The sequence below is a fragment of the Ricinus communis genome, chromosome 2 (genome assembly GCF_019578655.1).
Source record: "Ricinus communis isolate WT05 ecotype wild-type chromosome 2, ASM1957865v1, whole genome shotgun sequence".
NCBI classification, from domain to species: Eukaryota; Viridiplantae; Streptophyta; class Magnoliopsida; order Malpighiales; family Euphorbiaceae; genus Ricinus; species Ricinus communis.
In genome coordinates, this window is record NC_063257.1 from 6,727,619 (window position 1) to 6,841,821 (window position 114,203).

The window sequence follows — 114,203 nt, forward strand, 5'->3', positions numbered from 1 at the left end:
ATTGAAGATTTTACTTTTAATTTCAAATATTTTGATTATTTATTTCTTATCATTTTTTTTTTATCCTACTTGAATTGTATATCATAGTTCAAATTAATTTTGTACAATTTCTTTTCATAAAATATAATTTTACATAATTACTCTTTATTATATATTATGTTGTCATGCAATAGTCTTTTAGTTTCAAAAGTTGTAGATATATTTCTATTATCCTTTTCTTACATATTATAGATGTGCAATGAGACTTATCTCTTTTAATTTCAAAATTTTGGATATTTATTTTATTTCTTTATTCTACTCAAATTGTATATCATTAATTGAAATTAAATTTATATTAATTTTTATTTATCCTAATAAATAATATACTTTAACCTAATTAATTTTTAGTAAATGATTATAAATTTTCCTTTATCAGAAGTAATAGATGATTTATTCTTTAAATAATGATTTTTTATCATTAAGATAACATACTTGTAAATAGTAAACAATTTATTCTTTAATTGGAGAATAATTCTTTACCTTAACAAAAGTATAATAATTATATTATATATATTATATATATCAATAATCCGATACTTAAGAAATTATGCAAAAAATTGACAATCCTAAGAAAACTAATGAAATAACACAGAGCACAATTTCGATATTTAAAATGAAAAAAAAAAAAAACAAAAGAGAAAAACATGGGAAATTTAGAAGGCAAAAGGGCAAAAATAATGGAATTTAAAAACAACAAAATTCAAGCTTTAAAGTACGTTCATCAACAATTAGACATTATTATGGTAATTTACCAAGCTGTTTGGCTTGGAAATCAATTCCTGCCTGTATTTCCTACTTGACCAGAGAAATAAATAATGGTTCCGCCATATCAAAAATTCTGCAGCCCCTCTATTTAGAGGTTTCCATGCAATTCAACCTAAGAATCTAAGAACACTTGCTAATAGATCGAAAGAGATTTGACAGAAAGATCATATGTAATATAGTATTATTACTCCTTAATTGTAATTGGATATTCTATTTGGATCCAAATTGTCATCTCTACTAAATAACCCCCACCTGGTCTTAGGCCACCATCAACTTTTGAAACTTCAGAGCTTAGGATTTACTCCCAACCCTCTGGTTGAATCTCTGCCAGAATTATAACGGTTTCCTTCACTGTTATTAACCTCTGCTGTTACATCTTGCTTCCCAGGACTACTTGCTTTCGGAGAGCTAAACATTCCAAAACTAGATGCTGGTGAACTGGTACCACTGGGAACATCAAGTTGCTTGAGCATTTCAGGAGGAAGCTTCATGTTTCTAAATGCAGAAGAATCTGTCCGAACTGGTTTACTTTCTCCAATCGAGGAAGTGACATTTATCTCTGACTGTGAGTGCCCACTTCGAGGGGATAACCGAGGTTCAAACCCGAATGAGGCTGGCTTATCTGGGCCCCTACTATCTCTTGATGTGTTGAGAGGGAATTGCTGCCTCACTTTATATCTGTTTTCAGTCCCAAGGGACGGTGGTGGTTTATATTTTTTTTCGGTCCCAAGGGAAGGCTGTGGTTTATATCTGTTAATGGTCCCAAGGGAAGGCTGTGGTGAGGATGGAAGTTGCTGAGAATCTTGTGCTGGCTTAGGCTGAAATACGTTTGGAATACTGAAGTTCAATCCAGAGGAATTCGCTTTCCGTGGAATATTCATGTCTTCTCTACAATATATACTAGGATCCTTGTCATCAGTACCATGAGCAAATGCTCCGTCAAAACCATCAGTTGAATCAGCAATTGACCAAGTGGTTTTATTATCTTCACATATTTCATCTGGTACATCATCTTCATCAGAAAGGATCTTGTCTTCCGTTTCCACAGCAGATTCCGAAGAATCCTTTTCAGCCATCAATGAATTTGCAACAGGTCCAGAATGGTTGGCGCTCGACTTTGCATTGGCAACCTCTTGAACATCCTTGAACTTTTTTGCACCAACTTTCTTTGACTGCCCAAACTTGGCGTGCCTAACTAACACATATGCTTGTTTTTTCTCCACCCTCGGTCCACTCTCTATAATGAATTCATCACCCATCTGCAAAAAGTTGTTTATGAAAGCAAAAGTGGAAGACGTTAAGAAGTATTAACAGCTGATAGCAACTTATGAATAAGAAGGAAAAAAAGAAAAGCTGATATCAACCAAAGCAGTGAGACGAGACAGCGTTGCTCTTAGTTCCTCTTTCTCTTCTTCTTCTTGTTTTATCCTCTCAGCTATTTCCTCCTCAGTTAGATCTCCATCATGCTTTTTTGAGGCCCTACCTCCCTTTTTCGGTGAACCTAAGGCCATACACTGATCCACAACCACGAAAAGACAACAATTATTATGTAGCTCTGAGCAACATGTCCAGGATCTTGTAGAGCAGAAAAATGTACCCATGGATCATCTGGCAAAGTAATAAATACGTTCTTTATATCTACCAACTCGAGAGCTTTGAATTTTTTATGTCCATCGTCATTTATAAACCCAAGCTTTGTATATATCAGTGAATCAAATAACTGATGGAAATGCATACAAATTCATGTATAAGATCATAGATATAGCATAACTCTCTTACAACTACAACAGTGATTGCAAGGTCTATGGCATCAAACAAATCAATTATAACCAACATGCATCTATTTCATTATAAGACTCACTTTTCAACATTTTCAAGCAATGAAAAAACTTGTCAAGTATAAAGGAAAAACTTTTCTAGTACATATATTAAATTTAATGAAAATAGAATAACAGAAGAAAATAATATTTCCACTTTATAAATTAGATAGGATTAAACATAAACAAATGCTTATTTTTCTCCTGATATAATGTCATCATGCAACTTGAATAAGCAGGTATCAATTATAACATATCAGTATATCATAAAAGGATAATGCTCTAGGAGAAAAAGGAGGAGATACCTTCACTCGATAACCACGCTCCATCAGCCTAATAACTGAATCTGCTTTAATCTTCAAGTCCTTTTGTTCCTGAAAGTAACAATAGAAAGGTCTAATTTAATACCACTTTTCCATTACTAGCAACAGGATATGAATAACATGTTTTTGCACAAGTTTTGTGTATCATTAACTCACTGTTACAGTATAAGACTAACATCAACAAATGATACAAATATACAGATTAAGTAATACTTTAGTTGCAGAATACAGTCTAAAGGTGGGTCAGTTAGAAGGCTGACAGATGATTCTGAAGTTCTGCCTCATCCCAATAGAGCATATGAGCTGTTGGATTTCTATTTTTATCCAAGAATATCAAGATATTTACTAAAAACATAAAAATTATGCCAAATGAAAATGGAGAAAGAATCAATACAAGTACAGTCAGAGAGCAGAGCATCAAGTGACTAAATATTCTGGGGCAGAAAACTAATCTTCCACGTCCTGAGGCTCCTAGGTAACAGAAAAAGTTTTATGTCCAATACTCTCTTCTGATAACAGCTTTCTTGGGGTAGAGAACCCAACTCTTTGCCTGTGGTTTGTTACCAGATTCTTCCCCATAGTCGATCTGGTCATTAAATACAAAGAAGCTAGTGAACTAAGATTATGGCTAATTCAATTTTCTTTCCCTCTCAACAATTGGCCTTATTCTGAGGTCAGTCAAACAACATGGTATCCATCACACCTCAATCCCAACCCTAAAGTTCCATTGATTTTTCTTTCTCCAGGTCCTAATTCCCTGAGCTACATCACAATGCAAACCTCAAGCTCGGTGATGGTCAGCATCACATAATAGATGTGACAACTTTGACTGAGCATCATTGCTGGCGAGAACTGAAAAGAATGTGAAAGCAGGACTCTCAAATAAGAAACTTACAGTTTTAGCAGAAAACCGAACTTCTTTGCAATCGCCTTTTCTCAATGTGACCTCTGACTGCATAAACAGCAAAAAACTGATAAATAATAGTAGTATAATATTACCACAAACCACTAAAATTACATGCCAAATCTCAGATAGTAACACTGTAGATTTTCCAGAAGGCACAATATAACTAGCAAGATATACATGTGTACCCTATATATTTATAAAAGGAAACTAAGACAAAGCAAGATATATAAATAGCTTAATGAAAGCTCAAAAACCCAGAAAAGAAGTAGGAGAGCATAGAAGAAACTTCCATCCCATAATTTTCGGAGGGAATAATCTCAGGAGCCATGCCTGAATGGCATTTTGGTATCAGCATCTCCTAACCACATAAATGCACAAAATATTCTCCTTGCAGTTGATACTTCACAACATGTTCGCAGTAGACACATATGCACAATGTATGAAACAGAAAGCTAAACCATTACCTACAATTATGGTATTTAACAGAACTACCAAGAACCAAACCCTTTAGTGCCAAGCACATAGAAGTTCATTCCAACAAAAGAACCACAAAGACTTAGTTTGGCAATACGCCCTACCTTGCTTTTAACACGGTCCTTTTCCTTCGACTGTTGTTTGTACTTCTCTTTGTTGAAGTCCATAATTTTACAGACAGGTGGATCGACATTTCTATCAACCTGTAAGAGAGAATATTATTAGTTAAACAGATAATGAATAAAGCTGGTCACCCATTTAAGACTAAACCAACTACAAACTTTAGCCACTAAAGTAATTTCAAAAGTAGGATTCTGGGCATCTTACAGATTGTCAAAGAACTTAAATTACATAATGAAATGAAAAGCCAAGCATGTAGAAGAAAAATGCTTAGTTTCTAAGCTGGCAATGCTACTCTTTTCAACTAATGCTCATCTCACACAGCAAGCACCAATAAAATATGCAAGGAAAGAACATGTTTGTATGCCTTGCAAGTTGAACAGAAATGGAAATTGATGTCTAGATCCAAGGAATGCTATTCAAAATCATTTTTGACATAATTAAATAGAATTTAAAGGTATTATGTAGAGATCACACAAAACAAGAAAATATCATTTCCTTTAATAATTAATTTATTTCTTAAGGAAGTATAACGTTAACAAGGACAGGAAAATAATAAAATAACCACAAACTTCTAAATATTACCTCAACCAGATCAAGTTTGAGCTTCTTTGCTCGTTCCAGTGCTTCACGCCTTGGGACAACACCATGCCCTGCATGCATTCCATATGTATGGTCAAATTTCATGTGTTTATATTATTTCACCTTTGGTAGATCAATTACTTATATAGTTTTACAATTATTATTTGAAGTTTATCCACAATTTTTCTTAAGTAAGATCATCATATACATACATCAGCAGAAGATACCACATTGCAATTTTATTAGTTATCACAAATAAAGGAAACAATTCTTCATTGCAAAACAACCAGCACTATCCTTCTTTCCTTTCATTTTGAATTTAGCCAACATGTTTTGTGTGTCTGAAATATCCAAATACAAAATGGCAACGATGCTGCTCCCCCAAAATAGTTAGAACCAACAAACCATGAGGTTGGCAGTGGACTAAATTGGAGCCCACACATACTGAAGGACAAGGACAATCAAGTCGACTAACTATTATTGATTGCTTTGACTAGATAGTGTGAGTTTGTCTTTTTCAAAAGTAATAAGCATCCTCGGAATGAAGAAAATGCATCTGTTGAGCTTGCTAATCAAGGATTATCAAATAATGTATCTAGAAAGGAAGTATGTATAGGTTTCATATATAATAATGAGTAAGTTGATTAAATACCTTAACCCTGAATGATGCACATCTCATCGTCTAACTTTTTCTAGGAAGCATGATATAAAAAGTACAAACCCCCTCACAAAGAGCATCTTTCCCATAAGCATTATCCCGATCATGTAAAATGAATAATAAAATCTGTTAGTATATACTCAGAGACGAAGGTAAAGTTGAATTAAGGATTATTCAAGACTTAGGACCTGTTTAATTAAGGATTGGCGATCAATGATGAACTATAAGCTGTTCACAATTGTGATTGAGTATTCATTGTTGCCTAATAAATAATAGAAAACATTATTTAGTTATAAATATAATTTCATTTGGCATTTACTAATTAAATAGGAAAATGTTACTATCTCAATATGTTGACCATACTGTTAAATTCTTGTAATTACCAAACAGAGAAAACTCCAATATGAATAGGTGGCATATCCTCATAGTTTGAAATCTTCTATATCTCAAAGGTTTATACCGCAAGCTCTTTCAGATTTATCAAACTTTTTTATGGTTTTCGAACACTTAAAAAAATATATAAGGCTTATATACCTATTTAAATATGAACTTTGGACTTTTTCAAATTTTCGCTAATTCTTTCAAAATCTTCAATTTTAGTTCGAAACTATTACATTTGTTTTAATTTCTGGCGAAAATTACTCAAGAATCTAATTGGTTTTTGTCAATGTTAATCAACCGGAGACTTGAATAATTTTCAACAGAATGCTGGAATTGAAACAAATATCATACTTCTGAACTAACATGAAAATCTTGAACAAATAACTAATTTTTATTTGTTTTTGAAAATGTCAGTTCAGGATTAAATAGGTATTAAGCCTACTATAAAAACACAAGCCACAATATTATAACACAATTGTTCTTATCAATAATAAATTTACCTTCATCAGTTACAAGACGAATAAACTGAGATGTGATCTGGTCATTTAAACGCGGTCCGTTGTCCTTTGTCTTGGCCTAAACCCAAAACACATCATTATCATTGAGTACCACTAACATAACTTAAAAACTATATATAATATATAAATCACTAAGACATCATTGTACAGTAACACAAAAGCTATCAAGCCCGGCTTGAAACATAAAAATCAAATTAAACTGAGTCTGAAATGTTACCTGAAATGAAGTAGCAAAAAACCTGACATTGTTGCAAGAATCATTGGGCATCTTGCAAGTGGGTCTTTTGGAAACATCTAAAAATGGGTTCTCTAATCTACATGAGTTTGAGGTTTTAGTAGTGTAATTAAGCAAAGAAGGATAAAGGGGTTGAGCATAGGATCGCTTTAGTTGATGTGAGAGAAGTTTAAGCTTAGATTGGTTAAGTCTATGCCAAAAAGCCATTCTATTTTCAATAAATGATATCAAAAAGTTGCATCCTTCAGCTGTAACCTAGCTTCTTTGATTGATAGCAGAGAGACACCTACATCAAAATCACTGCCATAATTGAACTATTTTTTTTTTTTTTTGAGAAAAAGAATAATAAACAGATCTAAAAGAAAAAAGACTGAATAAAAAAGAATGAAAAGAATCATATACAAAAAGATTCATAAGAAAAAGACTCAAGACAAGAAATAAAGAAAAATTTGTCCGAGTCTGAACTTTTTGAGACCATGTGTAATTATCCTAACCTAAAGCTAGCAATAGCAACTGATCATCTACCCTTCTATGGGAGCTTAATCCTATCTAAAGCTCGTCTTTCATCAAAACACTGTGTTTCACTCAAAACATAAACTAGGTGATTGTATATTGCCATGGTATCCTATTTATTGATTTTCTTTTTTAACTAGCTTTTATTTCTATTACTCAAAACTGGTACCAAATTTGTTTAGTGATTATACAAATTCCACAGTTAAGGAAATAAAAATGAAATAAAAAATAGAACAAACCTAAAACGAAGTCAAGATATGTCTTTTGGCGAAGCCAAAGGTTAGATTCTCAGTTGAATGTTAGGAAACCCTACCAAAAATGGAGTATTTCCCTTAAATACTAAATTAAATAATAAATACAAAAATAATTTGCAAATAAAAATGTTCAAGCAGCGAAATTTCACCTGACAAGCATATTGCTATGCATTCTTAATTCAATTTGGCATTTATACTCACAATATCCCAACATACAAATAAAAATTAATGCAATTGGGCATCTATACTTGCAATATCCCAACATGCAAATAAAAATTAATCCAATTAGGCATTTATACTGGCAATATCCCCACGTACAAATAAAAGTTAGCTCTAGATAAGTTCCAAAACCCTAATCTCATTAAAAAGGAAAGAAACAAAATCACTGTAAAGATTAACAAGGTGTGGAATATGCATCAATTATGAGATAGTTGTAAAATAAATAAACTTCTGGTCTTAGGTCCATAAGAAGCTAAATTTAAATTCAAACTGATCGTATGATGACAAAAAATTAAACCCAAAATGCATTCATAAAGAGATAAACTTCAAAATTGATATAATAATAGTCACGGTTTTATTGATTCGTATAACTATATAAATTGTATATTATTTATCTTAAAAATTAAAGAAAATCCACCGCCCAGAAGAAAAAAGTAAACCCGCACCCTTAACAAGGCCTCATTGGAGCAATTCATCGAACACTTAGAAGGTGTTACTTATAAGTCAATAACAGAACATTTATAAGTAAAGAACATAATACCAGGAGATTTCAAGCTTGCTGTCTTACGACGAGGTTTATCGAGAGGTCTTCGCTTCAGAAACCGAGCGTCGGTTAAGCTATCAAACTGGCTTAACTCGGAGAAGATGCTCAAATGCCTTGCACATTTGACGAGTCCATTTGAGACGAACCGAGCGAACCAGTAGTCGAGTTTAGGAGCAAGAAAACAATGTTATTGAGGAAGTCCGAGTAATAGATATTGGGGACAATTTAAAAAAAAAAAATTGCAATGTGGCTTTTCTTTTTTTTTTCTTTTTTTTTTTTAGAAGAAAAAGAAATGTGATAATAATTTTTTAATAAAAATAAGTATTTTATCCTTAAAATGCCCCATGTATTAATAATCATTATTATCTTGGTTCCTATTTAGAAATCTAAGTATAGAGCTGAATGAATAGCTGATGGTATTATGTTAAAAGAAAATCTATAAGAAAGTATTATTTGCAATTGTGGTAGAAATAGAATACATGAAGATTAAAAGACATTGGTAATATTTTTAAAATCAAGAAAAAAAAAAAACTTCATTCCATGTTAAGAATAATTTATTAATTAATATACTACTTAATTTTATGTAAATTAAATTCATATGTTAAGTTTTTGAAATTTTACGAAAGCATAGTTCTCAAAGAATATGTTATGAACAAACACACTTAATCAATAAACAATATCATTTTCCTTTAAAGAAAAAAAAAAGAAGAAATTTACTCATAGTTGCAAAAGCATATTTTCTTAAACTTTTTCCACTATTGTTTATCAGTTAAATATGATACTACCATTTATTTTAATGAAATAGTTAATATTCGGCGACTCTTAGTCCATAAAATCAAATAGAGGTGAAGAATAAGAATGCAGTAACCAATATTACTTTTTAACATTTACAATAATGCCGCAAGTAAGATTCCATGGCACAAAGTATTGGATACATCATATATGGTATACTTTATGCGACTGTATTATTCAAAGACTCATCAATCTTATGATTCAAATTCCAATGTTGATCATCACAAGCCATACAGTATAGACCAACTTATAGCAAGCCAGCGCTTAGGTCCGGTTGTAAAATAAAAGGGTTAAATTATGCACTCTATTGTTTTCTAATCTGGATTCTGCAGGGTAATATACACATAATATACAGTCATTCGTAGAATGACATGATTTACAGAGTGAATATCTTGGTATATATAAAAGTAATTGACCCGGAGTAAACATAAAGTAATGCACCCAAACCAATGTAGGTTTAAGCTCGCTCAGCCTGGTCCTTCCCTGACCATCAGAAATGTGAGTGGATGGATGGCACAGCAGTGGACGCTGTTCACACTTTCCGCCGCCGAGTCCTTCTGACAAACTAACAGAAGAAGAAAATACAAACACATTTATACAGTTTTTATCATTTAAGAAAGTCCATAAACAAAGATATTACCATTTACATCAAGATTGAATAGAGAGCTTAAATACAGATAAACAAACACAGCTCCATCGTTAAGATTACCTTATAAAAGGAAACGCCAATAAATACCGAAATCAAATCAAAAGATACTGTAGTTACAATTCACCAGATTCTCAATCATTTTTCAGAAGATACTTTCTTTAGAAATTTTTCACTGCAAATCTTTCTTTATTCATGATACAGTAATATGCTACTGCGATATTTAGAGAGACACACAACTTAGATTTGTAACATCTTTTGAACAAATTAATTGCAATCTTAAGAACAGATAGCAACATCATAGTATAGTAGAAGATATAATTTGAAGTAGTGGCATCAACTGTAGCTGTAGGCAAGACTGCTTTTGCAAAGGATCGCATAAAGTTTCAATCATCTTGAACAAAATGAACAGTAAATGAAAGCAGGGAAGAAAATAACAAAAGGCTTACAGCATCTTCATTATTGGTGACTACTGATGCTGGGGTGTCTGAGGACAATTTTTGTCCCTTCCTTCCCTTTGCTGCATCAAAAATTACAACCATTATTCACAAAAACATTGCAACAACTTTGTGAAGCATCCACAGTGCAATCACCGGTAGCTCCAAAGAGCACAAGGACGAATTATTCACTTGAATGAACAAATGATAGCAACCCTCTGCTAAGTTGTCTCTGCTGTTACAGGAGAAATGTTGGATCATATCTTTCAATTATGTTTTTGAGTCTCAGACAAACTGCAAGTTGATATTAGAAAGACAGTTTGCTTTTAGCCTTTTTTGTTTTGAACAGTTATATGGTAAGAGTTTCTTTTTGGTACGTTTCCATTGAAGGTTAAGATACCAAAGAAAGAAACCCAGACTTTCAAATAACTGGAATCACTAAAAATGGTTTACTTCACCCATAATCTCTGAACTTAACACAAAACTTTAGTGCGCAGTCACTTGACTTGTATATACAAAGTAAAAAATTGCGAAGTTTTAATTTGTCTTTAAATGAAGTCCTACTCCTATTACTAATTTATTGTAGAGATTTTGACTAATTTGATGTATCACCAAGGAAAAATGTCCCCATAACCCATCTTTTATTTAAAACTAAATTAGAAAACTTTTGATTGCCAGTCATGTTATATAAATTTGATAGAAATTCTATGAAAATCTAGCAGCAGTGACCTTATTGTAACAAAAACTAGTCGAATAATTTTTTTGTCAAAAACCGAATTCGTTGATGAAATTCATCGGCTATAATCCAACTTTAAATCCCCCCAACTCGGAACAGCTTAAATGTTACTATTAACAGTACAGATACTTTTCTTGGAAATTAAATGACTATAATGCATTATCAAACAATAAAACATACTTCTGCCAAGTATTATCGAAAATTAACTAGCTATAGTTATTGTCCAACTTTTATAAAACTGAATTTCATCTCAATCCAACTCTGAGTAAGTTTTTCTAAACAATATTACACTGATTTTCTATCTAGTTAATGCATAGAATAATAAGTACTCAACTTCCAAGGTGCACAATATTTTTGGACATCAGAAGTAAAGAAAGGGACTAAGAAAATGTTTTAGTTATGGAACATTCTAATGGACTAAAATTTTTCTCTAAGCCTGGATGGACACACAAGGCTAAGCAAATGAAACTATTTACCAGGAAAAGAAGTCATTCCATTAGAAACCTTCTCATTTTCCTTGTTTGCTAAGTGGTTTGACTGTGTGGTGGCACCATCTCCAAATGTATTAACAGTTTCTTTCAAATTCCTGAGAAAAGAAAACCCAATGAGATCACTGCAACATCCAAAAGGCAAGCTTATGTGGAGCCAAGTATTGACAAAAGATCTATAGAAACCATAAAACGCCGTGTGTTTATGATCAACATGATAGTCAAATATAACAGCTCTTTCAATTCAAACCTCAATAATTCCTTTATCATGCCACTAAGGCCATATAAGCTCACCAGCTAGTTTATACTCAGTGATGAATATTTACCAAAATGATATTGCCAGGCAACAAAATTATGTCTAGAGACAATTAAACGAGTTTGGTACGCTTAAGATGAAAATACTTGCCGAGTACCAGAAAGTTATGTGCATGCACATCCTTGCAAATGTAAGTATAAAACCACTTGAAACACAGGACAAATTCTGTACAAGTGAGAAAGAGAGATGATTTTGACTTTTTTCTTCCGTACAGATACTCCCTGACCAGTAGCTACATTAGTTCTGCATTTTTGGCTTTCTGCTTCCAAAAGTTTTATAATTTTCTTCTCCTCCAACTGTACTCTTCCCCTCCCTCTCTCTCTCTCTCTCTCTCTGGCATAATGCATGGAAAAGTTTTCATTTTGAAATGAAAAAGACAAGTAACAAAAATGGCAAAAAGAAGAGCATCCAGATCCTTCGACTCAGAATTCCAAGTATCACCACACAAAGTGGAGTAAAAAGTGGGCTTAATGGGTATAGTGCAAAAGTATAAGTATTAGACCATTCTGAAAAATTACGATATCAATAAAAACTCACCATTCACTTGAATGAGATTTTTTATGTTGATCTGCAAATGTCGTCTCCTGACAAGGAATTCAAACAAGGAGATAATTTTGGAAAGGATAATAACAAAATAAAAAAAGAATTCCTGCTATGATGACCAAAAGATAACCAAAACCCAGCAATTTAAATAGAAGATCCATGTTCATAGAATATGGTAACCTCAAATTTGGCTTTTTATGACCAATTTTCCAGGAAACTTTGACCATATATTAACTGAAAGTAAATGTCACATGTTATAACTGAAAATGAAAAAACTTAAGGGAGTATTTTCAGAAATCTTCGATAAGTTTGAACTGAATCCATTCCCCTTGAGGTCTACACATTGGAGAAGCATTACAGGCTCTAAGCATAATTACCAAATTCCACTTTGCTAGCAAGATAAGGTTTCCTACTGTTTCACTATTACCTTCTCTGTAGGTGAATCACTAACAGTCTCCCAGCTTTCACTATCTAAGCATAGTAATTCAACTTCACCACTATCGTACGAGATCTGCTAACGACAAAAATAATTTAGTAATGCATTACTATAAATCAGGCCATGAAAAAGATAGACAACAAGCATGAACTGCAATATACTAGATTGACAACCAAAGAGTTGAGCTAGGACATGTGCACTTAGTACCATAACTCAGAAGAAAATACACTCATATCCTCCTCGGACTCAAGAGCAACTTTTATCCGATGATGAAATAGATATAAACAACTGACAACAAATATCCAACATATAAACAGATAAACTTACATAGAAAATAAAGATCAATCCTTTTCCAAGTGAAAGTTATGTATCCATCAGACCATGAGAAAATTTTCACAAGTTCCTCTAATAAATACAGTTGTATACTCATTGTATCGTAAATCAGTATAAATGCATGTCCCCAGAACTAAACTAGTAAAACAACCAATCATTATAAAAGAAGTGCTATCGTTGTATAAAAATGAAGAAAATGAGAGCAAAACCAAAATGTAACACGAGGAGCAAGGGGAAAGTAACAGAATGACAATCAAAAGCAAGAAAACAAGATAAAGCCAAAAACACTTTGAACCACAAAAAAAAAAAAAAAAAAAAAAAGGTAGCCTGTTAAGTCTAGGAATTAATATTAAATATATAACTAGGAATAGAAGCTTTGTTGGCAAAAAGAAAATGAAACTCAAACACAAAACACGCATCTAATTACCTTGTGAGTATTGTTGCCAGGATTGAAACCAACCACTGTGCCTGAGTAGAAACTGATTAAGGAAAGCCACTAGTTTATATGGAATTATTTGAAGATTTTCTAAAATGCATTTCTTCCACCAAAAATACCTCACCATCTATCAACAGGAGATAATAATTTGACTCTCTTTCCGATTAATGCCTCATTCTCAGTACTAAATGTCTGAAAAAGAAAACATTTAAAATTTTTGAAATATGAGGGAAGAAAACAAAAGAAGCAATTTCAAGGGATATAAAGATGGAGAAGACATATACCCTTGAACAGCAAGGTTCATTAGGTTTGGATGTAGTACGCTTCGAAGATTCAGCAGTAAGTCTGCTACTTGCCCTACCACTTTCTTTCAAATAAGGAATAGTTCCATCAACAGTCCATATCAAAGTTTGTGATTCATTTGCAGAAGGTCTAGTGGTTGCGGAATCACAAGATGAAGAAACGTCTTTCTTCATAGATTTAGAGCTTTTAGATGCATTAGTTCTGGAAACCTCATTGTGTAATCCCACTGATTCAGAAGCAGCACTCTTTTTCCTATGCCTTAAACTGATATCAGGACTCACAAGTTTTTGCATATCTATTGTCTCAGTTCTTAATAAATTAGCATGATCAAGTGGTGCCATGTTCAGTGTGTTATACTTAGCTGACTGTATTCCATCCGCTTGACACTTTCTACCACGTTTTGGAAGGCTACTAGCTGGCTAAAATCAGATAACACCAAGTGGGAAAAGAAAATTTGAAAAGAAAATTTATTAAGTAGCCATGATGTGAAGAAAGAAATTCACAAGGAAAAAGATATATTCTGGACATGTACCATAGAGATTTGAGACTTAAGGCTATGAACAATTCTCTTGACAAAACTTTCATCAACAGAAAACTGATTGAGACATTTTAAACTAGCCTGCAAATCGCAAATAAATTAGATGACTAATAAAATAACCTGCAGACACTTCAGATCTTGGAACTTACCTCATCACACTTCTTAACTGAACTTATTCTATAAAATGATGAAGGCAGGAAAATCATCCCAGGAGCACGTGATAATGTAATGCCATTAAGATTTAATGCATTTACAATGGAGATCCCGATCTCTGCCAAGATTTGCAGTTTCTGCATTGCAATGGTGCTTTTGGATCAGCATATAAGACAAAGTAATAGGAGAAGTGCTTCTTTCTAGGAGAAAATATACTAACAGGAGTTTTGGTAGCATCAAGAGCATCTTCAGCTCTTTTAATAGCACGGAAAATACTTAGCAAATACATGACAGCATCATTAACAAGATCCGCATCACCATTAGCAATATTAGCACTTAACAATGCCTGTACAACCAAAAACAGTGGCCTGCAAAATAAATAAAAAATCACCACAATGAAAAATTAAAGTAAAATTGCTAATTTGGTTTTGGATAATCAATGCTTCAGCTAAAATTAGCTCCATATACTTGCCTACAAAAATGAGCATACTCTTGTTCGTCCCGAGAGTCCTCAGGTGGAAAGCCAGTGCTATGAGCAAGAGTATGAATCAAGAATACAACTATATATGCAGGATAGTCTGTAACCGTCCCTTCTTGAACAGCAGAGTTTTGTCGATTTCGAGCTACTATATTATATTCCTTGACAAATTCTTCCATGTATTTAAATGGCTAAAACAAACAGGTATACATTATCAGACATGTACAGAATAGAGAATACTAGAAGTTTAAATGAAAACCATGTACACAAGGGACAATAACATACAGCATCCTGCAGATCCTCACAGAAATCAGATGCAGCCAATACGAAAGCACACGCATATCTATTAGGTATAGCATGCTCCTTTAGCAGCTTGTGTGTTTTGTTAAGGAATGATCTTCTAACCAAAGAAGATAAGTCCTGAAATTTGACAGAAGTAAACAAATCAAACCAAACATCCTACAAGGAATAAAAGGAGGCACTCTACTTCTTGTACTGGTATTTCTTTTATATGGGCTCACATGCAATATTACCAAAATGAAATATTGTTGCAGTTACCAATGTGTCCTAGAACAATCAAATAATAAAATCTCAAATAGATTACAATCCAATAATATAATAATCGGGATCTTTAACTCAAAAGAAGATTTTTATTCTTTAAAACCTAAGATTTCTGCTTTTCCATACTGATATTAACTACGTGATGGTCAATAAAATGTAAATGCTTAAAGAAGTAACTTTCTAGATTTAACTAAATGACATCTTGTTTTGCATTAAATGAAGCAATGAATCCTATAATAGGTTCATTTTAGGTTTGTCATCTAGAAGCAAAGCTATTTATCGTCTTACATATAGTTCAAAAATTTTCATATAACAGAAGTTTTCTGAAAACCATGCTATCACAGATTTTCTGCCAGATTATCTGATCCCAAACACAGTCCAAACACACCTACCTTTGCTACCAAAATTGTTGAGCGAAAAATTTCAGGAGATATATGTAAATCCCATCTTCTGGAAAGACGAAGAACAGATTTTGCAGCTGCTAATCTCACATGAGGTTTGTCATTTACACTGCCACAAAAATTCATGAGCATATTAGAAAGATAAGCTTCTGAAAATAACTTTATTAAAGCAGTTTTTCTAAAAAAAAAAAAAAGAAAAAGAAGGAAAGCAATTGACATTCACAACAAAACTCTGAAACTAGTTCTTCTCCCAGCAAGTTGCTAAACTGGTATTGGGAAAAGAAATCAAAATAAAATCAATCCAAAGATATTCATTTATTACAGACAGCAAAAGAATAATTTCAAACTGATATCTATCAGTCAAATGGAAGAAGATGCCAGATGAAAACTAGGTAGCTTTGAGAAAAACAAAAAGGAAAATAAACCAAACACAAGCTAGCATATATATGCACGCATGTATGTATCTGCTTTTTCACATTGGAGTTAGATAAAATAAACTAACAATGTCAGCAAAAAAAATATAATCAACAAGCTACTCTTGGTCCCAAGAAAGGGATTGCTCAAATCAAACAATTGCCGAAAAGAAGTATAAACCTGCTTGAGCCAGAACTTAAACAGCAAATTAGCAACAGGAAAATGGAGTAAAACTGAAATATGTAATCCATTGCCAAGCAATGCAAAATAAATAGGTTCAAAGGAAAAGATGAACATAAAGATATGGAGATGATATCTAAGCCACATCCAATTTGGTGGTCAACTAAAATCTAGGTCTGGATAAATTACAATGGATATATTCAAATTAGCAACTAAAATAACGGAGAACTTAGGCGGGCATAGAAGTCGTAAATGCTGCTACAACAACTAAAAAATTTATTATTGAGACATACCATGTGATGATTCCATCAATAGCATCACCCGTTTGTAGCAACTTCAGCAAAATATCCAGCAATTCATCAATTTGGCGATTGACATGAGATCCTTGATGTGGCAAGAAACTCTTGACAAGTGTTTTCACCCCATAAATCTGCAAAGGAAAGATATCAAACCCAGATCTTGTGCCAAATCACTGTCGAGCCAAGTTCAGAAGTCCAAAAAATAGATAATGCTTATACAAAACCAAAGTCACAGATTAGGAACTCTATTTTGGTCCAAAAACATAGCATTTATAGTATAACTAAGTCTCTATACAATATATATTTGGATTGTGTCAATTACTGTGTGAGCTTCATTTGGAACTGATACTTACCAAAATGATACTTGCTTATTTTTCTAGAGCTCTATCAAAATGATGTATAATAACAACTGACAAATCTACCATCAGTACAAATAACCACAAAGAAAGGGTATCTAACTCGCTAGTAGTTAAAAGGGGAAGCATAAACATTGCAACAAAACAACAGAAGAAACCATTAGATATATCACATCCGATATGAACAAACCAATTAATGCACTCCCCAATTTCCATTTGCCGCTTTTATATATGCTAGAAAGCTGGTCTCAGTGGACAAAATTTCATTTCACCATTCAAATCAATAATTTCAATAAAAAGAATACCTTCAGTTTGCAAGAATGGCAACACTCAGAACTCTCATAAAAAATTGTAAGATCGTCAGATTGTTCCACCTACATATGCAAGATTCCAAATTACGTGGGTCACCATTCGCCATAAGCAAATACAATACATAAAATGTTCTTCAGGAATGCCCTATCCTCTGTACTGTGGCAGTACAAAGGGACATGACATATGTAGTCTAGGTTTGCCTCAATTACTTGAAAAATTCTTTGAAAAATATATGATCTGATCTCCCTATATTTTGATTCAAACGCTGCAACAGAATGTTGTGCAATACAGCCCAATGATTGTAAAATGGTAGGAGTGTTCCAGCCTCGATGTAGAGAATCTACAAGTTCCTGAGAAATCAAGACAGAGCCTCAAATATAAGAAAAAGAAGCACATATTACAAACAAGTAAAATCAGTAAATTCACAGGGACAAACATGTGGTGGAACAATCAAAATAGGGAACCATAACAGAGGAATAGAATTTATAAATAATATTAGGAATCAAAGTGGCACACATCAAATACTATTGTACACAGGAGTCTAAAGGTCAAATTACAAATAAAAGTCGAACATGGGCTCCTCATCTAAAGGCCCATAAGAAATTTTAAGAATACCAAGTTGTGTCCCCAATTTAAATATGGAAATACTTTATAGATGCTATGTCATTACCGTGGTAAAACCTTTTCATACCAGTTCATAAGTTTAAGTTTATCTGCAGGTTTAATATCAATGGACCACTTAATATTACAAGGAATTTGATAAAGAAGAGTATATGCCCCAGCCAATCTCACAGCCAATCTCACCAACCAAGAAGTAATTAAACGACTTTTTTTCCTTTTTCTTCTTGAAATAAAACGATTCATTCATATGTGTAGTGCTAGAAAAGTAGGGCTACATAGCATCAAGATGGCTTTAGCACAAAACTTGCTTCAAAGTATACTTTCTTCTTCATGTTTTCTTATACAACAATTTTGAACCCTCATTTTTTCATAAAGGCATCAAACTTAAGAATACCAGTGACCTTACACCCAAAATACTAGAGTAAGATTTGTTATCCATGTTTTCTTATACAAAAAATTTGAACCCTCATCTTTTCATAAAGGCATCAAACTTAAGAATACCAGTGACCTTACACCCAAATTATTAGAGTATTTTCTTCTCCATGTTTTCTTATACAAAAGATTTGAACCCTCATCCTTTCATAAAGGCATCAAAGTTACGAATACCAGCAACCTTACACCCAATTTGAAAATGGACATACTTTATAGATCCAATGCCATTACTGTTGCAAAAACCTTTTCCTACCAGTTCATAAGTTTAAAGATTCTATCTGCAGGTTTAATATCAATGGACCACTTAATATTACAAGGAATTTGAGAAAGAAAAGTATATGCCCCAGCCAATTCCACCAAACAAGAAATAATTAAAACGAAATTTTTTCATTTTCTTCTTGAAATAAAACAGATGCATTCATATGTGTAGTGCTAGAAATGTAGGGCTACATAGCATCAACATGGCTTTAGCACAAAACTTGCTTCAGAGTACTTTCTTCTCCGTGTTTTTTTATATAAAAAATTTTGAACCCTCAACTTTTCATAAGGGCATCAAACTTAAGAATACCAGTGACCTTACACCCAAATTACTAGATTAGATGAGAAGGACTTTCGTTCAACAAAAAGCTCAAATAACTGGACACAACCACAATAAATGAAACAAAAAGAAAACGCACAGACATATGCATAATTAAGATTTAAGCAAGAAATGCCCAGATGTACTCACCTTGCATAGTTTTGAGAAAATCAACTGCTCAGAGGAACCAATCAATGAAGCAATGGCAGAAACAGCTTGTTTGGACTGAATCCGAGTTCCCTCGAGACACGCACTCTCCAGCAAAGGATAAAAATCGCTAAACAATGAAATAACAAAACTATAAATAAATTTGAAGAACTCTAGCTAGAGCCAACACATATGGAAACCAAATAACCTCCAAAAATCTTAATGATGAGATATCTTAAATTAACAAACTGCAATAAAATTTCATTCCTTAATTCTCCATCCATAATTAACTAATGCAGGAAAAAAAAAAAAAAAAAAAGAGAAAAGCTACAATATTCCACCGTGAAACACATTCAGTTGGTAAAAGCATCGAATCAAGGATGCAATTAGAAATAAATCGATACTACAAAACTTGAAATTGTTAATTCATCTCCGTTAAGCAACAAGATTGGCTCGTGCGGCCAAGATGTCTACCTCTTTTTTCTTCTCTACTTTACTTTTCTCCCTTTCTATGGAGGGGATTTGAGTTGAGTGGATAGGTGAAGGAGTTTCCTTTTATGCCAATTGAATGGTCAAATAAAGAAGACTGTAAAGCATGCTTATAGCACAGAACGCAATGTTATCTCGATATTGTTGAGTCCACGGCGGGTAAATTAACCACTAGTCGAGACCATAATAAATCAATACATTATTTAAAGCATGCCCACTTTTTAATCACATCCAGTTGGGGCGGGAAGAAGAGAGGGGGGTGGGGTGGGGGAGGGGAGAGGTGGTGCAGGCAGATTATAGAATTTTAAAAAGTTTATGGGATATAAACTGAAACATGAATAATATTAGTAAAAAAGAAATCTTGTTAAGAAGTTTTTTAGGGGGACGATTTGAAAGAATTTTTAAGAAATTTATAGGGTAAATTTTGAAATATGAAAAGTATTATTAAAAAAAAAATGAGGGCGTAGTGGCCCCCTCTTTGCTCATTATTTAGGAACAAGCCTTTTGCATCTTTTAGTGTGAACTTCATTGACTCGCATTCTAATAAAAGTGCAATCACCCACATCAACTAAAGGTAAAGCACAGGAATTACCTGAATTTGACTGATATATAAGGACCTGCCTTTGCTAAGGCTTCAATAAGCACATCATTAATCATATTCTTCTCCTGTAACAACAGGCGAAACTGCTCCTCAAAACCTCTCAATAGTGATGGGAAGACATTGATGATAGTCTATATTAGGTACAACAGCAGTTAGTTTCAAGCAAAATAAACTTTCAATAATTTCATAACAAAATGAACTTTCAATGAGTATTAATGGAATATAAAGAACTCATAATTTTAGTCAGTTACCATGCCATCCAATTATAACATGGAAAGCTGGTTTTGAGAGAACACATCCCATCTAACTGCTTCAACATCAAAACTTAGCTTCTTATAATTTACTGCACTATGAGATTAGACTATGTACCAACAGCTTTCAGCATCAGCTAACTTTTGGACCACATATTCTAGTGGAAGATCTCACATGCATAAATGAGAAGGATTACTATACACTTGAATAGCAGATATTCTTACCAGAAGCAAATTAGCAGAAGAAGCCTCTAAACGTCCATTTCCAACTGCATCACTGGAAAGATGATCCAAAATACAACGTACATGCTCTGAGCTGAATATATTGAATGAGCATTTTGATGAAAGTAGTTGTAGGAATTCAAAATGTGGATGTTTATCTCCTATCATTTTCAGAAATTTATCCTGAAAAAGGGAGCATATATTCAAGAAGAGATGGAGCAAACAAAAAGGAAAACTACAGTAGGCCATATACAAAAAATTACTATGCATAAACTGAAGCAAGCCAATGTATCTGCTTAAGGAAACAAAGGACAAGAACCTCATGAAAAAAAGAAAAAAAAGGACAACGGTATATACAACTAAATCAAAAAGGCACCATGCACTCATAAAATAATTGGACAAGAATCTTAGCGTAAAACAACTTCAAACAAGAAAACAAACAATAAGATGATACCGGCATTATAGAAAAACTATTAGAAAAAAAATACAAAGATATTCATAAAATACTTGGACCATAAACAGGACTCATTAAGAGCTTGCTGAACATGGCACTAATCCAGAATGAACACTCAGAATGTAGAAATAGACGAATTACATGAAGCTCAGACATGATTCCTCAAATTTGTATAACAAGGATTTAATGAGCATTTAATGTATGAAATCTTCTTTCTCAAGATATTCAATTCTTTAGCAAGCAAGACATTAGCCATTTTTTTCTCAAATTCTTTAGCGAGCAAGATATTAGCCATTTCTTTCTCAAACCCTTCAGCGAGCAAGATATTCAATCCTCACTCAAATTATTAGTTGGTTAGAATATGAACCAACAGCTACAAGACAAGCATAACTTAATCAAACAGTAACAGGAGATGCATATTAGTTGCTAACAAGTAGAAGAATTCATAGAATATATTAACCCTATAAAAATGCCATTCATCTCCAGATGAAGCAATTGCATGTCTGGAATTGACAATGACATGCGTAGTATCATTCACTTAAACTAAGGAGAAGAATAAGCAACTGACTCTTGTCGTCTGCGCATTTATAATTGTCCGCTCAACCAGCAGTAGTTCCAATGAGTTGAAAATGTTATTATCTTTCATCTGGTTCAATTTGTGAAAGCACTCTTCAGCTTTGGAAGGATCTGGAAAGGATGCTGACATTTTCATAAAAGAATTTTTAATTCTCTTCTGCATTTCTTCTGAGCCACTTTCCTGAAATATAATATTTAAGATTCATTGATTGTAAAGAATCAACAATAGACTGAGATTCATGAAGCCGTGTCTGTGACACTGACTTGTGTGTAAGCTAACTTCACAATCAGACATTAAAGAAGAATATTCAGGCCAAGAGAGAAACATCCAGCATACAAGCACAAACTATTGATCAAGTCAACATGATCTGAGCTAAAAGTTACAAATACTTCATCTCCATTTATTTTGTGGAACTATCTTTAGCAAGAGAATTATTTTCTACCATTTGGTTGTAACACTAAAATAACCAACTCATGCTCCAGCCCATGGAATAATTAAAGTAAATTAATTTGATTTCAGTGAAGAAACAAAAGATGGAGATGTTTAGATTATAAAAACACAACTCCTATGTGCAGTTTCTACTCCTCAAAATCATGTGTAGCTGAATAGAAGAACAATTACATAACCAAAACAGGGTTAATACATGGTGGTTGCCAGCTCAATGTCACACATCGGGCGGTGGTCAAAGGACTAGTGTGTATGTGTTAGTTCAATTATTTGTTCTTTTGCTTTCAAGGTTGTGGAAGTCTAGAAAATGACTTCCAATTTTAGAAAAGGTCAGTTTTGGAAACGTTCCTTCCATCTTAAAACACAAAGCAGAAAAACCATTGAAAAGATACAAAACAAACGTAATCAGTAATTGAAGTCTAAAAATTAAATTCAACTCACACTTTAGCACATCAATAAAATTTATCAAGATAACAAAACAAAATATTCTTTTATTGTAATTTATCTATAAACCATGTGAAAATAAAATAAAACATCAATGTAGTGAGTGTAAAATAATTAACGCCCAGTCATCAAAGCTCGCTCCAAAACCTCCATAAACATTTCGGCACACTTTTAATAAAATGCAATAGAAGGGAAATAAAATTTCAAAAATGAAAACAACATTGAGTTATTGAAAGCATTTATGCACATGTACAAGCTAACAGAAAAACAAGCATATGCCCTAATGCTCCTATTAAAAAAAATTACGATGAGCAGAACAACAAACTTTCATGATGAACTGTTAATTTAAGAAGTGTCACTGACAAAGACATTTTAGCTACACAAAACATGAATGAAGCTGCAACAGTCCACAGAAGGAACACATAGAACCTTTGCTAGCAGTAAGAGAACCATAATTCAAATACTTAGTTAAGGATTCTGAATCTTCCTTCTCCTACAAACTCAAGAATTTGGATTTCTTTATCAGCCATCACAAACAAAATAAGCAGGTTAGAACTTAGGAATAAGAACAGAATAAAAAATGACAAGTATGTACCCAATTCCTGAACAACATGACTGCACATCATAAGGAAAGAATCAAGTGCAACTGCCACAGAAAGGCAAAGCAGTAACAAACTATGGATGTGATCTTTCAAATAAAAATATGGCTCTTATTAGCAATTACAGCAACCTGCAATATTACCTTCTCTTTCTTCCGTAAGGCCAAATAACTTTGCATTTCATTTTGCAGCCTGAAAACAAACAAACTTTGTAAATAAACTCTATTTTTAACCATGAAACAAAAGCATTCACAATATATACCTTCGTTTCTGAGATAAGATCGAGTTCAGCGCCTTTACATGAAGAGGAGTGAAAAGAGAGAAGAAATGAATCCAATGCCTAGTCCTATCCTCAACAGAAAGACGAGCTGGAAACAAATCCTCAGCAAGAATAGGCTCCATGTTTTGGGACCTGCAAAATATAGATAAAGTATTACAAGTGGTATCATAAACATCAATTTTGGTTAATGAGTCATAACATGAAAAGGAACAAACCTAAACTCTTTACAATCTTTATCATAGCAAAGCATTAGGATTTTACAAGGAATCTGTTCAAAGTGGCCGCCTATAGTCAAGTAGCTTTCAGAGCATTTGTTACAATATTCTTGATATACCTCCATCAATTTCTGCAAAGCCTTTTTCCTAACAGATATCTGAAGGATCTTCAAAAGTTAGACAGCCCTCGATTTCCCCCAACAACATAACAATTAGACAGTGTTGATTGAACTAACAGAAAATTGTGAAAGTTACCTTCTTATCCCGAAGTCTTTCAACAGCTTTTGATAATAGTTCCGCTGAAAAATATTTTAAATTAAACCTGGCAAGATCACAGACAACAACGACTGCCAGTATTCGCACTCTGTCATCAAAATCCAGCAAACGACCTTCGACAGCAGCTGCTTAATTGGCACATGAAAAGAAAATAGATGTGAAGAACAGAATAATGAGTCTAGAGCATCAAAAGAACAAGGTTGCTGAATGAATTACACAGAAGTTCAGATGATTCTTTCCCAGATGGATTGGCCATATAGCAAGCTTTAGCACATCGTAGAGCACTGAGTCTAACTTCAACAGATTTATCAGAGAATCTATTTTTGAACTCTATGAAAAGATTGTGATACTTCTCTGCAACATGATGTTCAGGTAGTGCAAAGAGCCTTCCAATTAAATTAACAGCTTTTATTCGGACATCAACCTGATCAGTCTGGAAAAAGAAAAAATAGCATCATTTAATCAACTTATAAGGGTACACTTACCTAATAGCAAAAAAGAAAAGAACCAGTAGAAAGGTGTATTTCACAAGGAAAATAAAACAAGATTCTCAGAAAATATACAAGACATCCATAGTATCATTTACAGCATTCAAATAAGAAGCATTGGCGAGAGAAGCTAATACCAGTAACTCTTGGGTCAAGTTAGGGATGACAGCCAGAAGCATCTGAGGAGCACACTGGAAAACTTTAAACAATATTTCGTGGTAAAATTCTTTCAGCTCACTGTCAATAGCATCTCTATCCAAGGAACAAGAAGTTAAGAATCCACAGATAAAGGGCTCAAGCTTTTCTGCACAACTTTGAATGACAGAAGCAGCAAGCTGAGAAGCAGCGGCTGATGCAGCCTGCAAACATGACAAGGGAAAGGATTCTGCACTTCAGATGTTTAGTGCACCATACTCCTAGATGGTTTTCCATTGATCATAGTGAAAAAAATTCAGATGGATGAAATCAAAAATTTGAACGTTACAAAGTTTATGAAATAAACAGAATTTATTTAAAGGCCGAACCCTAGAGAAAGAGTAACATTGAATAAAATTTGAGAAAATAACTTCAAAGCTTAAAATTCTAAATCCGAGAAAAGAAAAAATAAAAAATACACCAATAGAGTTTTTCATACACTATCTTTAAGAATAAAACCCTATTTCTGAGCACATACACAAGGGGCTTACCGTTCCTTCCTTTACAAGATTACGTAGAATCACATCTGAAAGTGGCAGAGAAGCCTCCTCATTCAAAATATGTGTCATTATAGACAAAACATCATTAATCAAACTCCTCTGATGGTTTTCCCTGTTAAGGAAGGAGTAAAGAGTCATTACTGTCCCCGACTTGCTAATAAGTGACAAGTAAAACCAGCAAAGACGACACAACTCCGTTCAGGTTATAAGTTATAGAAAAACTAAAGTAAGTGCCTCTGTTATACGGAACACAACAAATACTGACAATGCATAAAGCATTACTCTCTGAACTCAATGATAATATCCAATTCAACCCAATAAAATATAATGTAGTACACAATTTGCACAACCGAAGTGAAGCATTCATCTAATGCAGGATTTCTACTATTTATTCTGTTTGCAACTAACCACATCTTCAAGTTACTTAGATATAGTTCGCTTCAGGACTTCAAAATCTCAACAAGAAAAGGGGAAAAAAATAAAACTAAAAAATAACCAGATGGAAAAAGAACCTTCACTAACAAAAGCAACAATAGAGAGAGCATTCTAACCTCACAATAGAGAAAAAGATGTTGAACATTTCAAGAACTAGATCATTGCAGTCAATATCCAACAAAATCACAAAGCATTTACATCTTGCAACAGTTTCCAATATTTTAACCCTCCTCGAAAAGTACGGGCTTGTTGTATCAGCAAGCTCCGCAAACATGCTGAGAATAAGTTTAAAAACATCCTTTACAAAGAAAAGGACTTAAGTCAGATGCAAATACAGTAGACAGGCAGAGAAATCAGGAAAAAATGCAAACATAAATGTTAGACTCAAAGCACACATTTATGAACATGAGAATCTCACTACCCTAAGATATTTGTCCTCGAAAGGTGGTTCAGGTGCAAGGATCCTGAAAATTTCACTGATGCAAATGGCCACCAGAAGTTTAACATCTTTGTCGCTATTGCGGAGAAGGCCATGCTTGACAAAAGATTTGCCAAGGGGCTTTATACCAGATGCTAGTTTATTCACTGCTTCTTTCTTTCTAGAAGCTTCAGGTGGCGACGGCGGCTCAATTTGAGCTAATGCATTCGCAGCTTGCTGCACCCAAGAAAAAAAAAAGCAAATTATACAGTAATAACAAATAAAATTATCAGCAAATAGATAGTACCTAACTGAATAACTTCACTACATAACAAGAAAAAATAAGAATCACAAGAAATTTAAACCTCTAATCTACAAACTCCTCCAGCATCTTTATGAACTTCTGACACAGGAATACTATTAATATATACTGACATTGTTGGCATCAAGGGATTAAAATTAAAAATAAAAATAAAAAGTGAAAAGCAAAAGCAAATGCTACCATGAAGTTTAAGAAAACAGCATGTCAATACAGGAACTTAAACCTTTATGCGTGATTTAGGTGTACCGATTCGTGCATTACTTGCGTATTCTTTTTAAAAGCTTCTAAGCTAATTAGCCAATAACAAGAAATTAAACACAAATGAGACTTTTCCGCGTCACAGATTCAACAAACCACCATTCACATTCGCAAGTCCAACATTTTGAACCAAATGTGAAACTCAATTTGAAGATTATCATTTTCTTTCAGAATTATATTACATGGCTACAAGCATTGGAAATTTTTAGAATAATTGGGGGAGAAAAAAAAAAAGGAAAACAGTGTCCACAGAAAAACTTAAAGTGGTTCGATACTACTGTTTAGTCAAACATTATCGTTATACTGATACAATACGAAAAAGATATCGTACTCGAAGAGATTTGACAAGGAAGTCTTTGTTTGGGCGAGCGAGTCGACCGAGTTGAATACCGATTTCTGAAACGAGCTGCAACGACGACTCGTCCATTGACTCAGCGGAGTTTCGAGGATTGCAAAACCCTAACCGTGCGATCGGGAGTGAATCTTTTCTAGTGGCTCGTTATATAGTCACTGCCATTTCTCCCTTCCCTTTTCCAGCACTTAAATGTCTTTAATCGAGTGAGAAACGAAAATGGAGCGGTTTTGAGAATAAATGATCCCGCCTTTCCAGCGCGTGTATATCAAGCGCACTCCGATCCCTCCCCACTGGTTGGCGATCACAGATCCAACGGCAGAAGATCTATATATTGGTTTCTTGTACTTCTCTGATCCTGCCACGTCAGCAAAACGACACTGTCGCAGCCTATCCACAACCAAAAACATTAAAATTTCATTTTGTACATCATAATTTTTGTTAATGAATTATTAATTATAGAAATTTTCACTCCTTCAAATGTTATTAAAATTTTTTATTACAAAAATACAATCAATAATAATTAATATTTTTATTTATATAAAATAAAATTTGAATTCTCTCTTATGCACTAAGTGAGTTTTTTTACATTTATGACTAATATAACTCCTGTGTAGTCCTGGCTTATTATATTTTTCAGATTTTTTTTTTAAATCAAATGGCAAGAGCATTTACTATTGAGAAATTGAGATTTTGAGTTTAAATTTTCTTTTATATTAAATAAATTTTCATTTTTATAGTGAATATAAATAAATGACTTATATTATATAGTTTACGATTCATTAAATTAATGATCATTCAATGAATTATATATATATATATATATATATATATATATATATATATATATATATATAAAAGATGAGTTAGAACAAGAGCTATAACATGTTTTATGCTTGTTTGGCTAATAACCCTCTCATTATAACAGCAAAGAACAATGCAGAGAAATTTGAGATGCAGGAGCTAATATCAAAGTCATGTTTTAAAATTGCTCCCCTGTACAGGGTACCCTGGTGTGCAGTACTCTCTTTTGAATCAACTGGTTTCCACAATGCCCGCATAAGGCCTACTGCTGCTCCTAAAGCTCATTGGAGTTGGCTACATTTTTTGAGAACTTCATTCAACATTTTTGAGGTTCCACCAACATTCCTTGAATTGAACCCATTTCATAGGAGATACAAGTTTCGAGCCCAAGTACAATTTATGTGACTAATGTATTGACCTAGCATTCAAATTTCACTCAGTTGAAAAAGAAAATAAATAATTTTTTTTTATTTCTTTTAAGACAATATTTTAGACACGAGGCTCATTTATTTTTACAAACTTTTATTAATAATAATGATATCAAAATTTAAAGTAAATAAAAAATGTCATGGGTATCTATGAGCAACTTAAAATTTAGCTATTTGTGCTAAATAAGAAAGTATAAAATCAAAAGCAATTTATTTAACTAATAATCCCAATTTTAACAAAAGTTAATACAATAGAATCATAAATTTATTTATTTATAAGGATAGTAAATAAAATACTAACAATTTAATTTAATATATAAATTTATACTAAACACAAAGACATTTATTTAAATTGTTTTATAATAAATTCATGTAACATTCAATTAAAAAAGGACTAAATGTAATTAAAATTTTATTATTTTGTGTAGTATTCAATAAAGAAAAGGTAAGTTTAAAATTAGTACTATCATTATAACTATAATTATGAGTGGATCGATGAATACTTGATATAAGCTTGTTTAGACTTTTTTGGGCTAAAAGCCCAAAGCCCAGTCCAAGAGCAAGATCGCTTCACCTTGTTCGTTTTCAAGTTCCAACTTCCAAAACGCAGCAGCGAAGACGCCGACCAAAAATGGAGTTTGCCAACAGATTGGTGGGCTTAGCATCGAGAGCCGCGAACAGTAACGCAGTGATAAACGTATGCCTTGTAGGGTCGTTCGCAGCGCTATGTGCACGATCGATATACCAGCAGAAGGACATACAAGCATTGGAAGCAGAGAAGGATACTCTAATAAAATCAAATAAAGCTATGAAAAAGACCATGTGGGACTGGAAACAACAGCTCTTCGCTGAAGCTGAATCCGACGCCGCTTTGGTCCCTCTTGCTAGACTCAAGGCCATCTACGGCGACGCGCCCTCATCTCCAAGCGGTACTACTGTATTTCTCTCTTGTTATTTTGCTTTTAGGTTCTTAGTTTTAGCTCGAGTGTGGTGCTTTTAGTGCTTTATGCTGCTGCCTAAAGTTGTCGATTCTTTAACTACTTTGCTGTATATGATGTTTAACTTTAGATTTTTCAGACATTTCCTACCATCTTGCAATGAAAGAGAGAGTGGTTTGAAAGTAATTAGGGTCTGTTCATACTTATTCAAGGAAGAGACTCTTGATTATTTAACCTTGGCAATTTAACAGCTATATAATTATATTGATCCCAATCATACATGTAATCTCTTTTTGCGGAGGTTCAGAACTCGCCCATCCAGGTGGAAATTTTCTTGCATGAGCACGAGCTGGGGTTACGAAAGAAATTCTTTAGTAAATCCGTATACAAAGAAGTTTCTAACGAAATATAAAACAATGGCTTTCGGCTAGCTCATTTTGCATTACCATATGAATTGAAAATCATTTACCTTGTAGGATAGTGGCCGATGGTGTTTAAACTGGTCTTTTCTGTGTGTGGATTGCAACAATGAAAATACCGTCTTCCTTATATACTGAAGCAAATCAAATGTTGCTGTTAGGGAGATTTTAACTTTATAATGTCAAGTTTCAGGCCAAGGGAGTTTGCAACTGAGACCATTGCCTCTAAGAATAGTATGCGATGGATAGATTTTAATACCAGCCAAAGCATCTGTGTCAATCTCATGCAGTTTGTTACATTTATACTAGTATTGATAGTATTAATAAGATTAATTGGTTTGCTATCAAACTCAGTTGGCAGGAAATGAAAATTTTCTACTTTTATATTTTACTTTGTTGGAGAATTTCCTCCTTTGTGATTGCTCTTTTACTTCTCCATGGTTTTGGCAGGAAATGCTGTGAAAGAAGATGCAAAATCATCGGTATCCAAACTTGTAATTTGAAGTTGTTTCTTATAATCAACTTTTCACTTTGGCTAGCATGCAGACCAGAATGTAGGAGCTGTTGCAATGGTAGTTATTATAATCTCTTACTTTGGCAGATAAATTAATGAATTGGATTTTGGGGTTATGGCCAGAAGACCTATTATTTTCCCCTTGTAAGCTGCTGGATGTTGAATGTCATGCTTCCGTTACTGGTCAATTTATGTTAAAAGTTGTATGAAGGGGATGAGTAATTTGAAGCATTATAACTTATCATCTTAAATGACAAAAATCTTTCTAGATTTATTTTTGATGAGTGTTGATTATAATTTGCTTTATAGAACACATATTACTTGACAGATTATCCCTTCTAACCTGATTTCTGATGATCTTCCTTGCATATGTAAAGTTATTCACCTTTCTGGACCTGCCAGCTTCAGAGGGTTTTGACATACAGTACATTTGAATGGCATTAAGCAGAATCTGCATTTTGTTTTCTTCCTAGAGGGCTACACCCTAGTCTCCAAGCAACAAAATCAAGGAAAATAACTTAAAACAAGAAACAGAGGAACTGCTATCGTTCATTTCCTTTTTAAAAACTTTTTTAATGTACTTGAAAAGAAATTGGGAGACAAAGGTGTCAAAATTAATGTATTTACTAATTTGTTTATCATTCCTAGGATTTCCATAACCGAATAAAATTTCCAACCGCTCTTGTTGCATTGTTCGTCTTACTAGTGTTGTAAAGAAATCAAGTCTTTCATGCCCTATCCAGAGCACTTGGTAAAAGCTTGCTTGAACTCAGAGTTATGAGGCTTATTTAATGAGTAACTCAAGTTCAAGCAATATAGAATTCAGTTCATTGAGTTAGTTCGTAAATTATAATATTAATAATCTAATTTTTAATTTTTAGTTTTTATGTTTTTATTTGTTATGCCTATTAGTTTAGGGGTCAAATTGACCCTTTGTCCATTAAGAGTCTTCCATTTTACTGTTTTTTTTTAATTTTATAAAGAAGAAAAATAAATATTCATGACATTACATATACTATCCAGTAATTTAGTTTAATAATATAGTGAGATTTTTTTAATATAGTTTAATGATGAACAGACTAATTACCCTGCTATAGCTCTATTAAGGTTCCAGCGATGGACGTTGTGGACTGTACATTCTATGGGTATGCGAGGCACATGCTTGCCCAACAGCTGCCCCCACCAGGAACTCCCAGACTTTAAGGAGCAGGATGATATTGTATTGGTTTAAAATTAGATGACAAGGTCCGATAAAGAGGTCATGTGTGAGATTCTTAGCAGTTGACATAGAGGGGTAATGCAAATTTAAATGGGGGAAATTTGAAACCAGAACTTCACTTTTGTTCCTCTTAAATGACCTATAAATTTAACATGAAACATTTTTTACCAACAAGTAGTTTAATTACAACCATCAAATTTAGAAACACAAATTTTATATTCTTGAACCTAACTCTTTTTTTAAACTTTAACCAATGATAATGATATTGGTTTTTTACCAAATCAAAGGAGAAATTATCATTAATAATTTTTATTCATTAAAAAATAGAGGTAATATTTCTTCACATGTAAAAAAAAATTAAAATGTATTTACTACCTAAAAGTAATAAATATAATAGACGAAATTAGTTTAAGAATATAATTATTCTATTTTCAAACTCCAAAAGTGTGTAATTGATCTACTTTGGAATATGTGGATTTAATTGTGCTTTTGTCGAAAATTGAACAATTTATTTTTACCTTTTTCCATTTTTAATGTATGTTTCTTCTCTTGTCTAGAAAAAATTTGCCACTGGTCTAAAAAGCAGAAGCAACAATTTTTGATATCAAACTCATTATTTTGGTTAATTACTTGTATTTTGCCATAGTCATTATGGTGGCATAAAACGTTGGATGCAAGTACAAGGCTTTCATGATGGTAAGGGGCGCATGCTTGTGCCTGTGAACACTGAAAAAGCTTCACGTTCTTGCAGCCTCCAACCAAAAGATGATTGCTGTTTTGACTGGAAAATTGGCTTCGAAAATTGTATCCATTTGTAGCCAAAAATTTTGCCAATTAGTTAAGAGCTCAGGTGGCAAACCAACACAAAAGTTTCTGGCCGGCGATTTGCATTGAGCTTTCTGATCATATTATGTTTCCAGGAAACATATTTGCCACTGAACAAACTAGAGCCACTATTCATCCATAAGAATCTTACATTTATTGGATAATTACTATTTGGTTATCAAGTCTAGAGGAAGGACACAGAGCAGAGAGATATTCATGACATCTAGTTAGTACTTGGTAGGTAATAGTTTACAGAGATGGAGATTAGGATCTAATAATAACAAGTTATTCTATCTAATTATAGTTATTCACTTAGTAGAACTAAGCCAAGAGCCAGAAGTTCTTTCTCCATCTGGTGCTGATAAGGTAACCACCTACACTTTTGCTCTGCTTGCTCACTCCAATAGTCAGGCACTCTACATTCTTGATGCATTTCTCCACAAACCCCTCACTGCTGCTGATTCCACAGAGGCTGCAGGAGACAGCGAAAAAGAAAAAGGACCATTATAGACAAGGGTAAAAAGAAAAAAAAAAGAATAGATAAGAGAGGGAGATAAAATGTTGGGAAAACCAATATAGAAGCTTAGATTTGGACCCACCAGGTGATAAGGGGAGAGGGTTTTTTCTGGCCTAGAACTAGGACAGACACATCTAGCTTCTTCACTTGGTTCATCACTGTGGCTAGCTTTGGCCCTTGGATTACCAGTGCTTCCACTTCCACCTGAACAGCACCCCAACTGAACCATTAGATTTAGATTCATACAAAAATTGAGTAAGCAATGTACAACACAGTTTTCAGAAAATAACAATAATAAACAAACATAGAGAGACAAAAAAAGATAAATGCGTCTGAAAAGTCCCTCATCCCATACCTCCATTATGGAAAGAAAAAGTGAAAAAATGAAAAGACAAGCTAAAAAATTGTTCCCATTCTCCTTCACTTTAGAAATGTATTAAAATTAGAAGAAAACAAGGGTAAAATAGAAAATATAGGATTGAAGATTACCCAGCATGAAGAAGAAACAGTTAAAAGAGGACAAGTGAAGACCAGAGAATGAAAATACCATCTTTTAACTGAAAGCATTTGATAGATAGAAAAAGAGAATAAGGCCGTGCAGGATCTATCAAACACCATGAAAGAAGTACTCTGTAACAGACAAGGGATCCACAATGCATTTTAGAAAGAAGGACTGAAACACATTAAAGAAACAAACATCACTAATGTAGGAGAGTGCTCAAGATCTATTACTTCTAATTCTCTATTTCTTGATCTATAGAACCCAAGACTCAAAATAGAACCAAGAGTGATAAATTAACTAAAGTTGACATAAAGAATCATAAAAAGAAAATACCTCAGGTTTACAAGCCTTGCAAAGAGAGCCAAGAGAATTAGCAAGATAAGGAGAAGAAGCATCAGCCTTTTCACTGTGAATAGGAGGTACAATGTGAAGCAAAGTAAGCAAATCTCCCTTATTAGCAACATGTGTTAATGCCCACATCATTGCATGCTTTGAGTGAGAAGTATGATCTACTACTACCATCACTCTCTTCCTCATAACCAAACCACTACTGTTATTACCATTACCATACATGTTAAACCCTTCCATTTGCTTCAAGCTTCTGTCAAAAATCAAGTTGCTGCTGCTGCTGTTATTATTACAACCCCACCTCTTGGACGTTGATCTCCAAGCTTCTGTCTTACTTATCTGTCTCAAGAATGAGCTTGAACTTGAACTTGGCATTTTTGTTTCTTTCACTAATATGTGCCCTTTATAGAGAGAAAAGCAGGTAATAATAGTACAGCAGTAGATAGGAACTAGAGTAGCAAAGCTATTACTCTAGAGTGAGAGAGGAGACAACGGAGGGAAAGATAGTTATAACGAAGAGAGCAAGAAGAAGGCTGTGAGTTGGTTTTGGTACTAATAAAACAAGTGCGATTGATTAAAAAAGATGACCCATTAAAGAAAAGCACAAAAAGAAAAATAATGAGATAGAAAATTTAAACAGTGATGAGGTTAAAGAGAAACTGTAACTAGTAGGCTAGCCCGTGGGAATAGTGATGATGTAAAGCCATTATTTTTATTTATCTCTTGTTGCAGGTTAAAGTCACGGGAATCACTGTCTTGATGTTGCTTTATATTACAGAAAAAGAGAGATAGAGAGTGTTAATAATAGTCAGTTTGTGATGATGAAAGAAAGAAAGGATTCTTTGTACTGCAAATAATCAGATTCTTCTTTCTCTTTTTTTTCGAAATAAAAAATTCTTCAATATTCATATCTATGTACTATACTATCTAGAATGGCAAAAAAAAAAGTGAAATACTCACATTTCATTCTCTTGAAAGAAAACATTATATGGATCAAGATGACCCATATCTTAATGTTAAGTATTTTTCATGGCACAAAGTGGTACATATGACATATAGAGGAGGGGTAGGAATAGGAGTAGGGGTCCATTCCACCTTCCATCTTTGGAATTTTTGGATAAAATGTTTTTGTCTTAGCAAAAGAAAACTTCTACTTGCAGGTGATAGCCATTGGAGGGTTGCTCAAGAAATCTCAAGGAGTCTTTGGATTTAATCTGTTTCTCTCTCTCTCTCTCTGTTCCTAAGTTTCTTCTAATAATGGGCATGCATCAACTTAGAAAATGTGCAAGTTATGATTTGAGATGAGGAAGATCAATGATAATGATTAGACTTCAGAATGACAGGGATGTGCATATAAGTAATAGGCAGCACTCTAGTGCATCTTATTACCACAATAACCATGGATATATTCTACAGAGTTCAAAGCATCCATAGTCTATGTTTTTCTCTACCATATAATATGATAACCTCCCCATCATAAAAAGAAATCAATTTTTTTGGCTGAGGTTCTTCATTGGTTGTACATTAGTACTTAAATTTTCCTCTATCAGACAGACACATATTCCGATGCTACAAAAATCTTTTTTATTGTATACTTGTCCTAAATTTGTAAACCATGTCCATGAATGAGAACAGAAGCAAATTTTGAACCATTTCAAGGGCTGAATAAAGGTGACGCGGTAAATGGTAAATTCAAAGTGGGGTAACAATTTAGTACAGTGGCCAATAAAGTACAGTGACTGGTTTTGCTTAGCTTTGCTTAGCTTAGCTTCTTCTCCTCCCATTCACAAGTCAGAAGTGACAGAGCTCAGTAAAGAATCTGACCGGTGACAGCTTATAATTACATTACATTAAATTTATTTTATTTTTGTAAATTTCTTTTTAAAGAAAAGAATTAATCAATGGGAATAAATTAGTTTAATTAAAAAAAATTGCAAAAGAAAAGGAAATGTCAGAGATTGGGGCCCTCGTGAATTGGGCTTTTCCTGTGGTTAAACCAGTGTCAGAAAGGTCCCTACCTCCAAATTATTGCACCCGTTTAACTCGCTGGTTATTACTGCCTTCTTCCCTGTTCCAATTTACTATTTTACCCCTCCTATTTTTCAGTATTCCCTTTTTATTTATTTATTTTTTCTATTCATTTCCAGTTTTAACTAAAAAGTCTATTTTCGGTTCGTTAATTAAAATCTCTATAGTTTTGTATTTCTGCTATTTGATTACTAATGAAAAGGATTTCCTTTTTTTTTTTTTTCAATTAAAAAGTATTTAATAGACCGAGAGTTACAGTACATATGAGAATTATCTTTATATACTTAGATAATAACTCACCTAATATAAATAAAAGATTTAATCTAATTTTTTTCTATTTGATTAGACTTCGAATATATTATAATTATAAAAGATCAAATTCTATTCTATAGATAAAAAATTGATTATTTTATTTATTATTTTTTATAGGAACACATTATAAAATAGGTGAAAATTCAAATAGAGTTATTAAATTATATATTTTTTAAATAAAAATATAATAAAATTTTGACTAGTTGAAATAATAAAAGTCTCTTTTAATTTAATTAAATTTTTAAATTTAAATGTTAAATATAAAATTATATTAAAATAATATTTTATCACTCATAAAAATTTTATCTGTCGCACCCTAAATTACCATTAGACCAAAATTATATGGAACATGAAGGGTGCGAGAACCTTTTGAATAATGCAGTAAGTCTCCTTAGGATACATGCTAATAAACAAGTCTATTATTATGAATTTAATAACAATATTTTTCTTCTTACTGTCCAATAGAATACAAAAATGAACCTAAAATCTTGCATGGGTCACAGGAAATTCTTGAATATCCAAATATTCAAATACTTTATGATAGTACCTCATAAGTGATGAGATCAAATGCCACAGCCATATGATCATCAAATTTCGCAGGAAAAATTCACGGGAGTTTGTGCATACTGAAGAATATCTCTTTAATTATTCTATAATTTTTTAAAAATATTGTTTCTCTTGAAATGGGAAGAGAGAAGAAGGGGAACATTTGATAATACAGACGAATTAGCATTCAGCAGCAGCTTTCTTAGCATCTCGTGAATAGTGGAATTCTACTATTTCTTTTTTCTTTTCCTTTTTGCTGCACTGCATTTCCAATTGACTATGGCCGGTGGCTTTATTATATCCCTCCATTTTCCTATCCTATGAACAAATCGTTCTCCATTTTACTTCACTAGGATTGGAGGACATTTTCTTTTTTCTTTTTGCTTCCACAGAGGATGAATTCCCATGTACTCAGTTTAGTAATTTAGTAAGTAAATGCATATTTTGTAGTATAGGAATTAAAAAGTTAAAACCATAAAAGTCTTACTCTTGTAAGAATTTCTGATGTAATCAAGGCCTTTTGATGCTTACTACTACTTAAAGAATATTAGAAGCATGTTTGATATATACGCTTGGTGTTAAAAATATATTACTATTTTTCTATGTAAGTTATAAATTACTTTTGCACTAAATATTAAAATGATGAAAATCGTTTTTAAAGCTTAAAAATAAGAACAATTTAACCTATTGCATTTGTACCTAGAGCTTAAGTTTGGAGATCATGTGTTCTTGAGACATTGCCTTTACAATGAGAAAATGGAGTGAAATCATAACTATATAGATGAGATTGTATTAGTTTTTTTTTAATTTAATTAAAATTTTAAATTTAAACTTTAAATATGCAGCTGTATAAAAATTTTAAAATAATATTTTATTGGCATATTGCTCTAAATTAATTGTAAAAAAATTATGGCCAGTCTTGTTGCTTTTGCTCTATAAAAAAGAAAAAGAAGAGCTGTGAGAAAAATAAATGAAACATAAAGATTCAAGTACCTAACTCAACAGCCTATTAACCCAACCAATGCTAAGCATAGAATACCGGAGCTTATCAAATCAAATTGCGATTACTCTTTTTTTCCGACCAAGATAAAAACAAAATTGAAAAAAAAAAGGCGAGTTATTATTTGATAATTTGCTTAATCTGTTCGAGCTTGGTGTGATTAACCTGGGAACTTAGAGAGGAAAAGAGATCTCCAACATATGAATTAGAACTTGCTATGTCAAGCACATGAAGCAACATACAAATGTAGGAGGCCTGAGACTCCCCAATCTTACAGTGTTTGACATGTGCTCCTGACATATCTAATAATTGTATAACGAATAGTAATTGGCAGTAGCCATGTGGTTACAGTTGTTGAGATTTGGCTGGGTAACAGTGATTGTGATTTCTTAACGAAATACCCAGATGACTTGTTTTTGTATTCACTCTGTAACTAACATCATCCATCAATCATCCTTAAAGAAACATCACAAGCAGTAGCAGAACTCATACCAAGCATTTCCAGCAAGTGTGTTTGAAGAATAATACATTATAACTCATTTCCTAAATTTTCCGGCCATTAAATCACTAGGTTAATGTTGTCTAAACTGCATGCTCCTTATTTTAATACCAAGAAAAACTATACAATCAACCTAGAAGAATGAAAAATCATGCATCGAAAATTAAGTCAAGATATCTACAGAGACGATCTCTCTTTTGTGTTAAGGTGTTGGCACAAAGGAATGTTGAATGGAGATGCCCCAGCCCCAGTTGTGACTATGTCTCCATTGCATTTATCTGTTCCTACAGCAGCTGCAAATCTGCAATAAGCCTATGAGTACAATGTAGTTAGCAAGGAAGTTATTGTATGTTTACTTTTCTCAGAAAAGATCCTGTAACTCTACATAAGATCAGTCTGTTGACTGGGTTGAGATATTCCCAAAGAGGTTAGACTGACCCAGCAACGAAACTTCTTCAGATGAGAGCATTAGTGACCCAGTACTCAAGTAATTTCGAGCAGCTCGTCCCCTGCACAAGAACATTGCAATTACATTAACAGAGATTTGGCAAGAAAGTTTTAACATGAGTTATGCATGATACAACAATCCTAATATTGCAATCAATTTTGTACATTCCCAAGCACATACCTCCGTTTTTTAGTCTTGTTAACACCTTCAGATAAACGACAAGATTCTGCTCTTGACATGTGGCCCAGAGAAGAACGATATTCGCAGAATGCATTGCCTTTTATTGTCATGTATGCTCGTGAAGGGACCATGGACCGGATTATATCAACAAGCTGTGGCTTCTCACTGCAAGCATACAACCAAGTAAATACTTGATGCACCATAAAATTTCTATGGCGCATTTGGCACCTCTAAAGAATTGTTATAAAATCATCTTTTTAATTGATTTTTTCCAAAAGCACCAGGAAACCTTTAAACGATTCTTAATCACTTTCCAAAAATCCAGATATTTCTTTTCTCTATAGCAGATGTAGTAACAATGCCAAACATATCAAAAGATTGATGCTCCATTTAAAACTTGAATTCTTTTACAAAAAAATCTCACTCAGTAAGCATGAGATATCTCCGTTTAGCATGTGGAGAACACAGTTCAATCAAATAATCCTTGAGGTTTCCATCTATGTAGAGAAGTACTTCATGAGATATATTTTAGCAGTTTGGTTAGATTTTAAGTGACCTGCATGCCATACTATGTTGCATAATTATTATTTCATCAAATACCAGCTAAGCCCCTCTCCCAGAAAAAAGAAAAAAAAGAGATGAAAAGAGAAACAAAATGCAGCACAGAAAGGGGGCAAATTTTAACATTCAATGCATAGCATTTCGTATTTGAGATTAAGCATGAGTTCTAAACTAGAGCTCATGCACACCACTCAAGTCAATCTACAAAAATGTGTCGAAATGTGAGCATGATCAATTGTCTACCTATTTGGCAGTGTTGCATTTTCTGGCCAGCTCACAACTCCACCAACCCTGGTATCTATCTGCTTCCCCTTAACATTCTGTCCAAGTACGCCACCAACTTTGATCTTACTATTGGTACATGGCATCTCCCCGGAATCCACCCTGCTGTCAAACCCCATATCCATACCTGCCGCAGCAATGACTTTGGCATGGAAGCAAAACCCATGCTCCAAGATTGCTGATGTCATTTGCAACTGCTCGTTGGACCAGCTAAATGCATCTGATTCTTCAGAATAAATCATTGGCAATCCCAAGGAATCCTGCCCAAAAAAATAAAGCATCCTCACACAACTAAACATGCATAAATATAGATAGTTTAATGGTAAGTTAATACTTACTAGTGATTGGCACTTTAAATGCAACACTTCAGCTTCTGAAATTAGATTGCTCATTTCACAAGCAATTTCTATAATTTCAGAACATTTATGTTCTGCAGCAACAAAATGTCCTAGATCTCCACGACGATCACGAAGTTTTCTCCATGATTCGCGTACAGCATCAATCTCCATTGAGGACCTACATATTTCATGTGGCTTGACTTTCCTACTGAAATCTATACAGCTACATTCATCCATCAGCTGATGTTCTCTAGTAATGGATTCTATAAGTTCAATTTGAGAATCTTCCACCTCTTCATGAGATGATACTGCAATGAATTCACAAGTACCTTCTGGCATATCAGAATCCTTATGTAATTTGGGCATAAATTCATCAAACTTGTCAACTCCAATGGTAAAAACATGTTGTCTGAATTCATTGCTCACTGAAGCTTCTTCCAAGATTTCAGACGCTTGGCCCACTTGACCACCGGACACCCTACCGAATGAAAATTCTATTCCGTTGTTAATATCAGTCTCAGGCACAAACGATGACTCTGGCACACATGACACTCCAATTGATACGCACGTGTCCTTCACGTTTAAGTCGATTGATGTTTCTGAAAATTGATGAAGGTTTTCTTCCAGCTTCTCTGCTCCTGAAAATAGTTGCAGTTCAGTTGATGGGCTGAAGCTTTTTTGCACGCTCGGGCAGTGGAAAGGACATCGATCATCAACCTGAACGCACAATTCATTGCTAGCATCCTTGTTAAGAAGTGTTTGCACTCCTCCATTAAGAAGCTCACCTTCAGAATCAGAAGACATAACAAGTTTTCTCCGGCAGTGGGAAGGAGATTGATCAACCTCAACACATAATTCATCGCTAGCATCCTTGTCGGGAGTTGTTGCCACTCCTCCATTAAGAAGCTCATCTTCAGAATCAGAAGACACAACTGCAAGTTTTCTCCTACTGTTTCTCAGAGAAAAAGCAAGTGGGTTGCTTGAGGAATCCAAAAAGTCAAAAAAGTCAATGCAATCATGATCGGAGCAATTATTGCTTAGCATTGCTTTCTTCTTGGCCTCTATACTGTCTGTTTCAGAAATGCACCTCTCCATATTGCTCTGCATTACATGATCATCAAATTGGTTTTCAATGACATCCTCCATAGTGCATAACGACATTGCAATCTCCTTCATAACAAGCTCAGCTAACTGAGAAGGGAACTCCCAAGGAATCATCTTTGGAAATATTTGATACCCAGCTTCAAGATCAAATGGCAGCGGACTGGAAAGTCTCTGTACTTCACTAACTCTACCTGGACAGTCAAAAAGAAGATTTTGAAAAGTCTTTATCTTGCTGTGATAAAAGACATGAACTGAAAAGCCTATTAGTTTAAGCAAATTGAATGCTTCAATTTAAAATTCCTTTGGTTTATAGATTTTCTGAGGACTCATTCTAAATGCCCAAACAAAAATTCAGAATAAAATAACTGAAAACGAGGATGCAATCTTCACGAAACTTGACAGGTCCAGAATTTCCACAACCTCACTCTCATGAATGTTGCATAATATATGATTGAAATTGCTTCTTTTCTCCATGGTCTCTAGAACTTCCTAAACTATTAGATAAAGATCTATTCATACCACTGATTCCATTGGACCAAAGTACTGATATACAATAAATATAAATAAGTTTACTATGCCGAAAACAGCTTTTACCAGCACTTGGTCAAGAGAATTTAATAACCAAAAAATTTATCCATAATTGCAATCCTTGGCAATTCAATATCCAAACACCAAAAAATGATTGACACTTCTCAATATACCACTTATGGCTTTGCAAAATCTCCACAGAAATTGGTTAGATATGTTAGTTTAACTCTAAGTTTCAGCTTTAAATGTGAAATATTGGAAACCATTTACCGGATTTCATTTCAGATTGATATCCAAACATCAACAACAGTAACAAAGCACAAGTAGGTAATGATGGATTAACCTTTTGTAAATTGTTCACCCTGGCACCAGAACTGCAGATGCATAATAGTTTTCCTGATATCTCTCTGACAAAAGTCAATTAAATGCTCTATTAGACGAGGTTGAACATTAACCTTCTCTGCAGAACAAACCTAGAGAGCAATAACAAGAATTAATGCAAAGCAATCCAAAATCATAACTGTAGAAATACAGCAGAATCAGTTGGAACTTGTAAGAACTTGGAAGCACATACCATACATAAATGCTGAAGAAGCTCCTTCTCTAACGGCATTTTAAAACACAATTCTAGCCTGTCCAAATTGTCAGGAAGAAAAGGTTTGTTGCCTAGTAATTACCAGTGACAATTAGGGATAAGAGATGGGCATAGAAAATGTCAAGATGAAATGGAACTATTTTACAAAGTAAGAACTCTTACTATTGCTGGTCAGTATCACAGGCCCCTTTATTTTGTCAGCTATTTGTTGTATCGCACTAATAAAACCACGGTCTTCAGCAAAAACAATATCCACATCCTCAAAGAGAATCAAGGGTTTAAGTTGACCTTGACCACAGGCAACTGAATTATCCTCGTAAACAAATTTCTCAGATGTTTCAGAAGCCTCATGTGAAATATCCTCATCTGATATGGGTATCACTTCAGTCCCTTGGTTATCGTGCTCTTGCAGTACTTCACTATTAGGAATGACTGTAGGGGATTTCATATCATCCACACTCTGAAATTCAACAGAACTCTCCTGTGACCTGGGACAAAAACACCATTTTAGGTAGAGCATTAATTTCAAACTGCATGTTTATTTGACGAGTTTTTTGGTTACATAACCACGGGCAAGAAAACAACAGATGAGATTCCATGTACTACTACTGAAGAAGTGAATAAAATTTACAAACCACTGAAGGAGTTGTGAGTCTAAAGTGGATTGCGATTCTAACGCCCCAAATCTTTCCTTCATAAGAGCTCCATTTCTACACTCCGACGCGCTGGCCTGGGTAAGAAAAAAATGGTAATACATTCAATTTTTCACCAGCCATTCTTACAGTATTATACTCCAAATTTCTAAAATAAAAGAACAACTGCATAAACTTAAAGATGGGTAAATCTTTCACTGGAAAAATCACCCACAAAACACAGTTGGCTGGATAAAAAAATTGCATATTGTAGTTGAACAGTATTATAGATTTAAGTAGTACCTCTAAAACTCTGAACCCTTGCTCCTTTGCACAAGCATAGATAGCTGCAGACTTCCCACTCTGCAGTAAGAAAGAGTGCATTTTAAATTATATTCTTAACCATATATTTGCACAATTCAGAACAAAAGAACATTCATGTCAAAATCTAAGACAGCGTAATCATATGTTATTTTTTTCAGTATTGAAGACGAATTTTATTCATTAAATATGTGAAGAACAGCATATTATGCATCCTTTAGAATGAAAAGAAGACAAATTATCAGAGAATAGAAGAGAGGGCTCAATTCCTGGCCTGACCTGAAGCAGCTTGACAATAAAAGAACTCAAGGACCTTATTCTAACTCAAACATTTGAGAAAAGCATTTAAGAACTGTAGAAAGTTCAGGAGTCACTCCCATTTTAAAATTCGACCATATTCCATACTTTGAACCTCTAGTAAACCAGCAATTAAGTCTTTTCAAACATAAGGAAGTATTAAGCAATCTTACATAATAATTTTAGATCTCAAAAATACCAAAGGTCTATAACAGTTTGTTCAGTCCTTAAAGTATTCTGATTTATTTTAAAGTAACACAGACAGAGAAATTCTGTAGCTAGTAGACATTTAGCACCATGAACAAGAGAAGTAAAAAGATAGAATGGGTTGAAAAATCTATTCTGGGGTTCATAGTCCAGCAAAAAGTTTTCTTTATGGCTATTGAGCACCAGCTATAAGAGTCATCATGTAGGTAACAGAAATAGACAGTAGCAGATAATTGAAACAGGATAAATAACAATGATGATGAATGCAGATGTGAATGCCAAGAAAGAAACCAACAAGCAACCACATAATGCAGGAAAATAAGTATAATTATTAATACCCCAACTGGCCCAGTGATCAAGAGAACATTTTTAAAGCTGCCCTCTTCACTAATATTTTCTGAATCAGAATCGTCCCGAAAACAATTATAATCAGGATCTTGAATATCACATTCATCACCACCAGGTTCATCTCTGTTTGCTTGACGGCCTCTTCGACACCAAGTTCGAAGCCACTCACTCAGAATCTTCACAGAATCATCATTACCACATAACTGCAGCAAAAAATTTTGGATCAAGTATTACAGGAAAGAAAAGATCATGTGAAAAACTCAAAGGATTAGATCATATACACACTGAAGCCAATAATCTGACCTCTGTGGACTTTTTTGGTTGGTACTTATCAGTCCACAATCTACTATCAAGCTGATTAGCACAACCAAGATGAAATGACGCAGCTCTATAATACAAAAACATGAGAAAAAGAATTATATTCTTTAAGATATGTTAACTACATAGAGCACATATGATGGTAAAAGAATTAGAGAGACTGCAATAAAATCAGCAGTGTGCAGTGAGCTTTTTCTTCTTTTCTTTGACTGGAGAATCTATATAACAAGATTGGTACTGGTTTTGTGAAGTAACAATAAAAAGACTATTTAATACATAACGTCATGAAAACATTATTAGGCATTATCAAAATCATAAAATAGTGAATAACGTCATTCTGAACTTCAACCTGGAGCATTGATAGAACACTATATCTCTCTTTGAAAACTATGTAGCAGAAAGTAACACATACCTTGAAAGTAACATGGCGAATCTACAATATATCTAGACACGGAAAAGGTAAAACTTTTGATTGGACAAAAACTTGAATTCTAATTACATGCCAATAAAGGACAGATCATAAGCTTTTATATTATGTAGCTGTATTAATTCCATATGATTTCCTATTCAAACACAGTTTCCTAGCTACAACATACGTTTAGAATCCTACTTTCAGGACTTGCAGTAATAAATGCACTCTTGAGAAACTAATTTGACTGAAGAGGAAATATCACATCAATTTTGATTGCATATTCTAGAGGCTCAATATAGATTATATATGTGAGAGAAAACATATTTTTATGTAATCATATAAAATCTTGAATTAAAACCCACCAATTTGGTAAACACAAATCATCAGCATACATGTCAACTATGATAAACAAACTGCAAGCAACAGTTAAAATGAATTCACACGCAAAACACCCTTGACTAAGAAAATGAAAACACGTATAGTTAAAATGAAGAAGTTAAATACAAACCCTACCTTTCTTGAGGATATTGGCTTTGCTGCTCATCTGAATTTCTTTCACAACCAGATATGAGGACAACTTCATCAACCTGATAGTCCTACGAAAATGCATTTACAATCTTCACAATGATAAGGTGTGGCAAAAGAACTATTCAAATAATACTGAAAACAATCTCTTAAACTAAAAGAGTGAAAGTAAAAGTAGTAGGAAGGAAAACAAATTAAATAGTTTAGACAAAGTCTTGAAAAACATTACTACCTCTGCATGTTTAACAAGCTGATCCACCTGTACATCAAGTGACACAGCTGTCGGTGATGCTTTATTTGAAGACAAATTATCTGGACACAGCAATGAACCAGAGGGATTTGATACACTGGGAAACTCATCAAAGCATAATGATTTGCCAGTGCATTCAAAAATTGATGAGAATGGGCCATCTTGAGTACAACTGCTATTGATAAAAGAATCCTCGCAAAATTTCCAATTTCTCCAGTCAAGAGACACAGCACCATCCTACATACCAGGAAACAAGTATCATCATACGTGAGCAAACAATAAAGAAAAAAAGAAAAAGCAAGCGAAGCCACTTCCATTATTGGGAACACTTTGGAATTTTTAAAATTGAGAGCCAAGTTCCCACCTCTAACCAACCCTAACAAATTATATCTAAAAATCTCATATTCTCAAATGTCAATATATTTTTCCTCTTGTTCTTCCCTTCTGCCTCTTCTCCCCCCCATCAAAGGATAAAAGAGTCCTAGTTCTGTGCCTACATTTGAACATAGCCAACTGATAATATCTACCTGTTCCCTTTCAAAAACATGAATAGGGCCGAAAGTAATGCCTTTAAGTTTTCTCGGGATAGGTTTCTCATGACATCGACTACTGGCATTGCGAGACAAGAAGAAAGGGTGTATTTGCTTTCCACCAAACACTCTTGAATTTTCCTGGTCAAAAATTAAAATAAAGCCAGAAGGGGTTACAAACCAAAAAATTTTGAATTAAATATCAAAAAATAATTGATTTAATATTTAAAGTTGTAATTTGTAAGACTCGCAACTAGACTTTCATTCCACAGTATTTGCAATTGAGTCAATAAACACCAGAAAATTTCATATGATAGATGCAATAGATCACCAGTAAACGTATTTACTAAGCAAAGAATCATTATACATGGATATACACTAGCCAATATTCAACAATGGGAAGAAAATAACCAAAACAACAGGAATTCAAGCAAGAAAGCAAATTTACTAACCTCAGCCATCATTTTTGCCTCTAACCTGAGATTAGGGATTTGAGGCATTGCATCTCCATTCTCTCCCATATGAGGAGCAGTTTTCCCATTAATAGTCCCATTCTTTCTAGGCGTCGCATTCTTTCTAGGCGTCGCATTCTTTCTAGGCGTTCCATTCTTTCTAGGTCCACGTTTTGCAGCCTTTTTAGGCATAACATCCTTCTCAGGTGTTGCCTCTGGAGATGATTTCTCCTTCGCCTGCTCAATAAATCAGATTAGTAAGGCACTCAATAATTTGTCCAATAGATAAAATATTCCAATGTAATTATAAAACAAGTATAACATAGTAAAAGATTCTATGCTGCACCATGCATTCAGAATAAACTGAATAAAAACTTATATTAAGATAATTATATTCAATTACTATTGCTTCTCAAAATTTCTCATTATACAACTAGTGAACTTGTTAATAGCAAAATTTCACTAAAACATTACCCTGGCATTTGAATAATTCACACTCTAATTGAAGTAATTTTTAATTTTACCCTTTTGTTAACTTTAGGAGTTTCACTTTGAGGATTTTCTTTTTGCTTTCGCGCTCTTTTTTTCTTGCCTTGATTCTCACAGTTATCACCGTCTTTATCATCTCCATTGCATTCCTTATGGCTCTTTTGCTCACTTTTCGATTCAATTGCTGTTGATTTGTGAGGTAAAAGAGTTGACTGCACCAGTCGCCGGCTTTTACTCCTTTCCTGCTGCTGCATCTCTTCGGGCACCGTTACCAGGCCTTCTTCTTCAGCTGATTTATCCATAAAATAGGTTAATTTAGTAATTAGGGTTTTAAAATTAGAGGCTGAATAATTGGGTTTTTTTCTTTTTCCCTTAAGAGTGAGAGAGCGGAGAGTGCAAGAGGAAGGAGATCAGGAGATAGAGAATATTGGAGGGAAAACTTTTTTGCTCCCGCCTATAAAGGGGCCGTTAAAATAAATATACCTAAAAGATGGGAATCAAAATTACAAGGGTGTCTGGCATAATTATTAGAGAGTTATACGAATTTATTTATTTTTTTTTATATTTTTCCAGAGTATAACAGCATAATACCTTTCATTTTTTTGTTAACGTAAATATGGGCTCAAATCCATTACATGTTTATCAAAATTTTTTAAAAGGTTTTTAAGGATGTTTGTTAGAGAATTGAAAATGAGAAATCTATCCGCACCATCGATAAATAACGAATTCCATATGCTTTCTTATTCAAATCAAGAATCTTAAATAAATTTATTATTATTATTTATTTAAAGGATTTTTTGGAAAATAAGGTTGTTCCTAAAACTATTTAACTTTCTGCATGTGTGGATTATTCTCTCTATTTTCATTCATAAGACTAAAGTAAAAAATGCAATAATTTTTTAAATCACATTAGTTTAATCATCTACTAAGAGCTTGTTTTTATAGTGATTTTTGTAGTTTTATAGGTGCACCAATTAACCTGAGTGGAAAAATCAAGCGAAGGCTAGACATAGTCATTTGACAGTTAAAGACATTGATCATATGATTCAATCCTATGTATTTCTTGAAAGTGACTATGGAAAAGTTTTATGTTGAAAAAATTTGAAATTTAACACCTCATAGATAGATTGTGAAATTGTAAAATGAATGTTTCCTATTCTCGCTAATAGTGAATTAATTGTTCAGGTTTTATTTGATCTTTATAATTTAAAAAATTAATTTTTTTAGTTAGATTTTATCTTTTTATTTGGTTCGAATTTAATTTCTATAATTTTATATTGCTATTAGAAATTTCTTATATTTAATATAATATATATTTTTATTTATAATTTCTCGGTTATCATAATCTATCTTAATTAATAAATCCAATCCAAGCTATAAAATTATATATTTTGAATAATTCAAATTGAATGTTCACTTGGAATTAAACTGTACTTTAAAATTTGTTGGATTAACTCGTTAATCATTACATTCCTGAGTTGAAAAGGCAATGGAGAGACCCGTGGACTTAAGTCTGTGAAGTCAAAACAAGTACTAATTAAGGAATTAACCAATGATGATGTTTTTTCTTTCTTTGCAAAACGTTTGCTCAATTTATACTTTATTATTTTCTTACATGATATTATTGGAAATATTCGATTATTTACATATCACGATTATTTATATCTTAAAAGTATATTATATTTATATAATTATATATTATACGATTCTTTTAAGTCGACAATATTATTTTTTTGTATTTCAATGAAATAATTTATTTTATATTTCTTTATATCTTAAATCTTTTATTCATAATATAAAAAAATATTTAGAAAAATATAAAATACTAGATAGTTTACCTCCAATATATTTCAAGTTTCATTCATATATTTATTTTGAAACCATTTATTTACATAATAATGTAAATACTAATATAATAGATAAAATAATTTATCGTATACTATAATTAAAAATCGTAAGCCGACACCTCTTATTATATATTTAAAAAAGAAAAAATCTAGCTCCTGCTTAGAATTGTGATTATATGTCAAATAATAATTTCTAAGATTTTTTGACTTAATTGATTATTTTTTTAAAAGATCATTAACTTATTTAATCAAATTTACATTTGAAGAAAATCAATTTACTTTTTTCTAAAAAGTAATTTTTAAAATAAAAAATAACTAAAATTAATTCTGGAAACGTATAATTACTTTAACTGGAATTTTACGGAAGCACTGATTTAATTCATATTTTCCTAATCCAGAATGTAAGTTTTTAGGTTAATTGTGTTTTTATTAGTGCATTAATTTATCAGTTAGCGTCAATTAACACGCTATTAAATGAGTCCATAGTTGAAGAGCCCAGGAGGCTGCAAGTTTTGAGTTGGTTCAACGGGCTTTGACCACACGCTCTGGCACGTAAGTTATAATAACCTCGGTTTTTCCGAAACCAAGAGAGCGTTTGTTGTGCACGCTCCTAAGATTCGCTTGGGAATTCAGACACAGCAAAGCTATTGCCTAGAGCAAAGAATAAAATAAAAAATAGAAATTCTTTCCTTCAGTCCGCTCCTGAAAAAGAAAGGCAAAGATACAGATGGTTCGTACGTGGGGTTCACCTGGATGTCGCTTGGCATATAACCCTTGTTTTACTAAAACACCCCCTCAAACACTACTCTTTTTCTTTTCTTTTTTCTTTATTTTGGAGAAAAGAAAGCCTTCAACAATACCCTTTAATTCCAATTAAGATAATAAATATAAAGTGTTTTAAAACTAAATTATTGGACTTTATATAATATGCTAATTAGTTTTGATATTCTTACATAGAAATCTAAGATTCTCAACTATAGAAAAAATATCTAACATTCCGTTTCAAATCTATTGAAAAATAATAAACCAGACAACATGTTAGTTGTATATTAATTTAAAAAACTTATCAATTATATAGTTATAATATATATATATATATATATATATATATATATATATATATATATATAAACTGAGTTTATTTTTAAATTCTAGAATTAAAATAGTTTAATTTCAGTTAACTTTTTTATTCGAGTATGTTTGACATAATATATATTTAGAGCTCTCTACATAAATAGTTTATAGTTATAAAATTTTAATATGTTTGTGGTTTTTTTTTATTCTTAAACATGTATTTTTCTATCAAAAATACATATCTTTAGTAAAAGATAATATTTCAATATAACAATGTAAAATTTTATCGATATGGTTTAATTTGTGTGATGGAATTTTTGCACTATATTTTTAAAATATGCTTAATTTTATATATTTTAGATTTTAAATATATTATTTTATTGTGATAAAATAATGCATATATTTTAATTTATTAAAAATATTATTTTATTATAATTAGTTTCATTATACAAATGCCATATCGAAAATTAAACTATATTACTTATAGTGTTATAATTAAAATATTTTCTTCGGCTGATGAACAAAAATATATAGCTGATTTATTATAAAAAATATATATTAAATATTAAAAACATACACTATATGCATATATTTTTTTAACTTTTTCTAGATTTTCTCTTAAAAAACATATGCTAAAATATTAAATATACACAACACATGCATATATTTTTTTTTATTTTTCTCCTATATTTTCTCTCTTGCTTTTCATATCACTAGTTATATACAACTAAAATTATAATTAAATTGACATACTTTAGATAAATTTAGAAAAATAGATAATATTAAATAATATTATTATTAATTAAATTCTGAATTTTATATTTTTTAATAATTTTAATCAATAGTTTCAAAATTTTAAAATAAATATTTATATTTTAATTTATTTTTATAATTTTTTTAAAAAATTAAATTTTGCATCATATATTTTTTAATAATTTATAATTTTTTCAATATCTACAATGTAGTTTTTCTATTATTAAATTATAAAAATCAAATATCTTTGGAAATAAATTAAAAATAAAAATAAAAATATCTATTTTAAAATTTTAAAATAATTAAATAAAATTACTAAAATTATAAAAATATAATTTAATTAATAATCAGACCATAACGAAATTATAACTCTAATGCCTAACCTCACATCTTAAAGACAAAAAACATAAGAGAAGATATATGCGTACGACAGGTAAGGGTAAATCCGGAAAAGAAGTCACTTCCAGAGATCATTGGGGCAAAAAACGCCGTCGTAGTGAATAGGCAAGATATAACTTTTTAAAAAGTGAGAATTTTACTTGATACCAAGGACAAATTAGTCCAATAAAAAATACTTTCTGAAACTCTAGGATCGAGAATCTGACTTGTGTCTGCTGAGTCTGTGCAACATATTTGTCTTCTCCCTCCTCTCCTCCCTTCTCTCTTTCTTTCAGAAACACTTTCTTTCCTCTCTGTCTCTCTCTCTTTAGTGTTGCTGGAGGCCACTACACAAAGAAGAAGAAACAAAAAGAAAAAGAAGAAAACTGTAACCCCATCAATTTTCTCCACTGGCCAAACAAAACCCATCATTTTGGTTGCAAGCTTCCATATTTGCTGTTGATTATACTATTCTCTCTCTCTCTCTCTATATTTTCTATGTGCTTTTATCCTGGGTTTAGGGAATAGCAGCAAACCCAAACCCAAACCCTAAAAACCTTCAAAACCAGTCGCATTCTCTTCCATTGCCGCTACAAAGCTAAAAAGATTTTCCCTTTACTTTGTTTTCTCTTCCGGGTAAGTAACTGACATCAAAATCATCCTTGTTATAACATCTCTTTCTTTAAGCAAGAAAGACCTTTACTTTTTGAATCTAAAGATGCAAGCTTCAAAACCCGTCTTTCTCTTTTTAAGTTTTATCAATGTACTAGCTTTCGTAACCTCCAAATCCACAATAGAACCATGTTCAAACAACGACTCTTGTAATGCACTTCTAGGCTACACACTCTATACGGATCTCAAAGTTTCCGAAGTAGCTTCTCTTTTTCAAATTGACCCAATTGCTCTTCTCACTGCCAACTCCATTGATATCTCTTACCCAGATGTTGAAAACCATATTCTTCCTTCACAGCTCTTTCTCAAGATCCCAATAATTTGTTCCTGTGTTGATGGAATTCGAAAATCTGTTTCTACCCATTACAAGACTCGGCCTTCAGATACTTTGGCTTCAATTGCTGACTCAATTTATTCAGGTTTGGTGTCAGCTGATCAGATAAAGGAGGCAAATTCAATCCAGGATCCTTCTGTGTTGGATGTTGGGCAGAGCCTTGTGGTGCCACTGCCTTGTACTTGTTTTAATGGGACTGATAACTTGTTGCCTGCTATTTATTTGTCTTATGTTGTGAAGGATGTGGATACCTTGGCTGGGATTGCTTCTAGGTATTCTACCACTATTACTGATTTGATGAATGTTAATGCTATGGGGAATCCTTCTATTAAGGCTGATGATATTCTTGCCGTGCCATTGCCAGGTAAGTTTGGTTTAATATATGCAGTTTTCTCAACGATTTATTTAGTTAATGTTGGACTATGTATGTAGTCGTTTTGTATTTTTCACATGTTAATGTTGAGCACCTGGGTTACTGGTTTTAGGATATTTTTCAAGTTGGTTATTAGTAGGATCTACATACCATTTTTGTGGTCATTAGTATATAAAAGGTATTCCGTCTGTCTCAGGTGGATTTCATATGCTGAATGTACTAATTGCTGGCACTGCCTGTTCCGATTTTTTTTGGTTTAGTGTTGCCTTTGTTTGAAATATATGCCTACTTTGATAGAGGACATGAAGATTTTCTTACTTTATTCCTTGACTTGCAGCATGTGCTTCTAAGTTTCCTAGATATGCCTCTGATTATGGTCTAATTGTGCCAAATGGGAGCTATGCTATTTCTGCAAGTCACTGTGTGCAATGCAGCTGCGGACCAGGAAATCTCGAGTAATTGAACACGAAAACCTTTTCCTACCTTTATGATTATGCCATTTTCTATTATAAATTACTGAGACAAAGTGGCTTTAGGTTTGCATATATAGAAAGTTATTGATTATCTATGTGGTGTGTATTGTGCAGTTTGTACTGCATGCCTGCTTCCTTGGCGGTTTCTTGTTCTAGCATGCAATGTAGAAATAGCAATCTCATGGTTGGGAATGTCACATGGCAGCGAAGTAGTGCTGGGTGTAATGTGACTTCATGTAATTATGGGGGATATGTCAATGGCAGCATTGTGACCATGTACGTTTTATCTTTCTAGTTCTGCTGTTGCTTCAGTAGTTATTTACTTGCAACTTCCATTATCTAATTATACCCTTGCAACCTTATTTATATTTCAGATTGTCCACATCTCTTCAACCTCGATGTCCAGGTAAGGTTTAATCAATGCTACTCATTTATGAGGATTGAAGACATGATATAAAATTTGAAACTGGCAACTTATGAAGAGTTTCATTCTAAAACTTTGGCACTTAATAAGAATGTATTGTTCTCTTTTGATATCCAAGTTTGGCAACTGGTTTATGGTTTCATCATCTTCGTGAGTCCAAAATTTGATTATAAGTGCATCCTCTTTGCGTGTCTAAAAATTTGCTCTTCATATGGTTGCATTGGTTGTAGATGAACTTTTGTGGCGTGATATTACTTTGTTGGTTTGGACATCACTTACTCTGCTGGCCTTGTCTAGTAGTTCCATTAACATAATAAGTTGGTCTAACAATTATGTTAATATTTTGTATGGAATTGCCAATATTTATTAACAAAGTTAGATTCTATTATCCAAATTATGCATGTTGATAAGTTATTTCATTGTGTTACAAACAAAATGCTGCAGGGCCCCAGCAATTTCCTCCCCTGCTAGCCCCACCTACTACTGTGATTAGGGACTCAACATCTGGCCCAGCTCCAGCGCCTTCACCACAATCAGACGGTTCTGTTACAACAACGCCCAAGACTACTACTTTAGTACCATCAACTGGATTAGCCCCAATGGGTGGCCCAATAGGAGGTGCATCTGATGCTTGCGCCTTGGTGAATTCATTAGCCAGTTCCTTAATTGCACTTGTGCTATACTTTTTTGCAAGCTTCATGATCTCCCTTTAATTGTAATTTTGCCATGAACTGTCAGTCCAGTTGGTGGGATTTTGGTCGGCTTGGTCACTTGATTTTTAACGGGTCCCATTAGTCGTCTGTTGTATGTAACCTTTGATTTATTTTTACCTGTGAACCTATTTGTGGATGCAGGAATTATAGGCCGTCATTGTGCTTAGCTAATTTTTTGTTGTACTTGCTGGATGTATTATGTACTTGGAGCATATGCAGTTGTTCTTTTTGGAGACTCTTTTTTATTTTCTTTATCTAAAGTCCTTGGTCATGCATATTCCCTGAGCGTGGAGGGTAATAATTTTAGTACCGCATTTTGAATTCTGCTGACAAAGTTTGCACTATTTGTTCTATTTCTAAGCCTTTGAGTGCAGATGCTTTTGTTGCCTTAAATCATATAACATGATTTCCTTGTGTTAGTAGTTTTGAGTCTGATCGCATATGCCCTAGATTTTATAATAGCCCTGTCATCTTCCAAAACTGAACACACAAAATGCCCAATCTGTGGCATTGAATTTGAATCCAAAGATCATTGGTACCGCCATTGCATTTCCAAGTAGGTTCTGGTTAGCATATGTCTAGGACTTGGTGATTAGGTTAGAGTACTAGCTTACAGGGATCATGTTTTTTCTGGAGTCTTTGGATTAAAGCTAAAAGTATGTAACGGGATGTGCTTATAAACGCCTACAGCGTGGTTAAGGAATCGGGTAATGTGGATTGAAGCAGTTCGATGAGCTGTTAAATAGGCCCGAATCACGCTGCCATGCAAAATTTGTGCCAGGGCTAACAGGATTACAGTTATTCCTTGGAAAGCAACTGCAAAAATTGCAGAGTTAAAGCAAACAATACCGCCTGCAATCAAGTGCAGAGAATGTAGAATAGACAAAAGCATCAAACATGAGATGGTACGACAGGAAGCATCTACACATGAATCTAGCTGAGCGCAGACCACTACAAACAGCGAATTTGCAAGCCATCACCTTCAGGAAGTGGTTCTTGATATTTGTTGGCGGATCTTTTATCCCATTAATTCGGAGAGATTATGTAATGAGTAATAATTTTTTTAGAATACCGTTGGCTTAATTATTATTATTAAGAGCTAGAGAGAGGTGCTTCAAAAATCCAAACAACGATATATGGATAGGTCAAAATCAAATTACTGTTACAGTCGATGGTTAAACCAGCTAACTAAGCACAAAAGTCAAAACCTTTCACAAGTATAATGGCTTCTTAAATGTCTAATTACTAATTAAATTTTATATTTTTTAATAATTTTATCTAATTATTTTAAAAATTTAAAATAAATATCTATATTTTTAATTTATTTTTAGAAACACTGTTTGATAACAATTTTTGAAATATTATAACGAGAAAAATGATATTGCAAGTCAATTCTATTTATTAACATAAAAATTAGTAAATTAATTAAAAATTTATTACATTTATATGTAAAATATGTAAAAAAAATATATATAATAGCTATATTTTTAAATATAGAATAAATTATTTTTATTGATTTATAATTATTATTCTTTTAGAAGGTACAATCATTTTTATATTATTTTTTATCATAAAATTTTACAAATTACTGTTGAAAAATATTTTAAAAACTAAATTACAAAAATAAATATTTATTTTAAAATTTTAAAATTATTAATAAAATTATTAAAAATATAAAATTCATGAATTAATTATTTGTAACGAGCACCACCTTAAATGTAACAGTGGTCCTGTAAATAGAAAATGAAAGTTATCAAAATCCATGACGTCAGCAGAAGCAGAAGCAGCATCCGGCAAACAGAAGTGAATTCTATCTCTCTTTCCCTCCAAAATTGTAAAATATATTTTGGATTCAATTAAAGCAATAATAATATTTACCAAAAAAGAAAAATCATAATCCTTCAACGGCGTCAGTTCCTTCAAAACTCTATTCTGGTCTCTATTTGTCTATAATTTATATACACACTGTTCGTTTATTTATTAAGCTCTGATTGATTTTTGTTTTTGTTTTGTTCTTAAACATAAATGGCAGATGATGTTAGTCTTGTAATGGTGTTATTAGACACTAATCCATTCTTCTAGACCACTTCTTCACCTCCATTTTCTCAATTCCTATCTCACGTAATGCTTTTAAACAAGCCCTAACTCCTCTGTTTATTTCTCTCTATTAAATCAACAGCTGCAGATTTTTATTTATTTATTTCAGGTACTTGCGTTTTTGAACTCGATTTTGCTGTTTAATCAGCTAAGCCAAGTATTGGTCATAGGTACTGGATATAATTCATGTGATTATGTTTACGATTCATCTTTAATCGCGAACCGTAGCTCAGAGGATGGCAAGATTCCGACTTTATACTCTGAATTGTTGCAGAAATTAGAGGATTTTATAATTAGAGATGAAAAATTAGGGAAAGGTGAGGAATTTCTAAAGGAAACATTGCCTCTTCATTGCTCTCAGGATCCTTGTCTATGGCACTTTGCTGTATCCCTTTACTGTTTTATCAAAGTCTTAGCCTTTCTTGTGTTTTATTATTTGTTCTTGAATGTGTCAAGGAAAAATATTAATGTGATTATAGCTGCTGATTCCTGACACTATGGTTAGAAAAAATGAGGGTAAGGTAAGAATGCACTTCTTTTTTCCAATTGTAAATTGTAAGTATATGGGGTTCTTGCTACTGAAGAACTTCAATAGAATCTATTAACTTATCTAGATTTATTATTCTTTCCATAATATGGTTTCGTTTTTTACTTTGATAGTTATAATGGTACACTTATATGTTCATTTGAGTATTCTTAATGACAGAAATGCCAACCATTTTGACTGTTTCCGAAACATGTAATTGTTACTCTTTGTATTCTTTTGAATTATATTGCTGTGTGCATATTATGGATACTTGTTGCAATATAACCTAAAACAGTTTTGATTAGGCTGGTATTAATGTTACTTTACAAGGGAAAGGAAATTATAATGGAATGCACAATGTTGCTTTTTTTTTTTTTTTTTCTCATTCCTTTTTTATGCTTTCCATTTAGTTAAGTTTGTTACTGAATTGTTATAGTTATTGTTGATATTTGGATAATCAACTTTTCAAATTTAAGACTTGTATACACCTGTTAATTTAGCCTGCTGCAGGTACCTATAGATTCTTGTTATGTTGGTGGTCATAATTCAGCCTTTCTGCAGCAGGTAGCCTATTGTCATGGATGAGCATTTTTTGCAAAATTTACAGAGTTCGTATTCTTTTCTGATTTCCTATGATGCATGTCAAACGGGCTTCTTATATTACTGGAGGTGTATATGTTAAACCTCAACATTTGGATGGGCTCTTTCAATATTTGGTAGTAAATTTTATGCTGGCAGCAATACAGTCTTATAATAATCTACCATTAGCATTGCAGTAAAAAACAGATTATCTTTTTGGTTTCAGCATTATGCCTCCATTCTTGCATATGCACCATTCATTTGAGAAGAAACTCATAATTTTGATCCATAGTCTTTTAACTTTTTCTCCTTTCTTTATTGTGACATTGTGATATTAAACGTGAAATTATTGTTAAATGCAGACTGTGCTTGCAACTGACTTGCATTCTCGCAATTGCTTACAACTCCCTAGGCCTGCGGATGTGGACTTCCGGGCATCATACGCAAGCCAATCTTAAATCGTCTATGTCATTTTCACATGATTACTCTCCTGTTCTATGTTTAGTTGCCAAGCTTGCATAAAGTACTCGAGAATTTGCATGACTTATTAATACACTGTTTTTTTTTTTTTCTATTCTGCATGCAGAAATAAAAAAGATGGGCACATTTGACCTAGTACAGACTACTGCTGTAGTCACAACACACAAATGTCATATTCCAATTGACATTAATATATTTATATATATTTTAAAATAATTTGAATTGGAATTTGTCTTGCTCAATTTTGTTTCTGCAGGTGCTTTTGCCATAAAACCACGATTGATATGGGCTTCATATGTTCTGTTTGTTTGTCCATTTTCTGCAAGCATCATAAAAGATGTTCGACCTGCGGGTGGGTGGATGTTTCCATTACTAAGATGATAAATTTGATATGATGGTTCTATAATTGTTTCTTGTGTATGTTTCAGCACTGAAAAAATGTATTTGTATTAGAAACTCAAAATGAAAGTCTTAATTTTCAAGTTCCTTGTCCGAATGCAGCCTAGTACGGTTTTGCAGTTTAAAAATGTCACTCTCCTCCAAATAAAGGCAGTTTATATTGCAAATGTTTCTCTTTGTTGAAGAAAGAAGAAAAGAAACTGAGGAAGAAACTGAGGTCTCAGAGGCTGCACAAGCTAGGTTGCTTGTGCAGACTTATCATCACAGACTTCAGAGTAAAAAGGAGCATCATTTCCTGCAAAGCAGGAAAGGTCACTTCAACCCATACCCTATTCAGAAAGAGTCGTTAGGCAACCGTTAGGATAGAACATAAATAAGCAAATCATGTATATATATATCTTGCATCCCACTGTAAAAGAACTTAGAATCTTTATTTTTAATTCAATATACTTCATTGTTCTTTTCACATGGTATCAGAGCTTGGTTTCCATCAGTAATCATCATCTACCCATTTTTTTTTCTCAGCCATGTCTCAAAATGAAAAATTAACCAATATCATTCTTAAAGGCAACACAAACTATTTCGAATGGTCCAAAACTGTGTATATTGCTCTCAGCGGCAGAAAAAGGTTGGGATTGATCACTGGGACAAAGCAACGGCCAAAGTCAGAAAGGTCAGAATCTCCCACCGAAGAAGAAATTGACAAAATAGAGGAATGACAGACATCTGACCATTTGGTCATGTCTTGGCTCACAAATATTATGGAGCCCCAAATTTCACGTTTCTGCATCCTGATGGAATCATCAAAATCAATTTGGGAAAAAATGCAAAGCCTTTACGGCCAACAACATAATTTTGCACATATGTTTAGACTCAAACAAGAGTTAGCTCAAACCACTCAGGGAACAAAAAGTTCCTCGCAATATGCAACAAAAATTCTCATACGATGGGAAGAGTTGCAGAACTATATTCCGCCTTCAATCGACCTACTAGAAATTCAAAAAAGGAACGAACAAGATCTGGTGTACACTTACCTTGGAGGACTAGACTCAAGCTATAAAAGCCTAAGATCACAGATCCTCCTCACGTCCAAGCTTCCTCAAATAGACGAAGTAACAACCAGCATTCAGCGCGAAGAAACGCGGAGGAACACCATGAGCGCCTCCTCTCCCCCACAACTCAAGGAAAATCACGCCTACAACGCTCGACGTGAAGGCGCTCGACAGCGCGGAGGGCCAAGCATCGCTTGCTGTGACCCCTGCCAAAGGCAGGGTCACTCACGCGAGGTCTGCTGGAACATACACCCGCACTTGAGGCCTTCGTGGGGGTGGGACGGAGCTGGAACATGAGGAGAGGGGGAAGAGGAGAAAGGAAAGGGGGCGGCGGTAGGAGAGAAGTTTTTTGGACAAAGGGAAATATGGGAGAAAGAGGAGAAGTAAGGTTAGGAATGGGTGTGTATGCCGGCTCGGGTGTCTTTAATCCAACCCGACCCGAACCCGGCCTACTGACCCGACCCGACAACCCATCCTCACTTGGACTTGGCCCATCCAAGCTTTGGCCCAGTAAATCCTCCAGCCCATCAGTCTCTATGGGCTCCTCAAGTCCACCAAAATCAGCCAGCCCATCAGGCCTAGCTGACCCACCACGATCCAGCCCACCAGGCCCAGTCGACTCACACGGCCTACCAGCCTTCTTAGGCCCAAATGGCTGACATCTTGGCCCAACTCCAGGCCCTGGTCCAGCAGCCCAACCGGTTCGGTTCAAACCCATCCGATGGGTCAGGTTCGGTTCAACCACTATTAAATTCATCAAATTACTGCCATAATGCTTGGATTATTGACTCTGGAGCCACTGGGATCCCACTCAATTACAACAAATTCATTCTATCAGTGATTCTTATCATGTGACAGTTGCCAACGGCAACAAAGTCAAAATTCAAAGATATGGCACTACAAATTTATTTTAATCCAATATTCAAGATATTTTATTTCTGCCTGATTTTAAATCTAACCTCTTATATGTTGGCAAAATTACTCGTGACTTAAATTGCAATGTTATTTTCTCACCATCTTTAGTCATTTTTCACGATCGAATTTCCGGGAAGAAGATTGGTGAAGGTCAACTAGAAAATGGTCTTTATTATCCGCATAACCCTCCAAAGACATATTTTGTGTCCACTAATTCCCCCCAAGACATGCTAATGCACCGAATATTTGGGCATCCTTCTGACATTGTTTTAAATAAATTACTTTGTTCAAATTTAAATTCTAGCAATTGTGATGTGTATAAATTTTCGAAACACACATGATTACCTTTTTTCTTGTCATATAATGTGTCTGAAAACGCATTTGATTTAATTCATTCTGATATTTGGGGACCTGCCCCCGTTACTGCCTATAATCATTTCCGCTATTTTGTTACCTTTATTGATGATTACTCTCGCACCATCTGAATTTATTTATTAGAAGGAAAAAATGAAGTTTTTTTCCGCTTTCAAGATTTTTTCAATTTCATCAAAAATCAGTATAATGCAAAATTAAATTTTTTTTTGCTCCGATAATGGTACCGAGTACGCAAATCAACATTTTTTCACTTTTCTTATACACCATGGCATCATACATTAAACCACCTGTATTAATACCCCCGAGCAAAATGGAGTGTCTGAACGTAAAAATCGAGATCTTCTCAATGTCACTCGCACTCTCCTTTTTGAAAGTCATGTGCCTTCTATGTTCTGGTCGGATGCCCTGTTAATCGCAGCCTATCTCATAAATCGGCTGCCTACTGTCACCTTAAAAAATCTCAACCCTCTAGAAGTTCTCAAAAGCCGAAAAATAGAAGTAGGCCACCTTCGGGTTTTTGGATGTGTTTGCTATGTTCATATCAAGCGCTCACACAAACTAGATAAAAGCTCGGTCAAGACCCTCTTTCTAGGCTATTCCTTTACCCAAAAAGGATACAAATGCTATGATCCTTTAAACCACAAAGCTTATATTTCCCGTGATGTCACCTTTGTGGAAACTGAACCCTACTACTCACCCTCCACCAGTATTGCCTTCCCTCCTGGATCTTGCTAGTCTTTATTTCCGCTTAACTCTGATTCTTCTCTTAGCAGCTCTGAATAGGATTATCAGCCTCAGGGGGAGTCCCCTTCTGTCTCAAGGCCACTTCCTTCAGGGGGAGAAACTCAGCCTCATGAAGAAGAAGAAATTGCCTTGAGAAGATTCACTCGTCAATCCAGACCTCCTGTAAAATTTAGAGACTATGTGTCTCATACGGTAACATATCCAATTCAGAAGTTCATTTCTTATAATGTCTTATCTAACCAATTTCGCAACTACCTTTGTCAGATCTCAAACCACACTGAACCCACAAATTTCTACGAAGCCAACACCGACCCTAAATGGTGTAAGGCTATGGAAGAAGAACTTCGTGCCTTAGAGAAAAATGATACATGGAGTATTGTTCCTCTTCCACAAAATAAAAAACCCGTGGGATGCAAATGGATATACAAGATCAAGTACAATAGTAATGGAACTATTGAGAGATACAAGGCCAGACTTGTAGCCCGAGGCTTCACTCAAACTTATGGAGTTGACTATCAAGAGACATTTGCTCCAGTGGCCAAAATGAATGCGGTCAGAATTCTTCTCTCAACAGCAATCAATCAGGGCTGGAATCTATTTCAAATGGATGTCAAGAACGCCTTCCTACAAGGTAATTTAGAGGAGGAAATATACATGAGACTACCTCCTGGTCATAAGTCAACCTCAGACACTTCCATGGTATGTAAACTAAAGAAGGCTATCTATGGCCTAAAACAGTCCCCAAGAGCATGATATGCCAAACTCAGCCGTTTTTTATTAAGTATTAATTTCAGTAAATGTGAATCTGACTCATCTATGTTCGTTAAAAACACTCTTAATCTCACCATTGTTATCTTAGTGTATGTTGATGATATTATAATAACAGGGAATGATGATCAAGGAATAGAGGATGTCAAACAAAGTCTAAAACGAGAGTTCGACATCAAAGATCTTGGTCAACTGTCATATTTCCTAGGCATAGAAATGGCAAAATCCAACAAGGGCTTATTTCTATCTCAAAGGAAATATACCCTCGACCTCTTGAAAGAAACTGGAAAAATAGGCGCCAAACCTGCCATCACCCCTATGGAAACTAAAATTAAACTTAACTTAGAAGATGGAGACCCCTTAATCAACATAGGGCACTATCAGCGCTTGGTAGGAAAATTGATTTATCTTACTGTCACTAGACCTGACATTTTATTTGCAGTTAGTGTAGTGAGCCATTTTATGCATGCCCCTCGCACCAGTCACCTAGAAGCTATAGATCGAATCCTCAGATATCTCAAGGGAACTCCCGGACAAGGAATATGGATGAAGAAGAACAATGCTACTAACATAGTTGGTTTTTCTGATGCGATCAATGGAAGTTGTGAAGTCAACCACCTACATCGTGTCTTTGTAGGAGGAAACTTGGTGACTTGGAAAAGTAAAAAACAAAGTGTAGTGGTCAGATCAAGCGCCGAAGCTGAATATCGTGCAATGGCTTCCACTGCAAGCGAACTCATTTGGATCAAACAAGTCCTAAAAAATATGAAAGTTGAAAGTAAAGAACCAATGCAAATGTATTGCGATAATCAAGCTGCTCGACACATCGTATCAAATCCGGTGTTTCACGAACAAACCAAACACATTGAAGTTGATTGTCACTTCATCAGAGAAAAGGTTCAAAAGGGAGAGATTGAGACCCCCTACATCAGAAGTCAAGACCAACTGGCAGACATATTCACAAAGGCCCTTGATAGGCAGAATCATCATTCGATCCTCAACAAGATGGGTTCCATAAATTTACTCGCCACCTTGAGGGGGAGTGTTGAAGAAAGAAGAAAAGAAACTGAGGTCTCAGAGGCTGCACAAGCTAGGTTGCTTGTGCAGACCTATCATCACAGACCTCAGGGTAAAAAGGAGCATCATTTCCTACAAAGCAGGAAAGGTCACTTCAACCCATGCCCTATTCAGAAAGAGTCGTTAGGCAACCGTTAGGATAGAACACAAATAAGCAAATCATGTATATATATCTTGCATCCCACTGTAAAAGAACTCAGAATCCTTGTTTTTAATTCAATATACTTCATTGTTCTTTTCACACTCTTTCTTTCATCTCGCTTATGTGCATAGCTGAAGATTGGTCACAATGTTTAGCAAACTATTGCCGCAGACAACAATTAATCTTTATCTTCTTCCTAAATTGTGCACTTTATAGCTTCCCCTTTTTGTCAGTGTTTGGGGTTGGCCTGATGCAGACATATAAGCACAAAGCGGAAAAGATCTAAAACGTACTATTAAATTTTTTTGACTGTTATATTTGGTAAAAATTAAAATCAAAATAAACTGGAGTTGGTCCACGCACTGTTCTTGATGATTTAATCAGATAAGTTGCTCACTGTCTTTTAATTTCATTTTTGGCATCCTAAGAATAAACAGCCTATTCTTATTTGAAATTCTGAATTCTTCTTTGGTTCTTCCATTTATCTCTCTTTTACAGTTTGGCTATTGTTGCATATGATGCAGATCAGTGTTTTGTCTATCCCAATCAGATAATTCCTCATCATCAGATCGTAAGAGAAAGGTTCCAGAAACAGTCACTCTTCCAGAAGCCTTATTTTAGGTGCGTGGGCCTTACTTTAACTGATAATTCTTTGTCTATCATTTTATTGCGAGGCAAAGATCTATCATGACAAACTTTTGTTGTTTTACTTCACATATCTAATTGAATAGCTACTGTAATATATAAGAACCCTGATGATGAGGAATTATCTAAGAGGGCATAAATGAATGGAATGATTTGGTTCTCATTAAAGCTCGAGAAAATGGCATTATTTTTGAAATTCTTTTTGGGTCGAGAAAATAGCATTTTGATTGTTGACTAGTTACTCTTTCTTGACCTTGAGAAGCTCTCTCTCTCTCTCTCTCTCTCTCTCTCAGTGAAGATGCTGCATGCAAGAAACAAGCCAGATATGTACTGAACTTCACAGAGTCCTTTGATATGAATATGGATTTGAGTTTTGATGATATTTGAAGTATTTACTGCCTGGCCTCCCCACCTTCAATTCCTCTTGCATTTCTTTTTCCATTGGATAAGAAGCTGTAAATGTATTTGCAGCTTATTAGTTGTTTTAAAGTATTTTTCCAGCAAATATGACAGGCTCAGGCTTCTTAATGATTGCATTTTTCATTTCTTTTGTTCACCAGAAACTTGAGAATTTTTAGCATTGCTAGCATTATTTTAACTTCTGATCATAATATAGCTTTATCATCTGTTCTTTGTAGATCATTGTTGCTAGCTCTCTTTCTTCAGCTTTATGCTGAGACTTCTCATACAATGTATCATCATAATACTTGTTCATTTTTTAACGTGAATGGAATAATACTTGGGCTCAAGTATGACTACAATACAACACAACCTTAATGACCTCAATCAAGTTTTATTATTTTGATTTCATTACATTCTACCGGGGGAAGAGAATGGACAACAAAATAAAGAAAACTGACGAATAACATAACAATTCTGGCAGTGCATTTTCTAGTGCACTATAATCTTTAGCCTGATTACCAGAAAAAAGGAGAATAAACCAATCAATTCAATTGTTGATTGGAATAGCATAGCAATTCAAACAAATGATATTTACAAGAGTTTACAGAAATAGGAAGTGTTGATAGAAAATGAAATATGATAGTTTACATTTGCATATGTACAAATTATTTTGCTCAGAGCAACAACCTTCTTCAGAGTACCCTTAAAACGGCCTTGCTGGTTGTGTGGACGCCCTTTGCAGCAAGTTTTAGTACAGCTCGACTCCGATACAACCTGCAGCCAAAACATGTATGGAGAACATAATTCATTAACTAAAGCGTGGTAAAAATCTCAATCCAGTGAGGTTATTCACAGAACCTTCAACATTAACTTGGTCTTGAGCAGATATAGAATCACATGCTCCAGAAAGGAAAATTTGAATTTTGATTATTCATTCTCAAAGTGTCCTATCCAATCCATATATATAATAGGCATAAATAGAAAATATACAATTTGTTTACCTATCACATTTCTCTTTTTTTTTTTTTTTTTTTATGATAAAGAAATGCATTCGTAGAACGATAGGGCATATACTCACCCCCATAGCGCAAGTCCCCAAGTAGCAAGGGTATAAAACAATTGTCCTGCATGCCAAATATCTAGTACCTTCTCCAATTTGCTCACACCTTCCAATGCTTTTGCTAGAACTGCCAAACAGGCAATGCCAAGAAAACAAGGGTCACAATATTAGTTTGTCACAAAACTATATTGAACAGAAAGGTTGCAATAAGAACTTAGAAATACTGCATGTTTTACAGAGAATATAAATAGGCGGTTCCAGTAGTACTAGAAAATGATGTATTATGTAGTATGTTACAGGTTCAACTTTCTCCATTGCAAGGAATTAAAATTTCCTCATGAATTACATATAAAAACTGAATATGAGAATAGATGTGTAAAAAACGAGTGATAGGATCTTCATTAGGTTTTGGCTTTATGAATTGGAAAGGAGAAAAAATATAAGCATTCTCGAACATTTAAAGCAACTGCAAACTTACTCTTCTGTAGCTCTTCTGGTGCCATGTCCTACAATTTCAAGGGAGGAAATGTATGAGAGGTAATATACTAAGTAAAACCGTTATGTAGACCCATCTAACTAGTTATATACCTGAGCCTTTGGGTTTGACAGAATGCATTTAGCCATAAAGTTGGCAACCCCATCCACCACATGTTCCTCAGTAACCACAACATAATTTTCATCATCAATTCCACTTCGTTCTTCGACATTGCTGGGAACCATTTCATCTGTTACCCACACCCACCAGCTAGGTTCCTCGTGGGAAACATTAATTAAAATTTCAGCAGAATGAATGTCATTCCCTGAATAAAGCACCAAAACTATCAGGAAAAAACATATCAGCATGAATAGATAAAATATTAGCACAATTACAAAAAAAGAAAACCTGAAGGCTCCTTGAAAGGGAATTCAATGCTAGTTTTGTTGGCTGATGCTTGCTGAAGGGATTTAAGACGCTCCATGAAGTTTTCAGAGTCAACAGTAGCAACTAGACGGGTGTATAGCTGCAAATCAATCCCAAAAGAGTCCAAGAAATGTTTAATGCCGATTCATAATGAAGTTGAAGTCGCAACATACAAATTAAATTCAATACAATTTAGTTAATTCTTGTGTTTGGAATTGGTGTTTGGAATTGGAATAGCCCATACTCAACAAATTTAATATCACAAAACCAGAACCAGCATCTAAGTATAGCAAATAAGAAACCCACAATCAAAGCTACAAAAAGGACAGAAACTTTAACCAATTAAACGTACATCAGGAGGGCAATCGTTTAACAAGCAAGGAGATTCAGATAAATTTTGAAGAAGCTTCAAATTCTGTTCAAGCTGGTTTTTTAGACGCCGGTTCTCTGATCTTAATGACTCCAATTCCTCGTCTATTGAAACATGTTTTGTGTGGTCTTCATGATCTCCATTATGCAATTGATGATGGTGCGTAAATTCCATGGCTTTCCATGCCACATCAGCTACCTCGATGACTGTCTTCGCCGCCTCTATTGCACCGTGTCCTTTCATCGTTCCGATTTCGATTGAAAACCCTAAGTTGTATTCGCCTTATCTTGATTTTTGACAGAGCCCATTATTAATATTATGGTCCTATCCTTTATTTGCTTGACGACACGGCGTTTCGTATTTTCAAATATTGGAGCTGTCGTTCAATTACACGTACAAATTTATAAATAACAGTGTAAGAAAAAAAAACTCGAAAACATTGCCTTTTCACACGCTGAAAGCAGCGCCGAGAAGCGGAAGAAGAAGAGATGGCAGTTAAAAAATAACGAGACAATGAAAAGTGAAACGGGCGGTGGATTCACCTGATATTGAGTCTCAGATTAAAGATGCTATGCGCTCCCGCGTTAATTACTTTAATGAACAATCCAAGTTATTTCTCCCTGTCTTTTGCTTATTTACTTTAATTTTTTTATTATTTAATTGTTCTTTTCATAATAGTAAATTTTTGGGTATTGTTTGGAAAATTACAGTTCTTTGATCTCGTAAAGAATTATTAGAGAAGGATTTGGATAGAAGTTCATAAAAGATTTGTTAAGCAATGTCTGCTTCAGGTACATATTTCTTATATGCTTTTGTATTAACATTAGGACTTTTATCATGTGCTTTTTTGTTGTAAAATATATTTATATGATGTTTGTTAAGCAATTGAAGATTCCTTTATAAACAAAAAGGTTTAAGGCAAGGGTCGAGCTGCAATGTTTTCTAATTTTAGCGACTGTTTCTATGTTATATTGGGAAAGCCAAGTGGTATAGTCATCATGGTTGTCTAATAACTGTGGACTTTTATTATCATATATTAGTATACAGCACTGCAAATCTGCCAATTTTGGCTTTTGGGTTTAGGCCCATTCAGGTGAACTTGTTGGTCTTTTATTTTGTTATATTTATGTGCTTGTTTGTTCTTTTGACACTGTTTAGATGGCGACAATGCTTCCAAGGATTCAGGGGAAACTGATGAAAAAAGGTTCCCGTTCAATTAAAGGAGAAGCAACTGAATCGCCTGAAGGACATGAATCAAAAAATCATATAAAAGAACTTTGTTCTGAGGATAAGGCGAAAATGGAAGAATCTCCTGTCATGGGACTCTTGACAGCGAAAAGACACCTAAGTCAAGTTTGCTAATGAGTCTGCACCCTATATACTCTTTTTTAAATTAAATGTGAATTTAAAACCGTGCGAACTGTGTTCTAAGGAAGCATGTCTTTAATGCTTTCCCCTAAAACGCTTTTATCCGAAGCAAACACAAATCATTACAATCCCAAACAGACTTGAACCCAATGAATATCAGCAGAAGATGGGGAACCTTTGTCTAAAGTGGCTATCAGAATTCAATCTGTTATGATATTCTCTCCTGTATGCAGAAAATGGAGAGGACAGCGACTGAATCCTGGATAAGCTGACATGCTAGTTGATTGATAAGAGACACCTTAACAATCACAGGATAATGATGTATCATTAGTTCTAACTAATGATCATTCCTTCTGTTTTTGTTTTCCTGTGTTGTCTTGCTGAGTAGAAGACCATATGGCTAGAATTCGTTGGCAGCTTCTATTACAATATCTTCTGGAGCTGATTTGGTGAGTTGTAGCAGGGTAAGTACCCCAAAAAACTCAAGCGCTCTTGCAAGTTGAGAAGATCGTGTCTCATTTTGCATTTACTCGACCAAACACTTCAAAAGGTCTTTTTATTAGATTCCAGAGCCACAGTTGTGAATGTTTCTGCAGATGGGTGTTTATATAAATGCGAATTACATTTCAAAGATACAAAAAACATTAAGCCCCATAGCAGTAATTAAGTGGCATCTTCTGATGCAAATCCTAGCGTACTAAAAAGCTATCTAATGTCAGCCTGGGTGACTCTTGATCTTTGTTTCAAATCAAGATAAAATGGATTTTAGATGACTGCTGTTCCAGCAATGTATCTTGAACTGCAAACAATTTCCATGATTGCGCCTGTTCAAGGAATATGAAGAATCTTTATGCCTACAGAAGCATTACGAAGTCGGCTCTTTTTGCTCATCTGAAAGCATGCGCCTCACTTCATTTGCAAGATCCATTACATGCTTGTCCTTGCATCCTAGGATAGGATAAAAAGATTATCAAAATTAAGTATTCTTGCAATGAGAAACTGATAACTAGACTCCTTTTGTTCTCAAAAGATAGTTCACTTTTAATTTTTATATAAAGTAAGAAAGTTTTTTCACCGTTGATACTATTAATTTACTATTTTTTTACTAAAATATTTTTGCTAGGCATTTTAAGTGTCAACTATTCATGTAATTTTTATTGGTCTTTGTCTACTCATCTATTGTTGCTATGTGATTCTTAAGTATTGAAATGCAAATAAAAGAAATACTAGTACATTAGAATTCAAAAATAAATTCAATTAAAAATTATAATTTCGAAGCAAAAAAGTTCAAATTTAATTTTAGGTGATAGATTTGCTATTAATTATTCAACTAACTATTAGAAAAGGAAAATGAACTATAATTTAGGATGGACGAAAAGAAAAAAAATATTTCTTTTAGAACAGAGGAAGTAGTACAACTGTACATGTAAATCTCAACACCAAATTACCAATTTGAAGAAGGGCCGTCTCAAGATGGAAAAGGTAGTCTCTATTGGGTCCTGAAGGGCCTTCTGCACGGATGATTTGTCTGCACAAATGATTGAGAATCACTGTATAATTTGACAATATCTACCAACTAAGAAGAGAGGCAGAACCGGTTCAAAAAAAAAGAGAAGAGGCAGAATAACATTCTCAGTTCTTCTAATGCAGCTATTAAGTTACTTCAGTAACATGGTGAACCGAAAGACTCTAGTTTATTTGGTTTTCCAGACTTCTAACCATGCACCTAGCTGGTGACTGGTCTATAGAATATTTTTGACTTGGTTTTGATTAATAGGTCAGAGGTGCAAATACAGGTGCCTTATGTTTAAAAAATGTCAAAGTGTAGTGAGTGAAAATTGAAGACATTTTACATCTAAAAAGCAAAGATTGAAGATGCATACTTGGCAATGTCTTCAAGAGGTGCAGGCCCCAAGTAATTTTTATTATGCTTCTTGTCTTCCGATCCTATGTATCTGATAAGGATGATAATATGGGATCAATCAAATAGGGCTATCTATTGTAAATAAGAAAGGTATGTACTGATTAATATTACTTACACCATAACTCTTGAAACAGCTGGAGTTGTAGCTGCAGGATCCTGGAAAAAAATGTTTCAGAAGAGGCTTACAGGATTCATAAACTGACAATTTTCTAGAGTCTAAACACTTCAAACTTACAGCGAAGAAATCAAGATAAGCCTTCTGATCATACTGCTTCTCCCTCACTTCCAGATACTATAGACCACAACCATGAAAATAAAGGGACTGCTAAGATACACTAAACTGTCTGAGTTGATAAAAACAAGAAAAAGCAACAAAGGAAGGTACAACGTAACATTTTGTGATACATCATAAGTTAATCACCAATCAAGTGTTCTTTCAGTCTCTGAGAGTGTCTGCAAGTGTGTGGATTGCAATATTAATAAAATAAGGCACCTACTTGTTTATTCGTTATTGACCCTCCTCTCTAATTGAATGAACAACTAACCAGGATGAAGAGAGACTTTCAAGTCCTTGCATGATCTCTAAAATTTGATTTATTATTTATTCCATATATATGAATAACATTTAAATCACTTCCCCTATCTCTGAGATAGATTGATATTCGACAGTTAAAAAGCAGTTATGGAGCCAGAATACTCAGGAAGCAAACATGTCTTTATAAGTTTGCCACTAATAAGGCTCAAATATACCATTAACCATCACATTGAGGAGGGTGATGGATATCATGAAGTTTAGGACCTCTAAAAGGAATTTAAAAATGATACCATTTTTATCAAGCATCTTTGCTTTTCCACCTATTCCAGTTTCACTACTTATAAGTATTTCCCTCATGATCAAATGCCGCGTTTCTCATCACACGATTTCCTAAATCTACCAATATATAGGCCATGTTTACTGTTCAGGAGTCTAAATCTGGTTGATAATATTAGATCATCTGTCTAGAACTTTTCTGCTTTTAAACGTTGCATTGTTATGTATACATTTCTTTATACACATGAAAAGTATGAATCCAAATTGGCAGCAAGTGGTTTTAAATTACAAGCAAAAGCAAGGATGTGGTCAACAATAATCATGTAGAAAGAGACTTAATGCTTTACTTCTGTAAGAACCATACCGTTAGTGCAGTTTCCTCATCTTCCTTATCCGAGATCTTATATGCAACTCCCCACTATGACCTCACAAATTAAACGAAAAATTAAATAATGCAACTCATACACTAATGTCTGGTAATTGCAACCAAGGAACTTCTTTTGAACAAAAACTCATATGATATATATCATGAAACAAAAACGGCCAGATGTAATACTAATAGCAATATAAGAACCGAGGATCAGAATCCTCAAATAGGCACAGCAGCATGTACTGAAGTGTGTGTTTCTTGTTGGTTGCACAATGATGGATTACTCTCCTCTGATCACATAAATTCACGTGTAGTCTTTCTAGCAATTGATTTAGTTATGGGTCCTCATTGAAACGATTTGGGCGTTGAATTCTGATCCCCTATGTGTACAAAAACAAACCAATCCTAGTTTTCTCAATAGCGATATGAAACGAGAACTATGTTGAAGCATATGAATTAAAACCTTCAACATACTCTATAAAATTAAACTATTGAAGGATGCAAGATTGGGTAACCAGTAACATAAATCCAAATCTTGAAACAGTCATAATAAAATTAAAGAAACTCACACAGACTTCTCCATCAGCAGGTAATAAAGTGACAGTTCTTCCAGGATACTCAGGAGTCCCTCTATGATCAGTGCTGCCTATTGACAAATAAAATTAAACAAAAACAAGGAAATGTAGTTATGGATTACACACACACACACACATAACAGAATATCGCCCATGGATAGAGAAGAGAAATTACCTTGATAGAAGACACGGCGATAGCCTTTGATGAAACCAACAAGGCGATCATCATAGTTAAAGCCTGCTTTCCATATCAAGGACCCATACCCAAAAACACACATCACCATTTTCCGATCTTGTCTCTTTATACTTTACTGTAGGTAGGAAGTACGAAGTATGAAGCAGACAGAGGCAGTTTGGAAGAATAATTCGCAGGCAAACAAACTCTCCTGCGTAATTAACTACCAACAAACTCTCACTTCAGGCTTACCTGTCCAAACTTCTCTCGTCGTTTCTTTTGGGCCTGTTTGGCCCAATTTCATTTCACTCTGCTACTACCCAACCCAATCATTTCAAAGACATGATTAATTAATTAATTAAATTTTTATTTATATATTTCATATTTACGCTTTGTTCATTTCTTCCAACTCGTAATTTGTTGCCACAATCAGGCCGTAAACTGATGCATATCCAGTGATTCTTTTCCCTTAAATTGGAGGGTAGTGTACACGTGTTGCAGTTTTATGTCTTGTGCTGCAAATTTGGAAAGTGGACAGCGCTGAGAGGTAACTAGCTGCTGCAGCTTCTTTTATATATTCTCAAGTTTTATTTTTTAAATTTTCTGTTTATGGGTAATGGTAGATATAATGACTGGATTTAATATTTATGTCAAGACTAATTAAAATTATCTTTTAAATTACATTATTATTTCAGTTATTTTTATTTTATTTTATAAATACTTAATTAATTATCACAATTGGTATTATATAATTCTATTATATTTCTTTAATCTCTATTTTTGATATTGATGTCAAAATCATTTAAAAATTTATTTAATCTAAATTATATAATACTATAAAACATATATAGAATTTGGATTGATCATGATAAAGCTAAAGCTAGAGCACGGCCTAATGGAAAATGAAGTGAATTGTTGATCGTGTCATAAAGACTTTTATGTCTATGCTCCAATCGCCCTCTCGGAGGAATATGCGATTCTAAAGTGCCAATCCCAAAGTTAGTTTTATACATATGACCGACAACGGAAAAAATAAATGCAATAGCCAAATGATGGTGTGCAATATCGGTCAACCATAAACTTTGTGTTTGTGGATGGAACTCCCCCGAGAAGAATTAGAATGGTACTTCTTGCTTTTTGAGAGGTACCAAATAAATGATTACTAAAATCGGGATTTTGAGCATAAAGATTCCACTGACCTGTAAAAAGTGAGCCTAATCCTTCGAGATGTGGTAATACACTCGAATGGTACAATCCCTCCGTCGCCCCATAATGAAAGGGACGATCTCGTAGTTCTTGGTCTGTGAAGATACGTTGTTAGGTGTTTCATTTTATTTTCCTATTAAGGTTGAACCTAAAGCTGTGCTCGAGAGATAGCTGTCCATATATTGATAAGGGATGTATGGATTCTCGAGAAGAGAAGAGCCGTGGTGGTCTCCCTGGACCGCCTAGATCCCATGAGTGAATAGAAAGTTGAATCTACATTGGATCTCACCTGAATCGCCCCATCTATAACAAGTCCACATTTAGAATTGAGAAGATTAATCCACATTTAGAATTTAAGAAATTAATTAATGTAATATAAATTATTTAATTGAGTTTGTATATTAGTGAATGATACAAAATCCATTTAGACCCATTAATAATAATTACCTTTTTCTAATAGATTTTTTTTTACTTTTAAAATAATTAGATTTAGATATATATTCATTGTAAAAAATCTAAAATCACAAATTATTACTTATATATCATATGTTATTTTAATATTTATGTTGTATATAATTTTTAAGTTTATAAGTAAATTATTATGTGATTAAATATATTAAAAATGGGTTTATACATATATCATATTGTCAATCATATTCTTAAACTAGCTAAACAAAACTTGCTTAATAGGTACGTTCCAATTAGAATTTAAGACTATTGATAAATGAGTCAAATTAGAATTTATTCTTTTAATATTATGCTTATAGATCAACATTAAACATTTACAATGCGACAATTCAAATTACTAATCTAATTTCGGGATGTATTTAAAATTGCATTACTAAGCTCATTTGCGCAAATTCTTTGTTGTTAGCAAAAGGGATATATCATATGGTATGAAAGAGAAGTTAAGGATATTTTGGATTAATTTTTTTTATTCATTAATAATAACAAGAATTATTATTATTTTTATATATGTTAACAGAATAATTATGAAATGAGAGATTATTATAATATTTGATTAAAAGTTCTAACATCAGAGATGACTGGTTATCTATTTAAAGGAACAACATAAATATATAGGAACCAATCCAATCGAATGTGTCCTTAAGCTTAAAAAGGAAAAAGAGAAAAAAACAAAAAACAAATGTTTCCTTACCTGGACCTCAACCTCAACTTCAACTTAGTTTTTACATTCTGATGTTCTTATTCTTCTTCCCCACTTACTTTCTCACTATCCACATGCCTGACACCCCTACAAAATAAGGCATAAGATTCAAATTCCTCTTAGTAACAACCTGAAAGGGGATGCCACCCAATTTCTGGACAACTAGCTATGGACCTAACAATCCAAACTACTGAATGCCATATGCCCATGTCATTACAAATCACTCAACTCAACTCAACTCCATAATCAACCTCGGCCCCGTCTGTCCAAGTTACAGAGAATTTGGTTCTTGTTCAAGCCCTGTTTCTTTATTGTCTTAAAAGAAACTAGGTTGTCCATTTCAAGCAATCTTGCCATATGATCATACACGAAAACATATTGCATATTCATAATGCTGGTTGTCACTTAGACATGACATAATATCCCATTGTTCTAGTCCTTTCTTATGTCTTTTTTATTCTTTTGGTACATAGGAAATACTTTTAAATAGAAATAATGCTTGAACACTCTGAACTATTATGTTAATGAGAGTTTTCTTTCAGGGAAATTGAAGCCAGATACAGAAGGACAAGATTATATATAATTAGTGATCAAAATCTTAAGACAAAGTTTTAGGGAAGCAGTGGAGACTACACATAATTCAGTCCCACTTTTGATCGCTACATCTTGCGAGAATATATTGAATACATCTCACATTACATAAATATATATCTTCCAAGCCTTTTTTTTTCTTCTTTATTTTATTTCAGGGGAAGTAGTCTTTGCCGGAATCTTCAATTATTCCATCAGTTCCATTCTAGACATTGTTACCAAAATTGGTTGATGATGATTTATTAGTGTCAGAAATTGGCAATTCAAGGGTGCCATTTTTCTCATTTGTCACTGGTGCTGCTGAATTACTTGTGCTATCCTTGCTTTTACCCCACACGACAGTGTATAGCCCAAGAACAATGAAAACTGCTCCAATTACACTGAATAGATTCAAGAAAGAATTAGTACCACAGTCTAATTTTATTTGATCTTTCAAGAAGAATAACAGAATATATATATATATACCTTCCAAGGTGAAGTTGCTCAGCTAGAATAATGGTACCAAGAGCAGCAGTGATGATCATGCATAGAGGGCTAAAAGAGGTTACAAAAACAGGGCCTCTTTCCTTAATCACCACTCCTTGAATATAATATGCACATCCGGAGCAAACTACTCCCTAATTACATAATGAATAGTCTGTTAATGATCGAGTTCTTGAATTAATTGATTAATATCAGAAAACAAAAATTAAAACTATGATACTCACAGTGTAAACAGCAGCTAGAAGCCTCGAGTCAAAGCCAATTTTCCAGGCACTCATGTCTCTTTCCATGATAAGTGACACTGCTGCACCTTCCACCGTACCCATCAAGCATATCAATGCTGTAAGAGAAAGCTCTGCTGGGTATTTCTTCAAAGTAAATGACTGTAACAAATTTGTCAAGAAATTAAAATTTTTAGCAAGTAATGATGGTGTATGACCATCTTCAAAACCTTGAACTAGATACTGGAGTCATCGTCTCCAGGAATGGGGATTTCGAGTTTAACCAACCCTGAAGATCCTGAAACGAAGGGAACTATCTTTTTCCTGGATGAATACTTTACTTACTTGCAATATGAAGAAGCCTGACCAGCCAAAGCAACTGCCTAGGAGCAGTAAGGTTCCTACAATCCAATGCTGATTACTGGGTTCACTGCCGCCTTTGTGGTGGGCTGCTCCATGTGACCGTATAATGTCAAGGACTGGACCTTTGTACAAAGTCATAACCATTGCTCCTGCAACTGTTATACATGTTCCAATAACCTTGGCTACATCCCGTACCCTCTTAATGTTCACTCTCTCCAACCTGTAACATATCATGTAACTTTTGATTAATTATTGTATACAAATTGATAAAGATTTTGTTCTCTCATTTGTTATTAATAACTATTTCTTGAATTGACTTAAGTCTATTAATCAATATTACAAAGGCTGTCAATTTGTAGCGTCATAGTCAACAAGCCTTGTATGTTCAGAAATGGAAAATGATCTTCTATAATAGGGACAAGATTAACAATAATGATTAAACATTATTCTTCCACCTTAATTATGCGGCGGATGAACACAGCTTTAGCATATGCTTCAGAAGATTAATTTTATCAGTTCATCTTCTTTTTCTGAAACATATGCGAAAGCAAAACAAATAGGACCCAGGTGACAATTCAATTTCTTTTCCTCTTTCAGGTCGCAAATTATTCTTCTTTTTTCCTCCTTAATTTCTAGGCTGTGAGTGTGATGTGACTGGAAACTGTTGAATATGGAATTAGTGGCTTAATGTAATAATGTCCTTTAAAGCTAGCTTGCTGGCCCTTTACTACGTCACACTACATCATTGCCATTTAAACAAGTACTGCACTTGATTATGATTTTACCTGAAAACTATTGCCATTATAAAGGTTATGGCAGGAAGGACATTGATAGAAGCAGATGCAAATGTTGCTGATGTATACTGCAGCCCAACATAGTACATATTCTGATCAAGCACTGGCCTGCAGATTTCCATACATAAATTAACATTGTTTTCTAATTCAGAACATAAGACACATATTTACTATATGCTATACAAATTATTTTGCTCCACTACGTTAAGGACATATAAAATTAAAATGCTAACTCAAATTTTGTCCAGGAATCTATGTAGCGAAGAATAATCTTAGTTTTTCTTTATAATTAGATATGCTCACTAAAGCATGAAAGACAAGTAAAATATGACTAATCATATTAAAAGTAACTGAAAAACATTAGTATAATAAGTTATGACATAAATAGACTATTGTAGTGACTAATGAAATAATTATAAAATAAAAATAAAAGTGACTGAATCAATGATGCTATGCATATTTAAAGCAGACTCGCTCGATGAGGTTAAGATAGGAGAGATACACCTATGTTTATCTCAGCCTGTCAGCACATTGCATAAAATTATGAAATGCATGACGTGCATATTATGTTTGAAATGCATGATTTGATAAGCACAGAAAGGTGGGTAGAGCATTACTCCAGAAAACCAAGAGCCGCTATTCTGAGAAAGATAGGAAGTGTCATCTTTGGCCTTGTTTTCCTGTAATCAACAATGGAATACAAGAGAAAACAGCGTATTCTCTGATTAGGCCATGCATAAGAAGAAACAGAGCAATATGGTTCCGACCAGATTTCCAAGAAAACGCAAGAAAATAAATAGATATAAATATTGAGCATGTATTATTTAACAATCGAAATTTAAATTTTACTGCAACAAATGATGAGAGAGAGAGAGAGAGAGAGAGAGAGACCTTTCGAGAACAAGAGCAAAAGGTGCGATGACAAGAGTGGCAACAACATGGCGATAAACTGCAAGTATATAATGACTCATGCCACGCTTCAAAGAAACCATGGTGATAATATACATTCCTGCATATCCAAATTGTAGAGACACAATTGCTATGAAAGGTTTAACTTTGATTATTCCTTGGCATAGCTTCTTACACAGGCTCTGCTCTTCCATTTTCTTTATGTCTTTCTTTCTTTCTTTAACTACCTCAAGCTCCCTACTGAGTGACTCAATCTCTCAATGCATGCAACCACTGGTATGAGAGACGTCCCTTTATAGACCCAAAAAGCAAGAAAAATGAGATTATAAAAAATAAAAAATAAAAAAATAAAAAAAAAAGTAAAAGATAGATATACCATTTCTACTACTCTACGACTATACGAAGCACTCACTCTTCTCCTACTTCATCTTTAATAAATTTATCAAGATTCCTTTATCCAATAACTCAAACACTTCTTTTTATTCCAGAGCAAACTAACTAGGGAATCCTCTCTGCTGTCTTATGTGTAGAATCCTTGTAAATTATTTTTAATTAACAAGGAAGAGAAAAGAAAAAAAAAAAAAAAAGGAAGTTCAGAGAGCAGAATTATTAGGAAAATGATGCTTTTCTAATTTTATTTTATTTATTTTTTTATATTAGAAGGTGGGATCTTAGTTCTTCCCACCACACCAGATGAAATTCAGGTTTAGTGCTAAAAGACGATATTATTGGTGTTTGTAAAGAGTGGGTGCCTTAAAAGTGTGTACACCATTTCCAAAAGATGATTGACCAGACCCTCAATCACATTATTTTGTTTGGTGCACCTTATCAGGTTTTTCTTTTCTTTCCCTGAATTTCTTAGTTCTCGATCATATATTAATTGCGTAATTTATTAAAATTATATTTTATTAATTTCTTATATTTTTGTTTTTAGTTGGATTAAAAAAAAATTATATATTTTTTATTTGTTTTATATAGATTTTTTTATTTTTATGTTTACTTTAGATAAAAATAATTGAATTCCTAATAAACTAAAAATAAAAATTAAAGAATATAAAAAAATTAAACTGAAGATTAATAGTACATTATACCTTAACAATGGGCAATGATAGATTGATAAGGGAGACACATCAAAATGAATACTATTGTTTTATTAGGAGAATATTTGTTTATAAAAAAATTATCATATTACAATTTATTTTTAGTAAAATTACTAAATTTATATCATATTTTATTTATTATTTTTTTAATAAATATTTAAACCAAGATTACTACCTAAGCCCTTAATCATCTTTACCAACAAGAAAAGTAATCCAAAAATCTTCCTAAAGTCCATATAGTGGAGTTGTTTGCTCAAAATAATTAACTAAATACTTTATTTAAAATTTATATTTTTATTAAAATTAAAATAAGACTTTAATTAATTATTTGTATGGGAGAGTATAAAAAATATTATTATTAAATATTTTTTAGTTTTTGAGTCTCATTTAATTTTTTTATATTTTTAAAGATAGAGAATATAGAAAGAAAAATGACAACGATAATACAAGAGAATTTGAAATGAAAATATATTATTGAAAATTCTAAAAAAAAAGTGAAAAAAATATTGAAAATTTTTATTCATAGCAATGCATAAAAAGTCTTTAAAAGTATATAAAATTATATGTCTATAAAAGTCAATAACTTTTTAAATATTAACTTACTTTTAAAAATTTTATAAAAGTTGTAATTGAGCACTTCTAGTTTTTATAGACTTTTTGAAAGTCTATATTAAATACTCCACACTTGAATACATTGAATACAAGTCTAATTTTCAAAATTACTATTGAATACATCTTGGTTTTTAAATTTTATTAAAGTGTTTAAAAATTTTAATTGAATACATCATTCTAAAAGTGATGTAAAATATAAAGAAATTAAAAAAGTTATAAGAATTTCTTATAATTTCTTGGTATTTAGAAAAGAGCAAAGGGTATTAAAAAACTATTAAAATCTCTTATCATAAGTGAGAATTGTTAGAAAAATCAATAGTCATTATAATAAGTTATTATTTATTTTTTAAAATATTTTAATAATTATCTGTCATTTTTATAAATATAATGTAACGTCAAGTTTTTTTATTTTATTTTTTTATATCTAAATAAATATAATAAATTCTATAGCATTTATAGAAAGATAATGTACTCTCCAATTAGATCTTCTTATAATTAAATATTTATTTAATTTAATTTTAAATATCAAAGATAAGAAGCGATACCTAAATTTGAACTGAAAATATTAATGTAAGAAAATAAGTTTATGAATACCTAATTCAGACATCATTAACTTTTGTGATATTAATAATTCCAGTGTGATGTGGAAAATCAGAGACGCTGTAAGCTGACTCAGTTCCATTGCTTTCCAAATGATTATCTGGAATGTTAGTTTCCAAACTTATTCTTATTCCAATGTGTCAGTCTCCATTAACTGTTTAGTCCCTTCATAGAAATTTGCATCTTAATTTTTATAGCATATTATGTCATCATCCATCGTTTCAATTATCCTAAGTTTATCCTATCCATCAATCTAATAAACAAATTCCCTTTTTTTCTTTTCTCTTGTTTTTCTCAGAATTATTTTGCACCAGTGTTCTTTCATTTTATTTCTTCTTTTTATATATATCAAGTGGGCAAATAGAAGTAATTCATATATTTATGCTAAATAACATTAAAGTTTAAGCCAACCTAACCTTTTATCTCACCATTTTCTATTCTTTTGCTGTCGTTATTTTTCAACCGTTAAACTGTAAGTAGTCTCGCTTCTGACAAGAAAAAATTCTAAAATAAAAAGGAAAAAAGAAAAAGCAAATGGATAACAATTTGAGAAAAGAGAAAATGAAGTAGAGAAATGGAAACCAAGGCAGAGGAAAAAAGGAAAGTTGGTGGTTTCGTGTTTGGATTCCAACGAGAGAAGAAGATGAAGTTGGTGGAAACCCACATTGTCTCATATATGGAAATTAGCATTGTGAAGATATATGTATTGCGGTGAAACTATTTTTATTTAATGGAAACATGTGGCCACAGATCAAAGTTTAATTTAATTCCTTTCCTCCTCTTTCATGCTCAATATTTTCATGATTAGTTTCAGCAATCCAATAGTTTCCAAAGCAATTTATATTTTTATATGTTATTAAATAATAATTCTGATCTTATATAATGGTTTATTAGTCATATTTCTATTGTCAGTTTATAAATATAACGAATATATTAAGTAATAATATTTTAAAAATAAATTAAAATAACTCAAGCCACAACTCATCTCTCACCCTTCTTTTTTTTTTTTTACTAAACGTTTATATTTTTATCCACAAATTGATGGCTGTTCACTTTTTTTCTTCTTCTTATATTATAGTTAGTCAATTTTAATAAAAAATATTATTATGTATTTTTGGAGGTTGTATGACTCCTTCGTTATAGAGATGTAAATTTTTCATTTTATGGAAATAGGATGTGGATGTTGAATTTGTTTTCTGAAAATGGTGAATAGTAAATATATATTCAAAAATGCATATAAAGTCTATATGTGATATAATACTATTAATAAAATGTATTTTCTATGTATGTTTTTTTAAAATTAATTTAAACAGAAAGAATTATAATTTTAAAGTATTGGATTTAATGTTGATATTATTACTTTTACTATTTATAAAATAGTTATTCTATATATTATTATTTAAATTTATTCATATAAATACTTTAAAATAATAATATAAAATTTTAATTTTTTAAATTAAAAATTTATTTATAATTAAAATAATAATAATTATCTCTTCAATATATAAATAAATGACCAATAGACTAATATACCAGTATTTTGTATAAAAAGAAATTTTTTTTTACCAATTTTCATTATAATACGGAGGTCTCAAACCCATTTTAGCAAGAAGACGAAAAATTATTAGTCAAGATGCTTACCATATATGTGATATTATTCTTATAAAGAAAAACCATATCCCTATATTATAACTAAGCTAAATATCATTTTTACAAATATTTAAAAATATAAAGTAAAATTTGGTCCTTTTTTATTATTCTTAAAAAATTTTCTTTTAATAATAATAAAATCTTAAATTCAATTCGCTATTAGAATAATACGTACTTTAAATCCTACTAACTAACATAATTTAGACATCAAATTGGATTGCCTAATTAAAACTATATAATAATAAAATCCAAACAATTCCAATCACTTGAGGATGTTTTTGAATTATATATTTGTCAGAAAAGGAACTTGATATTTAGAAATTAGAATAGATATTACACAAGCTTTTGTTGGATCAAGATATCATCCCAAATACATGATCACTTGAGAATGTCTCTTCATTACTTCTCGCATAATAATGTCATCCCCAACCTTATTATATTTTCATTTTCATTTTCATTGCATATTCATATTCATATTCATATTCTTATTACAAAGTTAAGAAATAATTAGCCTCAGGTCCCCCAAGAGCATCAAATCAGGGTTGACATTTATGCTTATCTCTGTACTTGTTATTTGGATCTGAAAAGTAGCAAATGTCTTATATATTATTCCTTTATGCATGCTTGCCCAACCAATCAAATTTGATGATTTTCTTGCCAAACCCTATATATACCATTGGAATAAGGTTGAAATAGGCTCTTAAATTTTGAAAAGCAGGCCTAAACATGCCCTTTTAACCTTTTTAGATGATTTTAATTTACAACTTTAATATTTTATCTCTTACTAAGAGCTAATTACTTGTTTGTTAAATTGAACTTTTAATTTATTTTTTTACTGAATTCACTCTTTTAATATAGAGAGTGTAATTTAATCTCCTAAAAAAAAAATAATGGAATTGAATTAAAAAAGATCAAAAGGACATATTTAACCCGTTCTCAAAGTTTATAGCCTATTTAAATATTATTCTTATACCATTTGCCAAAGTCTACCAAAAATAAAGTAGCAAATGTCATTTAATTGGATATCACGGCATTGGTACGTAAAAGAGAATTCAATTCCTTTACTTTGCATCAGGATAATTAAAATCAGATTTAATTGGCGCTTATAAAAAAAATGAAATTTTTCACAAAGTATATTTTTCGTTACAACTAAGGAGAGAAGACTCGTATAACTCGGGGCCCATTCAAATTAAAATTTACACTAACTTAAAATAAAATATGTATTTACTGTCAAATTAAGCTAAAAATGTTGATAACATATTTTCTTTAAAACCAAATAAAGAATTTGGGTTTCAATTTGCATAAGCATTTAAGTAAAGTAACCATTTAGCACATACAAAGTATTTTTTTGTCCCCATAAACTTGATTCCGAAGTGTCTCCCCAAGAACTAAAGTTTGCAACACTTGAACCCTGAGGCCTAAGCTGTTGATCCCTTTACTTTGACTATCTTAACTAAGCCATTCTACTTGTTGCATAACGTTAATCATGCAAACTAAGCAACTTGACTGGTGTTAGGCAATTAACCCATTTGTTTTGAAATGCACAAGATGAAGAAGTCCTATACTAGCTACAACTTAATTTGATTGAATTAGCAATTTAATTTTTGACGTGGACTTCTGATTTCTCAGTTTTGAATCCTTTTGATGAGCCTTCAATGGACAAAAGCAAGTAAGCATTACGACTAAACAGAAAATCCCACGAATGAGTGTATTATTGCTGCAATGGGTCCATTGAAAACATCAACATGTATAATACACACACACAAGCCACTTAAATCAAACCCTCCAAATCTATCATGCCCATTATTTCGACCAAAGAAATTCCACATAACAACAAAATGCCACAAAAACAATGGTGCTGACTTCTGAAAAAGCAAAAACAATAAAAACATAAATAAAAAGCACTAATGTATGCTTGAGACTTTTAGGTGCCTATATTAAGGCCAAGTGATCATATATGGGGTCTGCTAGCTTTAGCAAATGTAGCAAGCAATTTGGTTTTCCATAATACTTCTAATCAAATCAAAACAATTTCTAGCCCCACTATATTACACTTTATTTGGTGTGAGTGGTGGCTTATTGCAAGCCAAGACGAAGGCACAAGTGTACAATTATTAATCACTTTACATACCAAATTATATGGAGGGAGCCCATATATAAAGGAAATGCCTCTGGAAATTTAGATGCTGTAATTGGGAAAAAGAGCCTAGGCGTGATTTGTTTACATACAATGCATGCTTGCTTGTTTAGTTACTTCCCACCATTGTTATTATCTCCTTGATCAGTTGCTGTGATTGGTAATTCTGGGGCGGCGCCCTTTTCAGTAATGGGGGGCTCTTGATTTGATGAGTAGTCCTTGCTTTTGCCCCACACCACAGAGTATAACCCAATTGCGATTATGATCCCTCCAAGTATACTAAAATGACATTATTTAGAGACAATCAATCGCTTTTTCTGGAAAATTAATAGATAGTTACAGTTCTGACATGGTAGCTAGCTGTATTTACCTTCCAAGATAAAGCTTCTCGGCTAAAATAATGGAGCCAAGAACAGCAACTATGATCATGCATAAAGGGTTAAATGCTGTTACAAATACGGGACCTCTTGTCTTCATCACAATACCTTGCACATAGTAAGTGATTCCAGAGGTAACAATTCCCTGGATTTAATTAGCCACAAAACAATTTAATTAATTGGAGTAATCAACTGTTTGGACTGTGAAGTGTGGAGCAAGAAAACATAGATATGTATAATCTTACAGTGTAAACAGGAGCGAGGAGTCTGGAGTCCCAGCCAACTGCCCATGAACTAGGGTGGTGGGCAACTGCCAGTGCTACGGCCAAACTCTGTACAGTGCCGGATAAGCATATCAAGGAGGAGAGAGACAGTTCCGCCGGGTACTTCTTTAATGCTATCGACTGCATAACAATCAATTTCATGTTAATTATATAATTGAATTCATAATTGTTTCTGAAGTTTTTCCTTCAATACATTATATATAACCGGCTTGAGCTAGTAGCCTAACGAATAAGCGTCAGCCTCAGTGCAGAAGTTCAACATTCAAGAAGTTTAGAATAAATAAAAGACTTTAATTTTTTTTTTTCAGACATTTAACTTTAGTTATATAAGTTTCAATTTAATTATATTTATAAATGAAAAATTGACATAACACATAAATAGCTATTAAAAATAAAACAATTAGGATCGTTAATAAATTATAACTTGAAGTTAAATAATTGAAATCAATAAATTAAAATCTTACAATCAAAACAAAACGAAATACAAAAATTAAACGCTATTTATATGATTATTCTAGTTTTCTTTTTATACCCACAACAATAAATATAATATAATTTGGACTAGCTAGGTAGTGTGAATAGCTAATAATGATATGAGTCAATACCTGCAAAATGTAGAAAGCAGACCAGGCGACACAGCCTACAAGGATTAATAGGGTACCAGTCACCCAATGTTTACCAGAAGAGTCATCAGAACTTCCATGGTGACTTGTTCTGCCTGAGCTTATTAGATCGATGGTTGGACCTTTGTACAATGCCATAAGTAAAGCTCCTCCAAAAGTCACTACAGTTCCAATTACTTTTGCTTGACTTCTTATCTCCTTAATCTTTATGCGCTCTAACCTATTCATTAAAAAATATCCAAAATGTTTATAAAAAAATCTAAATATAGATTATTTTATTACGAATGCGTGCACGTACGCGATATTTATTCTCAATATAAAAAATTGATAATTCAGATAATATATATATAATTTTTGAATAGCATATTACGTATGAGAAATTCAAAACAGAAGTCTCACCTAAGAATCATAGCAAGTACGAAGGTGACAGAGGGAACAGCATTCATGATGGCAGATGTGTATGATGTTGATGTATATTGCATCCCTAAGTAACTGAAGCCTTGGTCAAGAATTGGCCTGTTTGTCAATTATACACATGTATATATATAGTTAGACAAAAAATCAAAATAAATAATTTCTGCTGATTAAAATTTGTTTTAGGAAATAGAATCTATGAAAATGGTTCATGTGTACATATATATGTGTAACCCCTTACTCTAAAAACCCAAGTGCCACTATTTGTAGGAAGACTTTGAATGTCATCTTTGGCCTTATTTTCCTGCATATATAAAAGCAAAAATTAAAAAAAAAATTTAGAGGTTGATTAATTAATTAGTTCCACTTATCCACGATACTATACTATAACTATATATATATATATATATACATATAAGACTTATAAAATATGATAGCACTCCTCATTTGTGGATGTGTAAGGGCATTCAATTCAAAAAGAGTGGATGAAAGGTTTTCAGAAAAAAAAAAAAAAAACAGTATATTGTCATCCAATTGAGAGCGCGAAAATGGTCGCTAAAAGTCTAAAACAAGTAACCAAATTTCTTTAGCAACGGGTTGGAACATTACTGTCGCCATAGGCTTGTAGATAAAAAAATTTGGCCAGAGGATAGAAGCATCGAGTATTTCGCTCAAGTGTGTGACTATATATATATATATTATATAGTGTGTAAAGAGGGTGCGGGTTAGGAATTTAGTAACCTCTCAAGAACGAGAGCAAAAGGGGCAAGAACAAGGGCAGCGATGCCGTTGCGGTAGACAATGAGGACATAACGATTCATGCCATGGTTAAGAGTTACCATGCTGATAATGTAATTGCCAGCAGACCCAAATTGCAAGCATACCATTAGAATATAAGGTCTCAACTTGTAAAACACTTCATTTAACTTTCCCATTTCTCTCGCTGTCTCAGGAGGAAAAAGAGATTTTAAGGAAAGAAAATTAGAAAAGGAAGTGCAAGTGAATGAGATAGTAAGAAGAAAAAGAAAAAGGTTCTTATAAGGAGCGAAAGCAAGAAAAATCTGAAAGAGCAGAACCCACCCGAGAATATTTTATTTTGCAGAATAATGCTTGCTTATTTGGTGATCAATTTATATATATATTTGTTTTCCTCTCTGATTTTAAAAGAATAAAATCTTTAGAAGATGACTGCTAATACTACTGCTTCTGAGTTAATTTATTTGTTCATGCAGCAATCCATGGCCTTTTATATGGAAAATTTGTTGTGTTCTGTTTTGGTTGGTATCTGAGATGGGAGTAGATAATCTAACTTAATTTTATGAATTGCTGATTCATTACTTTACTTCTTTCCTTTTCCCAAACGTTTTTATTTTATTTTCAATTTTTATCTCCAAATGTTGGCTGGTTTCACAACCTTTGCACTTCATAAATCTATTTAATTTGTGGCATTTGTGCAGCATCAATTTTGGAGCATGACCCTTCTTTAATCCATGATTGTTATGATCATTTCTTTTGTATTGGTACCATGATCATTTTCTTTTCTTTATGTTTCAGTTTTTCAAAGTAGTAATTAAGTGCAACGCACGTTCATCTAATGAATATTATTCATTCTCATTTTTTATTTATTCATTAATTTATTAAAATTCAATGGGGTGAAAACTATATAACACAACACTTGATATTAAAATTAACATATTCTAAACTTTATATATTTTCAATTTTCAAAATAAAAATATCAATTATTTCGTTTTTAATTGAGTCATTATATGTTTAAAGAGATTTCACCTCATTAATGAGCTCTTAAATACGAATATAAAAGAAAATCTAAGCATACATGAATGATTATATGCATAGAGGATCCATTAGCAAAATAATAATAATAATAGTGTAGACAAATGATAAGTATTGAGCACAGTAAAAGGGAAGGAGGGTAAGCAAAGAATAAATAAGGGAATTGTGGATTCGTATTTGGAATCCATGAAATGATAATAAAAAAGAAGAAGGTGGCATGGAATCCACAATACAAATGCGAAGATGTCCCAATTCCAAAAGGATGCCTATCTGATAGGAACGCATTTAATTACTATTGTTTCTTCTTCTTCTTCCTTTTTCGTTCGTTCGTCATCAAGAAATACTGTGGCATTAGCTGCAGTGCAGCAGCTCCTTTGATTCTTTCACATGAAAATGTGACCCATCATTTATATATATTAATCATTTTGCTGACATGGTCAATTGTGTTTATTCCCCTCACTTTTCTCAGAATTCTTTTTTCTTTCTAAACTTTTATTTTGTTTTTGTCTAATTAAAAGATACGCAGGCAAATTGGTTTTGATAGTACCACACTTCCTAAAATATAAAGGAATAAAAAAAACATCAAAGAAGCAATATATATATATATATATATATATATAATTTTATACAATTTTACACACACTAATAATCATAGTAGCCAATATTAATTTTTTTTTTTTTTTAAAAACGTGTTAATAAAAGAATTTAGAAAATATCATTTCAGTTAATCAGTTTTTCTAATTCCATTTAGATCAGTTGTTCATCAATTCTATTTCTTGGATTCATTTTCTCACCCTTACTTTTCAATCACAAATTGCGATCTTAAGAGAAACAGAAGGAATGCATAAATTTAATCCTTTTAGAATCCAGAAAAATACAAATTAAAATATTTGCTTATAGAAAAACAAAAGACTATCACCCCATAAAAAATATATATATAAAAAAAACACACAAAAATATACGCCATCCTCCAACTTGTTTGCCTGAAATTCTTAAAATTTGATGCTTGAAATTGACCGAGAAGTGAATAATTACATTTGAATTGAGAATATTCTTATGTTCGATATTTAGTGCTTTTAAAAACAAGTCCATGTGAATAAAACTTTTGTCCCCAACAATGGCAAAACAGGAAATCACCCATTTGAATCCAAAAACAGCTTCACTTCCAGAGGAACCTCATCTGTGTATTTATACCTCAGTTGACAGCTATATCGATTGAGAAGAAAAATAAATAAATATCGATCGAATATTTAGATTCATGTTTCCTTTTATGATTTATTCTTGGTTAATTATCTTTTTTTTTTTTTTTGAAAAGAAACAAAAACTACACGATACCCATATACAGTATAACGTAATCAATTTCAAATTCATTATTCAATTTGAGTTTCTGATTTCAATATACTATCACGTAAACCAACTGGGGATTTCTTTTTTCTTCTGTATTTTCATTTATGAATGTTTTTTTATAAATTTTAAATCTTTTTATAACCAATATTTGTAGGATTTTATCAGTTTTATAATGGGATATACGTAAAGAGATTATTACTGTAGCTTATTAGGGTTATCACTGAATTGGATATCCAAAAAGCTGATGTTATAGTTGAACTTCAGTGCCAGTAATATTTCACTCAGATACTAAATATAATAAATAAGTTAAAAAAAAAAAAAACAGGGTTTTTGTTGTGCAGGAAAACAGTAGAGACTAGAGAGAAAAAAAGAAACCTTATTAGAAGCATCGAAATACGTAAAAAATCTATAAAATATACTTCAAACACCATGACCCTTTGTTTTGGTAATTTATTTATTTATTTTTATTTATAACACTAATATTTCTTTTTAAAAGAAAGAGTGAAGGAAGTAAACCTAGTTTTAATCTTGTCAATTAAACAAGGATTGATATGTGGTTTAATTTATCCTTTGACAGTAGACATGCACTATCAAGATAAAAGGATTCATAAATGTAAATAAATAAACATCTTTGTGGTGGAAAATGCTTGAATTTGATGTGTGTGCTCTACAAAGGACCAAAACCCACTCAGATCATAACTTTCCAAATTTTAAAAATTATTAGTCTACAGTCGGCATGCAAATTCAGACATTATAACGTGAAGTCCAAATTCTATTTTCTTGCATGTTTAATTCCTTTTTAACTTTATTTCTTTTACTATAAAAGAATTTATATTAGCAAAGCAAAAATATTAGCAGTTTAATAATTATCTGTTAGATACTGTAAATTAATTAATTATTGTATATTTAGATGGTGTTTTTATTTTCCTCTGCATGCACTTTCATCAGACAGAACTGAGTGCAAGGACTGTAATTAAATTCTATATTTATCCTCTTATAAAGAGATTAGGGCATTGTGGATAGTGTCCCTTCTATTATTTACTATATTTTCTACCAAATCTTGGTGGCAAAAGTGGAATCTTCTGAACTTTTATATATGCCTGATAGCGTAGAAAGAATAGACTTTTAGCCAAATCGTGGGAGACATTTATATATTCTCTTAGAAGTTTCTTTTACACAATGTCTCTTTGTAATTAGGGACTTAATTTTTGGGTTTAACATAATCTCTTCAAACTTCAGATCAGATTTAGAAATGATTTCTGCATGAATTAAGATTAGGTTCATTTATTGGGTAAGAGGTGAAAACTAATAGGGTTCTTTCCTCTGAGTAACCTTATTAGCGTATGGTTTTAGAAAGCTCTTTTCAATAATTTAGGTTAACCAAAAGAAGAATGTAATCGAAAACTCTCTCAAAGTCACATTTGAGCTCTAGCTACAATAAATAAACATAACATTTTAAACTTACATAAACCAAAAATCATACGAAGTTAGAAGTTAATTGGGTTTTAGATTTACACAAACATGACATTTTAAACTTCTCATATCGAATAGTTCATTCCCATTTGCTACATCTCCTAATTCTGAAGACATTGATTGGATTGTCATAGTAGCATTAGCAAAGAAATTATAACAAAAAGGAAAGTAGAAATATTATCATAAAATGGGTGTATCTGATTTGTAAAAGTGCATGCTGAGATTAGTTCCCCCCAGTGGCCAAGCGAGGAGCGCATTTGGCTTTGCTGGTGAAGTGGGGATTAGGTTGGCTGTTATTCTCATCTTCGCAAGGCACTTTATTAGGATCATAATTAAGGCAAAGATGAAATGGATTAAATTATTGAGAGCAATTTCTTGATCAAAACCCAACCCCCATCCATAATTACTTTTATATTTCTCAAGTTACATATATATATATATATATATATATATACAGCCTCAATCTCAAATTTATAATTATCATGGATATTTGAATATGTTGTAACTTATGGTAGATCATTAAATTGATGAATTCTCACCAAGCTGGTGGTGTGAGACTTGAAATTCATAAAGGAAAGCCAATCTATGTGTTTTAGGGTATAGAAAAATGAAGACCACCCTTGACTACAGAAAGTCAAATAAATTCAAATACCATGGCCACTTGAAGGTCGGGTGATAATATATTGAAGTATTTTATTGTTTGATTTTGTGGTCGTAGTTGCTTCCCATTCAGCAAGCATGACGCAGACAGGATATGTATGAAATCCACTCCTTATCCTTATTCCATTTACTCTCTTTTGGTTCTCTACAGAATTCGTGTCAATTTCACACAGCAGAAGAATGGATTAATCCTGCAATTTCCACTGATAAGAGAGTATAATGTTATTGGTGACAATGAGATGCCGCCTCACATGGCGATCAAATTTGATATTGTGCTTTGAAAATTGAATGATAGGTAAAGATTATAATAAACAACATATATAACATTACGTCAGATAAAATAAATAAATAAATAAATAAATCAGCTTATAATTTTATGAATTTCTAATATTGTTATAATCTGGGTTGTTTTGCGCAGTTTGAACTCACAACTTTGTTCTGATGTTAATTGCTTATACATTAACTTTGTTGTGATGTCATTATAGTTGAAATTTGGCATTTAATTTTTTAGATTTTTAGTTTGTGTAATCAGTTTTTCCTAATTTGAGCTAAATTAAGATTTGTTCTTATGTCTTTATTTATAGTGTATCCTGTAGTGGCCTAATAACTTAGCTTTAAATAATTTCTTTCAAATTTTCGATATTCTTTCTTGTCTGACATTTGTGTGTGAATAATAAAATGGGAGAGTTGATCTTAACAAAATATATAATGGTTATTACTGGACAGCATGTATCTGTATCCTATACGAAACCGGATGCCTTGGTTTCTGACCAGAATTTGAGATGGAAAAACTGAGCCACTACAAAATGTCATCGCAGAAATCACTTTCCTTCTCTTTTGCCTTTATTTGTGGCCCTTTTTTCTTGGGATTATTTAAGTCATTGAATAAAGGTTGTAGTTTCAAACATGACTTTGACCTAATATTTACTCAATGAAGCAAAAATGAGGCTAGCCTTGCTAATTTACATTTTATTTTATTTTATTTTATGTATAAAATTGTAGCTTGCTTTATTTTAATTTTGATTGTAATTTAGTCATTTTGCTTATAAGAAATTAATAGGTCAGATTTTTTTTTATCGGTTATTTTTGCTATGTGCTCTTCTAGTGTCAGACTAATACTCACTTACTTTCATTAGGAACGTTATTTATGTTAATGTCAAGTTCAGATCAACCTTATAATTTCATAAGTAGGCAGATTGCAATTGCAAACCATCATGTATGTATTGCACAAGAATCTACTATGTAATAAACTGGTAATCCCAGCAGCACTAAGATAATATGCATTTTCAAGCTTAATAAGGTCATTATTTAAAGTAAACACCATGGAAGAAAAGGTGTACTAATTATCAAGGGAATAAATAAAATAAAGATGAACCACAGTAGATCTTTTCTAAAGATTGCTTTTTATTAGCACTAATCACAATTAAAGTGTTCTTAATTGAAGTATTAGTTACAAATTATTGAAGCATAAATAGAGCAGAAACACCTAACTCAGCAACAAGAGCAAAAGAAACATCTATCTCCCTACGTGCACTATCATGAAGAAGAATACTTAAAAGATCTGTCTTCTTCTACTATAAAAAAAAATAAAGCACAAGCAACTCTAAAGTGGCAATAATTTTTGTGTTTTTAAATAATTAATATAATCCATAACCCTTTTATAAAAAAAAATGATTGAAAATGAAGGATTTTGGTGGATATCATACTAAAGCAAATTAAAGAGTTAGCTGCCTTTAGTATCGATAATGGAAATGAAAGCGCCAGCAAGTTCCTTGCAGGGAATTATATATCAGATTTTTCTTTTTCTTTTTTGTTTGGTTTCTTTGTCATGTCTATTTTTGTAAAGGCCATATGATGAATAAATCTAATAAAAGACCATAATAATTGAATGATATTATTATTACTTGTACCATAGTTCACGGCAAATGTAAAGGAACTTTAGGTAATGGAATTTTCTTTTCTTCTATACAAAAACTACATATAGCTTTTATCAATTGCTTTCAACACAAAAATCTGCCAAATTTGTGGTCAAATTTTCATAAAGGTTAGTGGCAATTGGCAAGCAAAGAACTGAAAGAAAAACATGTACTTTGCTCACATCTCATTTTGTATAAACTGAGATATCCCTACAAAAGTTTGGTAGCATGGGAAACTAAAAAGCAGTGACCAATTGGAAGGTGTCTGTTGCTTGTTAGTGTAAGAGATTGGTTGCTTGAATTGGGATTATCCTATACATATTTTTTTGGAGATCTTTCATTTGCTTTGCCCATGTCTTTTTATTTACTTAAGACGACTTTGCTTCATAATATGACATGAGACAGCCTTCCAAGTTTCATTCTTCGTTGCTGATATCTTAATAGAAAAACCATTTTTCAAAATTCAATTTTGACAAGCTTTTTTCTGGTGATGCAATAGGATTGAGGGAAAGAGGATGGTAAAAACAAATGGAAGAAAGAGTTGTCTCAATACTGTTTGTTCCTCTTGATTCTTTTTCTTTTGGATTGCGCCTATTCTTGGAAGTAAGAAGTTTAATAAAATTGACTAGGCAAACAAAGAGCACAATTAAAAAGTATATATATGTGTGTGTGTGTGTTCTTTTCTTATGTGAAGTAAAATTCATAATGTGTAAAGTACAATCCCTTATAAATGTACTTATTTGTAGAGAAAACTCAAATCTTGTGGGAAAAAGAAAACTTCAGAAAACAAAAGGTAAAAAGCAAAAAGCAAAAAAGGTTGAATCTTTGACCTATATCCTCCTTCAAATTGTTGCTGTTACTGCTGTCCAAGGACAGCATAAATAGGCTTTTATTTGTCTATTTTGGTTACATTTTGTTTATTTTTTCAATTGAATAGATGTAGGATGGGAAATTAAAAAGAAAAAACAAGTAAACAAATAATTCTTATCTTCTATACTATAAAAAAAGTAACGAGTGCACCTCGCAGAGAAGAAAAAGACAGGCGAAATCAAAACGAAAAAGAAATAAGGCATTGGCCATGATTCCTGAAAAAGGAGATGATGAGCAACGCCAACTCATAGTGGCAGCACCATCAGACAATCGATCATCAGATAATGTCTTTTAACTATTCTGGTCAATCATAGAACTTTTCCCATTACGTAAGAACTCTAATCAAATAGGATCAAGATAGCAACTTCACTACTTTGCTGATACAACATTCTCGAGTGGAATACATCATTTTACAAGGATAAGACATCTTCTCTTTCTCTCCCTCTCAAGGATGTGCCATGAAAGGGCCTACAATGCACGAGCATGAGGAACAGGAGTTTCACAGGTCAAGCCAGAGAAAAGTTATGCTTCTCTTTCATTGATGTAGTAGTCAAGAGTGGCAAAGTAATACACATTTGATCCTAGCTTATCCAAAAAATTTGAAAAAAAAGAAAAAGAAAAAAGCATTATGATATTATGTTTGACAAGGTTCTGCAATGTGTTCCTACATAGGCCACAAGCTTCAAGTGGCATGTCCTAGTCAGTGAGAGAGACAAAGGGCTAAAGGTGTTCAGGAGGAGAAGAACAAAGTGTTTGTTGATGAAATTTTCTTGTATAGGAATAAATAAAATGTGGTGGAACATTACATAGCAGAAGAAAAAGTAATGAGTTTTGAATAGTTTCATCCCAGAAATCACTTGAAGATAAAATGTAACAAAAATGTGTTTTTCTCAACAGAACTTTAAACTCACGAGTTACACAATCTAGACTTTCGATGACAATGCAAGCTTATGTCAAAGCAGCTGCTATCTTCTTTTGGATGTGTTCCACTCCAAGTCGGGGAGATATTCTAGGAAGGGTTTCCTGAAATAGAATGTGTAAGAAGTCACCATAAAAATATCAGTAAGAATATCGGATATACAGAGTGGACCTCCAACTTCAATGTTTTTTCAGGAATGGCTTACAGATGATTTTTCTACCAATCAATGTTACCTCTAGGTGACAAAAAGATTAATCTTAAATTAATCACTTTAAGTATTATTAGCCACTACATGAATATTCTAATTAGGTGGTCAAAAAGTTGATTTGATTGCTAATAAGATCTTAGAATGAAGTGATATTATTTGGCTCATGAGAGGAAAACTGTATCAGTCAAATGGCACCTGAATCAGGATCAAGCATATATGTACACATGTTTATGTGTCTATATGAGTGTGTTTGAGGATGGGAATGGGTAATAGCAGGAGGTGTAAGACAAGGAAAAAGAAAACAAAAATCCAACAAAAGAATGATAAGTTTGCAAATCAGGAAAAAAAAACCTCAAACGGACAGACCAGAAAAGTAAAACTTTGTTGTGTAGCCACATGGATGGAGGGTGAGAAGTTAAATGTGAAGACGAGGGTAATATACGTCTTTCGTAATTGTTGACTTCTTTCGTAATAAACTTTGTTGTGTCAGCCCGTGGAAACAGATGTTGCCAATGACAACCAATTAAGGAAAAGATAGCTCGGAGCAGCATCTAATTAATTGGTTAAATACTAGATGACGAATGAAGGAAAACCGAATACAATCAATCATGTTTCGGTAGAGCAGCAAAATCAATAGAGCATTTGGTTGGCCAGTCAGCAAAACCCAGAGTCAGGAACAACATGAAAGGTGCAGGTTGACAAGCCTCACTAGAATTCATTACTGAGTTGCTTGACAAGCCTCACTAGTGGGTTTTATTACTCTGGCAAGTTTGATGCTGACATATTCCCTAGAATTCAAATTGCTTCCTATAACTCTGAACAGGTACAACCTCGTAAGTTCAGCAATATCACACATACTACCATAATTCAGAGAAAAAATTAACATATATTGCAGTACTACTTGTAATTTTGCATCTGATGCAATTAATAATTCAAAGCAGCTCAAAAGAAGCTTAGACCTTGATGTCACCCAGGCAAAAAGTACAGGTTGCATCAACACTGAGGGATCTCAAATGGACTCAGATCCTACCATAGGCCAATCAACTTGCAACCCGAGTTCTTTCAATTTCAGCATCATAAAGCTCAAGACCAGCAAATAGGATTCTAGAAATGTTCTCCAAAATCAGCCTGTATTGCTATCTTATAGACGCTTTATATGTTGGTGATCCTTGTGAGCCCGAAAACGACATAGGCCCAACCCGTTTTAGGGAAACAATAACAAAATTGAAAATAATTTCAAGCATCACCAACTTAGATTTTCTTTTTTTCTTTTTTCTTTTTTAAGAAAAACCACCCTTTATAGTCCTTGCTTACGCAAAAACTAATATTCAATTCATGCTGTATCAACCCTGGGCTATTATCCAAAAGGCTAAAGAATGGCATAAAATGAGCGCCATCTATAAACAGCCAATTCCTTTAGCATAGACTCCATTAGAACTGTCACTACAATACCAGGAATGGGAAGGGTATCTTTAAATCCTCCAAGCAAGGAACACAAAAAACCATATGTCAGCCTGTTCATTTGTCTAACATTGATGCAGCTCTATTGAGCATGCCCATTGAGTTCATTAATAAGCAACCTACATTCATGACTTTTTCACTCTAATTTTAGTGATAGAAACCCTCAAATGTCTAATATTTTAAGATCAACTGTAGATCCGTTAACTTTTCGCTGATTAATATGTATTATTGAGTTTAAAGAGTACATCGCTTATTTAGTAACAACCAAATCATCTATGTTTCCACTGTCGACATAGTGATAGATAAAATAGGCAGTACTTACTACCAATGATACATTAGCTCTGCAAATCAAGTACACTTAGAAGTTCAAAAGAGAAAATTTTATATAGAATTTACGTAACTAGGAGGTGATTAGAAAAAGAAAAAAAGGACCATTATTCTGGGAAACAAAGCAAAAAAAAAAGAAAAAGGGAAAGAAAAGATAAGGTATCGAACAGCAACCGCCTGTTTTAAGCTTTTCAATTGTACTGTGACTTGCCTTAGACATCAGCATACTTAAAACCCATTTCAAAGCAAGGTAGGAAAACCTTTAGGAAAATATTTCAGCATTTCTCTTTTTTGTTTTGTTTTGTGTGTCAAACCAACGAGCTGCAGAAGTTGCTTCTGCAACCTGCATTTGCATATACGTATATCTATATGTATACATACATATATTCCAATACCATGAAGTATATTATTATGAGATTGCAACTATGTACTGAATAAGTTCAATCATAACCTATTCCAGTCTTGGAGTATTAACAATACTTAATAGTAAATAGAACCCCAAATAAATCTTTGCCTAATAATACCACTCAAAGTTTAGAAGGTATTTACACTTTATGGCATAACCCAACATGGCAGACTACATGCCAGGAGGATAAGCAAACTTTGGAATAAATGGTTTACTTGTTTTTCTTTTGATATGGCTAATGAGGGGAAGCAGAGAGAAGCAGTAGAGTAAAGGAGATGGGAAACAATGCAGATTTAGTGAGCCTTTCAGAGTTCTATTAGCATTTGATATCTTAAACAGATGGCTCACTATAAGTTGTAGAAACAATTAAAAAATGCAACTCTAAAATAAAGACTAAGACAATAACCAACAGCAAACCTTTGAACAACTGGTCCATTTCAATTATAAAACTGGTTATTAAGATTTCAATTTAAGAAGCATGGTTCCAAGAAGAAATCCTCAAGTAATGGTATCATCATAAAATTCTCAAGGACATATACATTAGTGCTATTAATTACTTTATTAATTCAAACTTAAGAGTAAAGCTTAGAAACAGAAACTAACCTCAGTACCATCAGCAAGTACTTTAGCCAAAACAGGTATCTCATATTGATAAGCTTTTTCCCAATCAGGATTGCTAGTAATATCCCTTACCTTAACAGGTTAAGATACACAAACTCAGTCCTAGAGAGGTAGTAGAGAGAAAAGAAAGGGAAAGGGATGGTTTACCTGCAAAACGACATCGTGAAGAGAATGAGGACCAGAAAGCAAGAAAGCAGCTTGAAGCTTCTCTTTGAGACCATCACATAAACAGCATCCAGGTTTCGAGTAAAGAACCAAAGTTCTTGTTTTTATTGGAGAAGAAGAAAAAGAAGAAGAAGCCGAAGAAGTGAAAACCCATTTGGGTCTTCGCCTTGTTAGTAATGTAATTGAGGATATTGGCCTCGCTGTCATTGCGGCCATTGCTGCAAAGGCCATAATGCTTCAAAACCTTTCGTCGCCAGAAACAGAAAAATAGCCAGACTTTTGCTTGCGAGTTTTTTAAGTATTTTACTAGGCCGTTTGATTGTGGCTGCGTCATCACTCATCAGGGCCCATTAAGCACATTTTTATCTGATTCTGAATTCCTTTATTTTTCTTTCTTCTGAGTACAAGATCCAATCGTTTCACATATGTTTTCAATTAAATTCTTATTCAAACTCATTTGTAAAACTTTGAAGATGAGTTATTATATAGTAAAACTCATTTCTAAATTATTCAGTGTAACTTAGGAGTTTTGAGTCCTTGCCTCGCTGTTCAAGAGATTGAAACTCATCATCATTAGCCGTTGTTGATGCACTGTACAATTTTTCATCAATTACTTGCATATAATTACAATGCAAACCCCTTGTAAAGCTATCATATAATGCCACCCAACAAATGAAAACAACTCAAAGAGTAGAAGATGGTCACCGACTGATCCTTCTATATTATGGAAAACATTGTGTATTCAGATAGTTCTCAAAGCTATAGGCATTGTTTTCTAGAATCAAAATCAGCATTCTGAGTGTTTCTTTATCCCTTTTCCCTCTTCCTTGACCACCAAGATGAAACTGGATATGATACAACCGTTAAACACACAGTTTTTCCATCGATAATAAATAGAGAAATATACATCTAGATGAGCTTTTTCTTTTGGAAGTAGCGCTTCAAGTGCCACAGCTGCAAACCCGAAACCGCAATGCACACACCGAGAGACATGATACTGAACCAGGCGACTCTGGCATTAGTTTTCTCACTCACTTCCCTCATCTCTGCTTCCCTGAGAATTGGTAATGATTAAAATCAGGTCCACTGTAGACTTAACCATAGGACAACTACATATTGTCTAGATAAGCTATCAGTATCATTGAGTTGGGTGTTTAAAGTTCTAGACGTACATCTTTACATAATCCAGTCTCCCTACATTCATGTACTGCCACTAAAATTTTTTAAAGATTTCATAACTCATACTTCAAGAACCTAAACCAAGCAGCAGTCCAGCTTTTCTCCACTAATATAAATATGATAGAAAATTACAGATGTATAAACCATAAACCAAAAACAAAGATATCTTTTATGCTTATGCACTCAAATTGACAGCTGCATTATACAAACTCTAAGAAAACACAAGGCAAAGGATTATCATCTGCTAAATAATAGAAGTAAGGTGAGGGAGATAATTATACCTTTCTTTGAGATAGATTAGATTAGTGTGAATGGCTTGCACAGCTCCTTCAAGCCGTGTTAGGTCAAGTTCAACACCCTACATGATGCATGAGATCCAAAATTAAACAAGATCAAGATTTTCGATAAAGAATAGTGAACTTTATTGGAATTGGAAATAGGACAATGGTGTCTAGCCGAATTGGACTCTATCGGACCTAAATGGCCACTGCTACCATGAATTTGTAAGAACAATTCACATTCAAATGAGTAAATTCAGAAGCATCTTGGCTAAGGACTCTTGAGTGAAGAGTCCTTTAAATTTGGGAAGCTAAAGAAAAGGAATTGGAGTTAGAAATAGTAGGTAGGCTTTAAAAAAGGAAAACTGAGTTGTTTTCAAATCCCCTGTAACATTATCAGTAAAGAATGTATTCGGGGGCCAAGATCCCATTACAAAATGGGCAATACATGAAGTGTTGTCCATAATTCAAAACCATGTTCAAGATTGACGGCCAGGTAAAGCATCTAAAGAACAGACTACTTGAAGGCGTGCAGCATTAAAGAACTTGCCTCAATCTTTTCTTTTCTTGCCACTGAATCCCAATCCTTAGCTGCTATTCCAATTCTCCAGTCTAGGCTCATAGTTGTAGTTCCAGCTTGTTGCTGATGGTTATCCAGCCAGAAACATGCCAAGTAGTTACCAGCCTCTGACGTTGTAAATGCAAACTGACCATGAGTTACATTTTCATTGTGGTGAAGATTGTTCCCATATGGAGATGTAACCTAAAAGAAGAGGCATGAAGTCCATAAGTTATAGTTGAAACTGCTCTCTCATAACTATTCTTGTTACAAACACAAGTCCATAAATTACTCATGAAAACACCAGCTTTCTTTACAATATCAGAGAACAAAGAAGATTCACGTTATGGGACACCACTAGCTTTGGGGACAAAACTGCATTCATGGACTAGTCCTTTTAAGACCAAATTGCCTTTGATTTCTATCTTGTTTTACCAGTGAGATTGGTGCCCTATCCACTTGTGGCACATTTTCAATTAAACATTATTTCGCAACAACAAATCAAGACTTAGCCTAAGAGGTTCCAAAGTCACAAATTTGTCCCCAAAATAGTTGCATATTTATCAATTATAGGGAGAATACAACTTTTGCAGTTAACTAGAAAATAAAGATCATAAACCTGTTTTCACATGTAGAGACAAATCAGTAACCAATGGGTACATGCTACTTGAGGTACCTTAATGAACCACCACATATGAATCCAATCATGAAGGATATTTCACCGACTCTTCAATAGCTCTCATAAAGTGCACATCCGTAATATAATACTTAACACTCAACGAAGAATAGGCTAGAAATTTACAGAAAAGATGCCACACAGGCTATATTACTATCCACAAACAGCATTAAGTGCTAAACCATACAGTTACCGTTTCACATAAATTCTTTTAATTAAGCAGAGTATACAACAAGGGGAAAGTCCATAGCAGGCATGACAAGGTAATTATAGCTAATCTTAGTCCATTTTACTTGATATCATTTAATCAAAAGAGGCAAAAGACTGCAACTATAACCACAGGTGCTTGCCAACTTGAAAAATTAAACCATCCCATTTCTTCTTGAGGATAACCGAAAATCTATCATTAAATTCTGCTGATCTCACCTACAAGCTTCATTTAAGTTGAATGGTTATTCAATATGGTTAAGTGATTCTTCAATAAAAAAATAAAATAAAAACTTCAAACTTCTTATAACAAAAATAATCGAAAGTACCATTGACTTATTTTAAGCAATTTCACATAATAGAAGAAAAAAAGGACTGCCAATTGCTACATAAAAGGTTAAAATTTTGAACCTTAAATTTCTTTTCCCTCAACTCTTTTGACTCCAAAATCAAATGCCAAAACTTCCAAATTTATCAAGAGGCACTTAAAAATAGATGTCAGATAAACTACATGATAATTACAAAATCACAAGCCAGTAATGTATTCAACGGAAACATGCAAACTTGAGCTAAAAATAAAAAAAAATCAAACTATCCAAGAAAATGACCCAGCAGAATGTATATTTCAAAAAAAAAAAAAAAGAGTAAAATTGAATTATAAACATACCTTCACAGAGATAGTAGGGGCGTGTTGAGGCTGATCTTCATTAATAATATAATAATCAGCCAAAACGACAACGTTATTCTGGATCTCCTCAGAAACGCACTTGGTTCCAGAACTAGGAATCGTAAACCAAATAGCTTCTGCTACAGGTATTACATCAAACGACGAACATAACACGAATAGCGACAAAACTGCCACTAAAGATCGTGAGTTACAGTTCCCTGCCATCAAGAACACAAATACTTCGAACAGAGTTAGATCTCTCTCAAACTGTTCCCAGAAAGAAAAAGAAAAAAACAAAAGAAGAAGAAGAAAGAGCTTCCTTGTTCTTTCTCTTTCAAAGAAAAAAAAAGAAAAGAAATCTACTAGACTTCCAATGGCGGTTAAAAAAGAAAGGGATAAATGGGAAAAGGAGTATATATGGCGCGTGGGATACGGACATGAAATAGAGGTAGGTGACGAAATTTTTGAGACTTTGTCCAATCGTGTTTAAGTTGTTTTATCTAATTAGGACAGCGTAGGCGACAACGAAATGTTACCCACGCGCAGTCTACGCATAACCGATTCTTTTTTAATTAAGAAGTGCGTGTTAAATTGAAATTTATATATAATTTCTATAAAATCGAATTATTTTAATAGTTCATAGACAGATGCATTTATTATATCGGTGTTTAGCGAAAAATTAAATGTTGGTCGTCGAACGTTCGGAAAATACACCACCCATTATAATTGAATTATCAGATTAATTATAAATTTTTAAATTTTTTGTCACAATTTACTTAAATTATAATTAAATTATAATTGAATACTTTTAAAAATAATATGTTTGATGCAAAAAATTAATTTAAGAGTACAAGCTAAAGACTTTAATAGAGAAAAAATTAATTTTTATTAATAATGATATCAACATTGTTGGAAATTGAAATAATAATTTAAAAAATATTAACTCTCAATTTGTATTCCACTTTTATACTCTTTATAATTAATTAAATAATTAAATTAAATTATATACTCAAAAAATTTGCTTTTTAATAGCTTGGACCTAAAAATAATTATGGTGCCGATAATTACTTCTCTAAATGACCAGTATTGTACTTTTTATTTAACACGTGTAGCAATATAGCAATAAACAAACTATCTTTTATTTCTTTTTTTTTCTTTTTTTCTTTTTAAATTTCTCTCTCTACCAGTAGTACCTCCTTATTTATTGGATCCCCAATATTTTCTTTTTTTCATTCCTTATTAACTCATCACACATCATAAATAAGATACAAAAAAAAAGTGACCATGAGGCCTACTTTTATTTAATTTTTTAAATGGTAATTTTAGAATTTTACAGTAAAATAATAAATAATGAAAAATAACTAAAAGAAAAATTGACTATTTATTCCAAGATCTTTTACTTAGCCGTAGGTCGACCTTATGCCTCATTGTTTACCCCTTTTTTTAGATTTGTTGTCCCTTTTATGCAGTTCTTTCTGTAATCTTACTAGCCAATAAGAATTTTTCTTTCCACACGAAAAGAAAAATTAAACAAATTAGGTAATGTATAATAGTTTGCATAAAAGTACAAATTTTCCAATAAGACAACAATTGGCAATAAAATTAAGAAAAATAAGTAGAAATAATTTAATGCTAATTGTGAACAGATAAAATCGATAAATTTTGGTTACCTCTATGATACATGTTAACATATGCTCCTCTACAGAGATAAAATCTTCTTCTGGTTTGTCAAATACTACCCCTTTTAAATCACCATGTTGCCTTTAAAATCTTTCATCTTGTATTCTTATGAGTGGTTGGTGCCACTTTTGACTAGCTTTTCCATGGTATTTTGGGTGTTTCTTATGCAATCCAATAGGTAACTGAGGAGTTGGTTCCTATAAACATGAACATTATTCTATGTTTTTACTTGTCTTTTACCAAGAACTGCTTAGGAACCCATAAACTTTCCCATATTTTCAAAAAGAAATTTTTTTGAATATTGATGACATTCTTTAGGACGAGTCCCACTAGGCGTGCCAAAATATATTTGGTGATAAATTGAAGGCGAGCGTGCCACGTGTTTAAGCTACACGAATCGTTGAAATTGAATTGTGCTTTAACTTCTATAATCAGACTAATTATAAATTCTTAAGCTCCTTTGCCACAATTTGCTTATATTCTAATTGAATACTTTTGAAAATAATGTATTTTATGCAAGAAATTAAATTGGGAATACAAACTAGAGATTTTAATTAAGAGAAAATTGATTTTCATTAATAATAATATCAACATTTTTAAAAATTAAAATAACAATTTAGAATTGAAAAGCTTGAATTGAAACAAAGCTTATATTTGAAAAGTACTAGAATTGAAATAAACAAAGTTTGAGTAATTGAAAAAGTTTGAATGGTTGAAGAACTTTCTGTAGAATTTGTTTGTTGTGCAGTTGTTGTTGTTGTTGTTCCACCCTTTTGTTCGTTACTCTCTTCTTTTATTTATAGAGTGTTCCAAGGTAACTACATCTTGAGAAAATAAATGTTGGAGAGCTCCATTATCGCAGCTACTTAGGGAGTTATTTTATAGAGAATGCCAATAACTCATATTTTTATGCACTAATTATTAATATGTGCTCTACTTTTATATTTTTTTTATAAATCGTTGACCCATTATAATAATTAGTTAATTAAATTATACTAAAGAAATTACTTTTTAATAGTCTGGTCTAAAAAATTATTACAGTGCCAATAATTTATATAATTGTAATTAAAATTATTTTATAATAAGAATCATTATTCATAGTTTCATTTTTTGAAACTGGAAAATACATTAATCAATAAGAAATTACATCATTATGCAAGATTGCCCTAAAAAAGAGAGTTGCAACTTGGCAAAAAGAGAATCATTATTCAACTAGTTATTTACTATTTAGGTATAAATTTATAATATAAAAACATAATATAAATTAACTTTAATAATTAAGCATATGATTTGAGTATAAAATAAATATTTAAGAGTTTGACATTCTATTGGATAATAGTAATAATAATAATTTATTAAATTAATTAAACTTGTACAAATTAATGTATATATAAAGGGAAGTAAGCTTATTGTCATCAAAATTAAAATTATTTAATGTATGTTAACTTTTAAATATAAAGATAATTTATCGTTTCAATTATGATTTACAATTTTAGAAAAAAGTTCAACTTGTATTAATTATTGTTTATTGTTGGTATGGGTGTAATCTAATCGAGTCTTTAAATGTTGACTTGGGATGCTTCAATTAGATAGAATTCGAACATAAATATTTTTTCTATAAATTTGAATTTGATGGGTTTCAATCATCTTAATATGAATTTCTCTCATTTTAATTATTTTATATTCAAACTCAGTTTGAAATCTATTTGTAAATAATTAAATTGTAAATTCGTTTTTAAATTTAAATTTAAAATCGAATTGAAAGTGTAGATTTAGACTCAAATTTAATTATATATATATATTATTATTATTATTATAAGAAAGAAAAATAGAGATTAAAAAATAAAATCTTCACTCGAAAGAGAAAATTAAAAGTCCGAAAATAAAAATCCATCCAATTTTATAGAGTTTTCTTACTATATATTTTGAGTTTATAAATTATTTATTTATTTATTTATTGAATTTATATACAAGCTGTGTATTAGTATAAATAGATTGATTCAATAGTTAGATTTAGACTAATTTAAAATGGTTTAATTTCAGTTTTGGTTTTGTATCTTATTTATAAATTTTCTAATTTTCTTCATTTTATTATTTGTTATTTGATTTTTTTTTGAAAATAAAATGAAAATCATTGATCAAATGAAGGCGTAAGCCTTGAGACAAACAAAATAATATCTACTGGGACTTCTTCAATCCATACAGACTCAGCACTAATATCTTGTACGTAATGAGCTAAAGAGTGAACCACTGTATTTGCTTCCCTCTTAACGAAATGAAAGTCCATAATCCCTTCTGCAGGAGCCAATTCAGCAATGTCATCAACCACTAGCTCGCCAAAAACATCAAATATTCCCTTCCCATTCAGGCCATCTAGTTGCAGCTGCCATAACCATCCCTTTCGCTCCAGTCAGAAGGACTGCCCCATTGTCATCAATTAGTTGATTTTTTTAGATCCAGGTGGAAATTACTCACGTTCACGATCGTCTCTAGTTTTATATTTTGGTTGGACGTTTTGTCGGATTATTATTGTTACTATTATTGTTTAGTATGTGTTTTTTAGGATTATTTTTTATCTGAACAAGAGTGAAGCTCCCCCCAGGTCGACGGCTCTACTTGGCACACTCCACTGTCAACTCTTCCATGGCTAATTCCTGTCTCTGCTTCCTCTCACTCACTCTTCTCTTCTCTTTATCTGCAACATCACCTTCGCCACACAATCAACAAGAAGAAACCCCAGTAACCCGTTTCCAGCAATACCTCAGATTCAACACAGCCCATCCCAATCCTAACTACACAGCGCCAGTCTCTTTCCTCGCTTCAATTGCCCAGTCAATCGGTCTAAAAATCCAGACTTTATACTTCACACCTGGCAAACCAGTCCTTTTATTAACATGGATTGGTTCAAAACCAACTCTTCCTTCGATTATCTTCAATTCCCATCTCGATTCTGTCCCCGCCGAACCCACCAAATGGATCCACCCGCCTTTCTCCGCCGTCCGTACGGATGACGGTGATATCTTTGCCCGTGGAGCACAGGATGACAAGTGTATTGCTATACAGTATTTAGAAGCTATCCGTAACTTGAAAGCTAAAAGCTTTATCCCAATTAGGACTATCCATGTTTCTTATCTTCCTGATGAAGAGATTGGTGGTGTTGATGGCGCTGAAAAGTTTGTTAACTCTAAGGAGTTCAGAGAATTGAACGTTGGGTTTGCTATGGATGAAGGGCAGGCTTCAGTTAATGATGAGTTTAGAGTGTTTTATGCCGATAGGACTCCTTGGGATTTGGTGATTAAGGCAAAAGGACAACCTGGACATGGGTCGAGAATGTATGATAATAGTGCAATGGAGAATTTGATGAAGAGTATTGAGGTCATTAGTAGGTTCAGAGAAAGTCAGTTTGATGTCGTTAAGGCTGGGAAAGCTGCTAATTCTGAGGTGGTTTCTGTTAATCCGGTTTATTTGAAAGCTGGTACTCCTTCTCCTACTGTAAGTGATTTGTTGAGTATTATGTGTTTGTATTAATGTGTGTGCGTTTTTATCGATGATGAAAATGAGATGTTTCCGTCTAGGGATTTGTTATGAATATGCAACCATCCGAGGCAGAAGCAGGGTTTAATATTAGATTGACTCCTACAACTGATACTGATCTGCTCAAGAAAAAGATTGCTGAAGAGTGGGCACCTGCTGTGCGCAACATGACATATGAGGTACTATGATGGATCAATTTCTTCAGTGACTGAAATTTATTAATATCACACGATGAGATCATTAAATAAGTAGGTTTAGTTCGGTATACGATTTTAAACTCATTTGTTTTAGTATGATGATATTGCTGTATAGTTATTTATTTTGCTTAATTTTCATAATCAAAGAAAGGCCTCATTGTCATTTGAACTCAAGGGGTTACGTTGATGCCTCGATGCTAACTAACTGAATTTTGGTAGATTTGGATCCGCTTTTATCTTAGTTATCATAGAATGAGTTTCTTTTTCTCCCTTTTTCTTTTCCTCTCCCATTTTCTAGGGTGTTTTTGCTCCAAGGTACGTTTTATTCGCATTTAGTCTGAAAGTTTTCCTATCATTCCTGGTAGTGTTATTGATGCCTACATACAAACGCATGGACCCTTTATGCATTATCGATGAATTCCAATGCATTTTACTTTTTATAACTAAGTGCTAGACCTTCCAAAAACAACCCATCAGTAGTCCTTTTATTAATGAAATTGCACAGGTACACATAAGCAGACAAAGCCCACGTTATCTCCTAAATTTGAGAGAATGTGTTGCACAAATTGCAAATTGGAGTCCCCTTATGAATTTCCTTGACGGAAATGCGCTCTAAAGACTATCTTCCACACATGTGGCGTCGCATAACCTGCAATTCATGAGATAATGTTGATTTTTGTCCACTCATGCCTCAATGTGAAATTCTGTTTAAGGGATTATGTTCAAGGATTAAAGCTGAATGGTTTTGGAAGGTTTAAGACGAATGGAATAAATAAAAGATTTAGGACGTCAGTGAAAAATGAATAAAAAGGTTTAGGATTTTGAGGCTAGTTATCCTGCAATTTACTTATCTAGAGAATTCATTTTTGAAGCATTAAATAATGTGTATTTGTTTCTTCATACATTAGTATCGCCCAAGAAGCTTCATTTTGGTTATGGAATTACTACTCAAAGCTAGAGTTGGTTTATGCCTGTCCAGTTTGAGCTCATGAATTGGCCATTCCGACATGACAAACCATATTGCTTGCTGAGCCTTTGACAGATGGCTGGAATGCTTTTTCTTGCCTAGTTCTTCTCATCTCGTTGTGGTTTCCTGTGTCCTGGAATTTACTGCTTTTTCTTGGTGATTTTTGTTTGCATTAGTTCTTACAATATGATTTTATTGATTCAAAGTTTTCTTAATAGTATGGAGATGTATAGTCTTATCATCTTCACACCTGTAGTCCATCACTTGGTCTTTCTGAAGGAAATTTCTTTGCTGTTGAATATGTGGTTGGTTCTTCCCTTAAGCTATGCTGCTTAAATGTAATATAGTTCAATGTATTGGAATTTGCATTATTATGTATTTTTTTCCCTTCGAGGCGGAAGATTTAAGATACAGGACTGTGACTAGATGTGGTTATTAATTTGTTTGCCTGAAAATGTCAGCAATTTCCCCTTTGTTGATTCAATGCAGTGCAACGCTTGACCCCAATTACATTAGCCTCACCTACTCTTTGGCTAACTCTAGAATGGTCCATGTCCAACAAAGCCCAGCCAACTGTACATAAGAAGACTGGAGACCATCAACCTTTCCACCTATGAAATGAACCTTTCATTAAATTTTATCAAATGTTTGTGTGATTGTTGGCTCACTCTTGGGATATTGGCGGGCAATTTTGGAATGATCAAGAATGATCTCATGATGTCTTCATTTTCATTGATACTCATTTTCATTGATACTGGCATTATGGTCTACGAGTTTCTGATTGTTCTTGACTGAGTTACATGTACTAATTGTAATAAAAACAAAAGGAAATTTCAAATATCTGTTAACAACAACCTTCTCAATATCTGTAAGAAATAATATCATTAGATCTGACAAAATTCTATCCTGGCCGGCACCTACCACAGCCCTCTGCCTTTACCCGGGCTTCGGACTGCCAAAGTATGATATACTCGTACCTAAACGGAGTTAATGTCTATTGTAGAGTACAAAATTATATACTTATTATTATAAACGCTAGTATCATTTCTGCATGAGAGAAAGATATTTAATTGCATATGTATGTGGCAGATAATTGAGAAAGGACCCATAAGAGATATCAGGGGACGACCGTTAATGACTGCAGTGGATAATTCCAATCCATGGTGGTCAGTTTTTAAGCGAGCTATCACAGCAGCTGGAGGACAACTTGCAAAGCCTGAAATCTTGGCCTCAACTACTGATGGGCGGTTCATAAGACGGTTGGGGGTTCCTGTTTTTGGTTTCTCTCCGATGACAAATACTCCCATATTGTTGCATGAGCATAATGAGGTTTACGTTTTCCGGTCAATCTCAAGTCTTCTTATTATTACGTTGGTCCACCTTTTTAATCCTTTTCATGCTTCCTTGATTATGTGTTGCAGTTTTTGAAGGATACCGTCTTCTTGAAAGGAATCGAGGTGTATGAGCATATAATTAGTTCATTAAGTTCCTTTGAGGAGGTTCATTCAACATAGATGTTCTTGGTTGGTGACTAATGAGGAGAATGTATAATGCTTTGACTGGTGATACTGTTCTGCTGGTATGACAGATCATATTGCCTGTATTCGATTTGCAAATATTTGGCCATATCTGTTTTTTTTTTACTACTAATTACCAACTTGTGCATGCCATTGGTTCATTGTGCTACTGTAGAATGATCAATATTATTACATTTTGAAGCCATTTGTAACCACACCTTTTCTAAAGCCTTCTGTGAGAGAGTTAAGAGACTACTGATACTGAATTCTGTGAGAGAGTTAAGAGACTACTGATACTGAACTTATGTATCCATTGTATAAGATTCTTGTTACACAACACGCAATTACTGTTGCATGCTTTCTTGAGAGATTGCTAAAGTTGCTCATTTGTTGTGAATTCTACAGCTCCAAGCCCAAATAAAGGAGGAGAGGTGTAGAAAGATTGATGTGTGATGATGGCCACTGTAAAACTAGTTCAAATTTCTCCCTTAAAGTAACCAACTGGATGGATACTGAAACTTAGGTTGAATTGAATATAAGAAAAAGGTAGAATTATTACTGCAATAAGCCAGTTCTCACTTTGCTAATGCTGTATGCTGATGAAATGGTGTAACCTGAGTTTTTGGTTTGTATCGCAAGTAACAATCTCTTCTTTTATTTTATTTTTTATTGCAATTTAAAACATATGATTTGGATTGGGTTGGGATTATGCTTGTATTTGTTGATTGCAGATTTCGGCTCTGTTTGTCTCGCCAAATATACTTTTCAAGAAAATATTTTTTGCACTTTTCTATCTTTGGTGCATCTGAAAAAATAAGTAGAAGCCAATTAATATAGTATTAACTATCAGTAATCGCCACCGCCGATCTCTGGTCACCACCGACAGCCGGTGCTTTGCTGTAATTCTTTTTTATATTTAAATATAAGCTAAAAAATATAAAATCACGATGAATCTTAAATATCTTGGTTCTTTTTAAAGATAAAAGTAATCAAATAGCATTGAAATAAGTTAATTTTAAATTAAATAAGTAAAAAGTAAGTTAATTTTCTTAATTTCTATAAACTTTGTTTTTTTTTTTCATTGCAAAACAAACGAAGCCTTCTTCTGTGACATTGCATTGAAAAATTGTTACCAAAGCTGCAATTGTATTTGAGTGGAAGCATAAAGGCTAGAACATAACCATTAAATTGAAATGTGTCATAGTTGTTATGCCTTACAATAATTGCTTTCCGGATACATGAGAGAACAAACAGGAATCCATCAGATATTATTTCTGCAGAACTCAAATGCCCTGCTACTAATTAAGAAAATTGCCTTATTTTAAATTAACTATCGCAATTAGTGCCTTCATCTCCACTAAGCAAACCTTTTTTTCTTTGATTTGCATGAAAACCAAGTGCGTACTTTTCTTGGAGAAAAATAACATGTTGCATCCGATTGCTAATTGCTGAAGTAGCCAGGAAAGAACTGCAGCCCTCACTCTGCAGTCAACAAGTTGCTGAGGAAATATTTTTCTTCCAATAATCTTTTCTTTTTTCTTGCCCATATTTTGAGCTAATGGGACTAACTAGATTTCTGGATCAAATTGTGGAAGGCTATACCATAGATAGACAGTTTTATTTGGTTCATTCAAGATAAGATTTTCAGTTCTTCTTTTTCCTAGTTAGCGTCATGATTCATAAATTCATTGGAAATGTCTAGTTTTCTTCAGTGTTCTTATTTAGGAGTCGAGTGGCATTACAAGCCAGTTATTGTGCTATATTTTTAAACCCATTTGATAACTAAATCTGCTATTCTGTCAAATTTTGAAATGGGAAGTGGGGAAGGAACTTTCATGAACCTACCAATGCTAATTTGGACAAGCACCATCTGTCGTGAGACTGCTGATGGAAGGTACTTGGAACAAAAATCCATCCTTACACTGTACAAAAATCTGTTATCATTTCACAAAATTATGGCCAAAATCTATGAAATGTCGGTATTTCATGCCAAGACATTTTTCTTCCTCCAGAAACAGTCCAAAAACATAATTCAATATCATTAAAAAAGCACCCCAAAAACCAAAAAGAAAAAAGAAACCAATGTACATACCTTGATGATAAAGAGATAGTTAGGTCAACAAGTACACCTCTCAAGACTATATAAAATATATAATTCTTGATAATTGGCAATATTACGTTAGCCATTACTATATGGATATGGTGGTTGTGAAAGATACCCTTTTGATGAAATAAAACATTTTCCTGGAAGTTTCACTTTATCTCTAATTCTATCAAAAACAGAAGAAGAGAGCAGCAGGGGATTTTGAATTTGATTCTTTTTTTGTTTTTTTTTTTTTTTGCTTTTCTTTCTTATAAAACCTTACCCACATGGATCTTGCCTCTTCATCCTCCAACACTTTGAATAACCTTCACTGCACCTTCCTGCCCATACCATACCCCAATTCTTTTTCTTCCATGTTTATGTATTGATTGAGAAATGACAAGAGTCTAATATGACCATCCGGCCCCTTTTTGGCCTCTGCTCACCGAAGTTGGTCCTACAGTTTTTTTTTTTTTTTCTTCTTCTTTTTAGCCATGTTAAACTCAGCTTTTAACCTGTCTCGACTGATTTTTTTTTTTTTTTTTTCCATTGATTTTAAAAGCCCCATGCACCATATTCAAACTTCCCAAATCGGTCTAGGACACATTAGATTCGATGGGCCTAATCGTCAAAGAAAAAATAAAATCTAAAGCTATATGAATTTTTTGGCAATTTTAACTATTATTCAATTTTAATTAAAATTGAATACGTGACGCATAATCATGAAAAATTGGATAAAATTATAAATAATTTAGCAATTCGAATCATTTTTACTGAAATTACCAAAAATTCAAAATTTTCTTTTAACCATTAAACCTATTATATACTATGAAATATGAGTTCTATGAATATATCTTGATCGAGTATTGGTTCTAGAAACAGAACCTGAGCGATAGAGTTAGAGCAAATTTACTTGAATACTTAGAAAATGAATTCTAATTGATGTCGGTCCTACTCCTACATCTTGAATTTGCTGGCTGGCTGAGTGGGCGGGCAAAGCAAGCTAGAGAGTCGTCTTTTTCCTTTTTAATGCAGAGACTACTTACTATTATTATCATTACACGTTGCTGTTTTTTCCTCCTCGATATTTGCAAGGTACGGAAAGATTATGGGTACGGTACTGCCAGTTAAGAGATAGATACATTCTTGTTCTTGAGCTCTTTTTTCTTTCCGCAAGTACAAATAATATATAGGAAAATATGGATGCGGTAGAAGCTGCGAGGAGGAGAAGAAGAAGCATGGATCTTCATTTATGATTCTTGTAGTTTTCATGATCAGGTGGGGACTTGAAAGTTGTCGTAGATCAGATATAAAACAGTGTCGGATAGGGAAACATTAGTATCTTTAAAGAGATCATATCTAAATCTACTTATGTATACTCCATATCGATACAGACTATACTAATTTTGAAAAGCATTACACTTTCTTACCCAACTTTATATCTACTCGTAAAATTCAATTTCAGGATATTGTTATTGTTGCATATCAAGATCAAACATTCAAAAATTGAAGCATGGAAAGCCTTGTGCATATACTTTCCTGCAAAACTTTTATCCACTTGTAAAATTCATTTTCAACACCTTGTTATAGTTTCAAATAAACGTTTAAAAAATTAAACGCGGATTATCAAGTCATTAATATGATTAGTAGAATATAATTGATAATCAAACATATATATATATATATATATATATATATATATATATATATTCAGCAAATCAATCTTACCGGCCATTATGAACAAGTAAATAATAGATTAATTATTTAACCACTCTAATCAGATTAGCAGATTATTCTGTTCAATTATTCCGATTATATTGATAAACTATCCTAACTCATGATATAAGAATGTACTTATATATAGAATAAAATGAGAGAACATGGGTAAGATTTTTTGTTTTTCTAGCTATTTTCTCTCGTCTTCATTGCACAAATTTAACTATCAAAATGGATAATCGAACATGATACCGGATCATTCTTTACAGCTCTTTTCTTTTAGTTTAGGCAAAACCTCACATATAAAAGAAATCTCATATTTGCCATTAATATTAATATGATAGTATAGATAATAGAAAATGTTTGTTAATTTAGTATAAGGAAATATTTCGATGGCACCCTTCTTTTTTCTTCTCATAAACCATATCCATTTCATTCAACGAAACTTGAATGAAATGTCAAGTCCTCATAAGCTGGCAAAATGTATGTTAAAATGGTTAAATATAGGCGAGTTATTTTTCAATTCTCTAAAAAGAAGTGGGTTCTAGTTTTTCATTGAATTAGTCTCTGCATTCATATAGTAAAATTAGTAATTAATACAATTCATCTTCAATAATTAATATGAAACCCATTTTTTTAAAAAAAGAAAAAAGAAATTGGAAGAGGATAGAAGGTCAGAACAAAGTAATTAATTGGAAGACATGAGACTCTAAAGTCTTGGGCACATGCCCGCCATATGCTCACATGCCAATGACATTCTTCAACTACAATGAGCAATAAGTTTCAACTTGAATGTAGAAGTCTAATTACTCCTCCTTTCACAACTAACCCTTTTGAAAGTGTTGTGTTTTGACCTTTGTATTTACAAGTTAGTATATATATCATACGGTTAGAAGTTACAATTAATATTTATTAGTTTCCATTTTTTTACAGCTGAACCAGCTCATTATGATCCCTAGTTACATGGGTTTTTGGTAGACTAGAATAAATTAATTAACCATCGTGTCAAAGTACCCTAAAAACTATGAAGGTCAAGCCAATTGAGCTATTAGCAGAAACCCATGATACTAAAGAAATTTCCTTCTAACTTCCAACAAATTAAAGTCATTTTCATATTTCCTTAATCTCTGACAGATTTGAAAATAAACAAAGATTATACGAGTGTGGCATGAACATGTGATGTGCTTATTAAAATTATTATATTATATTAATTATTCTTAATGTGAATGATACTGTCAGCCACCTTGTGATAGAGTATCGCAATTAAAAATAATGGTCTCTTAATCTTACTTAGAAAATAGAGAACAACAATATATATTTAAGAAATGGTTGCTCTTATATATAATTTTTATTTTTATTTCTTTATTTTGTGATTTTATTAACTATGTTGTGCTCCTAAGCGAGGCAAAGGGAACAAAGGAAGGAGGTAGGATGGAGGGGTACTAGTACGGATTGACGACACTATTCTTTTTACACATGAATTGTAATTGAAGAAATCAATTCTGCTTCGGTTTAATAATATCCCTCTTTTTCTCATGGCTTAATTTTTTAAAAAAATTGGGGTAAAGTTGCTATGATTGCAAATTAAGGTTCTCAAAATCACATGGGATGTTTAATTAAATGACATA

The 114,203-nt window shown here is 32.9% G+C and overlaps 13 protein-coding genes and 2 long non-coding RNA genes across 28 annotated transcripts; 5 read left to right on the plus strand and 10 right to left on the minus strand.

The window, feature by feature from the left end:
* Positions 1-691: 691 nt before the first annotated feature.
* LOC8274116 (translation initiation factor IF3-1, mitochondrial) lies at positions 692-8,573 on the minus strand. 3 transcript variants are annotated; one of them, XM_025156424.2, is made up of 10 exons: positions 8,347-8,543; positions 7,572-7,641; positions 6,802-7,105; positions 6,567-6,642; positions 5,031-5,098; positions 4,430-4,528; positions 3,840-3,896; positions 2,927-2,995; positions 2,169-2,318; positions 692-2,063 (listed from the first exon to the last, which is right to left on the minus strand). In XM_025156424.2, the coding sequence occupies exons 3-10, from the start codon at positions 7,024-7,026 to the stop codon at positions 1,089-1,091; spliced, it is 1,719 nt and encodes a 572-aa protein (XP_025012192.1). In that variant the 5' UTR covers positions 7,027-7,105; positions 7,572-7,641; positions 8,347-8,543; the 3' UTR covers positions 692-1,088. The 3 variants fall into 3 exon arrangements, with proteins under 3 accessions (XP_025012192.1, XP_002513803.1, XP_015571577.1); XM_002513757.4 differs by lacking the exon at positions 7,572-7,641 and having other exon boundaries at positions 8,347-8,573; XM_015716091.3 differs by lacking the exon at positions 7,572-7,641 and having other exon boundaries at positions 8,374-8,543.
* Positions 8,574-9,290: 717 nt separating this feature from the next.
* LOC8274115 (sister chromatid cohesion protein PDS5 homolog B) lies at positions 9,291-27,408 on the minus strand. 4 transcript variants are annotated; one of them, XM_015716044.3, is made up of 31 exons: positions 27,087-27,406; positions 26,179-26,412; positions 25,874-26,055; positions 25,314-25,434; positions 24,765-24,986; positions 24,356-24,572; positions 24,119-24,264; positions 23,864-24,021; positions 23,631-23,780; positions 23,512-23,560; positions 21,870-22,058; positions 20,851-21,030; positions 20,366-20,439; positions 19,288-19,414; positions 17,717-17,857; positions 17,501-17,569; positions 16,834-16,970; positions 15,938-16,055; positions 15,270-15,404; positions 14,979-15,175; positions 14,727-14,874; positions 14,503-14,643; positions 14,348-14,434; positions 13,797-14,234; positions 13,637-13,704; positions 13,504-13,555; positions 12,735-12,818; positions 12,302-12,348; positions 11,437-11,546; positions 10,237-10,307; positions 9,291-9,706 (listed from the first exon to the last, which is right to left on the minus strand). In XM_015716044.3, the coding sequence occupies exons 1-31, from the start codon at positions 27,180-27,182 to the stop codon at positions 9,674-9,676; spliced, it is 4,221 nt and encodes a 1,406-aa protein (XP_015571530.1). In that variant the 5' UTR covers positions 27,183-27,406; the 3' UTR covers positions 9,291-9,673. The 4 variants fall into 4 exon arrangements, 3 of the variants coding, with proteins under 3 accessions (XP_015571530.1, XP_015571529.1, XP_048227165.1); XM_015716043.3 differs by having other exon boundaries at positions 20,366-20,505; XM_048371208.1 differs by lacking the exon at positions 25,874-26,055 and having other exon boundaries at positions 20,366-20,505; positions 27,087-27,405.
* Positions 27,409-28,909: 1,501 nt separating this feature from the next.
* LOC8274113 lies at positions 28,910-30,488 on the plus strand. Its single transcript, XM_015715972.2, has 2 exons — positions 28,910-29,268; positions 30,147-30,488. Exons 1-2 carry the CDS (start codon positions 28,971-28,973, stop codon positions 30,197-30,199), a joined length of 351 nt encoding a protein of 116 aa, XP_015571458.1. The 5' UTR covers positions 28,910-28,970; the 3' UTR covers positions 30,200-30,488.
* Positions 30,489-32,385: 1,897 nt separating this feature from the next.
* LOC8274112 lies at positions 32,386-34,513 on the minus strand. Its single transcript, XM_002513753.4, has 3 exons — positions 33,607-34,513; positions 32,854-32,975; positions 32,386-32,726 (listed from the first exon to the last, which is right to left on the minus strand). Exons 1-3 carry the CDS (start codon positions 33,994-33,996, stop codon positions 32,576-32,578), a joined length of 663 nt encoding a protein of 220 aa, XP_002513799.1. The 5' UTR covers positions 33,997-34,513; the 3' UTR covers positions 32,386-32,575.
* Positions 34,514-37,982: 3,469 nt separating this feature from the next.
* On the minus strand, positions 37,983-47,592 carry LOC8274111. 4 transcript variants are annotated; one of them, XM_015716103.3, is made up of 17 exons: positions 46,859-47,592; positions 46,335-46,571; positions 45,880-46,023; positions 45,335-45,589; positions 45,091-45,173; positions 44,151-44,235; positions 43,838-44,050; positions 42,978-43,037; positions 42,678-42,772; positions 42,205-42,530; positions 42,022-42,113; positions 41,791-41,920; positions 39,816-41,110; positions 39,439-39,737; positions 38,635-38,799; positions 38,445-38,515; positions 37,983-38,307 (listed from the first exon to the last, which is right to left on the minus strand). In XM_015716103.3, exons 1-17 carry the CDS (start codon positions 47,123-47,125, stop codon positions 38,291-38,293), a joined length of 3,834 nt encoding a protein of 1,277 aa, XP_015571589.1. In that variant the 5' UTR covers positions 47,126-47,592; the 3' UTR covers positions 37,983-38,290. The 4 variants fall into 4 exon arrangements, with proteins under 4 accessions (XP_015571589.1, XP_015571588.1, XP_015571587.1 ...); XM_015716102.3 differs by having other exon boundaries at positions 37,983-38,318; XM_015716101.3 differs by having other exon boundaries at positions 37,983-38,515; positions 45,091-45,164; positions 46,859-47,591.
* A 3,499-nt stretch (positions 47,593-51,091) lies between these two features.
* On the plus strand, positions 51,092-54,097 carry LOC8274109 (lysM domain-containing GPI-anchored protein 1). The gene is made up of 5 exons (XM_002513750.4): positions 51,092-52,245; positions 52,592-52,709; positions 52,842-53,003; positions 53,102-53,133; positions 53,596-54,097. Exons 1-5 carry the CDS (start codon positions 51,594-51,596, stop codon positions 53,862-53,864), a joined length of 1,233 nt encoding a protein of 410 aa, XP_002513796.1. The 5' UTR covers positions 51,092-51,593; the 3' UTR covers positions 53,865-54,097.
* An 8,391-nt stretch (positions 54,098-62,488) lies between these two features.
* On the plus strand, positions 62,489-64,314 carry LOC112533947. The gene is made up of 2 exons (XR_003078281.2): positions 62,489-63,639; positions 63,957-64,314. It is a non-coding gene; the product is annotated as an uncharacterized LOC112533947 (long non-coding RNA).
* A 280-nt stretch (positions 64,315-64,594) lies between these two features.
* LOC8274107 lies at positions 64,595-66,793 on the minus strand. The gene is made up of 6 exons (XM_002513748.4): positions 66,379-66,793; positions 66,009-66,126; positions 65,714-65,925; positions 65,604-65,631; positions 65,144-65,252; positions 64,595-64,839 (listed from the first exon to the last, which is right to left on the minus strand). Exons 1-6 carry the CDS (start codon positions 66,637-66,639, stop codon positions 64,758-64,760), a joined length of 810 nt encoding a protein of 269 aa, XP_002513794.2. The 5' UTR covers positions 66,640-66,793; the 3' UTR covers positions 64,595-64,757.
* Positions 66,794-66,870: 77 nt separating this feature from the next.
* Positions 66,871-68,588, plus strand: LOC125369188. Its single transcript, XR_007214796.1, has 3 exons — positions 66,871-67,005; positions 67,107-67,187; positions 67,555-68,588. It is a non-coding gene; the product is annotated as an uncharacterized LOC125369188 (long non-coding RNA).
* On the minus strand, positions 68,290-71,847 carry LOC8274106 (gamma-glutamylcyclotransferase 2-3). 4 transcript variants are annotated; one of them, XM_002513747.4, is made up of 8 exons: positions 71,620-71,843; positions 71,439-71,515; positions 70,864-70,917; positions 69,924-69,980; positions 69,804-69,844; positions 69,648-69,719; positions 69,213-69,292; positions 68,290-68,712 (listed from the first exon to the last, which is right to left on the minus strand). In XM_002513747.4, the coding sequence occupies exons 1-8, from the start codon at positions 71,726-71,728 to the stop codon at positions 68,630-68,632; spliced, it is 573 nt and encodes a 190-aa protein (XP_002513793.2). In that variant the 5' UTR covers positions 71,729-71,843; the 3' UTR covers positions 68,290-68,629. The 4 variants fall into 4 exon arrangements, with proteins under 4 accessions (XP_002513793.2, XP_015571453.2, XP_025012159.2 ...); XM_015715967.3 differs by lacking the exon at positions 70,864-70,917 and having other exon boundaries at positions 71,620-71,846; XM_025156391.2 differs by lacking the exon at positions 69,924-69,980 and having other exon boundaries at positions 71,620-71,846.
* Positions 71,848-74,551: 2,704 nt separating this feature from the next.
* LOC8274105 (WAT1-related protein At1g21890) lies at positions 74,552-77,880 on the minus strand. Its single transcript, XM_015715930.2, has 8 exons — positions 77,731-77,880; positions 77,337-77,645; positions 77,063-77,125; positions 76,437-76,553; positions 75,634-75,871; positions 75,292-75,450; positions 75,050-75,201; positions 74,552-74,964 (listed from the first exon to the last, which is right to left on the minus strand). The coding sequence occupies exons 2-8, from the start codon at positions 77,546-77,548 to the stop codon at positions 74,790-74,792; spliced, it is 1,116 nt and encodes a 371-aa protein (XP_015571416.1). The 5' UTR covers positions 77,549-77,645; positions 77,731-77,880; the 3' UTR covers positions 74,552-74,789.
* Positions 77,881-83,238: 5,358 nt separating this feature from the next.
* Positions 83,239-86,349, minus strand: LOC8274104 (WAT1-related protein At4g08290). The gene is made up of 7 exons (XM_002513745.4): positions 85,893-86,349; positions 85,393-85,455; positions 85,137-85,253; positions 84,720-84,957; positions 84,076-84,234; positions 83,824-83,975; positions 83,239-83,732 (listed from the first exon to the last, which is right to left on the minus strand). Exons 1-7 carry the CDS (start codon positions 86,084-86,086, stop codon positions 83,567-83,569), a joined length of 1,089 nt encoding a protein of 362 aa, XP_002513791.2. The 5' UTR covers positions 86,087-86,349; the 3' UTR covers positions 83,239-83,566.
* Positions 86,350-93,960: 7,611 nt separating this feature from the next.
* On the minus strand, positions 93,961-97,855 carry LOC8274103. Its single transcript, XM_015716028.3, has 3 exons — positions 97,298-97,855; positions 97,133-97,222; positions 93,961-94,231 (listed from the first exon to the last, which is right to left on the minus strand). The coding sequence occupies exons 1-3, from the start codon at positions 97,544-97,546 to the stop codon at positions 94,157-94,159; spliced, it is 414 nt and encodes a 137-aa protein (XP_015571514.1). The 5' UTR covers positions 97,547-97,855; the 3' UTR covers positions 93,961-94,156.
* A 148-nt stretch (positions 97,856-98,003) lies between these two features.
* On the minus strand, positions 98,004-101,260 carry LOC8274102 (transmembrane emp24 domain-containing protein p24delta5). Of its 2 annotated transcripts, none has more exons than XM_048370622.1 (4): positions 100,882-101,260; positions 99,323-99,535; positions 98,776-98,852; positions 98,004-98,361 (listed from the first exon to the last, which is right to left on the minus strand). In XM_048370622.1, exons 1-4 carry the CDS (start codon positions 101,104-101,106, stop codon positions 98,343-98,345), a joined length of 534 nt encoding a protein of 177 aa, XP_048226579.1. In that variant the 5' UTR covers positions 101,107-101,260; the 3' UTR covers positions 98,004-98,342. The 2 variants fall into 2 exon arrangements, with proteins under 2 accessions (XP_048226579.1, XP_002513789.1); XM_002513743.4 differs by having other exon boundaries at positions 98,004-98,369; positions 100,882-101,258.
* A 3,486-nt stretch (positions 101,261-104,746) lies between these two features.
* Positions 104,747-109,485, plus strand: LOC8274101 (aminoacylase-1). 2 transcript variants are annotated; one of them, XR_007214641.1, is made up of 5 exons: positions 104,747-106,053; positions 106,137-106,274; positions 108,349-108,588; positions 108,681-108,838; positions 109,182-109,485. XR_007214641.1 is itself a non-coding variant. In XM_048370621.1 (4 exons), the coding sequence occupies exons 1-4, from the start codon at positions 105,205-105,207 to the stop codon at positions 108,771-108,773; spliced, it is 1,320 nt and encodes a 439-aa protein (XP_048226578.1). In that variant the 5' UTR covers positions 104,747-105,204; the 3' UTR covers positions 108,774-109,144. The 2 variants fall into 2 exon arrangements, 1 of the variants encoding a protein (XP_048226578.1); XM_048370621.1 differs by lacking the exon at positions 109,182-109,485 and having other exon boundaries at positions 108,681-109,144.
* The last annotated feature ends 4,718 nt before the right edge of the window (positions 109,486-114,203 follow it).

Bases quoted from the DNA above. Each gene is read 5' to 3' on its own strand.
- LOC8274111 (XM_015716100.3), bottom strand. From the start codon at position 47,125: ATGGATAAATCAGCTGAAGAAGAAGGCCTGGTAACGGTGCCCGAAGAG. The intron at 44,236-45,090 runs GTAGGGTTTGTA...TTTGTATTATAG, and splicing joins AGCCAATATCCTCAAGAAAG to AGCTGCGTCATTTCATCTTG. The intron at 39,738-39,815 runs GTAAGTATTAAC...TTTTTTGGGCAG, and splicing joins ATTTAAAGTGCCAATCACTA to GATTCCTTGGGATTGCCAAT.
- LOC8274113 (XM_015715972.2), top strand. From the start codon at position 28,971: ATGGAGTTTGCCAACAGATTGGTGGGCTTAGCATCGAGAGCCGCGAAC. The intron at 29,269-30,146 runs GTACTACTGTAT...TGGTTTTGGCAG, and splicing joins CGCGCCCTCATCTCCAAGCG to GAAATGCTGTGAAAGAAGAT.
- LOC8274106 (XM_002513747.4), bottom strand. From the start codon at position 71,728: ATGGTGATGTGTGTTTTTGGGTATGGGTCCTTGATATGGAAAGCAGGC. The intron at 71,516-71,619 runs GTAATTTCTCTT...ATTTGTCAATAG, and splicing joins TCGCCGTGTCTTCTATCAAG to GCAGCACTGATCATAGAGGG. The intron at 69,293-69,647 runs GTATGCATCTTC...TCATTTGTGCAG, and splicing joins CCTCTTGAAGACATTGCCAA to ACAAATCATCCGTGCAGAAG.
- LOC8274109 (XM_002513750.4), top strand. From the start codon at position 51,594: ATGCAAGCTTCAAAACCCGTCTTTCTCTTTTTAAGTTTTATCAATGTA. The intron at 52,246-52,591 runs GTAAGTTTGGTT...CTTGACTTGCAG, and splicing joins TCTTGCCGTGCCATTGCCAG to CATGTGCTTCTAAGTTTCCT. The intron at 53,134-53,595 runs GTAAGGTTTAAT...AAAATGCTGCAG, and splicing joins TCTTCAACCTCGATGTCCAG to GGCCCCAGCAATTTCCTCCC.
- LOC8274102 (XM_002513743.4), bottom strand. From the start codon at position 101,106: ATGGCAGGGAACTGTAACTCACGATCTTTAGTGGCAGTTTTGTCGCTA. The intron at 98,853-99,322 runs GCAAGTTCTTTA...TGCATCATGTAG, and splicing joins CAAGAAAAGAAAAGATTGAG to GGTGTTGAACTTGACCTAAC. The intron at 98,370-98,775 runs GTATAATTATCT...ACCAATTCTCAG, and splicing joins CTAATCTATCTCAAAGAAAG to GGAAGCAGAGATGAGGGAAG.
- LOC8274105 (XM_015715930.2), bottom strand. From the start codon at position 77,548: ATGGAAGAGCAGAGCCTGTGTAAGAAGCTATGCCAAGGAATAATCAAA. The intron at 76,554-77,062 runs GTAATGCTCTAC...GGAAATCTGCAG, and splicing joins GCGGCTCTTGGTTTTCTGGA to GCCAGTGCTTGATCAGAATA. The intron at 75,451-75,633 runs GTAAGTAAAGTA...AATTTGTTACAG, and splicing joins CAGGCTTCTTCATATTGCAA to TCATTTACTTTGAAGAAATA.
- LOC8274112 (XM_002513753.4), bottom strand. From the start codon at position 33,996: ATGCCAAGTTCAAGTTCAAGCTCATTCTTGAGACAGATAAGTAAGACA. The intron at 32,976-33,606 runs GTATTTTCTTTT...GGTGCTGTTCAG, and splicing joins GCAAGGCTTGTAAACCTGAG to GTGGAAGTGGAAGCACTGGT. The intron at 32,727-32,853 runs GTGGGTCCAAAT...TGTCTCCTGCAG, and splicing joins CCCTCTCCCCTTATCACCTG to CCTCTGTGGAATCAGCAGCA.
- LOC8274107 (XM_002513748.4), bottom strand. From the start codon at position 66,639: ATGAAAGGACACGGTGCAATAGAGGCGGCGAAGACAGTCATCGAGGTA. The intron at 65,632-65,713 runs GTATATAACTAG...TTGAAATTGTAG, and splicing joins TGTCAAACCCAAAGGCTCAG to GACATGGCACCAGAAGAGCT. The intron at 64,840-65,143 runs GTGAGTATATGC...TTTTGGCTGCAG, and splicing joins TGGGGACTTGCGCTATGGGG to GTTGTATCGGAGTCGAGCTG.
- LOC8274115 (XM_015716043.3), bottom strand. From the start codon at position 27,182: ATGGACGAGTCGTCGTTGCAGCTCGTTTCAGAAATCGGTATTCAACTC. The intron at 21,031-21,869 runs GTCAGTTGCTTA...TCCCTTTTTCAG, and splicing joins TAAATGCGCAGACGACAAGA to GATAAATTTCTGAAAATGAT. The intron at 12,819-13,503 runs GTAATTAGATGC...TGTCGTTAGCAG, and splicing joins CTGGCAACAATACTCACAAG to ATCTCGTACGATAGTGGTGA.
- LOC8274103 (XM_015716028.3), bottom strand. From the start codon at position 97,546: ATGGCCTTTGCAGCAATGGCCGCAATGACAGCGAGGCCAATATCCTCA. The intron at 97,223-97,297 runs GTAAACCATCCC...TAACCTGTTAAG, and splicing joins TTCACGATGTCGTTTTGCAG to GTAAGGGATATTACTAGCAA. The intron at 94,232-97,132 runs GTTAGTTTCTGT...ATTCTATTTCAG, and splicing joins TACTTGCTGATGGTACTGAG to GAAACCCTTCCTAGAATATC.
- LOC8274104 (XM_002513745.4), bottom strand. From the start codon at position 86,086: ATGGGAAAGTTAAATGAAGTGTTTTACAAGTTGAGACCTTATATTCTA. The intron at 85,456-85,892 runs GTTACTAAATTC...TTATATATGCAG, and splicing joins TTTGCTCTCGTTCTTGAGAG to GAAAATAAGGCCAAAGATGA. The intron at 85,254-85,392 runs GTAAGGGGTTAC...ATTGACAAACAG, and splicing joins GTGGCACTTGGGTTTTTAGA to GCCAATTCTTGACCAAGGCT.
- LOC8274116 (XM_002513757.4), bottom strand. From the start codon at position 7,026: ATGGCTTTTTGGCATAGACTTAACCAATCTAAGCTTAAACTTCTCTCA. The intron at 2,996-3,839 runs GTAAGTTTCTTA...TGTTACTTTCAG, and splicing joins TTCGGTTTTCTGCTAAAACT to GAACAAAAGGACTTGAAGAT. The intron at 2,064-2,168 runs GTTGATATCAGC...AACTTTTTGCAG, and splicing joins TGTCTCGTCTCACTGCTTTG to ATGGGTGATGAATTCATTAT.
- LOC8274101 (XM_048370621.1), top strand. From the start codon at position 105,205: ATGGCTAATTCCTGTCTCTGCTTCCTCTCACTCACTCTTCTCTTCTCT. The intron at 106,275-108,348 runs GTACTATGATGG...TGTATGTGGCAG, and splicing joins TGCGCAACATGACATATGAG to ATAATTGAGAAAGGACCCAT. The intron at 108,589-108,680 runs GTTTACGTTTTC...TATGTGTTGCAG, and splicing joins TGTTGCATGAGCATAATGAG to TTTTTGAAGGATACCGTCTT.